Source organism: Dreissena polymorpha, chromosome 6, assembly GCF_020536995.1.
Source record: "Dreissena polymorpha isolate Duluth1 chromosome 6, UMN_Dpol_1.0, whole genome shotgun sequence".
Taxonomy (NCBI): Eukaryota; Metazoa; Mollusca; class Bivalvia; order Myida; family Dreissenidae; genus Dreissena; species Dreissena polymorpha.
In genome coordinates, this window is record NC_068360.1 from 608,574 (window position 1) to 752,752 (window position 144,179).

The 144,179-nt window shown below is 34.9% G+C and overlaps 2 protein-coding genes, 2 long non-coding RNA genes and 1 other non-coding gene across 11 annotated transcripts; 3 read left to right on the forward strand and 2 right to left on the reverse strand.

The window, feature by feature from the left end:
- The first annotated feature begins 29,232 nt into the window (after positions 1–29,232).
- Trnal-uaa (transfer RNA leucine (anticodon UAA)) lies at positions 29,233–29,315 on the forward strand. The gene has a single exon. It is a non-coding gene; the product is annotated as a tRNA-Leu (tRNA).
- A 2,791-nt stretch (positions 29,316–32,106) lies between these two features.
- LOC127834114 (uncharacterized) lies at positions 32,107–32,529 on the forward strand. Its single transcript, XM_052359727.1, has one exon. It carries the CDS (start codon positions 32,107–32,109, stop codon positions 32,527–32,529), a length of 423 nt encoding a protein of 140 aa, XP_052215687.1.
- Positions 32,530–37,022: 4,493 nt separating this feature from the next.
- Positions 37,023–59,658, reverse strand: LOC127834565 (uncharacterized). Its single transcript, XR_008028000.1, has 4 exons — positions 59,623–59,658; positions 38,532–38,692; positions 37,960–38,145; positions 37,023–37,539 (listed from the first exon to the last, which is right to left on the reverse strand). It is a non-coding gene; the product is annotated as an uncharacterized LOC127834565 (long non-coding RNA).
- On the forward strand, positions 41,868–92,785 carry LOC127834549 (chitin synthase chs-2-like). 7 transcript variants are annotated; one of them, XM_052360530.1, is made up of 28 exons: positions 52,394–52,558; positions 60,862–61,058; positions 61,911–62,164; positions 63,063–63,193; positions 64,316–64,457; positions 64,945–65,165; positions 65,634–65,947; positions 68,203–68,314; positions 71,167–71,333; positions 71,667–71,763; positions 72,390–72,556; positions 73,138–73,217; positions 73,500–73,599; positions 76,193–76,337; positions 76,929–77,139; positions 79,613–79,813; positions 80,669–80,761; positions 81,423–81,727; positions 82,407–82,571; positions 85,494–85,641; positions 86,116–86,248; positions 86,631–86,821; positions 87,683–87,881; positions 88,361–88,547; positions 89,747–89,911; positions 90,815–90,975; positions 91,362–91,568; positions 91,993–92,785. In XM_052360530.1, the coding sequence occupies exons 2-28, from the start codon at positions 60,874–60,876 to the stop codon at positions 92,060–92,062; spliced, it is 4,551 nt and encodes a 1,516-aa protein (XP_052216490.1). In that variant the 5' UTR covers positions 52,394–52,558; positions 60,862–60,873; the 3' UTR covers positions 92,063–92,785. The 7 variants fall into 7 exon arrangements, with proteins under 7 accessions (XP_052216496.1, XP_052216490.1, XP_052216493.1 ...); XM_052360533.1 differs by having other exon boundaries at positions 86,631–86,806; XM_052360532.1 differs by having other exon boundaries at positions 85,494–85,629.
- Positions 92,786–124,429: 31,644 nt separating this feature from the next.
- On the reverse strand, positions 124,430–126,314 carry LOC127834563 (uncharacterized). Its single transcript, XR_008027998.1, has 3 exons — positions 125,679–126,314; positions 125,236–125,421; positions 124,430–124,944 (listed from the first exon to the last, which is right to left on the reverse strand). It is a non-coding gene; the product is annotated as an uncharacterized LOC127834563 (long non-coding RNA).
- Positions 126,315–144,179: the final 17,865 nt, after the last annotated feature.

The window sequence follows — 144,179 nt, forward strand, 5'->3', positions numbered from 1 at the left end:
TTAGTACCGCATTATCAATATTGGATACTATTTCTGTCGTTATATGATTTGGTTGCTACGAAGCAGATGTCCGAGTTGTGTAATAATTGGATTTATGGTTATTATTCCAACGAAACCTTTCGTGGTCGAGTGTTCGCGTGATAACGTTATTTCTAAGCGGGTCCACAATTGAATCCCTATATGGAAATGACATTGTACAAGGTATAGGCAGATGATCAGATTCGTCATAATCGACTTACTTATATACTCATATAGGTCAGAACTAGCTACTAATTAATCGACCCCGCTGACGCCATCATTAGCATAAAAAGTATACTCCCCTAAAGTGTCACCTGGGAACCACCCATTTAAAATATGAATATCAAATAAGCATAATCTTTATTGTTTCGTGGTAATTTAAATATACTACCATTATAATATGTTTTACCAAAAATATATGTAAGATTATCATCTATTAAACAATCTTGTAGATTTTATGTCCTGGCATATGTATCATAAGCTAAAAATATTTTCTAAATCATTTTGTTCTTTTATAATTCCATTTGTTTCCTCTAGGTTATCATATACCGAAGAGCCTTCAGGCGAGACATATGTGAAATAAAGAATAATAACTTCTAAATTAGACAATTGTGAAGACTTAAATAATAAAACAACACAATCTGTAAACGCATGGAGTATACGTTTAAATATAATGTAGACATTAAGAAGCAGAGTTAATAAATATACTAACGCATCCACTCTTTCTAATATTAGTGTCATCATATGGGAGAGTACAATCATAATGTATATAACCCTCTAAAAAGTTATCAAATACACCAATGCATTTTTACCATGTCTCGTTAAAACATACAATGCCAAACGATTTTAGAAAATGTTTTGCATGTGAACAATCTACTAATCGGTTTAGCCCTCGAATATTCCATGAAAGTATGGTTAGATTAAATGAGCCTTGACCACTGTCCTAGCGGTCTGACAATATTCGGTCAACATCGGGTTCGATCGTATCGTGACTGATACGATTGGTTATCCACGATTCGGTGATGCTCGTTCTGGTCAGCTTAGTTGGGTGGTCGTCTTTTACCATATGATTGTCATCTGCAAATGTACACAATGGATTATGTATTGTCACTGCACTTGTAGATACCATCATTAATAATGAGTTTATCGTGGCGAACGCTTGAGTAGTTCCACTGTTTTAGACCATAGAATTTATATCTAGATTTGGCTGTGAAAATACACCTAAACGAAACCTTCATGTGTTAATATCCACTCCCAAATAATCCGTTATTTGTATGTCATCAACAATTTGTACGCCATGCCGGACGCTACTCTAAATCTGGCCTATCTGAAACGATACCTTACGCACATGTAGAAATTCCAGTTTTTTTCCCCAAAACGAGGCTCATATCTTCTCGTTCTTCACCATTTCTCTGTTTGTATGTTCTGCTTCTTAATTTGGAAGATCTGTCTTCTCTGTCTTATCTTTCTTCCTCATATCTTTCATCTCTATGAAATAATTTTGTTCCATCTGTTTCGCCTCTATCCGTCCTGTTTATCTTTTTTTCTCATCTTACTTCCATTCCTTGCCCTTTTTGTCTTGTATTGCACATACATCTGTTTCTATTCTTCTTCTTATTATTATTATTATGCCCTCGAAGAAGAAGGGGTATATTGTTTTGCTGGCTGTCTGTCGGTAGAACTGTCGTTAGACCAGTTTGAATGTCGGTTGACCGGTTCGTTTACGATCAATAACTCGTCAACAAACTGACCGATTGGCTTGATACTTCACATGTGCATTGGCCTTGGCCAGTAGATGACCCCTATTGAAATTGGGATCACTAAGTCAAAGATCAAGGTCACTATCACACTAAGTGTGAATTTTTTTTCGATCAATAACTCGTCAACGATTTGACTGATTGGCTTGATACTTCTCATATGCATTTGCCTTGGACAGTAGATGACCCCTAATTAAATTGGGGTCACTAGGTCAAAGAGTATGGTCACTTGAACAATAAGTGGGAAAAGCGTTTCTGAACACGTGAACGAATCGACCGATCGGCTTGATGCTTTCCATGCGCATTTGCCTTGGACAGTAGATATCCCCTATCAAAATTGGGTCACTAGGACAAAGGTCAAGGTCACTGTCAAAATTAGTGAAAACACTGTTTCCAATCAATAACTCATCAACGAATTGATCGATTGGCTTGATACTTCACATGCGCATTCGACAGTAGATGACCCATATTGAAATTGATGTCACTAGTTCATTTATATAATTCGTAAACAACTCATATTGGTAGAATCATATTTGCTGTGTACGTCAGTTATTGTAAAATGACGTTGGATCTCACGCGTTACGCTTCGTTGCTATTGCAGACAACATCGACGACTACTGGACGTACGAGGGCTCCATAACAACCGTGCCCTTCTATAAAAGTGTCCAGTGGATTGTCTTCAAAGAACCCGAGGAGTTCTCTCTCGATCAGGTATGGAACTTTAGCTGTATTTTAAGGAATAATTATAAATTTGGTTCCACTTTTAGTGAGTCTGGTAAGTTAAGTATAAAGAAGTATTTGGCGCTCCAGACCCCCAAATTATGCCGCCTCAGGTGCGTAAGGACATCGAAAACTTCGAAATATACACACATCTAAAGATTTTACGGATCTCAAAACTATTCGATTATTCGATATGATGGTCATTCAAAAATGTAGAATGTCAATTCGAGTTCAAGCAAATTTATAAACAAATATTTAAATTTATGCGTTTAGCTGTATTTTTGCCGCTGATCTACATCAAGTTACATAAAACTAAATATAGTATGATTTAAAATATACTGTATTCAACTACGTATACAAGATAAGTATTGATGCAAAGCATCAAAGGGCGTCGGGAATTTCAGTGTAAAAGGCACTCAATGAAATTACATGGAACGATTTTTTTTCTACTGTAAATATTAATATATTGGCCGATTATTTTAAACAAAATAGAAAAAGATACTGGTATAACCAGTATCTATGAGTTTGTGTTATAACCCCCAAATAACCATTATTTATGATGTTGTGTTATAACCCCCAAATAACCATTATCTATATTTGGTTTCCTTTTTGTACTGGTATCCGTGTGCAGTTTTCATAAATGGAACAGAACTGTGTAGGTTTTAAAAAATCTGCTTCATCTTGTAAGCGTTATTTCGTATTTTTCTCAACTTCAAGGGGATATGATTCTGAACTTATTCTTACGTTGCTCATTTACGATAGGGGTTGAGTTCTCATTGATATGAAAACACTGTAAAAGTTAAAAAAAATGAATGAAAACTTTAAATTGTATAAAGAAGCTGCATTTCACAATGCTTTGACATTCAGTAAAAGATCATAATATATTTATTGATCCGATTGTCAATAGGGTTCGAGTAATACTGATATAAACACTTCATAACAAACAAGTTTGGAAAGATTCAGACGAAAGTTGTGAAATCTTTTATACAAGTGGAAATTGTTTATTTTGTAAAATTTAATAGAAAATAATTCTGGACTTATTTTCCCGATGTTTCTCATTTTAAATGAGGTAAAAATGCTCATTGATATGAAGACACTGTAAGTTTGGAAAGAATCTGATGAAAAATGTTGACATAATCACCTAACCAAGCAGTTTTTCACTTTTATTTTTAAATTCAAAGAGACATAATTCTGGACTTATGGTCCGATATTGCTCATATAGAGTTTGGGTTGGGTCCTCATTGATAAAAAAACCTGTGAAAGTTTGGGAACGATCGGATGAAAATTTTTGACTTCGAACAAGGATTTCAAAATTTCTCAAATTCTAAGGAAGATAACTATGGACGTAATGGTCTGATAATGCTTAAGGGCCCATACCACCTTGATAGTAATACGTGTCGCGCTTCGCGCTCTATGTGTGGTTGTTAAAAAAAACTCCGAGGAGTGCTTGACTCTAGGGTAACGGGTTGCTGCTTTCTTTATCGCAACTCATTGTTACAATCAATAATACGTGTCGCGCTTTGCGCTCTATATGTGGTAGGGATAGGCCTATGATAGACAACCATAAACATACATGGATAATAGATGTGTTGTTTGCATTTATTTGTTAATATAAAAACACGTGTATATTTTATAAGATAGTAAAGTGATGTAAGAAATTTTAATTAACGTTGTCACAGCGTTGCATCCATTAATTTTAATAACAAATGTCCAATTGTAGTAAATGCATTTTAAAATGTCTGCATAAAATTAAGCTTTATTATATTTATTAACCTGACTGATAAAACTGTCAGCCGCCGAACTGTTCCGTTCGTGCCGGAACCCGGGATTGAACCGGGGGCTTTTAGATGACTGTTGCGTAAACAACTTCAGTCTAACCAATAGAGCTATTCCGGCTGACATTCACATGTACTGTTATTTGGTGAAGGTGTGTATAGCGATCGCTATTATATGTCTATTAATAAACTAATACATTGTACGTTTTCGTACCACTACGCCTTCCAATAAACTTGCTTGCACGATAGGTCGCCAAATATCGTACTACATTGATTCTCCACTAGATAAGAAAAAAAAAACAACACAAAATAAATATATTTTGATTATGTTTTGTTTTTATACAAAACATCATTTGTTTTTATACAAAATCCAGCAAGTTTCGCGTATTTGTCGAGTCCCTGTGATCTTTCCCCTGTGATCAGTTGTGGATCAGTTATTAATTAAAACAATTAGCTTTGCATTATTGGCAACAAATGTTTGAATAAATTAAAAAGGCACAAATGCAGTACTTATTTACACTAATGTACACACAAAATCACCACTATGCAAGATATTCTTAAAACAAAAATATAAACATTGATCCGTAAAATAACTTTTCCTCCCATAAGCAAACAAAATGCATTACATACTAGTCGCCGCCCTCCAGGGCGACGCCAATAAGAAACGTTTCAATTAGACTGATTTTGCGATACTTGTATCAGTTTTACATTGTGTTTTATTCAAACTGTGCACCATTATCAGAAAACATAAACCATGCGATCGTATATTGCTGATTAACATCCTAAGATCTCGTAATATAATTAAAAATTATGCCAAGGGCGTGAGGCTGTGTGTGAGAATAACCACGCATGCTTAAAAGAGAAGTCCTTGAAAAATCAAAGCGCTGTAGGTTCTGCAGTTTTTCGCTCAATGAATGAAGTTAATATTACTTACAGTCACCGGCCATGAAGTTTGACTTTATAACGTAGATCAATTGAACGGCCACGAAAAATGCAAATACCAATGTACTTTACTTTTAATGGTCTACAGTGGTTAGAATTTCAAAAACATCAAGGAGGAAAATGACATTGATTCACAATCTTCAACAATTTTATACAGGATTCACACAAAATCCACTTATGATAACAAAGATGAAAAAAGATATTCAACGTTTATCTAAGTTGGCGCTAAGAAAAACATGTAGTAGCCAAGTTTCAGCGTTACGATGACGACCCAGACCGTAAGCTAATTTGCTGTATACATAACTTAAGTGAATCGAATTAACAGCATTCTAATTAAAGGGTGCGTGTTTGCTCGATAAGCGGTGGTTGCAAATACACAAGAATCTTTTAAACCGTGGTCAAGGTTATCGCAAACTGACAGAAGATTACTATGAAATCCATAAGTTCGATTTTTAGTGGTTATAAAAAAGAGTCGATTTTTAATACGGTATCAAGTTCAATAAAATTTCGGCAACTTTCACCGGATTTGTGTTTTGTATATATTTTAATACAATGTGACTGGGATATTAAATTTTCTTTAAATAATCTCCCATGTTCTGAAACATTCAAAATTCCGTTTGTGATAGAACCTCTAAACTTTTAAACGGTTAAAGGATCAATAACATATGGCATCTACAACTTATATTACAAATTGTTTGATAATTAATCAATGTTAGCGACATACATGTAGATATGGAATAGGATCGTGGTCAAGGCCCAACAGAAAACATTACCATTATAACATGGAATGTGTGTGGTCTTAGAAAACTTGTAAATAACTGTGACTTTGTAAATTATTTATTTTCATTTTACATCATAGGTCTATTTGAGACATGGGGTGAGAAAAACAATGAATTTTGTGATTTGTTAGCAAATTATACAAGTGTTGACTCTGTGAGAATTTAAGTAACTAATGCATATCGTAATAGTGGTGGAATAACCGTGAATGTAAAAAACGAGCTGTTAAAATATGGCTTTATTTCACAAATATGTCATAACTATCAGGATTGTATTGTTCTGTATATCAAAAGTTCAAATTATAGCTCTTTAAAAGATATCATATTATATATAGCCTATGTATCACCAGAAGGTTCACCAATTTATGAAAGAATGGATGAGATTAATGGTATTACTATTATTGACTCCAATATTTCTTCTTTAAGAGTACTTTATGATGATGTATGTATATACCTAGCAGGAGATTTAAACGCACGCACAAAAAATTTATTAGATTATATATCTGATGATAATGTGGATAACATTTTTAACATAGAGGTTAATTATAACACGGATCCTTTTGATCGCACACGTAATAATAAAGACTCTGAACGATATAACAATTTTGGGAAAACACTCGTTGAACTTTGTTGTACGCAAGTTATTTATTTTTTAAATGGGCGTAGCAACGATGATTTTTTTAGGAATTTTTACATGTCTTTCATATAATGGCGCTAGTGTTGTTGATTACCATGTTGTATCCACTGAGCTATTTTCTCATATTACTTAATTTTGCGATGAGATGAGGGTCGAGTCTGATCATATGCCTATTAGTTCTAACATAGTTTTGGGCAAAACGAAAATCATTCGTGCTAACTTCGTAAATCTATATTACTTATATAACGGTATCGAAAACTATCCCAAAATAGAAACGTATAAATGGAAAGACGCGCACAAGCAAGATTTCATAGGAGTATTTGAAAACAGTTTTAACATTCAACATTCGCAAATATTTGAAGCAATCGCGTGCACGGATATTGACGGAGCGATCGATAAAATATTAAATTTATTCAAATACGCTGCATCCGATATGAAGGTTAATTATAAAACAAACTTCCTTAATGAAAAGGACACTTAAGTAAAACAACCGTGGTGGGATAGGGAATGCAACGCGGCTAAACAAACGAAGTACGCAGCATTAAGAAGATTCCGGTTAAGTAATGATATATCGGACAATCAATACTATATATCACTCCGTAGAGGGTTTAAAAATATGTGCTCTTTCAAAAAAACAAGCGTATCAAACGACGGAACGGAACGAATTGGTTTTATCGCGTACTAAGCCAGAGTTGTTCTGGAAAATAATAAAAGGTAGTAATAAGAAGAACAACAAAGTTTCTTGTAATATAGCTCCATTAGCATGGTACGATTATTTTAAAAGCCTTCTTTGTAAAGACAATCAATCAAGTCTAAGTGATATAAACCTATAGGTTAACGAAACTGAAGATGATCAAGATAAAATTTTAAACACAGAAATCACTAACGAAGAAATAGTAAAAAGTATTTCAAAACGTAAAGATGGAAAATCGCAAGGGACCGATGGCCTTGGGATGGAATTTTATAAAAGTACGATGCATCTGATAACACCTTTATTTCGCAATTTATTAAATAAAATTCTTAATACAGGATTTTTTCAAAATACTTGGCGGGATAGTATAATTGTGCCGGTATATAAGTCAGGCGCTACAGATGACCCCTCTAATTATAGAGGTATATCTTAAATTAATGTAATGTATAAAATATTCTCCAATACGTATACAACAGACTATGCAAATGGGCAGATATTAACAATAAAATAGCAGACTCGCAAGCCGATTTTCGCAAGGGATATTCAACCATTGATAATTTATTTACTCTTCAAAGCATGTTTCAAAAATATACGTGCAAACCTGGTGGTAGGTTTTATGTGCTTTACGTCGATTTTAAAAAAGAATTTGATAGTTTGATTATTCATAAACTATTTACAACTATGTGTAAAAATGGTGTTAGATGGAAGCTTTTTCAAGTAATAAAGTCAATGTATTCAAATCTACGCGGATGTGTACGGATAAATGATAAAAATGTCACGCACAACTTCAATTGTAACATCGGTACTAGGCAAGGGGACGTAGCCAGTACAATCATTTTTAATTTATACATGAACGAGTTGTCTACCTTTCTAAAATCTTAAGGTCATAGGGGTATTTTTATCACCGAAAACATTTCCGATATAATTTGCATTCTTTTTGCCGATGACGTTGCCAGCTGCGCTGATACTGCGATCGAACTACAATCACAATTAAACTCTATATCGGAATTTTATGAAAATACTGGTATGACAATTAACCAACAAAAGACGGAAATCATTGTTTTTACAAACAGAGGTCCGCTAAGATCATACGAAGATCGGGTCTTCAAAAATAATCCCATAAATGTCACATCTGTATATAAATACATGGGTCTTTTTTTACACCTACATTATCATGGAAAAAAGCGAAAGAAAAACTTGCAGCTGAAGCCCGAAAATCTATTTTTGCTATTAAATCATACCAAAGAAACTTTGGATATTTTTCATACACTGAATATTTTAAATTGTTTGATTCAATGGTAAAACCTATACTTACATATGGCTCTGAGATTTATAGAATAGAATTCTCAGACATTCTCGAAAAAGTACAAATCGAGTATTGTAAATATTTTCTTGGTGTAAATAAATCTGTAAATGATAGCATTGTACTAGGAGAATGTGGTAGATCACCTCTGTGTATAGAGCATCATGTAAAATGCGTTAAATATTGGTGTAAATTGATTAGTATCACAGATGATCGATATCCTAGAAATTGTTATATTATGTTAAAGCGACATGACGAAATCGGAAGAACTAATTGGGTGACATCTGTAAAAAATATTTCATACCGATATGGATGTGGTTTTGCTTGGATTAGTCAAGAGATAGGAAACGTGGAATTATTTTTAATGTCATTTAAACAAAGATTGATTGATTGTAATTCACATAACTGGATTGAAACTATAGGAAATTCATCAAGATGTGATACTTACAAACAATTCAAATCTATGCTAAACCCAGAAAAATATTTGTTTATCGACATACCATTTTATGTTCGAAAGTCAGTCGCAACATTCCGTTGTTCAAGCCATAAATAAGCAAGATGTAGAACAAAATTGATGTTAAACTTGATGTAATCACAACTCAAAAATAATAATTGTTGTTACTAATATATGCTGTATTTTGGGCCGGTGGCCTTTATTTACGAAATAAACTTTTGTCTTGTCTTGTCTATGCATTTCTTTTGTTCTCAGTTGTAAACACACACACTGGTTTGAAAACAGCATTTAATCGAATCGTTTAAGTTTCTTTGTTTTATGTAGAAATTACACACTTTCTTACAGCTGAACGCTCTCTGGAGTCTCATTGATTCACACGGAAACCCCATGGAGGACAACTTCCGGCCTCCCCAACCAATAAAAGGGAGGATAGTCAGGGCCTCCTTTAAATTAAAAAACGTGTATTTATTGGACGCAGAACATACGTTTAGGTTACACATTATAATAGTTTGTTCATGTTTTATACCACATACGTCGCATTATAAAATGAAGCCTATAATGATACAATGGGATTATTAGTGCAAGATTGCTTGCACACTACCCACATGGATTGTCATTGTAAATCTAAGAAAGCATTTCTTTGTTAACACTTATTGTTTGTTGAATTATAAAAACTTGTATCTGATGAAGACTATATATTGTTGAAGGGATGTTTATATTTCTGTTTTATTCTAAAACTCTTCAATTGGTTTTGATTATCTAAATAGGTACAGACACTCATTATATTAAGAACTATTTTTTCTTTACAAATATCACATCACTCTGTGAATTATATTTGAGATTGTGGAATTTGTGTATGCCTGTCGTTAGGATCAAAAATAATATATTTTTGTGTAAACGGTATATCTATAACTGTTCAACATGATAACGAAATACCACACTCTTTGGGAACAGCAGGATAACACAGTTGGGAATCGTATGTTAATTTTCTGTGTCTTAAACTCTATCTAACGAAATGATCGGATTTGTGAAAGTCGTACTTTTAAAGTACAAGCTGGGTACCAGGCTAACGACACCGGATAATGTTTATTATCAAAACCAAAAAAATTACATCTAAAAGCAAAATACTTACAAATAAAGGACTGCCTAGTGATGCACTGTATCATTAACTAGTAAGTCCTTAATTCGTATCATTAATTTTAACGTTCAAACACGATTCATTCAAAACGTGTATTTGAAGAACATAGGATTCTAATTCTTTATCTTGTCCACCCACTAAAATGTTCATTTTGGGTTAAGTGGCGATGAGCTAGATTGGTATACAACTTAAACTATTCAATTATTCTATAGACAAACGAATCAACTGAGCAAAATCAATATTTTCGTATTTTCACAATGTGCTTTAAAAAGTAAACAATAGTTTGAACGACATATCACGAACTCAAAAAGGAAAACCTATAACTATAACCATATGCATACTTTATTAAAATAACAACTTAAAAAGAAACACGCCATTAACCGATCGACTGTCTAATTTGAGAACGTATACAAATATACAGACCATGCAAGAAATAAAACCACCCGAAACATAATGAGGAAAGAGAATTTCAAGGCAAGTGACCGATTGCTTTTGCTATACATTACACTTCATACAACAAAATATACACATTTAACAACAAAAAAGGTTGCGAAACCGCATTTGAACGGTCAATTTTAAGAAATGTAGATTTTATACTCAGGCCAGTAGACTTTGGTTTCTCCATACCTATACAGCAACTAAATTACGCTGCATTTACTCGATCCAGCGGTCCAAATATATCAATATATATTTATAATAAAGGCTCTAACGACTGATCTAGAAGAGCGAAATTTTCGTAAACTAACTTTGCACTACATACATGTTTGCAAACAACATTTTTCTTCGATTTAAGTAATATTTTAATAAACCCAATGTCCCCATGTGTACGAACTCGATTTGTTGTAATCATTTTACAAGTTGTTTCCACTGACATCTCAAACACATATTGGAAGGTAGGTCTTCAGAACCTGGTTTACTACACTAAACTTTCAAACAGTTTTATTGCTTTTACTTGTGTCTTCACTCAGTCAGATTGTTTTCGAAGCCATTTTCATATTTGACAAAGTTATACGTGTTTTTTAATCGCAATGTTTAACAAACAAATCATCAACAGGCATTTTTGTTATCGCTTTGTGCATTCAGAAACTTACTTTAGTTGAGATATAAACGAACAGAAATAAGTACTGATGATATTATTAAAGTACGTCGATACACGAGGCGTAACGGCCCTGTGTCTTTTCAACGCGACGGAGAGATGTATGGGTGATTTGAACCTTCGTGATTGCTTAATATATGTGAATGACATATTTATAGTTTCTTCTAAAATCAGTTTCCGTATAGATTGATTAGACCTGTGTTTGTTAAGATTAGCATCAAACAACCTTGAAATCAAACTTTCGAAGTTCCAATTCTTTAAGACTAAGATATTTTACCTTGGCCCGCAGATGGTATTCAAGCTGAGCCACAGAAGATATCCTCTGGTCTAGGGTTTGAGTTTATTATGTCCCCACCCCAATTCGGAAGAAGAGGGGGTATATTGTTTTTCTGGATGTCGGTCGGTCGACCCGTCGGTTTCTCTGTCGGTCGGGCTGTCGGTGGGCCAATTCGTTTACGATCGATTACTCGTCACAGAATTGATGATAAGCTTGATATTTCAAATGTGCATTGGCCTTGGACAGTAGATGACCTATATTGAAGTTGTTGTCACTAGGTCAAAGGTTAATGTAACAATCTAAATCAGTGTAAAAATTGTTTCCGATTAATAACTCGTCAACTGATTCACCGATATGCTTGATACTCCACATGTGCATTGACCTTAAACAGCAGATGACCCCTATTGAAATTGGGGTCACAGTCAAGTTTACTGTCACAATTAGTCTGAACATCTTTTCTGATCAATAATTCATCAGATAATTGATCGTTGCCTTTATACTTCATATGTGCATTGGCGTTGGACAGTAGATGACACCTATTAAAATTGGGATCACTAGGTCCAAGGTCAATGTCACAATAAGCGTGGAAATAGTTCCCGATCAATTACTCGTAAATGAATTTACCAAATGTTCTGATACTTCACATGTGAATTGGCCTTGGACAGTAGATGACCCCTATTAAAATCGGGGTTACAAGGTCAAAGATCAAGGTCAGTGTTACTATTAGTATGAAATCATTTCAAATAAATGACTCCTCAAGGAATTGACCGATTGGCTTGATACTTCACATCTGCATTGGCCTTGGACAGTATATCACCCCTATTTAAAGGGCGTCATTAGTAAAAAGCCATATATGGGGGCAACTGGAAAGTTTCTTTTACGATATAATAAGTCATAAAGATTTTAAGCTTCGTTGGTTACTTAAGACAATTTGTAAAGGCTTTAAACACATGTTTTGACCACTGAACAATTTGCTTATTGGTCAGCCCACAAAGGATAAGAAGACTGATAAAAGTAAAACAATAACAACAACAATTTAAATGGGTATCTGAGTAATAGGAATCTTTTTTCATTTTTTCATCAACATATTGAATGTAAAGTCGAATTTTCCCACCAATACGAATTTTTTAAGAAACCCTGGCGGATATGTTACTCGAGGACATTGGTTAATATAATTGTCGGTGCAAAAACTTTTTCACCGGCATACCTTTAACGAAATTTGTAAATAAAGTGCTTAATATGGGACAAATCCCTGCATCGTCTACTTTAAATAGCCATATTTCAATAAATCGTGAATATTAATAACCAGGATTTTTCTAACATACATGGTAATACCTCCTTTGCATACACCAAAATCTATTTTAATTCAAAAATGCCTTTAAACAATTAAAGAACTGGATTTACTAACCTTACCGAAATTCATTGAAATCTATTGGCAACTTCTCCTAGCACATCCAACTTCTCACAGCATATCGGGTTTCCGGGGTTGGTGAAGCGTAGGAAACAAAAAATGACCGCACAAGTACCGGTGATGAAACGGGAAAAAAACGTACGTTTAACGGATATGTACCGGATAATTAACGGTCGGCTAACGGATATTACCGTGCGAGTAACGGACTTCTACCGGATAAAACGGCAGTGTAACGCATTAGAACCGGACAAAACGTTCGCGCACTTTTGTATACGATAGCTGTCCGTTATTATTTGTTGAACATGCGCTAGGTATCCGCTGCAAGTATGGTATTAGTCCGGTAGTTGTCCGGTGGTGGACCAGGACAACCGGACAGTAACGGACATACACCGGATACGTACAGGAGGTGTAACGCACGAGTTCCGAACAAACCGTAAACTAACATATGAAGACCGCACATCAAACGGATGTCTCTGTCCGTTTTATCCGGTGGAAAATTTTGAACATGCTCAAAACTTTATAACGGACGGAACGGATGTCACCGGACATCGCCGAACAAGGAGCGGATTCACCGGATATGAAACGGACATTAAACGGATAAGAACGGACACGAACGGATAAAATAATTTTATGTCCGTTTATCGCCCGTTTCCTCGGTGTGACCGGACCTTTACAGTCGCATGCAAATTGACCAAAATCTCAAAAAGCTTCGACGACGTCAGTCGCATGTAATCATGCAAATTCCAAGGACTGGAGACAAACTCAGTTTAAAAATCCCGTAATCTCCGTACTTATTGACACCGTTTTAAAGGCATCAGGCCGTCAGCTACGCGGCCTTAAAGCAATATATCTGAGTTAGATAAGTATCGGCGCGATTGAGATGAAATAGGACTTAGGGATGGCGTGTTTTGCCGTAACGGTGTGCTCTTTGGACAACAATATCATCAACTTGTTTTACCTTCTGCCTGAAGAAGCGATGTATTTCAGGCCTTGCATGATGGTCTCGGACACCAATGAAGGGATCGAAAAACGTCTCTATTGAAATCAGAGGCTTATTTGCCATGAATTGACACATTAATAGGCGATAAGGTGGCTGCTTTTTTCAGGTGTATTCGAGGCAAGGCATAGCCCCAGGCGGCGTCTCTTGTGCATTTAGCATCGTCTTCTCCGCCTCGGAGAGGTGCAACACAACTAATGTAAAGACATATGTATTGGTCTGATTTATCAAGGGTCATACACACGTTTCCAAACAATATTCAAGCACGTTTAGCTCTTTTCAAAATCAAACAGAGAAATTCAAGTAATAATTCTTGTTTTTCTCTACAATTAGAACAATTTGTGTGAGTATTGTTTACGACAATTATTTCCAATAATTGTTTTTACATATATATAATAACTCATTCCGTTTAGCCTATATGAGACATAATATTAACAACTGTGTTGCTTATAACATATTTCTAGTATAAAACTAACGCTTTACTATCATCAGTTTTAAGTATTATTTGACAAGTTATGAGCGTATACTCAAATTATTTTACTTGAACTATAATTACCAAACTAAAAACATAAACATATCTTTATATATCAAAGACAATAACACGTCTGAGCTGGTCCGGAAGTTTATAATCGGCCCGTTTCTGACCAAACGGCCCGATGGCCTTTTTCCCGTTGGCCAATATGCGTCTAGGGCCGATTATGGACGTCCGGCTCAGCTCTGTCGTGAATCATCCAGTCATTCATTAAAAGGCCTGACCGTCGGACCTTAACGACGTTTTAAAACCAGTCCGATTGAAAATGCCATATAGTGCCTGTCCCGGAAAATAATTTATGGGGACATGCTGATTTATTTCATATAAATAAAACCTGAAAAGAAAATGCGAGCTAAAATGAATCAAAGCTCTCTAGGCGCTGAAGGCCTGTGGCTAGATTTAGTGTGCTTGGGAATAAGTATTGTCCGAATTACTCCCTTTGTCCGAATTTATACGGATTGACCCTAGCGGTTGAGTGCAGAAGCTCAGAGACTGTAAGAAAAGACTATATTTGTATATATACTACAGTGTACATAGACGGTGGAGGACTACACGATACTGGTGGTGGGAACGATAACCTTTTGTTGAACTCTAAAGATCTGGTAGAGGTTCGTCTATAAGGCGGTGAAGATATACAACATCAAAAACACCATGGCCGCAAAAAAACTGTTATTGTTTACGTCAAATAAATCACTTTCAATAGCCTAAAATTGCTTTTTATTACATAATTAACAGATCAGGAAAACACCCATACTTTTTTTGTAATGTGTATACAAAAGAAAATCCACTTACCCTGATAAAGAACGGTGTACATATTGTGTACTTTGCCTCACGTAGATTTTTTCGCGCTTGATTTTCGCGCTCGATCTGCGCAGTGAAATACCATTTTCGGTTACTTCGTCTATTTCCGAGAACGATCGTGAATATTTGTTTTGTTTTTTTCGTTTTCTATTTTCTGGAATAAGACGTTAACGCAAAATAAAATAACAATATTTTAATATATGTTTACAAATACCAAAAATAAGGTCTTCAAAAATGTCTCAAAAAAATCTTCTTACTGTCACCGTAAACACTCGTATCTCTTCGGTCTAGACCGTCAAGTGAGAAAGTTATTCTCGCATAAATATGTAAACAATAAAAACTAATGTCGTAGCCAATGCTTTGCAATTTTGCTTCAATGATATGCTTTTACACTTTTTATGACACTGCCATGTTATATAGTGATGTTCTGTATTTACAAGGCGATTTATTGAGATCTGCGAAGAACTACTTTTATTGCGCATGAATTAAGTGGTAAAATCGGAGTTTGGGGAATTTGGTTTTTGGCAGCCAGCCAATACGGATAGGCTCAGATATTGGTATCATAACTATGGCCTTGGGGCTACGCTCCAGGCCAAAAACGAGCAAAACATTTATTATCGTGTTGTTTGTTTAAATATATTATGTTATTGCGCATGCGCACCTGAATAATTATTCCAATGCGAGAAATGTATGTCAATAGTCAGATTTTCTGTTAAGTTTTTGTGTTAACGGAAACACGTTCTGCATCTCAGATCGTTGAAATGAGGATGTCAACGCTGCTAATTTACGTTGTTAAGTGTATTTTCATATATTGATATATCTTAAATGCCATGACGTTGACATTTGTATTTTAATTCTAAGTTGTCCTTTAGTTTTGCTACCCAAAAATATTTGTCATTGAAGATTCTAAATTTTGATCAATGCTTAGTGCTCTTTAACTGATTCTGTTGCATAATTTAATTTATATACAATATGGTATACCTGTTCTGCTGTTTTTTAAGTACTTTATGGATTCCTTAACAGTATTTATGTGTGTTTTGTGAAAATATCGATTGACATTCGTAAGCCATTGTCACGCTTAAGTTTCAGTTTGCGAAATCATTTGTTTTAATAGCAATGTGCATACCAATATATATATTTCTAGATTTGTCGATTAATAAGTTCAATTGTTTTTATGTATTGTGTGGTTGAAATGTGTTTTGTTTAGAGTACTTGGTTGGAATGTTGTGATTTGCAGTTATTCCGATTTTATTGTTTAGAGTTGTGTTTATTTTCGTTTTCTATTTCATTGTCAGATTATCATTATTTCAATTAATTTAAGTCTTTGGCTTGATGCTTAATGCTTAAAATACTTTTGAGAATACCTGGAGCTTATCGTTTTTATAACGTCATTTATTGTTCGTTCACTAAAACATTTAACCAAACTTTCCCAAGCTTTAATTTACTAAATTTATTTATTAAATTACGCAGTTTACAGCGTATCTTGTGTTACTTAATTTCTGTAACGAAAACCAGCTGTTTTTGTTTGACTCTGAACTTTGGGGACACACATTTCGACATGGTTATTTATAATTAAAATATTTATATATAAAAAATATCGATCGAATCCAAAAAGTATTTCGGATAAGTTGTATGCTATGCATAATTGGAAACTTTGATAAGAATAACAAAAATCGTAATTCGAATTCGTAAATCGTGTTTTTGTTCAGAATGGTTTACGTTCGCTACAAACGTTATCAAAAGCAGTGTGTTTTAAAATAAATTTAGAAAAAATGATGGGATAACATAAAATGAAAGAGCATACAGTTTTGATGTTATAGCTATACGCACTTGATTAAAGTTGTCAGTGAGGTAAGATTATCGTTTTCTGAATTTGTGTTGTGGATTACTCGTGTTAACGTTCAAATAGTGCCATCCATCTTTTATTATCCCAATTGTTGGCTACGTTTAATGAGCATTGATTTCGATTATGTTATTGATTTGTGGTCAAAGTTTATTTATCAGCATTGTCTCAGACTGAATGTGTACGTCATTTATGTTCACTTGAAACCCAACGATACAATTATTTTAAGATATCTAAAACGGCCGTACTAGTTGGGCCGATATGATCACATCGAATCGATACGAATAAAGGCCAGCTCTTTATGACATTTTGTTACTGTTAATTATAACGATATGTTATACAGGCTTATTATTGACATTACAAAATCTGACCACTAAATAAAATATGATAATGCTAGTGTGTCTAAAACAATGTTCAGGAGGAGCGATTAATATGATCAAATTGATATGAAAAGAAATAAGCTGAAGGTGGATTTATTTCAACACTTTTAATTGTCATCATTTCATGGTCGAGTATGTTTCCACATATTCTTCAAACACATTATAAGAATTGTTTTTCAAGACAGTGGTAAAATATTAGCAACTTTAAACCCTCCAGATTGTGCGTAAGCTTCTTTCCAGGTTAACATTGATTTCTTATTAATTTCAATGTTTGTGCAGACCCTGTTTATGATATTTTATGCATATGCACATTTATACCAGTGTTCAATATGAATAACAACATATGAAACCATGTCATTAGATAATCAGCTTATGCTAACTAGCATGTGAACGACAACTGATAGTTCTATTCTGATCCTTGTGAAAAACAACATATGTCGATACATACGAAAACGTAAACATTATATATATTCACGTATGTAATAGCTGAGCGTCATCTGGCATCTCCATTCGAATAATGAAACTTGTGATTTTGAAATCAAGCTTGAGATTAGTTTTACAATTTGATACGACCAGATGGAAAATGATTTGAAAGACAGACAAATTCTTCCGTTGATAATAATAGTTCAAAACAAAGCCAAAAATACTAGATTTTAGTAAACAATCAATGTCGTATAATAACGTGTGCATGTTTTTATTTTAAGTTTTGAAGTATACCTCTTAATCCAACTTGGTATATTTTTATTTTGCATAAATACACTTGAAAGGTAAATAACCATAGATTGATGCATATTATAAAGGTATTTCGAAACTACGCATATCATTGCGTGAGGACCATTCAGTTTCAGTGGCAGGCTTTGCAAACACTACCGTTCTCTACGCATGCGCATCAATTATGTCAGCAGTTAGCTAATAATAATTGCTGAAACTCCCATTAAAACTATTTCATAAATTTCAGCTGTCCTTATTAGTATATTCCATATAAGCATAAGGCTGGAGTGTTTTTATTGAGATTGCAATTTTTAGTCATATGAAATAAAAAAACGCTTCAGATTTCTACATCGCCAAAGAATCAGAGGCTGACGTTCTCTGTGGCACAGATATGAAAGGTGATTTAGGTTTGGAAACATAACTCATTTACGCAAGATGCTGATTTTTTTCATGCTGTAACTCAACTTGGTACTTGCGTGATTGATATCTCATGTCAGCGTAGCCTGCGCTACAAAAAGACTCTAAACTGATTATATTTCTTTAAAACATTGTATCGTAACAGTTAAAAACAATTCCAGTTAATTTATAAAAGTTTTCGGGTATATCACTTTTATTTTATCAATCAATGAGATTTTTTTTAGACAATTGTAATTATTACAATCTGTGATAAAGTTCCTCTAATGTATGTATAATGTATATATATATTTCAATTTTTGACAATTAATTTATGTTTATTTACCATGAGTATGAAGCTTACAAAACACGTGTTTCAGACCACCATTGTAGGACATGTAAAAAATCTGTGACCAAACAGTTTGTCCGGGTTCTTGGCAGGTACATGTAAATATACGATATGAATAACAAACTGCACGATTGTTTAGTGCACTTTACGACAATCACATGTAGTGCTTAATAAACGATAATTAATTAATAAATATCGACACAATACTTAAACTAATACACGTGCCATCAAAAGAATAGAGAGCATATAAATGCAGAGTCAAAGTCAACGTTAATTCGGAATGAAATTATCAACAATCTTGGTAAGTAAGATTAATATTGTTTCATAGTTGTTAATGCATCTCCAAATACAGCTACTACTACTTTTACTAAATTCATACATTCAATACATTATAGAGATGCGTGTGTTTAGAGGCAGTTTGTAAAAAAAGTTGCTCGTTTTATTCCAGATTTTTGTGCACATGCTTGTTTCCGGCAGAGTTTTGGCGTCTGGTAATTTTCATTATAGTTCATTTTTTCGTCATATCATGTACATTTTCATATAAAAAACTAATTAAAATGATAGGTATAACTATAAATAAGTTTATATTTGTAGTTACAGTATATAGTAATAAAAAATAGACACAACACATATTTTTATAATAATAATAATAATAATAATAATAACAATAATAATAATAATAATAATAATAATAATAATACTAATAATAATAAAAATAATAATAATAATCATCATCATCATCATCATCATCATCATCATCATCATCATCATCATCATCATCATCATCATCATCATCGTCATCGTCATCGTCATCGTCATCATCGTCATCATCATCATTATCATAATACTACTACTACTACTACTACTACTACTACTACTACTACAACTACTACAACTACTACTATAACAACTACTACTTCTAATACTACTACTACAACTACTACTACTACTACTACTACTACTACTACTACTACTACTACTACTACTACTACTACTACTACTTCTACTACTACTACTACTACTACTACTACTACTACTTCTACTACTACTTCTACTACTATTACTACTACTACTACTACTAATAATAATAATAATAATAATAATAATAATAATAATAATAATAATAATAATAATGATAATATTAATATAAATAATATTACAAATAATAATAATAGAAAATAATAATAATAAAACACATAAATAAATAAAACCTTATGGCATCACCATGATGATAGTATTACCTATGGCACTAATACTACATATGTAAATGCTTTTCATTATCTACAACTCGAGGACCAGTTCTAATATTATTTTTTCTTTGAGGAATCTTTTGAAAGTAAGTCCTACTTTTCTTATTTTAATATTGTGTGCGCATTTTTTATGTTACTGATTTACTGATTTCTTGTTTATACACAACATATTTTGAACAAGCATGTTCGTCGATACTGCTTCTGCAATGATGAAAAAGAGAAATTGACGATATTATTTTGTGTTTGTTTACATTGGTGAACGAATTAATGAACTGCATTATAGATTGGTAATGTTGCAATTTAAATTGTATAAATTTAAATCATGCTGAGCTTTATCCATCGAAAAAAAGTTTACAATAAGTTATAAGAATATTCAAATTGTGGACAGGTATTTTTCTTTTGAGTTAATACTTTACGGATTATGAACACACATGTTCGTCGATACTGCTTCTGCGATGATTAAAAAGCGAAGTTACTGATATTATTTTGTGTTTGTATACATTGGTGAACGAATTAAAGAACTGCATTATAGATTGGAAATATTGTAATATAACTTGAATAAATTTACATCATGCTGAGCTTTATCCATAGAAAAATAGTGTACAATGAGTTAGAAAGAATATTCAAAATGTGAAAAGGTAATTATCTTTTGAGTTAATACTTCACAGATTATGAACACACATGTTTGTCGATACTGCTTCTGCAATTATTAAAAAGCGAAGTTAACGATATTATGTTGTGTTTGTTTACATTGGTGAACACATAATGAGCTGCATGATAGATTGGTTATATTATTATATAAATTGTATACATTTACATCATGCTGAGCTTTATCCATCGAAACATAGTTTACAATAAGTCATTAAGAAAATTAAAAATGTGAACAGGTATTTCTCTTTTGAGTTTTGATAATAAAGTGTAAAACGTCTAAATATTTCGACTAATCAGATTGGCTGTGTTGGATTTAGTTTTGTCCTACATTGACGTTCAGCATCTCGGTAGTTATAACTTATGTTGCGATTTCACTGTAAGTTCCTGATTACATATTATTCCGTGAAAGCTGTTGATAGATGGATTTTACTTAGCTTTTAACAAGAATTTTTCTCAAAGTTGACTTCCTTGCTATTACATTGGGGAATTGCGTGCAAACGGATAAGTTGCGTCACGCAAGTGGTTTCATGTCTATTCAAGTTCCCATTGACCAATCTTAATGAACATTTAGATATATCAGAAGCAAGCTTGCATTAAATCCCAGCTCGGGATTTTATTTGGGGTGTGCCTTAAAATGGTCTCGGTCACTGTTAAACCGTTAAACACCGTTTGTTAGCGAAAAATATTGATGGAATTCCGATCTTTTCATTTATTATTGTATGTCGCTATATTTCATTTAAAAGCAGTTGAGCTTTGTTTCGAGGAGTCGGATACAGATGTCTGATGTAGATTGGACTGATGAACAGCCCTCTATGTTACTATTATTGGATTCGAAAGTCAAAGAACAATTTGTTTGGCAAAATCGTATATTGTTTCTCGAGATTGAACCTTAATATATGAATAATATTATTTTGATTGTTTCTAACTGCAGACTGGGGATACACAGTGGAAAATGGTATGTTTTCTTACATTTATTTCTTTAAGACACGATGCATGTTGATAATATGTGTAATGTACACAGTTCATGTTTGCAACTTCAAGTTCAAGTTGTTAATGTCTTCTGAGCATTGGCAATTTATTTGATTGTGTACACAATATTATTTCAATTGAATCAGATATTACATGCATATGGTTTAATTTTCAAATAAAGCGCCCCGTAACCGAATAATGCTTCTTGCAAATTAAATGATACTTTTCATCTGGCGGCACATTTACGTGGAATGTGTACATTTTAAATAACTCAATCGCCAATTTACTTTTCAACTCAGGACCCAAGACCTGGGAAATGGATTATCCAATCGCCCAAAGGGGCCGCAGACAATCGCCGATTAATATCGTTTCGTGTGAGGCTGAGTACGACTCTCAACTCGCGGCCATCCCTCTTGGGATCTACTACCAGCCGGAAAACGAGGTCCAGCTTAAGAACAACGGACACAGCTTACAGTGTCAGATCACCCAGCTCGGATGTAAGCGCGAAGCCATGTTTACTTCTCTATCTTATGGCAAATGTTAAACTTAATTTCAGTAAAGTTGTTTTGTTGTTGTTGTTTTTTTTCATTTAAAATTTGTAACTGTGGATAGTAGTATTGGTCGTTGATATGTTTACATATATGACTATATAAATAATACGTTATATTCTCGCCCGAAGTGTAAAATGTACAAAGAATATATAATAAGCAGGCAAATCAATGTGAATGTTCATTACATTTTTATACTATTAATGTTTTTAGTTGCCCTACCTTCCAACCCCAGATTTGACCGGCGGTCCCCTTGGCGACGAGGTGTTCCAGCTTGAGCAGTTCCATCTGCATTGGGGAGCAGACGACACCCGGGGATCAGAGCATACGATTGACGGGGAGGAGTTCGCAGCTGAGGTACAAATATGAAACCAGTTTGTTTTAACATCCTTCGGGGAATACTTATAAGACATACATTAAAATATATATAAAGTGATACAGAATATTTGAAAACAAAACATATTACCGTGACGTTTGTAATTAAATATACATGTTAACTCGAAAACATTACCATGTCAATAAACACCATATAGACAAAGAATAAAATAATAAAAATCAGTATGTAATCATTCGCCCATATTTCTTGAGCACGAATCGTGAATTGTGAATCATTATTTGGATTGAAGTTTTCTCAGAAATACTAGTGTTATCACACTAAAAAAACAACCAACAATTATTTTGTTTACTTTCTCTAAGTATGTTAGTGGATTTTACTACTTTTTGCGTGACATTTAACAAGGTTTTTTTTTCGATTGGTTGATGTCGTCAATTAATTCGGTTCCGGTAAGTTACTTAAATATGCGTCGACCAATTTTAATGAAATTGTGCATAAAGCAACCCAACAAAGTGAATTGTATTTGGGGCTTGTTTGTTGAAGATCAAAGGTCACTGTTACAAAAGCTAAAAAAACAACATAAAAACAGATGGTTCCACGTCAAAAATCTGCATTGCACAATTTTGATTAAATTTAGGATCGTATTTACAGTCGAAGTCAATACCATCATTACTTAGAATTATGTAAGTTATAATGGAGTCATTAACAGTGAATGTGTGTGTATATGTGCTAGGCAGCTTATATGCAGGTATATGTAGGGAGTTAATTTGGGGCCTGTCTTGCTAAGGTCAACATCACTGTTACTAAAAATAGATAAGCGGTTTCTGCATGGGAACGTGCGGAAAGTTTGACATACCATGCTGAAACGTATGCAGCTTAAGTGTTTAGAAAGGTTAAGGTTGCTTTTTATCGATTGGGTTAAGGTAACTTTTTCTGCGTAAGAGAAATAAATTAAAAACAAACAAACAAATGTTTTTGCTTAATAAATTGAGGTGGATCGTTGCTGTTGTTTTCTTAGCTGAATGTGAGAGCTGGGTATGGTCTTGAAATTTGGTGTTGTTGAAACATACTTAGTCTAACAGATTTAGCTTCTTGATGCATTTTTTTCAGTTGAGACAAGGACAGTGTCTTGACAATAAAACTAAAAACTAAAAACTACTGTCACATATTTTTAGTTTGTAGACATTACGGTGAAATTGCATCTGTATGTTGCTTATATGTGGACCTGGCTTGAAATTGCAAAATAATTAGACTTAATTGCTAACTTAAACGGGGAAACATGGTTTCGTGGCGTTAGCATGTTTCTCGGCATTAGATGGGGCCACAAAAAAACGTCCATAAAACCCACGGTTCTCCATTGCAGCTTCATCTTGTCCACTGGAACACCAAGTATGCCAGCTTTACGGAGGCTAGAGACAAGATCAACGGACTCGCCGTCCTCGGAGTCATGCTCAAGGTAGCAGAAGGCACACGCATCTATTTGTCTATTCAGCGTACAAGTGAATCTCTTATACAAATAGCACACTAACTCATGGTGTGTCATTTGTAAGAACAACAGGAACGAGGAAACACGAGGCGCATGGGTAGCTGGTGTATTGGCCGACAATTAAAGCGCGTTTCTATACGTGTATTCCTTGTGCAAGTGTATCTTGGATAGTGATAGGAGACATGCTCATTGTGGATCATTTCTAAGATCAATAACTTTGCTAGGGAAGTCAAATCTTGCTAACAAAAGAGTTGAGTTTAGTCGATCTGTATTAAGCATATATAAATTAATTTAAAAACCGGGATACACGTGAACAACATATGCGTTATGTGTTCTTTATTTTTAAATTGCTGTTGTTTAACGATTTTGAGGGAACGTTTCATTACAACTTATATTGTAATTTTTGTTAAATGCAGTTTTTTTTTAACATTTCCATAGCAGCCATAGTTTATTGACATGTTCTCTTCGTTATTTCAGTCAGGCCTCAAACATACAGGCTTCTCCATCGTGTCTGATAATTTGGACGGGTTGTTTCAACCCGGTACCATGGTGACCATCCATAGCTCCCTCAACCCTATCGACCTGTTGCCAGGTGAGCAGACGACATCATTATCAGGCGTTTTCGAAATGGAATATTCTGAGTTTCCGCAATCCTTGTCCTTCTCCTTCACATATTCATTTACATAAGACCCCATCATTATCTCACCCTTTGTATGCATCTTCTCGAGTTTCTTCTCTTTCTGTATCTTCTGTTTCTTGATTGGGACTCAATCTTCTGTATCTTCATCGCGTTTATATAAACCTCTTCCCTTTTCTCTTCGTACTCTCGTTCCTCGCCTTCTTTGTCCTTGTAGTACACAACGTTTTCTTCATATTATTATTATCGTTTTTGTGTTTGAAATTATACCTCAGCTCATATTATTGGTAGTACAAACATTGCTTCCGTTGGTAAAAGACTAATATCGGTAGAATCAAATGTGCGGTGTACGTCAGGTATCGTAAAATTACATCGGATCTCACACGTGACGTTATATCGCTATTGCAGACAACATCGACGACTACTGGACGTACGAGGGCTCCCTAACAACCCCGCCCCTCTATGAAAGTGTCCAGTGGATTGTGTTCAAAGAAGCCGTGGCGTTCTCTGAGCATCAGGTACGGAACTATAGCTGTATTTGAAGGAATTATTTTAAACTTGGTTCCAACTTTAGTGAGTCTAGTAAGTTAATTATGTAGAAGTGCTGGGGCACGCCATCTCCTCACATTATGGAGCCTCAGGTGCAAAAGGACCTCCAAAACTTCAAAATAAAAACATATCTTAAGATTTTACGGATGACAAAACTATTCGATAATTTTATTCGATGATGGTCATTCGAATTTTAAAATTCCATAAGAATAAAAGCGAATGAGTAAGAACATAAGTCATTTAGTTTTAAACGTACAGCATTCACGTGGGCTACATAAACACGTGTATAATTGTGCTTTAGTCGGTGATCGACTTCACGTCAAATAATACTTAGTATTAGAAATAGACTGTATACAATTAAATATTACGTTACATTTTAATTAGATTGTTACTAGATAGTTTGTGTAATACTTGTATCAATTCGAACGTATATTGTATTTTATTAACACTGCTAATGCTTATCCTTATGCATGAGCCGTGTAGTTTGACAAGAATATAAGTGTATCCACAAAAGCGCGGTCGCATATTGCTTATTGACATATTAAGATCTCGTAATAACTGACAATTATATGCAGGGCGTGAGATTGTGTGTGGTAATAATTACGCATGATGCAGAGTGAAGCACTTAAAAAAGGCACCAAGCGACATTCTAATTTTGTAATGTGTATTTGCTCCATTAGCGCTGGATTTTATAACAAAGGAATTATGAAGCAGCTAGCAAGGTTATAGACATATAGAAGATAACCATGCAATTCAGAAGAACTTAAGAATTTTTGGATTTGAGCTCAGTGTACTAACATGATTTTATAATCGCTTTTAAATACGGTATGAAGTCCCATAGCATATCGCAATTGTCATCTAATGTTTTGGTCCATTTGCACATATATACATATCATAATACGACCTAACTGGGTTAGTCAGTTTTCTTTAAATAAACTCCCAAGATCTGAAACATTCAAAATTCCGTTTCTGATATAATCTCTTAGCTTAAAAAGTTAAAAGTTCAGTAACAGATGGTAAACGTGTATATGCTTTGCTTTTGCAACATTTAAGCGAGTCGTTTAATTTAATATGTTTTCTCTACACACGTCAATCTGCCTTTCAGCTGGACGCTCTTCGGAGACTCATTGATTCATACGGCAATCCAATGCAGGACAACTTCCGGCCTCCCCAACCAATAAATGGGAGACAAGTCAGGGCTTCCTTTCAATGAGACCAAGTTCTGAATAACTTCCCTTACATTATAGAAATCGTTAACAGCAGTTGACATTCAAACACGTGTACTCATACATAAGTTAGGATACACATTATAATAGTGTTTTCATGTTTTATATCACATGAGTTGTACATGTAAAATGAAACGGGGATCCCATAAAGATAAAAACGATTTGTTGACTATTGTTAGTGGGAAATACACAAACGAATTGTCAATGCAAATCTAAGATACTTAAATACTTATAGCATTTCTTTGTAAACAATTATCGTTTATTGAATTATAACAATGTGTGTCTGATGAAATATATATATTTTTGGAGGCATGTGTATGTTTCTTTTTAATTCTTTAACTCTATGTGTGGTTTGATTTATCTAAAATGGTACAGACACTCATCATATTAAGAGCACATCATCTTTTTACAAAAATGGCAGGATTATCTTATTTTCTATTTGCGAGGTCTGCGTTGTTATATTCTTTTCGTTTGTAGCAACAGGAATGGATTTGTGTGTAAATGATATATATATATATATATATATATATATATATAACTGTGCAACATGATACAAAAATATTTCCATGAATAGCACGATAACTTAGTTGGGAATCTTATGTCAGTTTCCAGTTTCTTAAACTTGAAGAAGAGAAATAATTTGATTTCAAAAGTTCTCGACTCTATAATGAGTGCATTTTATGCCATAAATAATGAAATATATACCCATTCATTGATTTGTACACATAACAATCTATCTTTGAGATTGTCACAGCGATAAGGATAGATTTAATGATTTAAAAAGAGTACAAGCATTATATTTATTTACCTTTGGCTGACCTAAGTATAAGTATTATATTAAGATATTCGAAGCAACATCTCTTGAACGGGTTAATTAAACTTATGAAGTTAAACAAACCGAATAAAACATTACAATCACATAGGTCGTACTCGTTTAAAACTTGTATTTATATCATTGTGTTCCATTGATGATGTCTTTCACAGTAAAGCCAAATTATTTCTGAATAAACAAGAAAAACAATATTGCAAAACAGTAATAAATCGAAAATCCCAACTGCATATTCATGTCCAGCATACACTTCACTTGCGGTCCCCTAAATGTAAGCATTAACCGGTAGCACGTTAACATAAACTTACTTTCATAGCATTTAACGTATATTTGCTTTAATAAGCCGTTTAGATTTCTTGTGCAATTTGAACGCCTGTTTGTCGAAATCCCTTACTGCAAATGCACCATCTCGCCCGACATTATTTTGTTTGTTCAAGTCGCAATTTCAAAATACAAGCTAGGTCCACGGCTAGCGACTCCGGATAAGGTCCATTCATCGAGTCAAAAAAGGATTCATCGTAAAGCAAAATACTTTACCAAATAAACTGCTTAGTGATACACTTTGTAATTCACTAGGCAGTCCTTTATGTTATCATTATCTTAATGGTTCAAAGTCTCATTCAGAACGTTTTATTTTGCAAGATAATATTATGCTTTTCCTTTTTTGACGTTATCCGACAACCAAATATTTCATGAGGTGTTTAGTAGCCGATCAGATATATACGTATACAACTTACATTATAATGATTCTTATATTTGGCAATGTGTTCTTAAATCGAAAATATTAAGTAACTTCTCTCACGAACTCGTACACATTAAGTTATAACAATAGACAGTGCAGGCTTACAATAACAACTTAAAAAGAAACAACCTCATACACAGATCAATTGGTTTATTTGAGAGAGTATAGCCTATACGTAGACGATGAAGAGAAATGAAACTACCAGAAATATATGAGGAGATATAATTACTGCAAGTTACCGACTGCTTATGTCAAACATTACAATGCATACAACGCAGTAGTAAAATACAAATAAAATGATTGAAGCTTTGAACGGTCAATGCAATGTATCTGACTCGATTATCAAATAAATTACTTTAGTAGAAAAAGCAGAATTAAGTCACAAACAATACACACAATTAACGATCAGACGATTTTTAAGAGAGAGAGATGACCACGTCTCGTTCCAGCCCCACCCCCTGTCATTTATTAGTCTGGCTAAATAATTATCTTTCGACAATATAACAAAATACTTTGATGTATAAAATCCACTCCGTTTGAGATGTATGATTTTAAATCATGTTCAAACATCATCTTAGTACACTATAAACTCTTAAATAAAATTAAAAAAAAAATACAACCATTCATGGGTCAAAACATTTTACAACATGGAGCGATTCGTAAATGAGGCGATTCGGTACATTACTGTTTAAAGTCAATTAACTGTATCCATTAACATCTATCATTAGATTGAGTGTGCGTCTATCTACTCAAATATATCTGGTACATATAGAAGGGCTGATTTGTGAGTTATGTCGAAGTTTAATTTAAGACGCATTTATTTACATAGCTATCATACACACATGCCATGTTGTTGTTCGGGATTTTTGTCTGTGTCTGACCCATCCGGTAAATGTCAGGGGCAGGTAATACCCAGTGAGTACCAACCGTAGTACAAGCACTGATTATTTAACGATACAATGAAGGAGTATACAACTATTGATGTCATATACAGTAATTATTCACATAAAAGTACGGTGGCCGAGTGGGTAAGGCGTTGGACTTAAGTTCCAATGGACGAATGTCCGCATGGGTTCAAACTACATCCGTACTAATAAAGTTTGTTGAGTCTAAAAGTGAGATAAAGCAAAAACAAATAAGAAGGTAGGTTGTTATTACTTACAAACTTTAAAATAGTTATATTGTGTTGCCTTTTGTCCACACTTAATCAGATTGTTTTCGAAGCCATTTTTAGACTTCAAAGTCATTTTATTTTTGACAAATGTATGTGGTTTTTAATCACGATTTTATAACAAAATCATCTGCAAGGTTATTATAATATATTTATGTAATACAAGGATTTACTGTAGTTGATATTTTAAAAAATGATACAGAATAGAATCGGACAGAAATTTGTACGAATTATATCTTATTATTTATATTTTGTTGAAATTTAAACAATCATCATTTACGTTATACGTGTATGTTTTTTAACCAAACCATAGAGATAGAAAAAACGTATCTTTCCTGTTCTAGCTGAACAACGTTCATTTCAAGTTACAGCGTGTTTTGATGCGTGGTGCGTTATTGTACAAACGAATTTTCCAGGAACTTACAATATCCGATCATGTTTTTATTAACTTGTTTCACCGCTTAACATATAATGACCTTTGTGGCATAACATAAAAAAACGCTACGCTGAATTTCTTTAATTCCCGAACTGGGTGGAAGTTATAATGGAAAATTGTCACTCTGAATGCCATTATTTCTGTAAACGTGTGATACACGTAACGAATAAACATTGTTTCCAACTAAGGCGTATTTTAAACGTACACTTATTGCTTAAATGTTAATGCGAGCGAGCTTATTTTGCGGAAACATAGAGATAGATCGCTCTGTATTTAATCAGAACCTTTTGTGGTTCGTCTTTTTTGAGTAGGGTAACTGTCAGGTCTGTTTTCAAGATGGTCTTTAGTTGTTAGGCAGAGCTTTGATTTATTTCTGGACTTCTGCAAACTTGTTTTCGTTGCTAAGATCGCTGTAAATCTCCACTGTTTTTGTTGTCATTAAGATCGTTGCAATGGAAGTGTCTACATCTCGCTTCTGGTTTTCGTAGATTTCTGACAAAGAGTACATAGTTTTGAAGTGCAAATTCCAGCCGCTTAGTGTGTCATCTGTTTCGTTACCCACTGACATCTAAGTTTTAAATGGTACCGTTGTCTTTTCTTGGTTTGTAATTCTATTTGACAATTTTCCAAAAGGGTTGCTTGTTGATTTCTGACAGTTCGCAATTACGTTCGAACTCTTTCTGGTCGTTAATAGGGGCGGCGTCCTGAATGCCTATACAATTCTCCTTTAGGAGTGTATTGAGCGCGATTTCCGATATGTTGTTGCGTTTCACAGTACTGAGTACTTAATGATGCGAAGCAGCTCGTTCGTTAATTGTGGTGAGATTCGTTTAGTACATCAACTAATAAGGTTCTAGAGGGGGTTGAAATTCCTACTGGGACGCAGGTTTTAGCGTCTATGGATATGCGGTTTACTTACGTTCTATAGGCATCATTGACGTCCAGCGGTTTTGCGTGTATGAGGTGAGTTATTGTTCTTATAAAGGCTGGTATTTTGGTCGGCTTGGTCCACTCGTATGTCACTTAATGAAGTGCTTGTGATAGGCACGTTTGATTTGTAATTCCATCTAGGAAGGTATCGATGACAACCGTAAAGTGGCGCCACAGCTACTGGTGTGCTTTGATGAGTGTTCGTCGACTTGTTTGTGGCCGATACGCGATGGGTTTGTGTCCTTGAACTTATGAAACGAAAATGGTGCCCCGCTGCACATTGTAGTTTCTAACGTTTTAGTAACCGAACACGATTTTTATAGCTTTTGAATATAGCGGTGAATTGCACATGTGGTAATGCCGTGTCGAGCAAAGCTGGCATTGCAATCACCTATGACTAATGTTCGATACTTTTTTCACATAGCCCGTGTATTTGTTTTATTGACTTTGATTTTGACCCAGCTAGTCCCAGATAAAATCCAGCGCTTTAATTACATGTCAACTACCTGCACCCAAGAATTTCGCCCAATATCTTCATCCAAACGCTATTTATTGCTTATATTTTTAGTGGATGTAAAACTGACCTTTATTCAACTGGCACCAACTGAGATACCAATCAGAGCCTTCATATAACTAGTTTATAGCCACAATGCAATTCAATACCTCCATCAAAATGCAAGTTATTCACGTGAAATCTTATTTTCTAATTTAAGTAGCACATTCATTGACGTCGGTCTAAATGATCCCAAATGCAAGTCCAAGCTGGGTCTTTCTGTAAGCTATTCGAAAACACAATTTCAGTGCAATACCTTCACTCAAACTGAAGCTTTTGAACGAATGCGATTTGTTTCAGTAAAGGTGATCTTGATAATAACGCGAAAAAATCAAAAACAATATGTAGCTATGTCTGCTTTAAAGTTTCATCAAGATTGTTCAATACAAACTTAAGTTATTTACAAAGAATTACCAACGACTTGACCTCGACCCTAATGGTCCCAAAATATATCAAGCTAGGTAATTAAGTAAGCTTCTAACGCAATAAATGTCAATGAAATTTCTCCACCCAAACTAAAGTTATTGAGCGGAAACTGTTATAAGAATAAAATATTGAACTGTAAGTAATAGAAATTTAAATTTAAACGAAAACCCCCAAATATAATCCTGGCCCCGATTTCTCGAAAATTCTTAAGTCAAATTATTTAAGTTAAGCTGGTAAAAACAAGCTTAAGTTGATCGCTTAAATTAATTCGATTTCTCGAACAAATTTACGGGATTAACTTATTAGCTTAAGTACGTAATTTTAAACCAAGTACTTAGCAGGCTTAGGTCTGTTATTGCGGCTTAAATATGGCGGAGATACGGCGTCGAATTCGTCAGTTGCGAAGAGTTGTCAGGATAGAGAGAGTGTTTCAAGATAGGTTGAATCCGCTTGAAGTCCTGTCGGACGAAGAGATTCTTCGGCGGTATCGCTTCCGTAGTAGAACAGTAATGGACATTGTGGAAGTGCTGTTCCCCTTCTTAGACAGGCCGACGAAGCGCTCGTCACCTCTCCCACCACTTTTGAGCGTCTTAGTAACGCTTTATTTCTTGGCCTCGGGAGCCCACTACGTGGTGATAGGGGACGTTCATGGAGTTTCGGCGCCCTCTATATGCAGATCCGTCAATTGCGTTGTGAAACTGCTGGCGCGAATGGGCGTGCATCGGATAAAATTTCCAAGATTACTTGGCGACACAAAGGCCAAGTTTTATTCCATTGCAGGTATATTATGATAGCTATCATTCTTTTCCTACTTAAAATTTTCTGCATAAAATATTGGTGATTTTTAACCTTCATTTTACTCGATATACGGCTTAGTTATGAATATACTGAATACACCCATTAATGTTACATGGAATGCTCCGTATACTGAATTTGGGACAGTTCATTTTACAAATGTTAGTTCGTTCATAACTTAAAATTAGCGCGTATGTTATTCAATAGTATTAACATTTGATAACTATTAATGCATTACAAAATGAATTGTGTTGATAATACGATTAACAAAACTGATATGTTAAAAAAAAAACTAATTACACATTCTCATGACATGCTGTGTAAACCGAAATAGTGACATCAACCAATGAAATTGGACCGTGTGCAAAAGCGCGTCATCACCCGCGAACGACCATTTCATTTTAACGGTTCAGAAGTGTGAGACGTTCATTTAAAATTGGAAACTATGAAAAATTCAAGGCATGGATGTTTTAGATGGATTACAGTGCTATAGTAGATTTATATGCTTGAAATAATAGTGGTGATTTTGACAAATGAGCTAACATTGGTGAAGATTTCAATATGCACTGGGACATATAGATTAACATGTCTCCATTTGCAATTGGTAACTGGATGAAATTTTCTATTATGATTCATAAATGGTGAACTCAAAACCGAATGATGACATTCAATCCTAGTTAACCCATTTATGCTTAGTGGACTATCTCATCATTCTAAATTGGATCAATTTATTTCCAAAATTAGAGATATCTATTAAATTTATTTCTATATATAGAATATATTCTTACATAAATTATTTTAAGCAAACAGCGCAGACCAAGATGAGACGCCGCATCATGCGGCGTCTCATCTGGGTCTACGCTGTTTGCCAATGCCTTTTTTTCTAGACGCCAGGCATCAATGGGTTAACATGACCAAAACTGGAACTTTTACTTGAAATATAGAAACAGTAATGTAAGTGGGATGCCGTAAATGGATGAACATATTGAATTTACCACATGGATCGTTTTACACACTTAACATGTAGTCTATTCAATTTCTTTAGTGGGGCAATTTGAAATTCGTTTCAATTATGTAAGTGCCTAAAGCAGCTTTGTACTCGTTCATGTACATGTTTCATTGAATGAAATGCGTACGTTGTCGTTTGTATAAAGCTTTGGGGAATTACATATTTGACTTCATTATGGATACAGTAGTTTCTTAAGGAATGGACATAAACAGGATGAAAGGTAAGTCATTTCTAGTCTTTTATGTTGAATATTTGTTAACCGAGAACGGTGTGTTATGCGATAATTATAATGTGCTTCGCATGCAATTGGTCTTGTACACCAGTAACTATGATAATATCTGCACAATGCATTTTATTTCACTTTTTAATAACCTCGTTTGAAATGGATTTCACTTAGACGAAATGCGTACTGTATTGTGTCGCTTATATTGTAAAAAGCACCTTACTTACCACTGTTCTTAGAGTTCTTAAACATCGTTTTGATCTCCTCCACGCCCCGATTTTCTGGGCATACGCCTGACCTGTAATTTTTATATTTTAAATTTGTATCAGCGTATATACGAATGAGCAACTTAGCATGAATAAAATCATTTCTTTTTTGCGAACATTGAATGATTTGTTCCGCATGTAAAAAATCGTAGTTGTTTATAAATTTGTTAAGAAAAAAGAAATTAAAAGAATACTATTGTAGATCTCGTTTTACAAATTACTGAAAATAAACCTCATTTATTATAGACAATAACTATTTAGTATTATTACACAATATACATAACTTTTGCAAAAATCAGAAAATTTACAGGGCGATTTTCTCCCAGCATAGCTTCTTCTTCAGCTTGCCTTGATTTGCCCCTTGAAATCGCTCAAAAATCTCTTCCTGGGATTTGATCAGTTCTAAGGCAAAGGCCTTTTCTAACTTGGACAAATTTTGACAGCGTTTCTTGGTTTTTTCTTCGGCCATTTTGTTTTGTTTGTAAACAGACGACTTTCGGAAGAGTACCGATTGTACCCAAAACTATCGGCAAGATAATCGCATAAAAATCGCTTAGCTAAACTCTTCGCTCAACTCGTTTAAGAAATCGCTTTAAGTTGCAGTACTTAGCTTAACCACTAAATGGGGTTTAAGTCTTAATTTAATCTTTATAACTTAAGAATTTTCGAGAAATCGGGGCCTTATCTCGGTCTCTATGGAAGCTTGCCATAGTCAATGCGCCATCCAGGGTCGATGCAAAATACAGATATTGGCCGGAAACCATCTGCTTGACGACGCCTGCCAAAACCAACGCCCGGCCTCCGTAACCAAATATAATAACCAGGATTTTCAACTTAATTGAATACGTGATAACAAAGGCATACACATTTGTTCATTATTAACGTAATACTTTTGTAATTAAAAGACAAATTATTGAAATTTAAAAACATACTTCAATTGAAAATGTTTAATGTAAAAAAAACATAGGTAAGCTGATGTATTGTTTTGGTACGAAATGAACATTCAGTCTAAGTCGACAGATCAAATATATCGTGGTGCCATATCTTCCATGATTTCAGATGGCGTGTCCAAGCATGGCATGTACTAAAATTAACACTCATAACTGCCTTCTACGTTGATATGTTTGATATAATTTACAACAAACTATACAATCAGTACATCGTGGTTTTAACAGTAATGGGCTATCTATAAATATGTGTGTGTGTTTGACAAAAGTATAATCTTAACTGTTGCAAAACCTGGTGTAAATTTAAAAAATAGGTCTGGTTCAAATTAGGGGCATTTTTACCAATTTGTATTTAAAATACATATAAATCAAAGGATCACAGTTTTAGTATATACTAATGATAGCAAAAAAATAAAACTACAGACAATCTATCGGGAAAGAATTTCTTGTTCTAATCCACTAGTTAATAACAGAACAAAACACTAGGTGTATAAAAGAAGTTAACATAGACCTACTGATTTCCGCCTCTAATGACTTCATTATAGCAATATTGAAGAAATGTACGGACACGTTCGACTGCATCCTCGCAGCACAACTAACAGCGCATCGTAGTTGTCAATATGACAGCCAATGTAACTCCATGTTCTTTATCAGAAGTGATTTTGTTCTTATCAAATATACACTACAGCACCAAATAAAATAGTTGAAATTTGCTTTTAAAGTCTGAATTATGTTAATTTTGATTTGCGGTAGTTGAAATACTTCAACGATAATCAACAAGTAAAACAATTTTTACGTCTGAATGATCTTTCAAGAAAAATAATACTCTATAGTATAACCTTTCCTGACAGATCATATTGACTCAAATGAAAGTTTTTAATACATACAGCTAATTCTTAGAAAATAGACCATGCTGAGTAAAGAAATGAGATAAACGTTTGGACGAACAACCTTAGTCTAAAAAGTTAATATATGATAATATATAGACAAAGAAGTTGTCATTTTATATCCGAGATTATGATGATGACCAGTTACTATTTAGTGTATCATATATGGAAATAATATAACACAATTAACGTCCGATGCAAATAATTACAGCGATCAAAATAAAATATCAACATTCTCACCAAAATGTTTCGACGCAAATCACCACAATGCATATTAAGCGAAATTCATATTGCGCTGTTAAACCACCACAGCGCAAAATTCTTGAGTTCAGGCCATGCAGAAGAAACAATCCGGTTGCGCCAGGAGAAAACCCGATTCGGAGCATACGTGCATTTAATTGTTTTATAATTATTATAACATGGTTTGTTTAATGATAAAATCACTCTGTGATAGTAAAGCAAATATTGCTGTCTAAGTACTGTACCTCTATAATATATATTTTTTAATAACGCGAACAAATTCTATTGGGCTAAAATTGGTTCGTGTTTTATCCCTGCAAGGTATTTTTGACCGGTCTCTTTATTGCGTGTTGAAAACATTTATCATGCTGTGTATATCTGTGATCATCAATCAATGCTTAATGTTTATAGTTTACAAAATTGTTAAAATATACAAATAATGTAAAGCCACACACTAAACAGTCACATTGAATAATAACCCACCCTGTCCATTGCGAAATAATAATATAAGTCCAAGTAGACCAATACATCTACTGTTACTCCAGGTACTGATATTTTGGGGGTATGTAAGTACGCACTGAATATGCTTTCAACTGACAAGATTGAGCGCTTGTTGAACTATTCCTATATAAAATTTACAATATGATTTTTTCCATGAACACTATGAAATAAAATGGCGCAAAAATGAAGTAATACTGTATGATTCTATTACATCTGGTTAGTAAAATGAAATCAATGATGATGCAGTCAATGTCATTGACAATTGTTTCACGTCGATACAAAAAAACCTCGATTAAATACCAGTCCCTATATAATATACACATATTATCATTTTAATACAATATATGAAACATAATCAAAAATATGTCATTGTGATAATAATCATTTGAAGTAGAATACAACGACAGACCGTTTAAAAGATGATTTCTAAACAAAATCTGGTAAGAGATTCCATCTTAACTATACATTTTAAATGGAATAAAAGTTAAAGTAGGATTTAAATAACTAAAACTAATATAACGTTTCTACATCATGGTTAAATTGTGTGACATTGAAATCAGCTATTATAGGCTTATCTGTATACACACCAAGCGTGGGTATAAACACACATATAAAACATGTTCTATTATTTCATGTGTCCAGCAGCTTTCTCACTGATGAGCCTCAAGAATTCTAGTCCTGAAATAAACTATAGTGGTTTTTATTTGAAGTTTTTGCCAATTGTTCACTATCGTACCTAAAATTGCTTTCACATTCTTTTCGTATGCTGTAAACTAAGTGCACTCATTATGCCATGACCTAACATGAACATCGTCGTCAATTTGTTATGGATGTTCGTAGCCGGAAATGTCCATGAAAACAGTCTAAAGCGTAGAATCTTTACGCCGTTTGTTGCCAATGACTTCGCCTCGTTGTAAAATACAACTTTTGAATCTAGAGATAAAGGAAATAATTTTGAAACTTTAGACGATTGTTAGAATTACTGTTTTGCGTATTGCAACACAAAGTTGATGAAGAATATTTAACAACGGTGGATAGACGTAGTGGACTATCTAAAGATAATGTAATAATTTGGGAAAATGTATCCTTGTCGAACTTACTTGTCAAATTGCATCAGTTTGCATAAATGACCTTATATGTTTTACTATTGTTATACCTGATATCCTTCGACATATGTATGTTCTTGAATTTATTTTTTAAAAGCATAATATTGAATCCCACAGTTAGTGTTTATACCTCTTGTGATTGGTTAAAAAAAATCCATTGACCCTTTAAAGAGAATAATCGATAATATGCTTAGTCTTTAATCGCACCTATGTTTATGTTTTAAGCGTATTACATATGTGTGAGTACCTTGGGTCCTTTGACATCTTGAAGATTGTGTGGACACTCTTGTTACCCATTCTTTTAATTATTCTCTGGACGGATTCTCCGTCTTCCCTTGACGTCGTAGTGATTCCAATAGTCTCAATGTTATTTCCGGCAGCGAGGTTCACGGATGAACTTGTGTCCAATTATTTCACTAAGCGGTGTTCTTTCCTGTACAACGATAAAACATGTTGTTTTCAAAATGTTTTAAATTCAGTTTTGTTTCGTAATTTTGTTATGGTGAGCTAAAAAATATATTGCCGAGCTGCAGTATTGTAAACTCGTATTCACTTCATGGCTGCATTTAATTAAAGATAAATTAACATGCGGAATGCCGAACACTGCGATAATAAGCAGCTGCAATCAACCAACATGATTTTAAACTAGCTTGTTCATCACTATTCAGTAAATATAAAGGGATAAATCACCATACAGACACGTAAACCAGAGGTTCTTGTTTGTATATATACAAGTGAACAAATGCTTATACCAGGAAAAATTTACAAACTGCAAATTGATTGAGATTATAAACATAAAACACCAAATCTTAGTTATACATGAAGTTTTCCTCCAATACAGTATTCGGCGGTCTGAACTCTTGTTCCCGACGCCGACGGGTGAGATTAGACCACAGCTCCTTTTTGCGCGCGACATCCTGCGCGAAACCGGCTTCGTCTGTATCAGCCGTGTCAGCTGTAGTGTCGTCGTCTTTATCCGTCTGAAATGCGTCAAAGGGGTACTTTCTTCATGTTTTTACCGACAGCGTTAATAGCTTTTTTTGCATGCCGGGGGTATGTCAGCCTCCCTTCAATAACTGTGTGTTCCGCAACGGATATTCAAAGCGACAACTAGTTTGCAAGAATTAGACTATGGTGCAAGTATAAATTTCTATTACGCATTGAGTATTTGTAGGAGCTCATGGCAAACAAATTCCAAAGCTGTGTATTTTCCATTTAGATGACGACCAAGACAGTCAATTTACGGAAAGACCTACGCTATGACAATAATAACAATTTTACAAACAAAACAAAACATGTAATGATTTGAAATGGGAATTAAATGAACATCAAACTATTAAACATGTATTTCATTATTCCATACAATTACATACATGTATTTTGATTCATAAAGCCCTTTAACTGACCAGGCTGGCATACATGTTGGGAAAAGACTTGCGAACATGACAAGGTCTTGGCAAATGCAAGTATGGTCAGTAAATGTGCCATATCTAACAAAGATGTTTGAGTGCTGACAGATGGGAATCTTGCATCGCAGCAATTAATTACTTTGATTGGACATACAACTATTGCATCAACCCGCATGGGTGAATGCACACTGGACAAAATTCCCACAAAAAGCAAATGGACCTTTTTGTTAACTGGATATAAATAATTGACCTGTACTAAAGGTAAAACATACCCTTTGAAAACGGATAACATACTTCCATGTAATTTTAACATAAATCTCCATGATGAAAATGGTGGTGCGAGACAATAAAAATCGCTTTCTGTATTTTCATTGATCGTGCTAACACGATGCTTTATCACACTTTTTCTTTAAAAACTTCTTTAACAGCACAAATTCACTATATTTTGTAAAGAAACAACAATATAGTGACGCACCAAAATGTTATGGGGCCCTAAGATTGGCTAAAGAAAAATATCCATTCAAAGAATGATTAACGGATGAAATCGGCCCATTTGTATGGAAAAAAGTTGGTTAGTCATTATCTAGATTTGAAACAAAGAATAACCAACCTGCATGCTTCTTACTTATTATGCAAAACTATGATTTTGTCAATATCTCAATGCGAACTTTTATATTTAATGCGTTTGTAATTCAACCATTACTAGTTCATGCGTTTTTCTTCAGACTACATTTCAGCATTGTGTACTCAAGGTTTCTTTGTCCATTTGTCGCTGTCCATATCACATAAAGGCGCCTTCTGAAACAGTACAACATATACAAGGTGATTTGTTTTAAGATGTCCACATACAAACATTTAACAACACAAAACAAAATAACGCTATACCGCTGTTAGCATCAAACATTATTAGTGCGCTTGTTTACTAAATCGTTGCAGCTCCTGATGCAATTTTCTGCCGTAAATAACTTTATGAGACACCTTTATTGATGGGCATGTTTATACCAGATTTATATGCAAAAAGTCTGGGGCTAGGCAGAAAGGAAATCGTATTAACCAGCAGATTGGTAGACAACCGGTAATAACAGAGCATGTTGTGAGCTAGACTCTACATTGACCTCCCATTCCAAAGGCAAACGCCCTATCCTATACGCCGCGGTGGTTCTATTGTTCGTTTATTAATAATAGCTCGTTGTGTAAAAAACACATGTGTTATATACATACCAGGAGGACCCCAAACACGGCGGTGAATGCGTTGCTGATGGGCTCAATGGACGCCCCGCGGACCCCGGCGGCGCACGGTAGCTGTATAGAGATATTTCCGCCGGAGTCGGCGTTAACTTGCTGAAGGGAAAAGACGATCGTCACGAAAAGCGCGTTAACGTGGAGGAAGAATAGAAGCAACTTGTTCCTGGTAATGAAGCACCAAAACATATTATGATACACATTTTTTGTTGTATTTACATTGTGCCGTTTCAAAGTAATAAGAAGACATACCTTATTTGTAAACAGTTAAAAGTTATGATTTTGTTTTCTGTGTGTATGAAGTAAACACAAATTGTTTTCTTTGTTCGTGAAAACTTGATAGACAATGTTTTAGAAGCAATGTTGATAAAATCAGAAAGGCAACGATATTTCAGCGCCCCCACTCCCATCCCCGACCCCCAAAAATGTGTGTACGCTATGGCTAATAATTAAAATTTGCTACACTAGAACTAGTATATGAACAATCATTTATATATATTTTCTTTAAGATTTGACTACTCGTCAGTAATCTTAACAATAATCTTATTATATAAAAGGTCTAATTAGTAATGGAAACTCGTGCGTCGCGTGGTTTCGATGGTTGCCATGGTCACCAGCCTACTATCCATAGCGTTTTGGGCAGTGTACGTTCATAGGATGGAGGAGGCGTGGAAGAAGCATAACCCCGGCCTACTCATATTGTTCATACTCGCTCCAATTTTTGTGTCCATCACATGGTGGGCAAATTTTGCACCACAGGCGAGTTAAGCGTTGGTGGGAATGAAATGTGTGAAATAATGGTCGTTTGGTGTCTGAGCCTTTTATATTCTCAATATATTTAACGAATAAGTATCGTTGCCAATTAGATTATTGTTGTATGTGTAATGAAACCAAGCGATTTTATATGTGACGTCAAAGATTTAGACGCGGGTTTGGTTTGCAAAAACAAAACAAAAAAACAAACACGTCTTAATGCCGAGCTAAGCCTTTATTTGTCAGTCAGCATTCCGCTGAAACATGACTGGCATGTATGTGCCCCGACCCGGGATCGAACCCGAGACCTCTGGATTTCAGCAAGCGCCTTATCCACTGAGCTATGGAGGCACATACATGCAGATACATGTAATTACGGGATATGTGTAAGGTTCAGCTCGTAATCAAACTGGTTAAAACCGCAATTTGTTTCATTGAACATGCCAAGGCGTTATCCCAGCTATTATATTATATGTTTTAATGGGTATTCTGTTATTGAGGCTGTGGATAAGAACAAGAAATGCTCTCCTTCTAGACTTTCTTGATTTTCATTATTTTCTACACTAGTTAAAACAAACAGTCCAAACGCAAGGACTTAACCGCCACGAAGGATGCATACGGCAATCACACATGTCTTCCAGGGAGACGATGAGTCCATCGGCTTAAAAAACATAAAGCGCAAACTACACAAATGCAATACGAAGGTCTCATCTACAGTGTCGAATGTGTCAACGGTAAAAGCTGCCTCGAAACTCTCAATGGCGCCAGACTCAACGCGACGCTGGTGTCGGGGACGTTTGGAAAGACGTTGTTTGTCGAGAACGACGTGTATGGAAAGTGTCCGACGTACCTACCGCTGCAGGTCGCCGCCGTGAATATAGTGTCTAGCTATGCGTGCTACAGGCAGGTGGCCGTTATATAATTTAGAATCTGATTACTGTGTTTGTTATTCATTATGCTCATTCGAAAACATTTATAAGCTTCACACTTGCACTGTCGCGCGTCTGATCACACGTTTAAACGTGCGTAAGTCGTAAACATCATGGACAGTTGTACACTAAATCATGACAATTCCATTGAGAATTTTAGTATAATAGTCTATTAAGATGATCATGAATATTTGTAATGGACAGAGCCTTCATGAGCTGTCCATTCATGCTAACAGACATATTGAACAATACCATTGGATATTGGTTGGAATCAGCGCTAAATATTCGTTGAATAATCAAATAAAAAGCGTAACTGATTAATCAAATTATTAATGACGAAATATTTGTAGTTTAAGTAACAGTATAAATAGTTATTGCTGTAATATTTTAGCCTTTCCATATGTGCATAATATTTAATACACATTCAGACGAGATTTGTTAAAAAACAACAACACCTGTTGTGTTTTGTTAAAACACGCACATTATATATTCGTGAGTTTAGAACGACACAACTCTGCATATATTGGACGACAGAAAAAGGTTTTGGTATGTCTTGGAGTTGAACAATAATACGATCAGATATCATTATAAGCACGCATTTATCGTTGTTTGAATTTTGTTTGAATGATTGATTTTTGTATAGAAGTTTGAGTCCATCAGTTTCCTTCTAATCGGATATTAACTTGATTTGAACGAAAAGATTTTTTCGATCAGCTCAGATGTTCTTAAAGTCTCTCGCGATACACACACTGAACCTATATTGATTAAATTGTGTGTACTTGTGAGAATTGTATTGAAAAGTCTGTTTTTAATGTGTGTGTTTTTTGTTCCAAAAAGTAAATTCAAAGCAACGCGTGTATGAAGAATTTTTTTTTATTCAATATAAACATACAATGTAAATATGTGCATAAGCAAGAACAAAAGTGGTATAATACAACAGAAATAATATCAAACACATATTATACATGATATGCTAGGATATAATGTTTTTTTGCTTTGGTTGCATGTGGTGTATGCTGTTATTTTTTAATGTAATAATCAATCCTATAGATGGGTTGCGTAGAGTTAGGTGGGTGACAACTGGACTGGGTTATGAAAGTTTATGCGTTTCCATTTTTGTTAAAAAATATGAAGTTTATCGTTGTTGAGGGCTATTTCTTTTTCAATTTGGATCTTTAGTTTTAAATAGTTTATAAAACAGTTGAAAGTAGGTATTTGTTTTTTGTATTTGAAGCTAAATACAAAATATTTCATTAATATGATAATGTGATTCACAGTGTTATTAATTTCTGGTATTTTAAAAGTATTCACACCGAAACTGATATTTAAGAGAGACAGTTTTAATTTTAATTGTTGTTTCTCTAGAAAAGTTGTTAACTGGTTCCATAGAGTTTGAATATGTTTGCACTCCCAGAAAAGGTGTTCTTTTGTTTCAATGTGTTCGCTGCATATATCACATAAATTTGTGTTGGATAGGTTGCACTTAAAAAGGTATTTATTTGTAGCTATGATTCTGTGGACATATTTATATTGAAAGTTTCTCAGTGTGCTTTCTATAGTTGTTTTATATGGCATGATAAATATTTGTTTCCAATTTAATTCTTGTTCTCGTTGAATGCTTTGCCATTTATTTTGAATCTTGGAGTTTTCTGCAGGGTGTTTAATTTGTAGTTTGTAAAATATTTTGTTTGTTTTGTTTTGTTTTGCAAGTATGTTTTCCGTGAATGATGTTTGATTACATGGTGTGTTATTTGTATTAATTGTAGATTTAATATGAATGGGTATGCTTTTAATTAATGTGTAATACATTAGGAAATTGCCTGAAGGTATTCCGTATATATAACATATATTCTCAAAAGAATAGAAGTCTTTTATTCTGTAATCGTACAATTGGTCGACATATTTAAAAAAATTTTCAAACCAATGTTTATAGAAAAAAGTCTTATTGTTTGAAGTTATGTCTTTATTGTTCCATAGAATAGTTTTTCTGGTGATTTGGGTTTCTAGATTATGAGTAACATTAGTCCATGCTGATAAAACATTTGATAGAAATATGTTTTCGTTTGCAATTTCATGCAAAATGGTATTGCTGATGTTACATTCAAAGAGTAAGGAGTCACCATAATTTTTTAGGATTTCCTGGTAGAATAATTTCCATTTACTTGTATTAGTATTATCTAGATATCTTTTAACCCAGCTGCATTTGATTGCATTCAAGAATGAGTAGATGTCCATTAATTGGATACCTCCATTTTCTACAGATTGAAGTAACTGAGTTTGCTTAATTTTATCAGGTTTACCGTCCCATATGAAATTAAATATTTCTGATTGTATATCTTTAATAATATCTTTTGGTGGGTTTGGGAGAACTGTTTGTGTATAAATTAATTTAGGTAGTGCAAACGTTTTCAACACCGTGTTTTTTTCCGATTAGTGTAAGTTTACGATGCTGCCATGATTTTAAACAATTTTTAAATTTTTGTAGTTTAGGAAGTATGTTTTTTTAGAACTGTTTCATTTTCATTGTTTGTAAATGTTATTCCTAACGTTGTTGCTTCATCTGATGTCCAATGGAATTTCATTTCTTTTTTAAGTTGAATATTACTTTGTTTAAATTTACCTACTCGTAGCACAGTGCATTTACTTTTGTTAAGTTTAAGACCCGATGGCATTCCAAAAAGGGTAAGCGATTCTATAAGATTATTGAATGAGTCAATACTGTCATTTAAAAAATAAGTTGCGTCGTCAGCAAATAGTGACTGTTTAATTTCTTCGTCAGGTTCTTGCGATATTCCATTTATATGTTTATTTGATTGGATATAGTGTAATAGATACTCGATGCATATAATAAATAGTGAGGATGAGAGTGGACATCCTTGTCGTACCCCTCGTTCGATGTTAAAACTGTTTGAGAAGAAGCCATTGTTAATTATTATACTGTTAATATCGGTATAAAATAGTTTTACCCATTTAATAAGACTTTCACCGAAATTCATATTTTCTAAGCAAGAGAACATAAACGAATGGTCTAGTGAATCGAAAGCCTTTTCAAAGTCTGCAAAGAAGATTAGGCCAGAATTGTTTGGTTGGTTGAAATAATTTATGCATTCTTATATCAGACGTACATTTTCACCAATGTATCGTCCTTTAATAAAACCAGATTGTGATCTTGAAATGACTGATGGTAATACTTTTTTGATTCTGTTTGAAATACTTTTAGTTGCAATTTTATAATCATTGTTAAGTAGACTAATCGGGCGCCAGTTTGATAAGGATTCTAGGTTTTTTCCAGGTTTTGGAATGAGTGATATTATACCTTGCTTTTGTAGCGTAGTAAGGTTTTTGTTGTTAAATGAATAGTTGAGTGAATTAATTAAATGTGTTTTAATATCGTTCCAGAATATTTTATAAAATTCGACTGTGATGCCATCAGATCCTGGACTTTTGTTATTTTGCATTTCTTTAAGTGCTAATCCACATTCATATTCATTAAGTAATCCGTCGCACAGTTGTTTTTCTTCTTGATTTAAAGCATGATGTGTATTTTTAAAGAGGGTGTTATTTTCAACATGTTTTCGTTTATAGAGGGTTTCGAAAAACAAACGTTGTTCATCTAGTGTTTGAGTTCTGTGTGTTATATCTTCGCCATTAACTAACTAATTTGTGCACAGTTTTTTGTTCACTTCTACGTTTTTCGATGTTTGCGAAGTATTTTGTATTTTTTTCATTGTGTTCAACATGCTGTGCACGTGCTCGTAATATTATTCCATTGAGTTGTGTATGATAAATTCCTTCTAATACTTGTTTTTTTTTAATGTCATTCTCAATGTCTTTTGTATCGTTTGTGTTTGTTTCATGTAATTGTTTTTCAAGTGTTTCAATGATTTTGATGGTTTCAGTTTCAAGTTTGCGCGTTTCTTTTTGTTTAAATGATGTGTATCTAATCGTTGTGTTACGTATATTTCCTTTAATTACTTCCCATAAGGTGTTTGGGTTTGCATCTTTATTATTTTGAACTGTATTGAGTATTTCTTGTTTTATTTGCGTTTGGTATTGTGTATCTAATAATATGCTGTTATTGATTTTAAAGTATCCTGGGCCTCTTTCAGGTTGTATTTTGTGTATTTTAAGTTCAACTAGAGAGTGGTCAGTCATGAATCCTGGTTTTATGCTACATGTGTCAATAATATTGCAAAGAGATTCAGATATTAAAAAATAGTCTAATCTGCAGAATATTGTTGGTTTTGTGTTTGAGTGCCAGGTTAATTTGCTTTCGTTTGGATTTACAGTACGCCAGATGTCTATCATATTGTAGTTTTCAATTATGTTGTTTAAAATGTTTCTATTTTTAGGATGAGTATAAAGGTTTCCCTTCTTTTTATCTAGTAATGGGTTAAGGACAGTATTGAAATCACCACCGACTATAATGTTTTTATCTTGGTTGTTAATTATAAAGGATTGTAATGTTTCGTAAAATGTGGAGTCATCTATGTTAGGGCCGTAAACGTTGATTAATGTTAATTGTGTTTCGTGTATTTTGATATCTATACTTGCTTGTCTGCCATTTATTATTTCGTTAAGTTTTTGACTGTGATCCGTATATTATTTTTTATCAGAAAGTTTATTATTATGTTGTCCACTGAGATAGATGTCTCCGTCCCATTCATCTTTTACGGTTTGTGCTAAAGTATGTGTCAAGTGACTTTCTTGTAATAGGCATATACTATATTTTTTTTCGTCTAACCATATTGAAGATTTTTATGCGTTTGTCTTTATTGCTTAGCCCTTTGACATTCAAAGTGCATAATTTAATCATTTAAAGAGGTGAAGGGTGATGTAAATGCTAATTTGTGTGTGCTTGTCCAGTTAGTTTCTATTTGAAAACATGTCCAGTTGGTTTCTCTAGTGTAAATATATATACATTTACACAAAAGATGTACAAAATACATTCTATCTTCATACAAACCAGCAGAAAAACATAAAAACAGAGAAAATATAAAATACCACATGTGAAAAAAACAACAAAAATACAACGAAACAGAAACAAAATGTACAAAAGGAGTTTCAACATATGAGGATTGATTGTGGCTACAATCAAGACTTATAGGCTAATTTACATCTAAATACATGATTTAACAACATATATTTTACATTTGATAATATTTGGGGTGTATCAATTACTTAAATCCGAAAGTGTTCATAAAATTGAAGAGACATTTAATTTTTACATATAAATTCCTTATAAGCAATATGAGAGTTTAGATTTATCAAAACATTTTTTTCTTCTAAAATCTAAAACCCACACTCAAGCGTATTACAACACACATGTGTTAAACAAACAAGGAACAACACATCCACATATTAAATACAAATTGTCAAGCATTCTTCGATAAAGTATACGACTTTAAACAACGACTTCATCAACGTTCATGTGTTGCGGTAGTATGTATTATAGTCATATCTAACCTTAACAAAAACTATATAAGCCGGTAAATTATTAAGCACACTTCGATAAAGTATACGACTTTAAACAGACCTGACAGTCCACAAGTTTTAAATCCTTACATCACTTTAGTTAAATTCAAATTATAAATTAATCAATCTCGGTGAATGTACTGCAGATAAATATGAAAACATAAACAAAACACACATTTCTGACCTAATTCCAGGGTTAACACACAGTCACAGATCAGCGAGGTACCCTAGATAAAAATAAATTAACCACTCAAATTCGCCGGGCTTTAAATAGAACCAAATGGAAAAACCATGACTATAGTCTGTTTCAGTTATCCAGGTAAACAAACAGGTTTTTCAGGCGAAGGGGAAAAAATGTTCATTTCTCATGTCACCATCAACATGCCCCGTTTCAATTAAAATTTATGTCACATATCTTATCACCATGAAGCTATTGTTATTATAACTTTTTGTAAAAGTTGCATTGTCACTGTATACTCATGTGTCATGTGTTGTGATTTTAGCTTAATTAAGGTAATGTTGTTGTTGTTGTTGTTGTAGAGACAGTAGAGTAGTACGGGTATATAATAATTCCTAAGCCAATAACACTAAGGAAATACATTTTCAATAATTTAAGAACCTCAGCGAAGTAATTTTACATAACAATCTTAGTGTTCAACAACATGAAATGAACAAGAACTATACAGTTTTTATAATAGACCTAAACAGGTATGTATTGGAAAAAGTGTTGTTCTTTCTAAGTGGACTGAGATGTAAAAAAAAATCATACCATTCAAATTGAATATAGACTCCTATATATAGTCTAATTTACATCTAAATACATGACTTTACAACATATATTTTACATATTATTGAATTTGGGTTGTATCAATTTCTCAAATACTAGAGTTTACATACAATTAAGTTCATGAGGCAAGACATTTTTATTGTAACATATAAATGCTTATAAGTATATGGTATTGTATTAGATCTTTATTAAATAAAACTGAAATATCAGCCGAAATACCCCACAAACAGTGTGTTTTTTCGAGTCAACTTCAGTGCTTAACACACTACTCACTTGTCTTGGATAAGGAGCCTTGATGTATCAGAACATTTTTTTTCTAAAACGTTAAACATACACTCAGGCTTTATACAACACATATGTGTCGAACATATCAAATAAGAAAGAACAATACATCCGCATATACAATACGAATTTACATCAATGTTCACGTGCGGTTATCAAATATATTCATTCCCTAACAAAAGATATATATACAGGCTAATTGTCAAGCATACATATGTCAAATATACAAGTTCAACAGATATGTAAATTCCTAAAATCATATAATTATACTAAGGATGATAAGTTTTCAATATTATAAGAACAGCAGTAAAGTAATGTACATATCAATTATAGTGTGCAACAACATAAAGTGAGCAAGAGCACTACAGTCTTGATAATTGTCCTACATATGTATGTATATGAAAAACAGTTATTCAGTCTGAATATACTGAGGTGAAAAATATTCATGCAAAGACTTAAAATATATTTTTTATTTCTAAAATGTTTGGATATATTTTATTTTTTTAACAATAACTTTCTAATCTTTATCACATCTTGGAAAAGATTAGTCCATGTTTTATATTATGTAAAGAAAAATAAGTATGTTTTATTGTGTTATTGTGATACTTTTTTTAATATGACCATCTTTTCAATGATATGTATGATATATTTCGACATATTAATAACAATATTGTTTACAAGATTGCATTTTTTCTTAAATTATTGTTGTTGCTTTTATGACATTGGTATATTTTCATTCTTCGCATTTACGAATTCTTAACAAATGATGGCATAAATTTGAGTCGATAGCGACTATAGTGGACTTGGATGGTTTTGAGAATTCTCAAAAGGTACAGACTATATACACTACTTTCGAATTAAATACAGACTTACTATTTAAGTAATAAGAATGACATACATGACAAGAAAGACTGGTATATAAACAACAGCGTACCAGTTACTAAAAATGTGCAAAATAGTTTACCGGTATTATTTTTAGCTATTATTGACAATTATACACAGGTATAATTGTATTCTTTACATGTAATTATTCGATACACATATTGACCTAAGTTATACAAGATAAGGACTATATCAATCTGACTGACCAAAGATTATGTCTTCAGGCGAAATTTAGATCTATACTGGTTTTCTAAGCCTACTTTTAACTGTATAGTTTGTTTTCAAGGTTTATACTTGTCATTATTTACCGTTAGTTTATAAGGTTGTTCACATTTAGGATACTGCTTTGGTTTAAACTGTACTGAAAAGTTCTCCCAAAATGTTTTTTTTTCAACAATTTATTTTTTCAGAGGTTAATTTATGTTAAGTATGCAAAAAATAAATATTGTTCAAAACATTCAAATTGCACTGGTAATTACCATAAGGAGACATAACGTAATTTTTATAAAATAAAAGTGTATGATATACTCTAATGATTCATATGTAAATAGGGACATACCATGTTTCTACATCACAGTGTTCATTGTTCATAGCAATGTTCATATTGTCTCTATTTTCCGTTCACACCCGTTCTTCTGTATCGTCTGAACTCCTCAATGACATTGTTCACATTATCATAAATGTCAAACTTGATTCGTTCGTCCGCAACAGTTTGTTCATACACGGATCCATTGCAATACCAGGCGCTACTTATGTCAGGGTGCAGATGAGCCTGTTGATCAGCCCCTGGTTTGGCTTGGTGACGTCATCAACTAGTTTATAGCCGCCGTTCTTCATGGGGGCCCTTTTTCGCATTATGGTGTACTTTGCCGAATTGTTCCTCAACTTAACGAGAACAGGCCTGGTCTGTCCTCTTTTTGTAGGGATACGGTGGATGGCAACTATATCTGTAAGCAGGAGGTCGACCCCTGCATGATTCTTCAGGATTGAGGTTACTGATTTGGTGATTTGGTCTTCAGTTTCCACTATATTTTCTTGTATATTTAATATTTTAATGTTATTTTTCCTTGAATATTGTTCATTATAATTTGCTTTCATGTGGGCCAGTTTGCTAAGTTCATAAGTTTTTTCTATTTGTTCATGAATCGATTTGTCGTTGGTACTTGTTTTATCTTCTAGAATTTGTATCTTGTCTTTGAGATTTTTGTTGTCATAATCTAATGATTCTATTTTAGCTTGCATTTCAAAAAGTTTTCACTGACTAATTGGTCAATCTTATCATTAATGCTTTGCATAATTTTGTTCATTAGAGTTGTAACAGTGTTTGTAATTAGTTGCTCAACTACCTCCTTCTTCAACATACACTTGAGATCATCCCTCAAACTTGAAATTGTATCAGTCATTGCTTGTAGTTGTGCTTGAATGACCTGAAATTCTTCCATGCTGGAGTTTCTAGCTTCACTATTCGGGCGAGATTTTTTTACAGCCTGTTTTGTTTGGGGTTTTACCCCTGAGAAGCTCAGTTTGGGCTGGCCTTTTGATGCAACTTCACTCATTGTGTTAATTGACAAGTACAGTTATTTTCACACTATTTTGGTTTGATAGTCAAGCAATTATTCTGCAGTACAGTTATATTTTCCTTATTTTGTTTTTGATAGCCAAGGTATTAGTTCCTCCACAAATTTTAATCCAGGTATTATCCAGGTGAACACAGGGAGATGGTATCCGGTTAAATACAGTTCAACAATCACTCAAATCATGTACAGTCTTTTGAAATCGACACTTTCAAATAATTCAAATAATGCCTTTTATTTCTTTTATTTCATTATATTTTCAATTTACACTTTTATCACTATATGCAGAGTACATTCATGCACATGTTGTACTAAATTTTAATACTACTTAATCACTATAAACATGTATTTTTGATGTAAAATAGGAGAGCAAATTTATCAATACATCTCTCCAGTGATGACCTTGACCGTGTGTGAAGAACATGCTTTGATTGTATGATGATTGATTGTTTGCTTGTTTTGTTGGATTTGTGACCGTTTTTGACAGCATTACAGTCATATAACGGCGGCAAATGTACCAATTTACACTTTACCTTGGGTGTCTGAGTTACCAATACTTATTGCATATACTAATACCAATAACTGACACGTGCTTTACTTGAGTCAGAGGTACGGAAACAATGGTCGTATTAAAGATTTAATGGAAAATCCCCACACAAATTACATGACCGGGGTCGGGGATCGAACACGCTATCCTTGGAATTTTAGCTTAGCGCTTTACCAACCTGGCTTGCCAGACCAGCTTTGTTTAAGTATTATGTTACACTAAACAAACTATGTATCCTAATATATTTTATTATTATGATTAATTGTACATTCAACATGTAGCATGCATTATATCTAACAACTTTTTAAGAAACATATCTTACAGCATTCTGTGTTACTGAAATACGAAATTACCTTCGATTGCAAATGCGTTATTTCCCACACTTCCCAATCAACTTCCGTTAACCTTTTCCGTGGCTGTTCATATTATGTATGCGGCTTTTGATTGCGAATAAAAGGTCGAATGTATGTTAAAAAAACAAAAAATCTTATGAATATATTAACACAGTGTTATTATATGTTATTGGATGAATGAACGAATAATATCAATGTCAAACGAAAGAAAGTCGATAGAGTAATTGCTAACAGGGTGATAACAAAACACTTGAAGAAATTTAGCTCGAAAGTCTAGTACCATTGTTTAACAAATCTATGTCAATTGTTTTCACAACAGATTATTTATTAACTGTCTCCAGGTTAGCGTCATAAATAACAAAGTCACAAAACGCGGTGTCTTATCAACATGAATCTAGAACAATACTGCAATTACTGCGATGCAATTTCGCAAGACAGATAACGATGAGGATCTACACAACTTGACAACAAACATACATGCACTTATTCACAATAGTCATGTCCCAAATCATAGAGTATTGAGTTCAATGACATTGTTATCGGTTGTGCTTTTTGCTGTTTGCCAACTAAAAATCCCATCACTTTAACTGATTAGGCGCGTACGGAAAGACAGGTAAGAATTCAATATTTATTAAAATAAGAGAAAGAATATGAATATCATTTAAAATAAATATATTTAACAACTTTAAATTTTATTACAGACACAGTACGGTGTACATGTTTCGATCGTGCTCTTACATTTTCGAATAAACTTGCTGCATTGTGAGTACTTTTCAATGTGTATATAGTAACAAACATTGTAATTTGTTACTATAAAATACATATACTATATATAATTGAATCTTAAATTCTCAATTTGATTTAGTTACAAACAATATATATTATAATTTTGTCTTGCTACTAGATCCAATTGATAATTAAAGCTTTTATCAAAAGTAAAACTTATTAAAGGTAGTTTTGCTTTGTTTAACGAGTTTAAAAAATTTTGAATGGAACATTTGCGTATCCATTAATACATCGTTATTCCCTTCATTAAGTTCTTGTATGCACATTGAACCTTGATGTTTTAAAAACTGTTTTACTGTTTACAACTTATAATATTTATCTTTTGAATTCAGTTCAATTTATGATATGTTAAGTATTGTTACGGTAGCGATGTTTATTTATATGAAAAAGAAATATCAAAAAGTTTTTTTCTTACAATTCAAGTCCATGTTTGGATGTATGTCGATATTTAGAATAAAGCCTTCGATATGAACCCGTTGAATGGCACTTCCTCGCAGATAGTTGCTTCTTATATTAAGTCGTTAAAAAATGTAACCGTTTATTAACTTGATAAAACTTCTCTATATTGTTGGCATCGAAACTAAGCAAATGATATAAAATTACTCACCTAACACAAATATATACAGGCAACAGGCGACATGCAAAATAATTGTGAACTGTATTCGTGACGCATATTCGGAACATAGGGAATGTTACATGATAGTAGTATAAGGGCAGGTTGTATTGCACGAAATGTTCGTGTGTTATTGTATATCACGAGCCCACGCGGCGAGCTGAGTATGATGTAATACAATCAATGAGTGAGATACAACTCACCGGAACCCAACTGTCATGTAGTAGTAAATTTAATATATTTTCCCAGTCAACAAAAAAACAAATATCAAAACTATTATCCATACAAATCTTTTGAAGTCGGCATATTATAATGATAACAAAACATAGGTCAATAACACAACCTCTTGAATACACTTAGATGATATTGAAACCGATAACGGTAGGGCAACGGTCTTAACTTCAAAGATAATACAATTCACCTGTCAGTCCATCGTGGTTGAGTTTCTAAACAATTCGTAAGCCTGTTTTTACATGATTTTCATAAGCTCACTTTTGAATATTTCAAATGAGTATGCAAAAAACTTTTTCAAAGAATTTCAGGCTTCGATTGAATGCAAATTTAACAACATCAGTACTGTTTTGTATATATGAAACAATGAAACGTCATTTCTATTGAACTTCACTGCTAAAATAATAACGTTTTGTTTTCACATATTTAAGGATTATTTCTGTCAATATCGGAAAAAAGAACTTGCACTTTTAATTTGTAATAATTACAAACAATAGGTTTAAGTGATCTCTATGTACATAGTTCCTACCTAAAGCTTCCGTATATAGTCGATGTATCGCGACTCTGGTCGGTCCACTCTACATTGTTTTCATAATTCTTTCTAATAGTTTATAACCGATGTTTTAGCCTGGTAGATAAAGCGTAAGACTAGAACCTGTGATTCAATCAGGTGAGAAAAATCATTGTGCTCATTTAATTTGCCTTCTTTTTGTAAAGTTCGTCCATTTAAGTGATTAAATGGTCTTCAAAGAAATTATATGATCAAATGGTTCCCATATTGGGAGGGGAAGCATTCTTAAAAACCCATTAATATTTGCTGAATAACTGTTTCCATTTTTAAAAGTTATTTGTGCTGTTGATTTAAGCGTACTATGTATTATTATCTCCGACTTTGAGTGTCCATTCCTGTTCGAGTCTTTATATTCAGTTCTTTTGGTAAAGATAATTATATTTATAACAGCCTCTTTAAAAGTTTGACAAAATACATCCTTTACTTATTCTCAAAATATTAACTGAAAATTCCGTATAATGGTATTTTTCCAATGCCGAAATACTGTACGAGCTGATTTCTTCATAGATATTTTAACAAACACACTAATATATGTACAATTGGAGCTAAACTATAAAGTATATATTTTTGTCAATAGTTTCAATAGCTTGTATCAGTCTCCGCCTCTCGTTCTATACGGCAAAACACAAGGCACTCGACTTATACATACTATTGGAACAAATAATTAAGCATAATAATCCGTGGGTTTCAGACAATTTCTTTCACAGTAAAGTATTTACTGTTAAGGTATGTTAACTGGCTCTTACATACTCTTTTCTACAGTTGCTTTCTCTTGCCTTTCGTTTTAACATGGCGTTATAAAGTGGCATTCTGCTGAGTTTGGCAAAATATGGAAACATCGATAGGATGCTAAACATTTCACTAACATTCTCGATATTTTCGCGTAGAAGCACTCTCAATAAGCGTGTCAAGTATATTAAATATAAGGCTTAATTCATTTAATTAGTAAATTCTTCGCTTTGATTTATATATTGTTACAATCGGGTATGTCTGGCGAAGTATACGTCTTGGTATTATTCTTCTAGTATTTTAAACGTGTAATTTAATTATTATATGAATAACTTGATGCAATATTTGCATTATACTTTGATTAGCTGTTAACCGTATTTGTTAAGTTTGCATTTACGATTCCATTGTGCGTATTTCAATCGGCGTTTATAGTTTCAAGATCACTGCAGGTAAACATAATGGAACAAAAAAGGTTGAGTTTTTCTGTATTAAATGAAACAAAGAAGAATTTATTTGCGCATGTGTAACGTTCAAAATTCAAAAATGTCCGAATTCTGTCCACCCCAATAGTCAAATTTCATCTTACATCATTTTGACCCTTAATATAGACTGTCGTTTTGAGACTTATTCAGAAGATTCATATTCTGTGTAAAATGACGTGTTTCGTCCAAGATCAATACACTTTTCTACAGAGAATCATACTCTATTGATGTTATCGATGAAAACTCTAAAAAAAATCACATCACTGAAACTCTTTTTTTACCTTGACATGAACCTACCTTCTGGGCTTAGATACATTAAGGCATTCAAACTTCTTGGTTAACCTACACAACAGTTTGATAAACACCAAATACTTACATGTACTAAATAGTTTTGATGCTAATATCATGATTACGAGGAAGGCGATGATGTATTAGAGTATCAGAAAACACAGTATATACCGATCAATAATTAAACTTATGCATTTACCCATAAATATGTAAGAACGTTTTGTGTTGTTTTAAATACGTTTAAATTATATTGCTTGTATTCAAATCCAAATAGATACATCACAAATCGCCTTCATTTACACACAATCTATCAACATTCAGAGCGGCTTATCAGTCTTCAGAGCATTGTTAACTTCTCCATTATCAAAATCACGTAGGATGTGCGTGCACTTCTGCGGGAAATTGTGGCATTTGTTTGTCAGTCTTCGAGGCAAAATTTGAAGAATACCCACGCCGGTCATCCGGATTACTTCGGTATACGAATTGCACTTCGATAGCAGATATAAAAAATCCATGCGCGAGAGGTGACTTCTTCATGGACTTTGGCATTTCTGTTCTTTTAATTGGGTATTAAGACACAAAACAAAGATTGGCTTATAAATGCTATAGCACTAACTGGATGATCAGTAGATATTTGAACAAAATAAACATACATAGATATACATCAAGAACCTGTTATTATTCAAATAAAAAAGATCACAATATCTATTCATGTTATAAGGTGTTAAATTTCTAGTTTACTAAAGTTTTTGATAAAATGCCAAATGTTTAAAGAGTCGGATGCCACATTCTTCTGGACACTTTCTACCAATAATTTCAATAACAATGGAACATCTGGTCCCGATTTACCGACACTTTTTAGCATATTTAACAATCTCTATTAAGTGAACCATACATGCAAATTAGCTGTGGAATACAGTTATAGTAACAGTAGTTGGAACGGTCATTAATACATTACAGAGAGTGAAGCGTTGTGAAGTGTTCAAACAAAACCAACTTTCGTTGTTTGACGGTCGCCAGACGGGTTTCTTGTGGGGCTACAAGTGTTACTGTCATGTTCCGAACGTACTCGTTGGTCTTGTGCTTTGTTTAGGAGCAGTATTCGTAGACACGTGTTCAAAAGCCTGTATCCTGCGTTCTGTTTCCGCGTTAAGTGTCCAAGGCTCACAGCTGTACAGTAGACTCCGAGAGACTAGTATAGCCTGTGCTTGATTGGGAAGCTGATGGAGCTTTTGTCCACAACCTGATCAGCCTGACCATCGCTGCGGATGCCATGGCAAGTCTTATTCGGAACACAGGAGCTGTTACTGGTACCATGCTTGGACAGGGTTGCTCCCAAGTATTTGAATCTTTGTGCCGTTCATGATGATGTCAGCAATGGTGTTGTTAGTGCTGTTCACCATTATCTCCAAATTATCCTTTCTTCGGCTTGCATGCTTCTGCTCTTTCATGGCGTATGGTGGTGAGTTGTTGGAGTTAATTGCTGGTGCCACCCAAAAGGTAAATGTCATCAGCGAATCTCAAGGTAGAGATTTGTCTGCCACCGATGGCGATGGAGGTGTGCTTGTATTTAAGGGTCTCCTGCATTATCTTCTCAAAGAAAACGTTAAACAGAACGTAGGAGAGCAGACATCCCTGATGGACGCCCACTGATGTCCTGACAAAGCAACCAATCTTTCCATTGAGAAGTGCAGCGCTGCTGGCGTGTCCGTATAGTTATATGATAATTTGCACCAGCCCTTCGTCAAAGTTGAATCCTTTCAGAACCTGCCATAGGCCATCATGCAACACGCGGTAGAATGCTTTTTTTCAAGTCGATAAAATGGTGGAAGAGCTCATAAAAGGTGTTGCAGATGAAGATTCGTTCCACTGCGCTCCGTCCAGCTCTGAATCCCGCCTGCTATTCCACCAGTGTTTCCGCGGCTTTACATTTTTAAATCGGTTGAGGATGATGCGTGCAATGACTTTGCTGGGATGCTGATTTCGTCCTCAGCTTCTGGTATGGAATCATTCCGAAAGAGACTGGGGTCTGGTTGAAGCGGGTATTTATAAAGTTCGCTGCTTTATTCGGCTTACCTGTTTAGGACTGCGGCACCTTTCGGCAAGGGGGTTCCCGTCAGCGCCTGCAATAACACTGGTATTTGGCTGAGTTAGGATGTTGAGTGTGCTGCATACCTTTTTGCTGTTGCCTGTAGTCATATCTTTGTCAATTTTGACGCATCGTAATATTGAATTACCACTTAAAACAAAACAAGTTCGGCATGTTTATTATACTTTCCAGTCGTCATGTGAAATATATGTTTTCAGAAATAAGCAATACAACTTATTTTTTAATTTATAATCAACACTAAATATTCCAGATAGATTTTGAATAGTAATGCGATGTAGAAAACGAACAAGAACTTTGATTATATTTTATTTGTGTTTTTGATTAAGTTATGCATATTTTTCCTTGTGTCGCGCTTGACTCTGAAAATTGATTCGAACGTCAAAGTGATCGGAAAGAATATTTATAATATAAAATAATGCATTTAAACTAGAAGACAAAACTCGTATATCATAATGCGAATTTTGTTCAAAGTCTACGTTATCCGATGTGTCCACATTCGGAAATCATCGTGTTAAAAATGCATGCAAACGACCGATTTAATCATGCTGTATCTTTCTTTATCTTTTATTTAATAACACAATTTAAGTTTTTAAAGCAAAGTCATATTACTCTACATTATGTCACTTTCTTGCAAGTATTTTTATTTTGTTGAAATGTGTTCTGATCATCTAGTTCGTGCTGTCTGTCGATGGAATGTTTACTTTTTATTTGCAAAAATAAACTCTTTCCCGTAAAATTCTTTCTTAACAATACAACAGAATATACCATTTAACAATTCGACCTTTTCCCGTGCTTCAAAATCTAATGTTTAGGCTATAAATGAAACAAAACCTGAGGTACTAACCTTTCGCGCATGGCTTTTTTTTATTTTATCGAATCCGCATCGCCAGCGTGATACACGTAGGTAACGCACACTACATGATGCTTATTTGAAGAACGTTTTATATTCAAGAAGTGTTTTGTAATACTCAGGCGAGTCGACGATGAACCGTAGCAAAGGTCAAGCTTTTAAAGATATACAATGTAACAAATATGTGAACAATAATAAAACCTTAAATCCCGAATTCTTCACATAGACTTTACAAAATGGATATTATTAGTGCTAAAATTAATGTCGATCTTGCTTTTATCGATATATTTGTGTGTTGTGACTTTATGCGGCGATCGTTAAAAATGTCGGATTAAAATCACCTAAACGCAACAAACAATCGTTACTAAATAAACTAAATTGTTAGTACGACTTCTATACACAAAGCTGTCGAAAGGGTCAGTTATTCATTACATTTGAAAACGTTTTTTACACCCTACGAAATATAAATAATTATAAATATTATCTTCAGGCAAAATAATGTTGGATTCTTACGATTAGAGTCTGTCAAAAGCTTTCATACGATGAGCCCCAAAACAGTTCAAGCAAGCAGGGTTTGAAAAATGTTAAAATATCTTTTCGCTCTTCATATTTCTGATACGTAGTTATTTTACCACGAGAGCGCAATTTACTCTCGATTTTCCCTCATTTTGATTGTTTAGGATTAAAAAACGATATCTGAAAATACAAGTAAACTATGGTTAGATTCAATTCGCTGTGCACTTTCTTCAATTTCTACATTCCTTCATATCTTCGGTTTCGATCGCAAATATTTTTAACTGCGGAGTTGTTCTTTCTCATTTCTTTTTGTATTTATTAACATAACATCAATATATGATTATAACATATAAATTATAACTAATTCTCGATCAATATTTTCTTTCTATCCTACTGGATGAAATATAGACAAGATTTAATGAACTTTTTTTATCTTACAATCAATAGATTTACCCATATCATTTAATTCTTTAAAAAAAATAATATATCAAATTTTCCTACCGTATCAGCCTGCGCGTATGACATAGGTTGACATTGGACGAAATTTTCCAACGATCCTTAAACTCAGACAATCTAAAGCAATTTGTTCATGTCTTGAAATGTCAACTTTTGAAATCTATGTGACAAATAGAAAAACACGTTAGCAGGGATATCTCATGTTAATATTTTTTTTGGTGGACGAGTTAACCAGTTTATACCTACTACAAATCTCAAACCGTCAAGCACTAGGCTCATCGATGTATTTGTTACCGATAACGATAATACGAAAGTTATCAGTGTGATGTTTAAGTAGTGTGTGTTTAATTTTATGCTTTCCGATGGTTTATTGAGAAGTAGCAGTGAATTAAAACTGATACTTCACTTTTTCAAACAGTGATAAATAACAGTGAAAATTATTGATAATTTTCATTGTTTTACCGGATTCATTTTTAGATATCTTTGTTGCCCCATTGTGACCACCAATTAACGGCAATTTTACAAAGATAGACTACTCTGCATTGATGTTTATAAAACACATACGGATGAGCTTCCTTTTTAAATACATGGGGGCGCCAACGGGGAAGTATAGTGTCTGGAATGGCAAACATACAAAAATTATCATTTGTAAGCATAAAATAAAAAGAAAATTTGTTGGATTTGGTAGAATTCACTCTTGATATATATTTTCTATGATCACGAGTGAATTACAATCGTCAATCCACTAAATCTCCTCTATATATTCAGTGTTGTTCACACACCAATAAGGTCACAGCTAATTAATTAGACGTTCGTCGGATTTTTCGCACATACAAATCCTAAAATGAAATATTATTTTATTGTAACCGCACTCGTCCATTTTGCAATGCATCAGACTTTGAAAAAAATAATACTAGTTTTTCACTTTTTTTTAGCTAAGTCTATACATTCAATGGAAAAGACTGTCAACATTTTTCGTTTTTTAGCAATAACAAGCAATATTTCATGACACAATCCTTTCCAAATTCTATAATGTGGCTGAGTATAAAGCTTTGATTGCGTTTATTATTTCACGCTTTAGGATAGCTGGCCTTCTTCAATGGTTCAGAGACGAATTTCAGTCAAACAACTGATCAATTTTCTGTAGCCGTAAGGGCAAGTTATTTTGTGTTGATTTTAACCTTCATTTGAGATAAATATGACGATTATTTTAAGTATAACACAGCAAACATTATGACCGTTTCTATAAGCTGTGCTGTTAATTATCATAGTTTTAATTCAAAGAATAAATAGGACATGAGTCAGCAATACACAAACGAGGCTTACCAAAAGGATCCGGCAGACAAAGAGTACAACATATGCAGAAGCGAGGTTCCGACGAACGAGACGATTCAGAAGACATCACATGACTCCGAAAGCACGGGAATAGCCGATGTTAGGCTAAGACCTAAAACGACAACAACAACGACACAGAAAATACGGTAATTGTGTCGGGTACTTGTCATTTATCCGAATATTTTTTTTAAAGTGGGAAAAAATAGCGCTAAAAATCTAACAAACCTTACAACTATTACTTAAATAAACAAGAACAATTACAATAATCAACACAGCATTACCCGACTTTTAATCACGACCTTCACCAGAATAAACCCGATCTAATTCCATGCAACAAATATCTTAGTTATAGTGTGTGTGTATTTCTAAGGTTATGAGGTCCTTTCCGAGCCAGAGGCTACATTATGTGTGGGCCCGGAGTGGGCCCCATCGCTGCTACCTAATACACTTCCAAGACTCACGAAATATGGGGCGTGTTTTGAATTATAACTGCAATTTCCAGCTATTTCGTTGTTACTGAAACGTTTTTAAATTTTGGTGTTGTGGGGAAAAGCCGGAGGACCCGGAGGAAACCTCAACTGTTCGGTATGGTGACCACAACCCAAACTCACATGCTGTCTGGAACGGGAATCGAACCCGAATCGCCTATATAAAACGCAAATGTACAAACCACTGCGCTAACCGGAAAGATAAGTAAAAGATTCGGATACTGCATTTATACAGGAGTAATTATAAGATAAAATTATAATTGTATGTGATCTCATGTCTGGTGCGAAGTATGGTAAGCACTCTGTGGGGATTCAAACCAGCGACCACTTGGTTTCGAAACCAATGCGTTAAGGGCGAGTCATGTGAAAATGTCATAACCGATGGTAGACAGTGGCACTGCAAATGTGTTATTCAAAATTCCAAAGTATGACTAACGCTCATTAGATTAATTATAGTTTCCCCATTATTGATTCCAATAAAAGATTTATATTTTATAATTTTCCTATCAGAGAATCCAACATATGGGACGTCTTCAGGGAGACATCACAGGATAACGTGACGTCAAGTGACCTTGACTTCTGGAAGATGACTTTCAAGGTAACCAAGGTCGTTTTCGCCGGCGTCCTGTTCGTCTTAGTGCTCGGAACCGCCGTCATCTCTAAGGGGACGCTGTTCCTTGTCGTCTCCAACATTTTCCCGCCAATAGCTCTTCAGAACTCGAGCCTGAAAACGGTAAACGGGCACTTCCGATACCAAACCACAGGTAGGTTGGGTGTCGAATTGTTATCTGACATGGTAACGATGGTGTTAACAGGTTTAAATAATATAACTATACAGCTTAGTTGGTGGATCGTTGCAGTACAAATCCAAAAAGCGCGGATAATTTCCACAGCATTGTCATATTAAACCTGTAAAGATAGTTCAATCGAACATAATTCTGCGGTCATTCTCCTCTTCTTCTGACTGCAGTGGGTCATTAGTTAGTTACTGGCTAAGTGACTGCACTATGTATTGGTACACCAGATTACCCAGGAAAAGTGTGTCAATGTTTACTCTTGTTAAGATGTGTTCTTGGTTAGAAAGCTCTCATCAATGGTATCTTAAATGAACATACGTTAAGACTTTTTATGGAATACTATGTTAATACTCGTAATAAGTAAATATCTGTACTAAATTTTATGCTTGTGTTTGTTATACTGTAATCCCCAATAATGCCTTTCGTGAACGTATTTTCAGGAAATACAATAAGCCAAGATGTTAAGATTTTCATCCATTCTTCCCCGTCCTTTATATTTCAGACAATGCTAATTGGTAAAACATAAAGATCTGTCATACAAATACAACTACCGTCGTTTGTATTGCAGACATTGCATATTGCTAAAACATTAAGATCTGTCATAAAAAATACATCCACCGTCGTTTGTATTTCAGACACTGTGAATATCTTGAACGAACCAAACTTTCATTGGTATACATGTCTCACCGATTGTATTTCAAACACGGTGATAAGCTAATAGTTATCATACGAAGACAACCCCCTTAGGTAAGTATTGTCAAAAAAATACAGCTACACTAAAATACACGACCTGTGTTTATATTTCAGATATTGCGATTAGTTAAGATTTGTTATGTGAATACAACCGCCTTCGTTTGTATTTCAGAAACTTCGATCTGGTACATCTGGTCCCTGGTTTTGATTCTCCTGGCTCCCTATGTCTTCACTATTATCTCATGCCTATGGCGAATCACCTTCAAGAAAAAACGTCCGATAGAAATCAAGCCTTTGTTTTTGGTAAACGTTGATCTATAAAATCTATAGTATTCTAGCGTACATCATTACCGATCAAGATAACGTATTTTGGTCAACCTATGTCCGTCGTCATATGTCTTGCGTTATCAACAATAAGAGTGGTAACATGTCACAATTCAGTTATGAAACATTCTTGACTAAACATGCTCAGAATAATTAACTCGACCATATATAAACAACCTGCTTATTTGAGTGGGGAAAAACCTTGAGAAAACTGCCACATCTTCGAAAAAATGTTGAAGACATTAAGAACAAATCTTTAAACCTTGAAGAAAATCTAAAATACTCAGTTTTTATAATACTGCTCGGAATGTTAATCTTAACAAATACATTAGCCTTGTTTCATTTTAGATGTTGTTTGGTAAAAATATGGTCACCGGGTGAAATCGAAGAAAATATATTTAACCACTACAGAAGCCACATTTATAATTCTACCTGGATAAATCTATGACATAATTTCACCTTAACCGCGTCAAGGCCAAGTTTGAATTCAAGTCCATGGGATGTAAACGAAGTCACATGGCAACGATATTGTAAGCTAGAGTTGTGTTTTAATTTTGATGAAACAATATCAATATCTATGTCGTGACAATATTTAAGCCGATAGTTTATTGTGGTTTGATGGGTTAAAAACGAAGAAACAATGCACTATCTTAGAACATTCTTATACACATTTTAGATGCCTCATCTTTGATCTGCTTAAATAAATAAAGACTAGGTCACTATTAGACAAAATGGTGTACCTTTCATGTTATTGCTTTATGGCCATCATGACTATTTTGTGTTTTTTTAATTGAAATTGTTTTAGGCGTTTAAGGGCGATAGACACTCTTTTTAAAGAATTTCGCCAATCGCTGTCAAATATTTGCTTTGGGTTATTTTGTCGTAAGGGGATTGCGTCTTTAGAACTTGTCTCCGTCGGATATACCATTGCTCATACATTTTTAACGGGATGTAGTTTTCAATTGCGTCATTATGTGCAAGATTAAGCCATACAAATTATTTCTTAACCATGTTGACTTTTAATATACGGCTTTACATGGACTTATTATTTGTATCAGCTGATATTATAATTCTTTTTTTTTTGAATGCATCTTCCTTTAGATGCTCGTGACGGAGACTGTGCACTCAGTCGGCCTTAGTCTCTTCCTGTTTGGCCTGCTGCCAAATCTAGACCCGGTTTCCGGTTCCGCTTTTTGCTTGAGCACAGCTCTTATTCCCGCCATACTTAATCTCGTATATCCAGGTAAAGTTTTTGTTTGTGTCAATCATACTTCAGAATTCATTAACATTGTTGCAAGGGATAAACAATCACTTTTTCTCATATATTATATATTTGTAGTAAAATTTAGGGCACTTGGACGATAATATTTCGAGCACAAAAGAACACATTGTTAGTTGTGTATATTCCTTATATATACAAATATTTTTTGCTAAAATAAGTTTAAGTAAGGGACTATCTGAACAACATTTTTGTGAAGCTATACAAGTTCAACAAATCTCTAATTTTTATAAGTCGTTTCGAGTCAATGTTTGTTTTTTGCGTTTATGCAGAATGGTAGTGTTTTTAATACGTTTTCATCATTATATCATTTGTTGTACTACCGTAAATATTATCATATCATAGTACGTCTGTTGCTAATTCCTCGGGCTAGGAAGATAGATTAGGTTATGTTTACCCCCCGCCCCAATCACTGAAAACAAATCCACATTTCAAACCTTGCCCATTTCAGAAAGTTCACAAAGCGAATCAGACAACTCGAAATGGAAACTCGTGCGCCGCGTGGTTTCATTGGTTGCCATGGTCACCAGCGTTTTATCCATAGCGTTCTGGGCAGTGTACGTTCATAGGATGGAGGAGGCGTGGGAGAAGCATAACCCCGGCCTACTCATATTGTTCATACTCGCTCCAATTTTTGTGTCCATCACATGGTGGGCGAATTTTGTACCAAAGGTGAGTTAAGCGTTGGTGCGAATGAAATGTGTGAAATAATGGTCGTTTGGTGTCTAAGCAATACCAATTGTATTCTCAATATATTTAACGAATAAGTATCGTTGACAATTAGATTATTGTTGTATGTGTAATCAAACCAAGCGCTTTTATATGCGACGTCAAAGTTTTAGACGCGGGTTTGGTTTGCAGATACATGTATTTACGGGACATGTGTAAGGTTCAGCTCGCAATCAAACTGGTTAAAACCGCCATTTTTTTCATTGAACATGCCAAGGCGGTTATCCCAGCTATTATCTTTTATGTTTTAATGGGTATTCTGTTATTGAGGCTGTGGATAAGAACAAGAAATGCTCTCCTTCTAGACTTTCTTGATTTTTATTATTTTCTACACTATTTAAAACAAACAGTCCAAACGCAAGGACTTAACCGTCACGAAGGATGCATACGGCAATCACACATGTCTTCCAGGGAGACGATGAGTCCATCGGCTTAAAAAACATAAAGCGCAAACTCCACAAATGCAATACCAAGGTCTATTTGATCGTGTACACGTGGAAAATCGTCGTCACGATTGCCGTGGTTACTATCATCTACAGCATCGAATGTGTCAACGGAAAAAGCTGCATCGAAACTCTCTATGGCGCCAGACTCAACGCGACGCTGGTGTCGGGGACGTTTGGAAAGACGTTGTTTGTCGAGAACGACGTGTATGGCGAGTGTCCGACGTACCTACCGCTGCAGGTCGCCGCCGTGAATATAGTGTCTAGCTATGCGTGCTACAGGCAGGTGGCCGTTATATTATTTAGAATCTGATTACTGTGTTCGTTATTCATTATGCCCATACGAAAACATTTATAAGCTTCACACTTGCACTGTCGCGCATCTGATCACACGTTTAAAACTGCGCAAGTTGTAAAAATCATGGACAGTTGTACATTAAATCATGACAATTCTATTGAGAATTTTAGTATAGTAGTCCATTAACATGATCATGAATATTTGTAATGGACAGAGCCTTCATGAGCCGTCCATTCATGTTAACAGACATATTGAACAATACCATTGGATAGTGGTTGGCATCAGCGCTAAATATTCATTGAATAATCAAATAAAAAGCGTAACTGATTAATCAAATTATAAATGACGAAATATTTGTAGTTTAAGTATCAGTATAAATAGTTATTGCTATAATATTTTAGCATTTCAATAAGTGCGTAATATTTTTAATACACATTCAAACGAGATTTGTTGAAAAAAACAACTACACCTGTTGTGTTTTGTTAAAACACGCAAATTATATATTCGTGAGTTTAGAACGACACAACTCTGCATAATTTGGACGACAGAATAAGGTTTGGTTTGTCCAGGAGTTGAACAATAATACGATCAGATATCATCATAAGCACGCATTTATCGTTGTTTGAAACAACACCATGCACATGATTATACTTTTGCAATAGTCATACAAATATTAGAGTTAATTTCCAATTGAAATTTGAATTCAATGAACCACAGACATATTGTATCTCGGTAGAGCGTTATTGTTAAATGATAAACAATACACTGAATTGTATTTACCGAAATAATTCTGAACTCTATCAACTACTAGTAATCGATATACTTCAAATTGATATAAACGTAAAGAGATGGATAAAATAGCCTAGTGCGTTAAGGCATACAAACTTGTTTGTTTCCACTAACTCCACCGACCCTACATTGTGGTGTCCACACTTAACTTTTATTTACTCCAGGCTGAATTTAAAATATTGTTTTAGCTTTTTTTAATCACGTGTGTAAAACAAATAAGTGTAGAGTCACTCACAACATTGTTGTCCTCGCGATGCACATAAAAATATCACTGTTATTGTAAACAAACGGCTTTTGCAACAGTTTCATAATTAATTGTAATAATATTGTATGATGACAATTAAATTCGGCATTACGTTTTCTAGTTATACATCTGCATTGACGTCATCAATATTCTCAAACAATGGAGTTCATTAATTTATTTTGAAAACAATTGAGAAACACCCCTGGTTTACGGGCGTTTTATTCTAATAAAAGGCCATCCACATTTTTAAGAACACAGGCTTGTTGATTGTAAAATGTTTTAGCAACTCACTGCCATCCACCAAAAGACATAACTATGTTTGTTTTAGTCACCCCATAGATATATGCAGCAAAAAAAAGAATGCTATCAAAATTTGACATATTGGAAAATTCTTTAATTTATGCAATGCGTATTGAGATTGTTAAAGGTTTACCAAAAACTATACCATACTTTTATAGAATTCCAAAAAAACATAGGTGTTTCAATGAGCACGTTCAAAAAAGCTTTAAGAATATTTACAACATAATCTCTAGAGATGAAAAATCATACACGCTTACTCGTATTTATTGCGGAACCAAAACGGTCAATCAAAATGATGACCAGGTTATGTTACGTTGAGGTGCAAACACATACGTCACATCACTGAATTAGTTTCTTATACGGTTACCTTTACTAATAAAATGTTTCTTTTTCACTTTTCAATCATTTTAAAAATCTAACTCACTTCAAGCCAAAACATATAAAATACATCGAAAGACAAACTATAATCCCTAATGCGCTCAAAGCCTCCATGATTTCCAGGACGAAAAGAGAAATAACAGAGTTAAAATAGAATTGCTGTAACCGACTTATTGTGATTAGCAATGTTAAAGCATTTAAGTAGCGAACAATGCCGTATGAAAGGCGAATGTAGTACGTTGTATTCCCGAGTAAGGTCATATTGTGCGACTTGTATTTTATTCAGGATACATTCAACACAATCATTGTGTATTTTTCCGTAGTCCATTTTTCTCGATATGTTACTGACGTAGCTATGTATTTTGTGATGACTTTGCTGCATTCGGGAGTGATGGATTTTCTTTTCATGCATTTTTGAAAGGAGAAATACCTATACAATTATAAAAGAGTTGAAGATATTGAAATTAAGGAAAAGCAAGATAAGTTGATCGAAAGTTGGCCGTTTTATAATAGTTTTTTTAAATGCAGGTGCTGTGTCGCAGCCAACAAGATCCTCACTCAGATCCCGAGTTTCTCGCTGCCTCTCGTTCTGGCCACGCCCATCTTGATTACAATCATGGCCGCCGGGTTCTCGCGAAACGTGAGTTAGCCTGATGTTTTTTTAGTTATTTGAAACTCCGTGAAAACTATTTTGCGGCAATGTTCACGAGATGCAAATAAAAATGACCTAGCATATATACTGCCATAAATAGTGGCCTCAAATCTTCTGCCGTCGTGCGAATATGTGGCTCAAGACCATTTATCAGTACAATCTTATGTGTACCTAGGGATAAGTTTAGTTCCAAAAGAGTTTTCATAAATTACATTGTAACATCTCTTACAACGGTATCCGTATAATAGGATATGATGGAAACTAACATTATGACTGGCTTGATCTCGCGAGATGTCAACTCGCCTAATAATCAGATGTTGTGATACATGACATATCCCGGATTGTGTTATAATTTGAAAGAGTCCACGTATACGTAGGTACAATGAACGATGACCCGTTTTATGCACTGATCAAAGATAATTGCTAGTATCATATAAGAGCGTGGTAACTATGCGATCGACATGAAGATCCCATATTTCACATACAGCCAACAGTGCAATCAAATGAGCTTATAATTTGCGTATTGCGGTTATGAGTGATAACACCTATCAATAATACAGCTATGCTCAAGAGTTGATAATAAAGCAAAAACATTCACGCAGTAGTGATGGGGCAGTTATATTGTGCTAACAGGACGAAGGATTAATAATAAAGGATTAATAATACAATGTCAATAGTAGCAATAATTTAGTACATTTGCACCTTAATTGTTAGAGAAGCGATGAAACCGTTACATGGTGCAAAGGTTAGCGCAAACGAAGAATTTGCTTGGAAACAGTTAGAACAATATAATTATATCACATCGTTATAGTAAAATGTACCTTAAGGAATTAAATTCACAACATGATTTAGAAGATATTATTTTCCATAAACATCTTTCAACAGCTGACAAATGTGCCTCTTATGCGCGCTTAACAGAACTCATTAAACATAATTATGTTGTCCATTTTCGATTTAAAAGCTGCATTTGATACGATAAGTAGGTCATTATTTTCGTATTATTTAGGCAAGTACCCTATAAGCGGGAAGTTCTTTAATATTGTAAAACAAATATATACAATAACCCTAAAAAATGGATCATGTGTAATGGCGAAATATCAAACTATTTGTCATGTTCAGTTTGAGTGAGGCAAGGAAAAAATATTACCATATTACTATTTTAATTTGTGTTTTATGATCTGTATTGACATTTAGAAAATATCAGACATTTCGATGGATTAAACTTCTATACTCAGTCAAATGACAACGTTCAACCGTTTACTTTGTTGTACGCTGACGACACTTGTATCGTAGAAGAGTCAGCAAACGCTCTTTACAATCGTTAAAAAGTGTGCCATAATATTTTGACATATGAAACTTACTGTTAACACGGAACAGACCAAAATTGCTATTTTTAGAAATGGGAGATCAGTTATACATGAATTTTACTGTAAAGATCATTCCCTTGAAATTGTTTTTAATGATATATACCTCGGTATTTTATTCAATAGTGCCTTTTTCCCGAAAGACAAAGAATCTGGCCGAACATGCAACAGAAGCTATGTATAAATGCTGAAATCTTGCTTTAAAAATAGGTACGAACATTGATCTATTGAACATTAAACCTATTCATTTGTAAGCGAACATTGATCTATTGAACATTAAACCAATTCATTTGTAAGCGAACATTGATCTATTGAACATTAAACCTATTCATTTGTAAGCGAACATTGATCTATTGAAAATTAAACCAATTCATTTGTAAGCGAACATTGATCTATTGAACATTAAACCTATTCATTTGTAAAGTTGTGAATGTTGGTGATTGGACGTTATTATGTATTACAAAAAGTTAAGTAGAAGATTTCGACAATCATATTAAGGATGATGTCCAGTGCGGCATCACGTATTACATACGGAGAAACTGGAGTGAAGTCCCTCCTTATTGAAATTGAAACTAGAAGTATTGCTCTTTGGTCTTCATTAGTCCATCCACTGTATTTTAAATTATCATATTATCAAATTTTATTTATAAGTATACATGCAACAGAAAATACTAAGTTTGACTTGACAGAGTGTATACAAATTAGTTTTGTTTAGTGCGAAATGATGCATATTTGGCGATCTCATGAATTTTCTTATTTCACCTGGCTCATTCAAAGTATGAAACAGATATATGTATTAATGATTGATACTTAAATATAAATAATTATAGTAAATGTAATAATTAAAGACTGTTTCAAGATACACTTGGGTTCGAATCTTACTTTGTTTAAACTCCATATAAATTTCGACAACACATTATACAAGAAATAGCAGGTTACCTGTCGAAACTAAAAGTTTGCATGCAATAGAATCGAACCAAAGAATGTGCTTTTAATGAAACTTCACTAATAATATTTGCCATTAATTATATTTTGCCTTGGATGTTATGCCCTTACGAATATAAAAACACGTTTGATCGATAGCACACAATTGCACGAGACCAAATAAAATATAATTAAAATCGCTGATTTCCATCGATTATCATAATAACAGTACATTCATGAAACTAGGTATGTACGTTAAGAAAGTATGGAAACAACTGTTATGTATAATATGGTTTTCGTAATTGTTTCTTTATACATTTAAATATCGTCTGCTTTCCCCTATTGTTCGTATGTATCGCCTAACTTGTAAATATGCTCTCAATTTAAATGAAAAAAAAACGTTTGCTTTATTATTTGTTTCCTCGTCATTAATGTGTCTACCGATGCTTTTTAATGTAAGTGTTTGCTTATATTATCATGTTAGGCATGAACAGTGCTTAAAATAAATTTACTTGAAACTATAAGTAAGTAATTTAAAATTTACTATACTAGGAGCTATCCATGACCACAGGTTGTTACCTGCCTTTTCCAAAATGGACGGATGGACTCGCCTACGATTGGTCAATGATCATGGCGAGCATAATGGGATATATGACAATTATATTGGTGACTTCTTACATTTGGCGGCAGACGAAGGAGCGCATGAAACATAAAGATCGGTAATTATACGGCTTTGCATTGGTTTTAATTTTGATTAACACTACCGTGATGTACTTGATCATCAAAAAAATAGTACAACTTGAATATATTTTAAAACATGTATACTGTCAATTGGGTTCTATGGGCCGATATTATTCAGGTTGATATGAATCTCGTTGCGTATCCTAAACTGTAGAATCTCTGTAGCTTTGTATCGATGTGAACAGCAGTTGCAATGCCCAAATATTTTTAAGAACACAATATAATTCCCGTTTAATTATGAAAAATGTGTTAACAATTGGTCAGCGTCGATATTTAGTGAATATAAGGACAATTTTATTCTTTTGGTAAAGAATATTCGTTCAGCCGATGTACTGCGGTGTTCTATTGGACCAGTCGATGCTCCTTAATAGACGGAAAGAGTGGGACACTAAGGCGATCGACGTCAAGGTATTCAAATCAGAAACGTATAAGATCATTTTCATATACTCAATTATCTATGTGTAAGATTGGTTATGTATCAGAGTTCGGTACAAGGAGAACTTACACTGCCTTGCTGTATGAGCTAGCGGTAGAGTGCCTGCCTGATTTTGAACCGAAAGGTCTCGGGTTCAATCCTTATTATGATTAAGGATTTTTATAACGGAGTTATATGTGCGCCCAACGTAAACACCCACAGAAATCCAACTTATGGTTGTGGTTTTTCCGACGTCCCACATAGGTGATGGCAGTAGTAAAAATTCGTCGAAGAATTTTAAAATTGTGTGGGTAGGTGTGTGTAGTAAAATTCGGTATAGGGATAACCTATACTGCCTTGCTATTTGAGCTTGCTTTTATAGCGTCGCGGTAGAGTGGGGTTACACTATTATTGTTTTAATTTCAGATATGTCGACATAGGAAATTTATAGGTAATGTTCAATAGCAAGAAACGGAATGAAAAAAATCAATTGGGTCAACACGTAGTAAAAAATCATGATATACATATAGTAGACTTTCTTTCGACGTTTTTTTTTATTTAAATCTTTATTAGGTAAACAATTGCATCATTTACAAGTGTTGTTTAATTCATTTCACAGATCAACCAGTTGGACATGTCTTTATTAGAAACCCCGGAGAACGGGTTCCTAGGGAAAGACTCTCAGAGCCCTCTGCGAAAAGATGACACACCCTTTATTTACCTATGCGCAACCATGTGGCACGAGACCGAGAACGAGATGACCCAGATCTTGAAGTCTATCTATCGGTTATACGTTTCGTGTTTATTTTATTTTTGTTAAGTTCAATCAATGGGGTCAGGTCGATATTTTGACGTGATCAGTTATTCAAAAATATGTCACCGATTTGACCAATTGGTAGCGGATCGACATTTTTTGTGGACGGTTAATATTCAAGCGACTGAGCATTCGGGGCCAGTTTGATTCGGACTGCGGGTCCTGTATAGCCAACCCATTCCATCCCCCTTGTAAAAGCTACTGTTATTTTCTATTAACAACTTGCAAAATCATAAAAATGTATTATCTCGCAAAACTGCTTGTCCATGCATTCCATTGTGGCAAAAAAACTAGGTAGGTCGCAGCTACATAATTTCTTTGTTACAGACAATTCAATAAATCACTTCGTCGTCTTATCTCATATTCCGTTTTTACACCATGTAGTTCATAATACGCTGTTTTTGAAAGAAACAACGATGTAGAAATTGTCTTTAATGGGTATATAAGAAATTGATCTAGCAATATGATCAAACTTTTTTACCATGCATTGCATTTTTATTTAATTAAAGGCCTTGACAATTTAATACGTTGTTGTTGTTGTTTTTTTTGGAAGCCTGGATGCTGACCAAGGCGAGCGGAGGAATGTTCAGCTTTATTTCAATATTTGGGATCCGGATTATTACGAATTTGAGGGTAGGATTTTCTCATTATTAATTAATGAACTCGTTATCGGGGCGAGTCTTAGTTTGTAAACATTCTATTAGATAAACTACATAAAAATGTCGGCTATGTTGTATGTTTCTCTTAAGACACCAAGTAATTGCTTGAAACAGAAACACAGATGTCCGGATATACCTACTATTCGGGTTGACTTCTTGTCCATATGTCAATTAGTATGATAAGAACAACCAAGTCATTGTGTTTAAGGGAATTCAGGTGAATGTTACAGTTTATAATCTATTCACGCGTTTTCAGCTCACATTTTCTTTGATGACGCGTTTAATTACGAAGACGGAGAGTCAAGAGTCAATGATTACGTGAAACAACTGATGAAGACAATTGATGACGCAATCAGGTGAGTTTAACCTAAATTTGTCAAATGATTAGTACACGGTATATAATAAGAGTGTTTCGCTCACGTTGACGACCCAAATCATAAGCTTATTTGCTCTATGCATGAGTGTACCTGCCTGCTTGCGTGAGTCTTACAAAGAATGAAGGAAAACATAATTATAATAATACAAGTATTGATATCAACGAGTCTTGTATTATATTCTAAAGACAAACCACATTAAAAAAAGTATTTAATATTTTTAGCCTAAAATAAAATACTTCATTTAATTTATTTCCATTTCTTGTAAGTCATATCATGTATTGACAATTACGTTAACTCCTCTTCTCACCCCACCCTTCCTTCACCATTTTTTAACGAATGTACCACCAAATGCAATGTATAAGTCGTAAATTGACGTATTTGTCTATAATTTCAATGGGTCAATATTTCTCATAGTGCACATTAATTCCGATATAAATGTTTCATTAAAAAAATTATTCATGTGCTGAGTTGCACGTCTTAATTTAGTTTCGGCACCTGGTATGTTGCAACACGCACGCTTTTCATGCGACAGACACAATTTCGCGCTATTATCAAAACACGAGTTTTAAATTGCGTGCATGTGTAGTGATTGGTAAATCCGGTAGATGCGTACGGAGGGCCTTAAAGCAGCAACAATGATCACGTTGCTATAGAAAAACGGTGTTAATCAGTTTTATAAACGGACATGATGAAATACATATACTGGAACTAAATTGCGACCGCCTAAATTTGGTAAAAGGCAATTGTTTTCATTACTTACTCGTCCAAAGCATTCAATGGCTCAGCATTTGCTATAACTTTTCAAAAGGAACAATTGTTTACAGATAAAAGGTTTGATGATAATGTCCGACATTGTCTTTAATGTACTGTATTAATTACCGTTTTATATTACGATACATACATCATGCTATCTCTTAACAGTGGATTATATATAACCCCCTGGAGATTGGAAACGCAAACATATAACATCCTGACTTTGAAATAAAGTTAGAAAAAAATACGTTTTTAAATAATTTAATTTAAAAAAAGGTTTAAATTGTAATTGCTTTTTGTTACTTGTAAGTCGCGTATTCACCTCATGAAATTAGTGTTATTAACTGCACGTTTATTCAAACTACACGTACCTGTTCGTAAATAAACAATATACTACGGGAGATTACATCATGTGTGTCCTCACATAGCTAACTATGAGTTTATTTGCTCACCATCGAAATATATGGTATTTTAAAATTTGATTAACACACAGTATTCTTTCGAACATTAAAATCACACTTTTAGAGCCGCGTCAATGGGTCTTGTGGCGCTTCGGCTAGCGTAGCTCAAGCCCAGTCTGCATACTTGCGCAGTCTGCTTGCTGCATATGTTATAGGAACCATTTTCGCATGACGCGAGACTTTAAAAAGCTTAGTGCTTATTATAAATGGGGCATCTAAGCACAATACTTTTGAATAGAAATTCGAAGTCAAACTGTGTTATTTATGAAAAACTGGCAAATTTCAGTAGCCTCAAGGACGATTCCCATACCGACTGACCGAGTATGGCAAACAATTGTGGTTATTTATTAAATGATTTCCGTCCTATCATCTCACTTAACTATTTCAGTTAACATGTTTCCTCATCTTTAAAGTGTTATGCTGTGTTATCAACGTTTATCGATAGTCCATTATGTCTTCCCCGGACGAAGTTGGTCATCGATGTGAAAAGCTGGTGTTAATAGTAATATAAGTATTATTTAAACACGTATCAAACACAATAAAGTCTTTAATGATCAAAACAAACCTTTTTGTTGTTTCTGTTGAGTTTAAGCGAATATGGATAAATAATTTCCGATTTTCACGATTTGTCACAATAAACAGCGTGTTTCTTATCATTATGGAACAATAATGAAATAAATTGATATGCATATGACAATAAAACATTTTTCTTTACAATTATATTTGTTTTTGCTTTACATAGATAAACAATGGTTCTATTGATCACTTAGTAGAAGGGTATTGAGTTTTTCCGTTTTTGCCCTTTGATCTGATAAGGAATCGGTTGTTATTAAGGTTGCTAATTAATAGCATCAACTGTTGTGCATTGTGTATTTTGCACTGTGTGTAATTCAGAGTTCATAGCGTCTTCAAGAATGCATCTATTGACTGACCTGCCTTTGTGATCGTTTAGGAGAGCTGTGTTACACGATTTGAACATAACACGCAGTGGACTATTTTCATAAGTCAAAACTGCTATGTAAAGTATACTCTTCCTCGCCGCGCACTCTGTCTCGGCTCGGATGCGGAATGAGTGTGGTACAGTGATTATAGTACCCTTCACACCGATTTTAAAACACAAATATTAACCTTCTTGCAAACAGCTAAAACAAAAGCACAATCAATAACACAAATATACATTCCGGATGACCACAGAAAAGCACCACCACTCAAAAGTCAAAAGTCATGTTGACTTAGATGCCGACCATTGTTACTACACAAACTACCATTACCATAAGCACCTATTTTCAATAACCGTAGTTGCCTATTACACTATATACATGCCAACTTTAACAAGATATGCACGTCTCGTGTTTCAGTTCCGTCAACATGAAGATCCCGCCGCCCTACATTATCGACACGCCCTACGGGGGTCGGTTGGTTTGGCGACTGCCGTGGGGTAACCAGCTGGTTGCGCATCTGAAGGACAAGCAAAAAATACGTCACCGGAAGAGGTGGAGTCAGGTAGAGTACACCGCAGTCATTCTTTGCGGAACGAGTCAAGTCAGGTAGTTTAAACTGCTGTTATTTTTCTGTGAACCTCTAGGACAAACAAGAAAATTGGAAACCAGATTGATGACACTGTTGTTACTCTTTTAAAAACTGATGAACTGTTAGCAGGTAGGTTTAAACGGATGAACTGTAGTCATGTAGGTTTTAATCTGAAGACTCTTCTGCACAATCAGTGGAAGGCAAACACAAGATCTGTTGGCGGAATAGTAAGATCCAGGTTAGTAAAACTACAGTTATTCTTATGCGCATATTAAGGGTAAGCAGATGCTATGTAACACAAAATGTGTGGCCATGAAGGCTAAGCCGTAGTAATTATTTTAATTAGTTAGCGTACGTCATCTACGGACATTTGCTTAATATACATTTCGTAACATATCATTCCGGAGAGTAACCAGAAGACGGGGATATTATCTACAACTCTTCTATGTTTTCACTTGACGTTTTGGAAACTAGCGTATATCTAAGCCATTTCGAATATCCCCTTCTGATCTTTTCGTCTTTAAGATATGAACACAGCGTTTATGTTCCATTTCAATACTTCAGGTGATGTACATGTACTACTTCCTCTCCCACAAGCTGCTGTCGATGGGCGGCGGACAGGAGCGAATCCGAACAGTGGCCGAAAACACGTTCATTCTCGCACTCGACGGCGACGTTGACTTCCAGCCTTCAGCGCTGCAGCTGCTAATAGACCGGATGCGGCGGAACCCTAACGTCGGCGCTGCATGCGGCCGTATACATCCAATTGGTTCCGGTAAGTATATGTGGTACTGCTAATTGCAGGCAAGTGTTTTTTTGTATTTGTATTGCATATGAATGTTAGCGTTTCTTCCGTCGAGTGGATGCGAAGTTTGCTGATCGTTTTCATATCATCTGGCAACTGTCTGCGTAACTTCGGGTGAGTTATACTGTTTCTTAAGGTGATATGTTGGGTAAAACGATTTGTGTCTAACTTACGGTGAGGGTTTGTTTACATTTTTTTTCAGCTTTGGCGTCAATTCTGATCCTTTAAGTTCGATCGAATATTTTCTGATTTATATTATATTTCAATCGATAATTAAACGGGGCATTGATTTTAGGCACAATTTTTGTGCTAAGGGCCGTGTTGTATGTCACAAGTATAGCCATACGCCAGAATCAGTACAATAACCTTTAAAACCATTGAACGAATGAAATTTAAATTGATTGTAGATACAGATGAATGCAATGTTTATAAGACAAGGTTGCTTCAAAACATTGATCATATCTATGGATCTATTCTGAAAACATTATATTCGATCATTTTAACATGCATTTCATCTTTATTTTATCTACACGGCTAATGTTTTCAGTGATCGATGGTATTATCATTTTATCTAAGTGACACAATGGAGTCTGACTTATTATTATTGAAAAGACAATAACAGAGGTAATATAATGTGTTACTTCTCAGTAAATGGGTGTTGTTGTTTCGGGCGTGCCTGCATAACAATAGTTATTTGCAGAACGTTGCGCTAAGGCGCATAGAGTACACATACAAATTACGAATTTAATACACGTACATGAAACGCTTGTTGATCTTTAACTATCATTAACTGAGCAGAGCGCTTGTAATGTAAAATATTGAAACTTGGTTAGCATCTTTATTATATATCGGTGATTTAAAAAAGGTAATTGGTGTGCAGGTATTCAACTCTTCTGGCTTTTAAAAAAATTACCACACAGATGATTCATGTCTATAAATAGGTATACCAAGCTTAACGCATCATTTTTGTTAAATACTATTCAAGTCCGATTTTCGAAATTAATTGTTTATATAGTATATGCAGAAAAGTAACTTAATACAATAAGTAATGGTAAAATAAGAATATTCTCATAAACAACTGGCTTCTTTTATTGCCAAACGTATGTCTAGTCACGTTTCACTAAAATTAATATAAAGACTTGATTTATGGTTAAAATCATTCGATAGTATATCAAAACTCTCAAAAATGACACATAGTAAGTCTTATTATTTTAATATACACGTAGTTGTGCATACTTTTGCTGTGAAATATAGAGTTGCTAGTACTTTTTATCTTCAACCAATAATATCAAGTCCGAATTTGAAAACTGTTCCAATACGCGGAAAAACACGACCACCCGCACGCGAGTAGTTGTCTGTACATACTTTATAAAAAATATGGTCAACGCTCTAGATGTAAGTGTTTAACCATTGAACATAAATCTACTTGACAGCAAATTAATAGAAAAATACATCGACCGATTTTACCAATTGTTCCGATACGTGGACCTATATGACCACCTGTTGCCCGGCAGTTTTTCGTACGTGGCTGTAGGAAGAGCGCGTGAACTGTCCAAACGTAAAATCCGTTGCATACTTTACATGATACTTTATAAAAAGATCTATCTTACCAATTATCTCAATCGCTTTAAAACGGAACACCTTGGTCCCATATTTATTTTATTATTATTTAAGTTCAATACACTTGTCCCAATAATACTTTCATTTCAACCTGTTTCAACCATTACCTGGCTGTACAAAAATCTTGTGAACATTCTAAAAAATCACATCTTTAGCTATTCAAAATAGTAAATGGCCATAACCATTAACTAAATGATATACCGACCGATATCTAAAAGGTTTCTTTTTATTAGAAAAACTGGGTCGCTAGGGGATATTGTCGTTGTTGTCTAATATAGCTTTATTTGAAACTTGAGGAAGATTGTAAAATTCTAGAAGCAATATGTATGGCTTAATCTGTCTTTTAATGAATATTTATTGTAAATCAAACGTGTTTATTTCGGTTTTGTTCCACTTTAATACTAGGTCATATGGGGTCAACACTGAATTTAAATTTAAATTTAAAAAACAACAACTGTGAACGATCTGGTCCATCTTTGCATTATTTGTCAATAAGGTGACTTATGCTCACATAGGCCCTCTTGTTGTTAATATTTCAATTTGTCGGTGTATCGCTTTTGTAAAACATAAACATGTCAGTACAATGTTCGTGGAAGTAATGGTATATATTGAAGAAAAATCCATCTAAAGATTCTTATATTAAAGATGTGTTCAAATAAAATATATATAAAGAACATATTTGGTTGTTAAACTTGAAAATAACACTGTTTATGTTGACCCCCGATTTTTAAAAACTTTGAAATCATTTTTCGTATTGCATTATTGCACATCTTTCTCATGTTTATGTATTTACATGGTTTGCTCATCGGTGGTCGCGTTACAGGGCCTATGGTTTGGTACCAGAAGTTCGAATATGCGGTGAGTCATTGGCTTCAAAAGGCGACCGAGCACGTTCTCGGCTGCGTATTGTGCAGCCCAGGATGTTTCAGCCTCTTCCGGGGCTCCGCCATCATGGACGACAACGTCATGAAGCGCTACACGACGCCACCTTCCGAGGGACGGCATTATGTGCAGTATGACCAAGGTATGATTAACCGCATATACCGTTCTGAGAGCGTTTGTTATTATTTCATCTATACTTTTCTATGAAATAAACGTGTACATGTATATATTCTTTGATTTAAGGAATGTATATATATATATATATATATATAATATATATATATATATATATATATATATATATATATATATATATATATATATATAGATAGATAGATAGATAGATAGATATATAGATATATATATATATATATATATATATATATATATATATATATATATATATATATATATATATATATATATATATATATATATATATATATATATAGATATATATATAGATATATATATAGATATAGATATATATATATTTATTGTGATATATATATGTATGTATGCATATATGAAATAATAACATAACGCTCATAGAACGGAGCGATAAGAATGTTTAATGACACATTATGGCGCACGTGTCGACTTGTTTGAAATATTTTGTATAGACATTTTTGCTATACTGCATTAATTGTAAACCTGAAACCTGCGATTGCCGTATTCAAACATAATTATCCTCAAAAGCCTATCACTATACGTGAATACTGTCAGATGACTAATGTGAGTTATACTGAAAAATGATTTGTGAAGATTTGTGAAGTTTTATCACATGAACTTTGTACGGTATTTAACAATATGTTCGGCAAAATCAAACAGTATTTTCTTGCTTGCACATTAGACACACATCTCTGAACCTTTCAAGTAAAGTTGTTTCGTGCACATTGTTATAATTGGGTACCACGGTGTTTTGTTCTGTTAGGAAAAATGATGAGATTAGGTAAGGTTCGTTAAGAAAATTGTATTCTATGCAAAAATTCCAAAGGAGAAGATCGTTGGCTGTGCACGTTGCTACTCCAGCAAGGATACCGCGTGGAGTATTGTGCCGCCTCGGACGCTCTCACGTACGCACCGGAAGGTAGGCTTGTTTTCGTCTAGTTGTGTTGTAATACAAAGAATTAAACACAATAAGATAAATAATAAGCAGTTTTATGTTATTTTTTTTATAAAAACACACAAATAGTCAGAAACATTTCAAGGAACTTGGCGTGTTACTTAAAAAGAACAGCTATGTATGTGAACATTGTAAATATTCACAGATTTGTAAAACTTGATGTCCGCGTAATGTTATATTTGTAAATAACGTTGCTGATTATTTCCCCTTGAAAAGATGCTCTTATTTCTCATAATATATTGTAAAAAATACCCTTATTTGATCTTCGAAGGTTACTATCATAATTTTTCCGGAATAAGCTTAAAACTAGCTTAATTGTTGTTTTGTATTGTTTTTATATTTGACGTCTCAAAATCCTCTTTTGTTGGTATCATCTGGTTCTTGTCACACGTTTTGACATGTTCTTTTGCTTTTTCATAACTGTATCATAGAGTGCACTATTTGTTTTAGCTTTTTTTTAATCTTAAATTATTATATCTCTTTAATCGAACTATTGTTCATCATTTATCTGTATTCATTCATATTATCCCAGATGTGCACGAATGCGTCTGGGTGTCTACTTCACTTTTAGGTTATTTTATAGCCATTCGTCTTATCGTGTACCATATCGTATGTTTCGTCTCAGGTTTCTACGAGTTCTACAACCAGCGCCGCCGCTGGACTCCCTCCACCATGGCGAACATCCTTGACCTGCTCATGGACTTCAAGAACGTCACCAAGCGCAACAACTACATCTCCATGCTCTACGTCTGCTACCAGATGCTCCTCATGGTGTCCTCCATCCTCACGCCCGGAACCATCTTCCTTATGGTTCTCGGCGCAATCAACATGGCGTACCCTCAGCTGTCTCTCTACTGGGCCCTCGTACTCAATCTGATCCCTGTCACCACCTTTATCATTCTGTGTTTCGTTGCAAAGAGCGATACTCAAGTAAGTAGCCTGATAACATTTTATGAGCGACATATCTAAAATCGTACGTTTTAAGTATTTGGCATTATTCCTTTTTACCTTTGGGTGCAATTCTAAGGACAATGTTAAATTCGACGTGTCTTTAACATGCCATGTAATGTAAATAAACAATCTTACATTAATTAATTGAGTTTCTTTTTCTAAATTTCTCATTTTAAGTCCTTTTGTTGTTGTCCATCCTTTCAAAAGAACTAACATCACATATAATTGCAAAGACCAACACTACTGTTTTGTAATATTTGTAGTCATGCTCTATTCCAATATATTTAGTAGTTTTTGCAAATAAATATTTGTTCATCATTTATAAAAAATTACATCAACGCTTACGTAGGCCGCCATATTGTCCACTGCCTTCTCACATGTTATATTGTCAGATTATACAACTGCTATTTACTTTTCTACAGCTTGCCTACGCCATCCGCGATTTTTACTTGGGAAATGCTCTCATATTACAGAAGTGCAACTAAATTGTTTTCTTGTTTGCCTACGCCGCCATCTTGTCCTAGACCTTCGCACCTGTAATGCTGGCAGGTTATTAAACTTCCGTGAGCTGTTTGCTAGCTAATTAACGCCACCTTTTTGTCCACTACCTCATCAATAGAGGTGATTTCTGTTTATAAAATTTTAACTCGTTTTATAGCTTGCATTTGCCGCCATCTTATCGACGGTCTACTCGTTGGTGATGATGCTGGTGATAGTTGGTCTCATAAAGCAGGCGGCCGAGAACGGTTTCTGTTCCGTCACAACCGTCTTCATTTGCTTTGTCGCTGGCGTTTTTATCATTTCTGCTTTCATGCATCCGCAGGTAAGCGCCATTTCCATTCGTTACATGCATAAGTAAACGCCTTTTTTCGTTCGACAACAAAAACAGTATTAGTAGTTGTAAGCATTAGTTATAGGTTATTTTTGTTGCCACAGATAAACATTTGGTTCGCGTGCATTTAACAGAAACATTAAATATATTATGATACAAAATGTACATTTGCATTCTTTCAACCAGAAACCTCATGATCCATAAGTTCCATTAACACAGCTAAAGAAACTTGGGACAGGTGTGCAAAGTGGCAATCACATCGAAAGTCGAAGAGCGAAATTTGAATATCTGTGTGGTCTGATTATTTTGCTAGCTCTGATATCGACATTGAAAGACGAAAGTAATATGATGCGAATGTCATGCTAGCTCTGACATCAAATTAAAACGTCAACCGCGAATTTCGAGCTTGGTTGAATGTTGGGCAAGGTATGTTGTCAACGTTCAATGGTAAAATGTCGCGCTGGTTCGAATATCGTGCTTACATTAAGAATTTTAACTTATTCCCTAAATCAAAGAATATATACATGTACATATCTATTTTATAGAACAGTATTTATACTTACGTTTGCGATTACTGTATAAAAATTGTAATTTTTAACCAGGAAGCGTAAGAGAGAAGAGAACACGATTGCATTTATTTTGGTAAAGCAAAATTCAATAAATATCTGGCAAGTGTTATTATATTACAAATGCACATGCGCACAGACAGGGGACAGTACGAAAGCGAGAGCGCGACATATTTCACGATATTACGAAAGCCAACATGCTTTTACGTTTTGTTTTCGTGTAAAATGTATGCATTGAATGCGTTTTTCGGGGACTTATGTCCTAGCCGTCTTATTAACGTCATGATAATAAGAATTGTTATTAAAAATAGTAACATACTGCATCAAAACGTTAAGCTATGGAACGCCTTCACTGTCTTATAATACCAAAACTTGTGATATTACGTCAATCTGACTGTGCATGAATGCATGTAACCATTATATATATGCATAATCACAATATATAAATACACAATTTGAATATATACAGATAAAGCATTAATATATAAAGATATATCTCTTATATATAGATAAAATGTAAAAATATACAGATACAAATGTAGTATACACAGATAATCTTCCATTGTATAAAGGCATTACTTCTTTATATGAAGGCAAAATATCTTTATATGAACATAAATCTTTATGTAATAATGATAACAAATATTTTCTCATTATATATAGGCATAACTTGTTTATATAAAGGCAAAATATCTTTTTATAAACATATATAGTAATTATATAAACACATATCGTCTTTAAATGCAGATAAAATTTTAAAAATACGTTTAAAATCTTAAATTAGTGTTTGTAAATATGTAATCTCAACACGTAAAGATAAATGTATAGTACAGAAAGATTTTAACGTTTTGTATGATCCTAAATAGACGTTTTATTAAGATAATTACGTTATTACATAAATCCATGCTAAGTTAAGATGCTGATGAACATCGAAATAAATTACATGAATACAAAATTTCGTAAGCAATATATATAATCTTAATGAATTAAAGATAACATTAAATATACGAAGCTTTTATTACACACGGGAGAAAATTAGTTTTGCATCATTTCACAACAATGGGTGTGGATTTGATACTTGAGCGACTTGGAGTGAAAGAAGGAGTGATACGGCGCTTCAGACAGGAGAAGATAACATTGGATATCATATCATTTAATATGTCACTGTACGGATTTAATTGCCTGGGTGTAAATGACAAAACAACTAACATGAAATTGCGTGTTGAATGTGTTTGTTACCGGAGTAATCCGTGGTAATATAATACTAATTTATGTTCATATAAAGATCTTTGCTTTCTTATAAAGAAGTGATGCCTTTATATAATGGAAGATTATATATCTATATATAAGAAAATTATATCTTTATATATTAATGCTCTATCTGTATATATTCAAATTATGAATTTATATATTGTGATTATGCATATACATATATAATGGTTACAGGCATTCATATAAAGATCGTTTGCCTTCACATAAAGAAGTAGTGCCTTTATATAATGGAAGAGTATATATCTATATATAAGAAAATTATATATTAATGCTTTATCTGTATATATTCAAATTATGTATTTATGTATATATTGTGATAATGCATATATATAATAGTTACAGGAATTCATAAAGAGATCTTTTGCCTCCATATAAAGAAGTAATGCCTTTATATAATGGAAGATTATCTGTATATAATACATTCGTATATGTATATTTTTACATTTTATCTATATATAAGAAAATTATATCTTTATATATTAATGCTTTATAAGTATATATTCGAATTATGTATTTATATATTGTGATTATGCATACATATAATGGTTATATGCATTAATGCACAGTCAGATTGACGTAATATCACAAGTTTTAGTATTATAAGACAGTGAAGGCGTTCCATATTAAGCTGTCTTAAACAATAATACCTTAGTAGTTCAATAAAGTATGTACATATTCTTTGTTGGCAGATCACTTGTTTTTTTTATTTTATTCATAAATTGTTTTTACCTGTCAGTAATGCGGAATAAACAAATTGTAATACAGCACCGTTTAATTTGAAAGATTTGCATCGATGTTGACACTATGGTAAGGTGTTGAATTATTGAATATCATGTAGACAAGCAGCAGATATTATACAGCAGCTACCCATTATATCCTAAAGGTCCATACAACGTGCGTGTGTTTCGTTAATTGTTGAAAGATAAATTGCCATTCCGATGTTATAAACATATACCTTTCTAATCAAACGAAATGTTTGATGTTGGAATGCAAAACCAAAATGCCAGTACAACGCCAAACGTGTTAAGTCGCTTTTGTTTTTATGACATGTATATTGCGACATTTTCATGCGCAGGAATTTTGGTGTATCGCTCACGGTTTCCTCTACTTCCTTGCTATCCCCTCCATGTCCATGCTGCTGATGCTCTATTCCATCGGGAATCTGCACGTGGTATCCTGGGGAACCAGGGAGTCACCGAAGCCCACCACAGGTGCGACGCTAGGTGACGTGATCCAGGTTACATCGCATTGATTAAACTAAGAAACAGATAAGAAAATATTTGATTAATTAAAGGCGCCATGACAAATACAAAAAAATAATATATGCCCGCTCAAGTATCTTAAACGACTTACAAATTAGAATCTGTGTATCAATACATTCCGGTTTTGTGAACAAACAGTTAATATTCATCATTAGCATGTACAGTTTTGTCTCAAATCTCGAAGCAATTATGTACATTATATGTGATCAAAACCAATAATTAGGTACACAACTGATTTTACCTAAAATTGAAAGGAGCTTCTTGTGTTCAAAATAATTATAGATTGGTATCACAATCTCAGTTTTTCATTGTTTTTATCTGCGGTTTAATGTAAATTTCTAAGCCGATTCACGCAACTGCAGTTCATATCCATCTTTCACAAGATAAATTAAAACATCATCATATGAACTTAATGATACGAATAAAACATTTCAGCTAAAAAAACAGACAAGTCTGTCAAAACCCCGCCCCTAAAGAAAGGGGCGGTGCAGGAATGGCTAGAAAAGATCGGAATGGCCGACACAGAGGGGAAGTCGGGCTATATGTTTGCTTTCGGTAACCTCTTTAGGTAAGTTTATCTTTGTCCGGATCACGGAACACCTTTTACGTTCAACTTAAACACACCATTAGGATCGTAATAATAACTATTAAGTGTTATTTTAAAACAGTAATATTGCTACTAAAAATACTAAGATGGCACCCGGTAAGCTCCGTCGAATTGCGCTGTGCGGTTCAAGCGGTCGTTGGTTCGTTCAACGCACCTTAAGAACTTTTCCCCCCAGTTTTACTTTGAATTCGGAAAAAATATGTTTATCTAAATTCGACGACCTGATTAAAAATAAATACAAATAATAGGTTTGTTCACTTACTTAACCTTCTCTTGCATGAAAACAACCCCGGATACAATGAAATGTTGATTAAGTTTTACTATATAATTACCATGGTAACAGGTGTATGTGTTGTCCACAAGAGACGCCAGACATCGGCGAAATGAAACTGAGCGTCATCTTGGAACGCCTGGATGACCTTGAAGCTAAACTCGTTGACCCGCTTGCCGATAACATGACCACTGAAAACGAGTCGCGGGGTCACGTGACATTTTCGGAACCATCGGACTTGTTTGAAGGTGCCAACAACAAAAGTATGATCGAATATTATTTGGTTGACATTTTCGCTTATTTGACAAAGAATCTAGTTGTTAAATTAAAATAATAAATGCCGTTAAAGTAAAAAATATTGTCTTTCAATAGTATACGTTCTTCAATGCTTTTGACATGTTTCATATAGATTGTCAGTTGTGTGATTATTGAAAAAGATATGCAATATAAAGAAGTTGCTTTTAATAAGTTTTGTAAAGTCATTCATTATTATAAGTTGAACATGATTTTCGAAGTATGAATACAACTGTTTTCATTTTTGTTTGTTTTGTGAGATTTATTATCAATAAAATTAACTATGAAATTAAATTTTAAAAACCATTTCAGAACACAATCAGTTTTGACTACGAAATTAGAGCTCATTACCTGTGCATCGTGTAATGATAACTCAATTGCTGGACACCTTTATTTTCATACTCCTAAAATAATCAATGTATGCAGAGGGTGTTTACGAAAATATATATGCATTGAATGATATACCGATATATTGTAAAAGTATCTGATTATTTATTTCTCTTCACAGCGAGTATGCAAAACATGTATGTAAAATTACTCATTTAGCCTGGGCTAGTATTCAACTCGTCATCGAAATCTTATCTTGTCTATATACGAAGACACGACTATTTTTAATGCAAAAAAATGTCAAAATTTGTAATTCTCAAAGAGTGCTATTTTTTGTAAGACCAAACTCAGTCTGTCGATTTTTATTGCAAAATTCAACCGCTTTTCACACCACTATTGTTTTAAGGAAAATAAGCACTCATGTGTTTTATTGCAAAAGCGCAGTTGTTGTTTTTTGCGCAAAGGGCAATTTTTTCAAATTCAAACACGTGTCTATTAAAAAGACGCAGACGACGTCAGCAACCGGACGCCACGCCCACCGCGCCACTGGACACAGGATCCATACTTTCGGGACAGCATCCCCGAGAGCATCCCATTACCGGAAGTGGAGTTCTGGCGGGAGCTTATCGATACGTATTTGTTTCCAATGGTAGGAGATTTAAAGCAACAAGAGAAAACACAGGCGGAACTGATACAACTCAGGTTTGATTTTATTCTGGGTGTGTTTGTGTGACAGCAGATGCTGCTGGTGTTGCTATATATAAAAAAAAACTAGTTTCTTCTCTAATCAGACCCTTTATATAATAAGATAAGTGTTTAGATTACTGGCGAGTAGTCACATCTTTAAAAAAAAAGATTTTATAAAAATGATTGTTAATATACTAATTTTAGTGTAGCAAATTTTAATTATTAGCCATAGCGTACACACATTTTTTTTTTTGGGGGGGGGACTTTTTAAATATCGTTGCCTTTCCGATAGTATCAACTTTGCTTCTAAAACTTTGTCTATCAAGTTTTCACGAACAAAAAAACAGTTTTTGTTTTCTTCACACTCACAGAAAACAAAATCTTAACTTTAAACTGTTTACAAGTAAGGTATGTCTTCTGGTTACTTTTCAACGGCAAATTGTAATTCCAACAAAAAATGTGTATCATAATGTGTTTTGGTGCTTCATTACCAGGAACAAGGTGTCTCTATTCTTCCTCCTCGTGAACGCGCTCTTCGTGACGATCGTCTTCTCCCTTCAGCAAGTAAACGCCGACTCCGGCGGAAATATCTCTATAAAGCTGCCGTGCGCCACCGGTATCCGCGAGGCGTCCATTGAGCCCATCAGCATCGCATTCACCGCCGTGTTTGGGGTCCTTCTGGTATGTATACAACACATGGCTTTGTTGTTTGCAAAAACGCGCTATTTTTAATGAACGAACAATAGAACCATCACCGCGGCGTATAGGATAGGGCGTTTGCCTTTGGAATGGGAGGTCAATGTAGAGTCTAGCTCACAACATGCTCTGTTATTACCGGTTGTCTACCAATCTGCTGGTTTATACGATTTCTTTTCTGCCTAGAGCCCGGCTTTTAGGATAGAAATCTGGTATAAACATTCCCATCAATAAAGGTGTCTCATAAAGTTATATATCGCAGAAATTTACATCGGGAGCTGCAACAATTTAGTAAACAAGCGCACGTATGATGTTTGATGCACACAGCGGCACAGCGTTATTTTGTTTTGTGTTGTTAAATGTTTGTATGTAGACATCTTAGAACAAATCACCTTGTATATGTTGTACTGTATAGGAAGGCGACTTTTATGTGATATGGATAGCGACAAATGGACAAAGAAACCTTAAGTACACAATTCTGAAATGTTGTCTGGAAAAAAACGCATTAACTATTAATGGTTGAGTTGCAAACGCATTAAATATAAAAGTTCGCATTGAGATATTGACAAAGTTATAGTTTTGCATGGCAAAAATGACAAAGATGTATTAAATATACATGGTTAAATTGAATTTTAGTCACAGAGGCATTAATTAAAAAATGTTGCATTGAGATATGAACAATTTAACAATATTGCCTTTTAATAATGTCAAAGATGCATTAAGTACTCAAAATAACATGGCAATACGGACGTGGGGGCTTTAAATATAACATTTTGCATAACAATATGAACGTGGACGCAATAAATATACATTTGTGCAATGCCATAATGACAATTCGGCATAGCATTACGTAACAATACTCATTATTAAATATTTAATATTGTTTGCAATCCATGCAAGACGTATTTGGTTCACAATGCTGCCTTGTACATGTAGTGTTGACAAAGACCCATGTTATATACGATGATGCATAGCAGTATAAACAAAGACGAATCCAATATACATTGCCATTTATGCAAATCATCCGCAAAGACGCATTGAACATAAACATTTGCAATTTAATTGTCACAAATTAGACCAGAATGTACAACATTGCATTGCAATATAGACCCGTTCAAATTGAATTTAAATTGGATTTCTATTTGATTATAATTTTCATAAAACAAGTCCGTTTTTCTTGACAGGCCATTCAGTTTGTATGCATGCTCATTCACCGGATATCAACGTTCCTCCAAATACTTTCAATAACGGAAGTTGGACAACATGTATGCAAGCCGAAATTCAAGCTGAACTCCAAAGACTCCGATTTAACGTTCGAGCAATCACTGGAATTAGTTCGAAGCATGCAGGTTGGTTATTCTTTGTTTCAAGTCTAGATAATGACATACCAACTTTTTTTCCAAACGAATGGACCGATTTCATCTGTTAATCATGCTGTAAACGGATATTTTTTCTGTAGCAAATAATAGGGCCCCATAACGTTTTGGAGCGTCACTATATTTTTGATTCTTTAAAAAAATAGTGAATTTTCGCTTTTAAAGAAGTTTTTTAAGACAAAGTGTGATAAAGCATCGTGTTAGCACGATCAATGAAAATACAGGAAACGTTACTGATTGTCTCGCACCACCATTTTCATTATGAAGATTAAGGCTTAAATTACATGGAAGTATGTTATCCGTTTTCAAAAGGTATGTTATACCTTTAGTACAGGTCAATTCATTATATCCAGTTTAAAAATGTCCATTTACTGTTTGTGGGAATTCTGTCAAGTGTGCATTCACCCATGCGGATTGATGCAAGGGTTGTATGCCCAATCAAAGATGGCAAATTTACTTACCATACTTGCATTAGCCAATACCTTATCATGTTCGCAAGTCCTTTCCCAACATGTATGCCGACCTGGTCAGTTAAAGCGCTTTATGAATCAAATATGTTATTGTCATGAATAATGAAATGCATGTTGAATAGTTTGATGTTCATTTAATTCACATTTCAAAGCGTTACATGTTTGTTTGTTTTTGTAAAATTGTTATTATTGTCATAGCGTAGGTCTTTCCGTTAATTGACTGTCTTGGTCGTTATTTATATATAAATGGAAAATACACAGCTTTGGAATTTATTTATCGCTTTGAATATCCGTTGCGGAACATACAGTTATTGAAGGGCGGCTGACATACCCCGGCATGCCAAAAAAAGCTATTAAAGCTGCCAGTAAAAACCATTTAAGAAAGTACACATTTGACGCATTTTAGACGGAAAAAGACGACGACACTAAAGCTGACACCGCTGATACCGACGAAGCCAGTTTGGCGCAGGATGTGGCGCGCAAAAAAGAGCTGTGGTCTAATCTCACCCTTCGGCGTCGAGAACAACAGTTCAGGCCGTTGAATACTGTATTGGAGGAAAACTTCATGTAATACTAAGATTTTGTGTTTTAAGTTTATAATCTCAATCAATTTGCAGCTTGTAAACTTTTCTTTTTATAAGCATTTGTGCGCTTGTATTTATACAAACAAGAACCTCTGGTTTACGTGTCTGTATGGTGATTTATCGCTTTATAATTACTGAATAGTGATGAACAAGCTAGTTTTAAATCATGTTGGTTGATTGCAGCTGCCTATTATCGCAGTCTTCAGCATTCCGCGTGTTAACTTATAATTAATTAAATGCAGCCATGAAGTTTATACGAGTTTGCAATACTGCAGTTCGGAAATATATTTTTTAGCGCACGAAAACAACATTACGAAACAAAACTGAACTTAAAACATTTTGAAAACATATTTTGTTATCGTTGTACAGGGAAGTACACCGCTTAGTGCAAGAATTGGACACGCGTTCATCCGTAAACCTCGCTGCCGGAAATACTATTGAGACCCTTGGAATCACTACGACGTCAATGGGAGAGGGAGAATCACGGAGCCAAGAGCTGAATTCCGTCCAGAGAGCGTTAAAAAGAATGGGTAACAAGAGTTTCAACACAATCGTCAAGATGTCAAAGGACCCAAGGTACTAACACATGTGTTAAACGCTATAAACATAAACATAGGTGCGATTAAAGACTAAGCATATTATTGATTATTCTCTTTAAATGTCAAGGGAACATTTTTAAACCAATCACAAGAGGTATAACCACTAACTGTGGGATTGAATATTATGCTTTAAAAAAAATTAATTCAAGAGATCATTCACATGTCGAAGGATATCAGGTATTACAATACTAAAACATAAAAGGCCATTTATGCAAACTGATGCAATTTGACAAGTAAGTTCAATAAGGATACATTTTTCCAAATTATTACATTTTCTTTAGGTAGTCCACTACGTCTATCACACCGTTGTTAAATATTCTTCATCAACTTTGTGTTGCAATACGCAAAATAGTAATTCTAACAATCGTCTAAACTTTCAAAATTATTTCCTTTATCTCTAGAATCAAAAGATCTATTATGCAACGAGGCGAAGTCATAGGCAAACGGCGTATAGACAATTCTACGTGTTAGACTGTTTCCATGAGCATTTCCGGCTACGAACATCCATAACAAATTGACGACGATGTTCATGTCAGGTGGTCATGGCATAATGAGTGCACTTATTTTACAGCATACGAAAAGAATGTGAAAGCAATTTTAAGTATGATTGTGAACAATAAGAAAAAACTTAAAAGAGAAAACCATAATAGTTTATTTCATGAATAGAATTATTGAGGCTAATCCGTGACCAAAAACTTAAACGAAAACGAAAACTGCTGGACACATGAACTAATAGAACATGTTTTGTACTTGTGTTTATACCAACGCTTGATGTGTGTAGATTAAGCAAATATAACTCCCCTATAATAGCTGAAATAAATGTCACATAATTTAACCATTATGTAGAAACGTTATTTAAGAATAATTTGTTTTAGTTATATAAATCCTTCATAAACATTTATTTCATTTTAAATGTATAGTTAAGATGGAATCTCTTACCAGATGTTTTTAAAAATCATCTTTTTAACGGTCTGTCGTTGAATTCTACTTAAAAGTATTATAATCACAATGACATGTTCTTGATTATGTTTCATATATTGTATTAAAATGATAATAGGTGTATATCATATAGGGACTGGAATATAATCGAGGTTTGTTGTATCGACGTGTGCCCATGTGTCAATGACAGCGACTGCATTGTCATTGATTTCATTATACTAACCAGATGTTATAGAATAATACATTATGACTTTTTGCGTCATTTTATTTTATCCTGTTCATGGAAAAATCATAATTTAAATTTTATACAGGAATAGTTCAACAAGCGCTCAATCTTGTGTTAAGCATATTCAATGCGTACTTACATACCTCCAAAAATATCAGTACGTGGAGTAACAATAGATTATTTTATTGGTCTACTTTAAATAATATTATTTGTTTGCAATGGACAGGATGGGTTATTATGCAATGTGCCTGTTTAGTGTGTGGCTTTACATTATGTGTGTATTTTAACAATTTTGTTAACTATACACATTAACCATTGACCGATGATCACAGATATACAGATCATGATAAATGTTTTCAACACGCAGCAAAGAGACCGGTCAAAATAATACCTGGCAGGGATAAAACAAGAATCAATATTCGCCCAATAGAATCTGTTTGCGTTGTATAAAAAATATATTTTATAGAGGTACAGTACTTAGACGGCCATTTTTTGCTATATTATCACATTAGGATTTTATCATTCAATAAACCATGTTATTATTATTATTATAAAATAATTACGTATGCCCCGAATCGTGTTTGCTCCTGGCTCAAACGGATTGTTTCTTCTGCATGGCCCACGGTGCCTAACCAATATGGATACTACCTGAAACTTGTGTGCGTGTCCAGCTAATACGCGAAACGGCACCGGATCATTTCAGAAAATATTGACTGCTTTTAGGGTAGTGTGTTCTTTTATTTTCAATATTCTCATCTTTAAGTTAACATTTTTCACAAAACCAATATTCCACGAAACAACTAAGTTATTTATTCAGTAAACAGTATACTCGAGCTCAGTAACAAAAACGTCAATTTGCAGTGGGAACCTACATTTCCCAACAGTTTATGCACAAAACCTGTGGAAACGGAAGTACAATGCAGATATTGGTCCATATAAACAACGAAATCGAAACGTCTGAGCTAGTTTCCTGATGTAAAATGCAACACAATTCTTTTGAAATCATTGCCATCATGAGTGACGGTTTAGTTTGTAGAAAAACAAGTATTTTATAATGTCGATTGCTGCCACAGGATGATGCATAAAGTAGGCACCGGATAAGGGCCGAGACTAATGAACTTAAGTATAGTACGTTCAAAGAATATATTGGATTCTGTTATATGGTAAATATTTAAAGAATGTCTTGATTTTAGTTTGTTACATGAAAGGGTCTGTTATTTCACGTCTCTCAGCCCCTGAACGCTCTGTCAAAACGCATGAAAATGTCTGAACTGTACCCTGAAAAAGGTTATTTAAACTATGCATTTCAGGTTACAAATTTGTTCATACAAAATTTTATGTAGGACGCGTGCTATTAAACGACCAATTCATAAATAATATGTATAACATAAAACACCCCTTTGATTATTTTAATATTAAAATAATATAAACGATTTGATAACGATGTGATTTTTTACACCAGTTCAGCAGTAATAATTGTACAATCTAATTGCTATCGTATTGATTATCGTTTTTTTTATTAACTAGTTATGTTTACTTTGGAGTGATTGCAATTTTAAATTATAATTGCATTGAATATTAGGAAAATATAGTGAATGATCAATTGTGAACATTTGTGGTAAATTATTTTTAATTTTCATGATGAATGACAATTTACAGTCCGGTTATGCTCGATCGAAATACGCACGCACATATACTGGACCATTGTTCCTATGTCGAGTTTTCCGCAAGAGGGTTCGACAACAATATAACTTTCTTTATGTTTCTCTTAGTAGACATTACTTCTTTTGGATGGAGAATTTTACAGAAAAGTGCGAATATACATCGATGCAATCCGAATCGTCAACCCATATCAATTTGAGCACCAACTTCAGTACTATATTAAATATATATCGTGTATATGATCTGTGTATGTATCAATCGATTTCTTGTAATATCCAGTTTCCGGAATTTAACAGATGCCAGTATTTTATGGTTTTGTATGTTATCCGGAGCCCGTTAAATCAATATGCGACCCTTTTAAAACGCAAATGCTCACGTACTGTTATGTTGCCTGTAATTTCCATCGATTTTATTATATATCTGAATGATTCCTACAACATTGTGAACTAGAAGTTGTATATTTTTTCTGTTCAGTTATAAAAAAATGAACTATTTTTAACTATTGTATGACTATGAAATAGGTATGGTTCATTTGATTTTGTGTTCGTTTTGATTAATTATTTTATTTTAATAACGAATTTTGAGGTAAACCATTAGCTCAAATACCATAATGTTCCGTAAGCAATAGTATTTGGCATACTAATGCAGATTTTTGCCATTTTCGCTTCCAAAACTAGACTAATCCTGCATTTCTCCTTGTTTATTTTCTGCTTTGATCCGTGCCGTTTTGTGTATATGCCGGAAACGCACAAAAGTTTCGGGTACAATGTATTAGCCGTATTGGTTAGGCACCGTCAATTAGCTTACCAGTGCCGTGGCTGGCAAGAAATAAAATGTGACCTTTTATAGGTATAGATTAGGCTGAGCAAGTAAGTAAAAAAATCGTTCGTCAAGGTCTCACAAGGACCCGAAAGTCGTTGGCCCCTAGGCAGTCGTCTACTCAGCCTAATGGGTAATCCGGGAATGGTTATTTAAAAAAAAATGACACAAGTGATACCGTAAATTAAGTGGTGCCGATGTAAATAAATAAATGCCAATTAACATTCACATCGAATTTATAATTTTAAATATAAGCGAAGGTAATATTTAGCATATCGTTCACCGGAATAATCAATTAGAAAAGTTTTGAAATTGCAACTGGAATTACGGCCACCAATCTGTCTTTGCAAAGTGGTACACATATGGTTGAAAGAATTTATATGGAGATAAGACGAAATTTATATTTACATGAAAATGATTTCTTTTAATTTACATTCAACACGCAGCCTTAAAATGAATGTTATACCGAAACAAATATACATTTAATTAATTGAAACGCATTTTCAGTAAATAGTTCCATCGTGCTGAGCAGTAATGTAGAATATATTCGGGATGATCGAGCCCTCGACATACCTCGGTCGTCGGTTAGAACAGCAAATAGGTCATTGCTTTTTAGAAAATTTTAAATGACATACTTACGAAAACATTAAGTTAACACAACCTGAATGTTCATGTCTTCAATTAAGTTGTATACAAAATCAGTGCGTATATGGAATTGTCTACATGTAGTGTTGTCGAGGAAAAAGTACTTCAGGTACCTGTCACTAAATCATCAAAACGGCCGTTATGGTTGAATTAATTCGCAATTTAAACGAGATAACAGAACCGATGGATACAAGTCTACAATTCAGTTTGATGAAAACACAAAGTGCTTAAGTATTGATATAGTTATTAGGGATGACATATATGGCGTAACAGTTAAATTACTATTCCTTTAGGCCTATCAACATCGGTTTAAGAAATTGCAGTTACCTTCATCTTCGTGCAAGTAAGTACTTGTGTTTCACTATTATATTAAGGATGAAACATGCCCGGAAATTAGCTAATAACAACAACAGATAGATAGTTTGTAAGGTATCAGTGTTTATGACACTTTATTGCGGATTACAGTTAGTTTTATTTCTGTGTGACGCATCGGTCCCCGGATGAGAAAGTGTCGTCTTCACGGTAGCTATTTCATTTATTGTCGCAGACTGAAAGAAAGAGAAAATGTGTTATATGGATATGCATATACATGCATGAAAATCTCACACCTAACGATAAACATAATAAACGAGGCCCGGGTGTAAGACCATTTGTAAGGTTAAAAACAACTACGTGAGTCTCGCTCTGGGAAAAGGTGGTTTAATGCATGTGTGTGTAAAGTGTCTTCGAAGATTAGCGTGTGCAGTCCGCACAGGATATTCAGGGACGACACTTTCCGCCTAAACTGGATGTTCGTTTAAAAAGTCTTCCATAAAACGAAAAATACGTACAAGCGGAAAGTGTCGTCATTGATTAGCCTGTGCGGACTGCACAGGTTAATCTGGGACGAAACTTTACGCACATGCATTAAACCCATTTTCACATAGCGCGGCTTATATTATTTTCATTGACCGTGTTGTGAAACCATTTCTCAAGAATGACGTTCAATGATGTATTCAATATGAGTTTGTATTCCATTATCTTTCCAGTCAAACTGCAAAGAAAAGAATATGTATGTCGTGGGGTAGAGCAGTGTGAAGTATATATTACTCCACCTCCCTAAACACCTCTATGGACTGTGGAATGTGTGGCATTCTAAACAAATAATACAAGTACGTCATTTGTATGCCCATGTAATATTCTAAATGCAGAAATAAATATACTAGACATCCCTAATTTTGGAAATAAATTAATCCAATTTAGAAGGGAGAGTCCATTAGGCATAAATGGGTTAAACTTGACTCTTGGGAGCTGGCAGAATAGTTTTAGGATAGTCAATTTCCTCCATCGATCCCTTATTCATAATTTATTTCAGTCCAACTGTTGTTAATACAGGAATAAACACTGTCGTGTGTTTTAACGAGTGACGTGTTTTTTTTATTTATCATAATAGAGCAATATTCAAGAAAAAATAAATAAAAATGTGTAACCATTAATAACAATGCTAGAAAAGTGAACTATAAAGTCTTAAGTACAGAACATCGAAAAATGTTGTTGCATTTTAAGTTCTACTGTGGATTCCTGTTTGAATATATTTGAGCGCGGTAGAGAACTGGCGACATATCCAACCAAAATCGCAAACAATATTATTGTCAGTGGGCTTGTTATAATTAACTGATTGCGTTAATTGCTACTGTTCTTTGTGTTAAATGCATTGCCAAATTTCTTAAAATATCAACTACAAAATACAATGTTGACGTCTTTTCACTCGTGACAATTTAAACCCTGACGTCACTTCCTTTAAATTTCTGAACGCGAGCCGCATTCTTTTATTGATCAAAGCTCTGATATTTTTCCATCTAAAAAACGTTGAAACGTAATAATTGTCCCCAAATATTTTCCTTCGAAGCGACTTTTATCAATTTTAGAAAGAAGAATGTCACTTGAACCAAGTGTCTTTGCGTTATTCATACTTTAAAATGTAGCGTTTATTTGAATAATGATTTGACAGTGGCAGTAAAAGGTTGCATTGTGATTGTGCCACGCTATGTAAAAAGGGAGTTTAATGCATCTGCAAAAAGTGTTGTCCAAGACACAGGCAGCAGTATCATAAATTTGCCCCCCCCCCCCCGGGACCCTACCCCGCCGAGCTTACCCCAGGGGGTCCAGATTGTAAAATGTACACCTATTGTGTATGGTTTGACTTTTCAACAACGAATATTGACAAAAATACACAACAAACCGATCTCCTGCTCGGCTAATAACTTTAATATTCAATTAAATGTGACTTTCTCGTTACATGTCTGTGTTTTGCTGTCATATTTTTACGATCGAATGCTCGGTTCTAAAACGCCATATTATTGGCCAACACAATTAGGACAACCAACCAGATGACGCGTTATACAATTAAAATGGTGTACATGTGTAGATGAAACACCAAGTGACATATAGCGAGAAAGTCAAAAATTTAATTGAATGTTTAAGTTATTAGCCGAGCAGGAGATCGGTTTGTTGTGTAATCACGTTGCTTTTACTGTCTTTTAACGAATCTAGTTGCATTTTGTCGGCAACTGCATGGGATCATGTGTGTTTTCGATGAAAAAGGTCACGTCCAGTGTTTCACAATCTTTCAGCAATAGGCATATAGTTCGTTTCATACCTTGTGTATATATATTACCTATACGAGGGTTATTTTTTCAAACTATGTATTTTTGTCAATATTCGTTGTTGAAAAGTCAAACCATACACAATAAACGTCTAGGTGTACATTTAACAATCTGGAACCCTTGGGGCTAACTTGGTGGGGTGGGGGAGGGGACAAGATAATCAGGGACATAATTTGCCGCTTTTTTTTATATTGATTGTTTTCCTAGCAAAAATCCACTTTAAGCGGAAAGTGTCGTCTCTGATTAGCCTGTGCGGACTGCAAGTCTAACCTGGGACAACACTTTACACACACGCATTAAACCCCCTTTTCACAGATCGAGGCGCAATGTCTAATCTACTCACCTCAGAGGTAGACCACAACCTACGTCATCTTCAAAGCAGTGCCCGAGACTATCGTTACAGTAGCATCTTTGACATGTTAGCTCGTCCAAGAACCACGCACCGTGATCCTTCCACCCATCGATCCAGTCACAATCCCTTGCGGTCGATGAGTCCTTGAATACAACTTGTCCAGGTTTTGAACATCCTCCAGGTGCCAGGCAGGTAGCGACACCATTGTTACAGTAGCACTTGTTACAGTTTGTGTCCATAAACCACTTACCGTGAGCCTTATAACCACCGACCTCGCGACAAGGCTCTGGAAATAATTAACAGTCATATACAGTCTTAATATCAGTTGACACGATTATATGTTAAAACAATAATTATAACATTTCCTCGCGTTTATACAATGTTAGAATTGATGTAACATATATACTGGACTGCTTTTACAAGTTAAATGAAACAAATCATTACATTTCGTCGTTTTTGTATCAATATTTTCTTGGTTCCTGAATTAATATAGAAAATAAACTGGATAATTAATGGTAACGGTTTCAATATTTTTATTGCAACGTCATATTTGTGGCGTTTTTATGGGGTTTTATTAATGAGACATTATCATTTAACAATATTTCAACCTGTAAAGCAGCAACGGATAATCGCTTAATAGTATAATACAAATGGTACTCGGTACCTGGCATAACATGTATTTAAAAAGATCCGTTATTCATTGAAAATGGAGACATCGTTATACAATGTTCATTCGTTATTTAGTAAGATTCTACATAATGTCAAACGTACCTTCCTGAGCTTTCGCCACGGAAACGACGACACAAACAAACACGATACATAAGAGTTTTGCGTTCATGATGAATAGTGGACGTCTTATCCTGAAATAAAGCAATCAAAATATTTATTCTAAGTATTATATTTATTTCCAAACCTATCGAAATATAATTGGTGGATGCTATGTAAGATAAAATAAAAATCAGCAACACTAGCTTTCGTTTGTCAACAAGAACGATGTAATCAACATAGTATAAAACGTATTAGTAATGTTGTATCAGTTTTGCTATAGCAAAATTATTTGCTTTTATTAAAAGATCATTTTGATTCAAATAAGCCGTGGTTGGTGTATTTTCAAACCTGAGTTATATTTTAAAGAAACTGACTTCAATACATTCATGGCACATTTTTAAAATTATATATAATTTACACACACACACACACACACACATACCTTACCCTTTTCACAAGAGTCCCCTATGTTTTGAATGTTTTGAATGTAACATTCCTTTATGTTTTCGACATTTTTTATAGGAAAAGCACGCGTGTCACAGATGTCTGCTGGTACCTAAAAATGCTAAAAATAAAATTTGACGAATGGTTTTGTTGTTGTTTTTCTAGCGAGCCTCGTAGCAGTTTAATATTAATCATTTTTGTCTGTTAAGCTTTGGGTAAACCGATCACATGTCATACAAACGTGGTACATTTAGTTCCATTTTTTACAAGTAATTTGTCAAATACGAAATGGCAAGTACACTGAAAACAGTCGTGCTCTGTTCTCTTGCTAATAAAGCAAATTGGCAGAACGTGGTATTATTTCGCGTTTTGATTGTCATTTAAACAGTAATATAGGATATTTGTTGAATGGCGCAACCACAAGTGAACATATTTTTTTCTATGATCTCGATTGAATTAAAATCGATATTCCATCAAAGACAACACGTGTTCTTTTTATTTTGTGATTACAAAACACTGAAGTCAGATATGCGTTGGATAAAGGTTCTAACCTTAAGTTATGTTTTGTATTGACCTCACAAACGGGATGACCCAAACGTTTGAAATCTTGACGCTGCATGATAGCGTGTGTTGTTTATTTTCGTGATTCGAATAATGTTTAATCATTGTAACAATAAAGCTATATATAGCTTTCATAAGCGCCTCGCTCTGTAAAAAGAGGGTTTTATGCATGTGCATAAAGTGTCGTTCCAGATTAGCCTGTGCACTACGCACAGGCTAATCAGGGACGACTTTTTCCGTCTTAAATGTATTTTCGTCAGGAAGAATCTTCACATTAACGAAAATACCATTAAGACGGAATTATTATAGAATGCTAGTTAAAACAAATCTGGGTTTTACACACGCTCTCTGCATGTACAAAATATTGCCACACACTATTGTTCCTCTTTCTGTTTCTGTGGAATAATCGTCCTATTTTCTGTCTGCAATGTTTTCATTAACTTATATTGTTTTATAAGTATGTATAAAACAGTTAATTGGACATTAAGAATTAAATAATTCTCAGATAATAAACAGTTTTGTATGCATTGAACGGAAATGCAGCTGTAACACGTGTTCTTCTGTTTTAGTCGGTTCTTACCGTAAGTTCTGTATTGTATTGACCACACAAACGGGTTTACCCAAACGTTTGAAGTCTTGATGTTGCATGATAGTGTGTGTTGTTTATTTTCGTGAATCGAATAATGCTTAATAACGGTAACAATACGCATATGAATAAAACCCCTTTTGCACAGAGCATGGCTCATTTTTATTTTGTAACAACTTCAATAAAATACCGTTTTCATCACGTGCTTTATTATTCGTTTGGATTTTTATTATGCTTCAAAGCCGGATACAAATTCAGAGTAAATCCACAAATATGTACTTAGGCCTTTGATGACGTATTGATAGCTTTTTCAGGATTAACGACACCGGAATGTTAATAAGCATCGCCCTTATTATTTTAATGGTGTTTGATTAAAATCTAAATTGGTATAACCGATGACATAGATACAATAATTTTACAATACATATAATTAACTCGGACTTTTATGGTGTATTTTAAAATTACACTATTTTTCATTATTAATTATGATGAATTAATTATGCTTTAGCGATTAATACAACACATGCTTATTTAAAGTGTGCGAGCACAACGGCAATATGTTCAACTTCGGCGACAGTTTCATTGATGCCCACGGCCCACGGCCCACAGCTACACCACAATGTTCTGTCATTCCTTAAATAACGACACAAGATATTGTACCAGCGCATTTGAACATTGAAAATCATTACAAACTGGTTTATAAAAAAATTGCGTTATCAGACGGTATTCTGTATACGCTTTACTTAATAGCTTCTGAAAATAACCATAACAACATACTAGTACATAATGAACTAAATATTTCCCTAATATTTATTGAAAAAATATACTATTTTCATACTATATGTATACATACAATTCAAGTTGCTTCGGAAACATCGATAGTATACTGATATTATCGTTGTTATAGGTTAATGACAGTAAACTAAGCAAAAGGAAATCACTGCTGTATTGACTCCTACAGATAAAACCCCTATGCTTAAACCGTTCCAATTTGCTGACCCTAGCTAAAGGCATTTGTTAAATTCTGTGTCTAATGAGAATCATGTAATGTACAGGAAATCGTTATTTGTCTTTAATGGCATAACAGCGGATTATTATAAGTTTAATACTACACTTTTTGTTCAAACAACTTACTTAAACATAGATTAACTTATGTTTTATTCATAAGTACACACAAAGTTGTATATATAAAGACAATATGTTACAATAAAGTGAATTTTAATATTTGCACGAATGCCAATTGCCTAGTCCTTGATGATGATTCATTATTCGCCTACATACTTCAAATACAAACACATACTTATAAACGGCATACATAGAGGGTTTTGTTAGATTTGGTGGAATATCGATTTTAAATCACGAGTGATCATATAAAATGGTATTTTTTCAATGATCATGAGTGAATTTAAATCAATATTCCGTCAAATTAAACACATTTTCTGTTTACTTTATGCTGATAAATGATTATTTGTGTATTTTTGCCATTCCGGACAACCTAATTTCCCGCTGGGCGCCCCGAAATGTTATAAGATGTGTTTTCAAAGGAATCTACTGCGTATGTTTCAAATACAAGATAAGTATTGATGCAAAACATCAAAGGGCGTCGGGAATTTCAGTGTAAAAGGCACTCAATGGAGTTACATGGAACTATTGTTTTCTACTGTAAATATTAATATATTGGCCGATTATTTTAATCAAAATAGAAAAAGATACTGTTATAACCATTATCTATGATTCTGTGTTATAACCCCCAAATAACCATTATCTATGATGTTGTGTTATAACCCCCAAATAACCATTATCTATGATTTTGTGTTGTAACCCCCAAATATTCCATAGTTCATTTTATTAACATTGGTTTCCTTTTTTACTGGCATCCGTGTGCAGTTTTCATTAATGGAACAGAACTGTGTAGGTTTTAAAAAATCTGCTTCATCTCACAAAATGCGCATTGATAGTGTCACCTAAAAAAGTCCATACCAAAGGGTCCATACCACCTGGATAGTAATACGTGTCGCGCTTCACGCTCTAAATGTGGTTCTCAAAAAAAACTCCGAGGAGTGCTTGACTCTAGTGAAACGGGTTGCCGGGACACAGCTCCTCCTTGATAAGCGGCTGCTTCCTTTATCACAACTCATTGTTACAATCAATAATACATGTCGCGCTTCGCGCTCTATATGTGGTAGGGATAGTACTTAGGGCCTATGATAGACAACCATAAACAACAACAAAAATACATGCAAAAGAGATGTGTTGTTTGCATTTATTTGTTAATATAAAAACACGTGTATTTTTTTATAAGATATTTAAGAGATGTAAGAAATTTTAATTAACGTTGTCACCACGCGGCAGCCATTAATTTTAATAAAAATGTGCAACGTTGTATTTAGGTCGCATTAAAACGCAGTATTTTTAAATTCTATTTAAAATAATATATATATATATATATATATATATATATATATATATATATATATATATATATATATATATATATATATATATACAGCTTCATTTACGACTTGCACTTATTTTCCTATTAGAAAAAACGAAATCGTCTTCCAGAAATCATCGTAAAACGTTTTAACAGGTCAGCATGGACTATTTAATTATACATTACTGACGGTTTGCTAAATACAAAACAATGCATTATTATATTCAGTGTAAAGTCTTTGGTATTCTCACCCTTTATTCTTCATGTTTCTACCAATAGGTGATATACGACAACTTTCATGAATACAGTTGACAAACATAAATACTGCATGTATTTGAGTTAAACTCTTGAGTATGACGAATGATTTGTGATTGTGCAATTTTTATATGACACATTTATTTACCAGACTCTAAGCAAATTAAAAAACAACTTTAAATGTGAGGTTTAAACTTGTTCTAAAGATGATAATGCATACCTATATCTTTTGTTTGTAAATTTTGATAACCGCGAAAATTATGGTTTTTCGCGTGTTATATAAAATGTCGAAAGGTTGGGAATTGGACATTCAAAAAATGTTCAAGCATTTTAAACATATATAACATAAACCATAGCGCTTTCGACGATAAGTATTCTAAAGGTCCAAAGACATATGTGTTTTCACGCTTTATCAGTCCAAATGCCTAATTGAATGCCTTATTGAATTATTGGATGTGGCCACAGCCTGTGATGCTCCGATAATTCCAAAACATTTGTATTAAAGACTAGAACCCGGTTTGTGTTGCTAGTATATATCTAGAAATACTTTGACAATAATAATAGTGGTCCCATGTGGTGTCCAGTCTTGCATTATAATTTATATTTAGCAAACAGTAACTTGTTGAACTGATATGCACATGGATTGATACATAACGACTTGCCGTTGCAAGTGTTTCTCAATGATGACTCTGAAGTTGAAGATTTATTCTAATGTTCTCCGTCTGGCTCTGAATCGAGCCTGCTCGTCCGCCAGCAGTTCCTCGGCCATACCTTTCAGTCGGTATGGGATGATGTGAAGCATGACTTTGCCTGGATGACTGATGAGGCCGATGGTGCGATGTTTCACGCACAGCTTGAGGTTGCACTTTTTCGGTAACGGGATGACCAGAGATTGGTACCACTCCTTAGGCCACTTCTTGACCTCCCATATATTCTTTTATAGTGCGGTCATTGCTGTATTCGTTGCCTCTTTTCCTTGCGTAAAAGTTGCTTCCTCCACCTTTGCATATAGTATGGGCGTTTTGTCGTCGGCTTAAGGTCCGGGATCGTTCTAAACGAGACTGGATTCTGGTTGAAGCGTACAGTGATAAAGATCGATGTTGTATGCGGTCCAGCTTTTCAGAACTGCGACCCTCTCGGTCAGGAGGTTCCCGTCAACGACTGCTATAACACTGACCTTGGGCTGACTGGTCTTCGTGAGGGTCTTGGGGGTGCTGTAGGCCTTCTTACTGTTCACTCTTCCCTTGTCTCTTTCATCTTCCTTCTCACTTTCGTGTTCGCTTTTTGGTATTCTGTTCTAGAGTCCTGGCTGGTGTACCTCTCTTGCCTCAGCTCTATTCGTTTGTCGCATAGGTCCATGACCTCGGTCGTCACCCATGGCTTGTTCTTCCTTCTCTCTCTACCGAGAACTTCTACGAAAGATGACAGCTGGTGATTTTTTTGATGATGATGTCAATATCATTGTCTACGATGTTCAGGGCTTCAAACGTGCCACCTATCTGTGCTTGAAATGCCTCCGCTATATCCGGATCTTTCAGTTTCTTCTAGTCAAATCTAATGCGAGGGTTCTTGAGGAAGCGCTTGTTCTATAGCTTAAGCTTGATGGTGGTGAGCACTAACTCATGGGCACTGCCAATGTTCGCGCCAGAAATCGTTCTTGTTCGATTTGTTAATGCTGGACTTAAACCGTTGCGGCGCCAGTATGAATTAGTTATCACATTGGTTTTAACGAACGAGTGATGGGGTTATTTAAGTTCGCGTCAAATATATGCCTCAGTATTAGTAGGTACGAACACTTGTAACTTACGCAACATGGATTGGTGCTTTGTCTCGGACACTGTGAACAAGGTGCCTAACCAATACGGATAATACCTGAAACGTGTGTGCGTTTCCACTAAATTTTCAATATTCTTATCTTTAAGTTAATATTTTTTCACAAAACCAACATTCAACGAAACAACTAAGTCATTAATTAAATTCAGTAAATTGTATACTCGTGCTCAGTAACAAAAACGTAAATTTGCAGTGGGAACCTACAGTTAACACCAGTTAACGCACGAAATCCGTGGAAACGGAAGTAAAATGCATATATTGGTCCATATAAACAACGAATTTGAGCTAATTTCCTGATGAAAAAGGCAACACGATTCTTTTGAACCCATTGCAATGATATCGGTTTAGTTTTTAGAGAAACAAGGATTTTAAATGTCGATAGCTGGCACCGGATAATGCATGAAGTAGGCACCGATTAAGGGCCGAGGCTAATGAACTTAAGTATAGTACGTTCAAAGAATATATTGTATTCTGTTGATATGGTAAATATTTAAAGAAAATCTTGATTTTAGTTTGTTACATCAATGGGTCTGTTATTTCTCGTCCCTCAACCCCTGAACGGCTTTGTCTAGACACATGAAAGTGTCTTAGCTTTACCCTGAAAAAGGTTATTAAAACTAGGCAATTCATGTTACAAATTGTATTGGTACATAAAAAAAATTATGTAGGACGCCAGTTATTGTAGAACGACCGAGTTATCAATAATATGTATTACATATAGCACTCCATTGAGTTTTTTAATATTAAAATAATATAAACGATTTGATACCGATGTGATTTTTTAGACCAGTTCAGCAGTACTTATTGTATAGTCTTATTGTTGTCGTATTGTTAATAGTTTTTTTATAAACTATTTATGTTTACTTTGGAGTGATTGTAATTATAAATAATAATTTTATTTAATATTGGGGAAAATTAATGAATTGTCAATTGTGAACATTTGTGGTATTTTTTTTAATTGCATGATGAATGACAATTTACCAGTCCGGTCAATCTCGATCGAAATACGCACGCACATATACTAGACCATTGTTCCTACGTCGATTTTTCCGCAAGAGGTTTCGACAAAAATATAAGTTTCTTTATGTTTCTCGTAGTAGCAAAACTTCTTTTTGGAGGGAGAATTTTACAGGAAAGTGCGAATATACATCGATACAATCCGAATCGTCAACACATATCATTTTGATCACCAACTTCAAGTACTATCATACGATGTGCGCATGTTGTTTAGAAAAACTGATGAAAAGCATGTTATCATCTGTAAATGTATCAATTGATTTCTTGTAATATCCAGTTTCCGGAATTTATCCGGCGCCAGTATTTTATGGTTTCGTCTGTTATCCGGAACCCGTGAAATCAATATGCTACCCTTTTAAAACGCAAATGCCCACGTTCTTTTATGTGGCCTATAATTTCCATCGATTTTATCATACATCTAAATGATTCCTACAATATTGTAAACTAGTAGTAGTATATGTTTTTCTCTTACGTTACAAAAAATGAAGTATTTTAAACTATTTTATGGCTATGAGATAGGTATGGAACATTTGTTTTCGTTCGTTTTGATTTATTATTTTATTGTAATAACGAATTTTGAGGCAAACCAATTGATGAAATATCATAATGTTTCGTGAGCAATAGTATTTGGCATACTTACGCAGTTTTGTTCCCATTTTCACTTCCAATACTGGGCTCATCCTGCATTTCGCCTTGTTTATTTTCTGATTTGATCCGGTGCGGTTTCGCGTATTAACCGGAAACGCAGACTAGTTTCCGGTATTATCCGTATTGGTTAGGCACCGTGTAGCCTTAACATTTTGCGCTGTTGTGGTTTAACAACGCATTATGAATTTCGCTAATATAACAATGTGGTGGTTCGCGTGTAAATATTTTGGTTAGAACTTTAATGTTTATTTTGATCGCTGTAATAATTTGCAACGGACGTTTTTTGTCTTATATTTACCCGTGTATCATGCACTGAATAGAAACTGGTCATCAACATAATCTCGGATATAAAATGACTAATTTGTCTATTTATTAGCATATGATATGCTTTCAAACTAAGATTGTTCGTCCAAACGTTCATGTTATTTCTTTACTCAGCGTGGTCTATTTTCTACGAATTTGCTGTCTGTATAGAAAACGTTGATTTTAGTCGATACGATCTGTCAGGAAAGTTTATAGAGTATTATTTTTCTGGAAAGATCATTCAGACGTAATCATGTTTTACTTGTTGATTATGGTTGAATTGTTTTAACTACCACAAATCAAAATTAACATAATTCAGACTTTAAAAGCACATTTTACCTATTTAATTTAGTTCTGTAATTTAAATTTGATAATTAAAAAAATCACTTCTGATATTATAGTACATGGAGTTAAATTGGCTGTTATATTGACTACTGCAATGGTGTTATATGTGCTGCAAGGATGCAGTTGAATGTGTCCGTTTATTTCTTTAATATTGACATAATTAAGACATTAGAGGCTGAAATCAGTAGGGATATGTTTCGTTCTGTTGATGAAACATATGTTACTACTTTTATGCACCCAGTTTGTTTTGTTCTGTTATAAAGTAGTGGATTAGGACAAGAATTTCTCTCCCGATATTGTATGTAGTTTTATTGCTAACTATCATTAAAATATACTAAAAATGGTGAGCCTTTGATTAATATGTATTTTAAACACTAATTGGTAAAACTGCCCCATATTTGAACCAGAAGTACTTTTAAAATGTACACCAGGTTTTGCAACAATTAAGATGATACTTTTGTCAAAAACACACACACATATTTATGCACTGTTAGCCAATTAATTTTAGAACCACGATGGACTGATTGTAAATTGTATTGTTAATTATATAAAACATATCAACGTAGAAGGCAGGTCTGAGTTTAAATTTTAGTTCATTCCATGCTTGGACACGCCCTCTGAAATCACGGAAAATGTGGAACCACAAACATAGATATATTTGATGTGTCGACTTAGACTGCATGTTAATTCCGTACCGAAAGAATACATCAACTTACGTGTAAATATATTCTTTTACATTAAACATTTTCAATTGAAGTATGTTTTTAAATTTCAATATGTCTTTTAATTAAAAAAGTATTATGTTATTGATGAAGAAATGTGTATGCCTTCATTATCACGTATTCAATTTAGTTAAAAATCCTGGTTATTATATTTGGTTACGGAGGGTGGGCGGTGGTTTCGATAGGCGTCGTCAAGCAGATGGTTTCCGGCTAATATCTGTATTTTGCCTTAACCATTGATGGCACATTGAATATGGCAAGCTTGCATAGAGACCAAGATAAGGATTATATTCAGGGGTTTTAATTGGCAAATGTATAGATGCCAATGCCAATGATATGAAGTGCCAATACAAGACCTTTAACCCTACACTTTCTTAAATAAGAGTTATTTCCCTATTATGTTGATGTATTATGTAATTTTGCAGTGCTTGATAGTATGCAATATATGAAAATCACACTGCATATATAGATATCAATGAGGAGAAATGCGATACACAAGAACAATATCCAGCAAGAAAGGATTAACCATAGAAATAATCTTTTAATTTAGATTTGCACACATCAATACAAAATGTATTTAGAGGGGGGGGGGGGGCTATCAATTAGTCTAATTTGCGTTTGATACTTGCCTCCTTGTTACCGTATGCACAAGTTGAATTATGCCATTAAGTATGAAAATAATCTTTTAGCTAAGGAAACGTCGTGCCTCAAATAAGTAGCAGCGTTTTCTATATGTGTGTGCATTGCACATTTTTCTAAATTTCCAATTAAAAAATAAATTATATATATATTGTGCCAGTAACGCGGTCTCGGTAGTTTTCAGACTATACTTAAGGGGTCAATATTAAAAACGGGGTCTGTATACAACCCCGCGTTATAGGCACCTTTATTTACTCTGAGGGGGGTGAAGTGGAGGTAATGCAATCAAATGTCACAATAAGGTCTTATATCGAAAACCACAATCACGTCTGAAATTTAAATTTTGTATACCTCACAATTAAAGTTGCTATATATTTCCTTGTATGAGACGTTAAATAAATGACGTATTTATATATAATACTATATTAGGTACCCCTATATATATTCAGAGACCCCGTAACTGGCGATATGTGTGAATATATATATATATATATATATATATATATATATATATATATATATATATAATAAAGTCGCTTTTAGCCGTTTATATAAAATAAAACGCTTTTATTAAATTTGCCGTAGCTTTCGACCTCTCGGTCTTCTTCAGCGGCGTTTATTTGTGAATAAGCATATCATCTTTAGCGGAAATGACGTTATATTATCGCACGTTACATTGCGCGCCAATTTTAGTCTTTTGTGTTTAGTCCATATGGTTTGAACGTCCTCAGTTTGCGCTTCCAAAGTTGTTCGATGTTCTTCCGGTACTCGTCTGTTCCATTTATTTTTTCGAGTCATACCGACCTACTTTCTAATTTGTTTTGGTTTTATCTCACTATTAGCCTTCAACTAAAATTATAAGTACGGATGGGGTTTGAACCCATGGGGACATTCGTCCATTGGAACTTAAGTCCAACGTCTTAACCACTCGGCCACCGAGCTTTTATGTGAACTCTTATTACTGTATATGCTATAAATAGTTGTGTGCTTTGTGTTATCGTCAAGTATCGGCAAGTAATCAGTGCGTGTACTACGGTTAGTACTCACTGGATATAACCTGCCCCTGACACTACGCGGATGGGTCAGGCACAGAAACAAATGGCTGAACCAAAATCTTTTATGTAGGCATGTTAGCCTATGTAATACATCAAACTCACAAAGCAGACATTCTATATTTACCAGACTACCTCCGACACTCCTATTTCCCGTCAGCAACAAGACTGTGGAACCAACTGCCTAACCACCTTGTGACGGCTCTTAGTCTTGAAGCGTTCAAGGAAGGGATGGCACCGAAATAGGCCACAATCAATTTGTAAATAGTTTTAAAACTTATTTTATTCTAACTGCGCCACACAGCGATGTTTAACCATTTTCTTGTACGACAATGCCCCAGAGAGGGATATAGTACAGTAAACGAAGAAGAAGAAGAAGAAGAAGAAGAAGAAGAAGAAGAAGAAGAAGAAGAAGAAGATATATTTGAGAAGACAGACGTATACTTATATTTATGATGGGTGTTAGTGTATTCTTATCTCTATGCATTGAGTTAATTGAATTTAAAAAAGTTCAATGTACCGATTCGCCTCACTAAAGAATCGTACCACTAAAGAATCGTACCATGTTGTATAACGTTTAAACACATAAACGGTAGTATTACAACCCCGTTATTTGTGTTATATGTATTAGTTGTTGTTTGGAGAGTATATGGTGTAATAAGCGATAGGGTGTTATTAGTGCAATAAGTTGATCGCGCTGGTGTAGTGGATGTAGTGTAGTAGAGCCTACTCAGGGAGCGTTCTCATTATCTCAACCATAGAAACCAAGTACTAGTTCTTCCCAGGAAAACGGACTCGATAATGTCCATCTGCCTATAACTCTCGAAGGGCGCTTGGCAGTACAAATATATAGATACGGTAATGTATAAACATGATATTAAAGCAATCATCTCACAGTGAGTGGAATGTATACACGTAATTGTTATTCATTAAATTCTCAAAAGATAAGGATTTAGCCAGACTGGCGGCGGGGCTGAAACTCGACTCGGTTCTCTTTTTTTTTTATCGTGAGATTGTTAATTGTGTGTATTGTTAGTGACTTAATTCTTCTTTTTTTTCTTAATGAGTATTGTATTCGATCATCTAGTCAGATACATTGCATTGACCGTTCGAATGCGGTTGCCCAAGCTTCAATAATTTATTTTTATTATTACTACTGCGTCGTTTGCAGTGTATTGTATGCCATTTATAAGCAGTCTGCGACTTGCAATAATTTTCTCTCATATAAATCTAATGTCTGTGTATTTCATTTCTCTACATTGTCTGCGTATATGCTATACTCTCTCAAATTGGCCAATTGATCGAATTATGATGTTGTTGTTTTTTAAGTTGTTATTGTTAGCCTGCGTTGTCTATTGTTATAACGTTTTGTGTACGCGTTCGTTAGTTCGCGTGCAAATAACTTTATATTTTCGATTAAGGACACATTGTCAAAATATGAAAATGTTAATAATGTAAGTTTTATACGCATATAACTAATCGCTACCACACACCAAAAGAAATTGTGGGATTGTCGGATAACGTCAAAAAAGGATAAGCATTTGTTCTAAAAAACAAGTTCTTAGACTTTATTGAACGTTCAAATTTATAATAAAATAAAAGACTGCCTAGTGAATTACAAAGTGTATCACTTAGCAGTTGACTTGGTAAAGTAGTTTGCTAAAAAATGTTTCCTTTTTGGACTCGATGAATGGACCGTATCCGGAGTCGCTGCCTGGTACCCAGCTTGTCCTTTGAAATTGCGACTTGCACAAACAAAAATAATGTCGGACGAGATGGTGTATTTGCTGTAAGGGATTTCGACAAACGGGCGTTCAAATTGCACGAAAAATTTCAACGGCTATTAAAGCTAATATACGTAAAATGCTAAGAAAAAAAGCTTATTATAACGTGCGACCGATTAATGCTTACAATTAGGGTATCGGAAGTGTTTGCTGTGCATGAACATGCAGTTGGGCTTTCGGATTGATTACAGTTTTGCCATATATATATTTGTTTTTGCAAAAATAATGTCTGCTTAACAGTGAAAGACAGTATCAATGGAACAAAATGATATAAATACAAGTTTTAAACGTTTATGACCAATGTGGTATGTTTTATTCAGTTGGTTAGACTTCAATATTTAATGAAACCCTTTAAAGGGTGCTTTCTTCAAAACTTTTAATATAATATACTATACTAATATTAGGTCAGCCAAAAGTAACTAAATATAATGTTTGAACTCTTCTTAAATCATTTATATCAATTGTAATTGCTGTGAAAGTCTTATAGATAGACTGCTATGTGTATACAACATTGAATGTTTATATAATTCAATATTTATGACATAAAATGTGCAGTCATTATACAGTAAAGAACTTTTGGAATCAAATCATTTCGCATAGAGTTTAAGACACAGGAAATTTGCATACTATTCCCAACTGTGTTATCATATTTTACAGCTTATCTGTAGTTTAAACCCAGCTTTAAAATCCAAATGTTGCTTAAATCCTTGAGTGTGACACTTAAAGGTTGTTTGAACGGTTATCAAGTAATTATATTCTGAATCGTAAGTGCAGTTTAAACCATAAATCAATTATCTTGAGCATGCGTTAAACCCTGCATTATAAACATGCCGTGAAAAATCATCCTCAGCTGTCCGAAGACAGCACTGGCAACAATTTTTCCGCTTTGACAGTGACAGTATAATGGAAATTGTTGGTTAGTCACCTGACATGATGATCACAAAGACCATGATAGAGGGCTATATGGGGAATATTTAAGTTATTTTCTTTTTAGCTCACCTGAGCACAACTAGTCATGATTAGCTTTTGTGATCGCCTTTTGTCCGTCGTTGGTCGTCAATATTTACCTTGATAATACTTTAGAGAGGCAACATTTATTGTCCAATTTTCATGAAATTTGGACTGAACATGTGTCCCAATAATATCTAGGGAGAGTTCCAAATGGTTCTGGTTGGTTGAAAAACATTGCCGACTAGGGGAGGGGGCAGTTTTCCTGATATGGCTTTATTAAAACCTTATTAACAATCTAGAAGTCACATTAAGGGTCAATTCTTTATGAAACTTGGTAAGAAAATCTGTTGTAATGATAGCTTGGCTGAGTTCTAAAATAGTTATATTTGTCAAAAATCTTGGCAGCTATTTTTCCTTATATGGCTTTGGTGAAACATTGTTAACACTCTAGACATCACATTTTTAGTGCAATTGAAACAAAAGTTAGTGAGAGCACTTATTATATTGACTTCTAGGTTGAGTTAGATCATTCTTCTGGTTTGTTGAAAAAATATGGCTGCCGGCGGCCGCGGGGCAATTTTTCTTATATGGCTAAAGTGAAAACTTGTTGATGCTTTATTAGCCTTATTTATTGGACAATCTGCATAAAACTTGGTCAGAACATTTGTCCCAATTAGATATTGGCTGAGATTGAAACCGGGTCATGTGAGCTCAAAACTAGGTCACTAGGTGAAATAAATAACAAACATTAATACTCTTGAAGTCACCTTTTTGTTCCAATCTTCATGAATCAGCTCGGACTCAGAACATTCTAGTTTCTTTTGATCTCAGGTGAGCTCCTTAGGACCCATGGCCCTCGTGTTTCATCATCTGACTAAAATTGTGAAATGCTCTGCAAGCCATGCTGGTGAATCTGCCCTTGATTGAGACCCAATGATACATGGAATATGATGTCTTCAAATAAATGTATACTGCTCGTCAAACATCTTATTTTAGTATCAAACACACAAGTCACTGTTTCAGGCTTGTCTGCCCCTGATTGATGACCTCAGTAACCCTGCCATGAGAACCCCCCACTGGAAGCAGCTTGTGAAGGTCACAGGAGAGGTATGCAGATAGACAATACCACACTAAAGAGAATGACCCTCTGAGAGCTGCTTAATCTTGGTCTTACATGTTTATATGTTCCTTATATGATTATAACATCCATTCAAGACCGAAGCTTTACTGCATGTAATTAATCACAAAGATTTGTATGCAGTTTCTGACTTCCCCTACCTATTTTGTATTTATATTTATTTTTCTGTTAATTATATGGTACTTCTTCCTTATCCATAAATTAGTATTTTGTGTGTGTGAACAAACATGTATTGATTATAATATATATATGTTGACCTTTATTTAGAAAGAAGCAACAGAAACCCATTTACTTCTTTTAAATGTATTAACCCAATTGATTTTGACTAATTATTTTGGTAACAAACACATCACTCTTTGGTAAAAAACAAACAAAAAATTGCAGCAAATGTGCAACTTATAGATTATTAATTTAATTGTTTGAGTATTCAATTATATACAAATATAATTATTAGCATATTAACCCGGTTTCTGTTTTGTTCATTCAGATAATAAAATTTACTGCTCAGAACATGGATATTGTGTCACACTTTCATGACAAGCGATGACTGATTTTAAAAGTGTAATTACTGCCATAATTGTGTTTAAAAGTGTTCTATCTAAAACTCACATTCATAAAGGGGCACCTTTGAATGATAAGTTGATAAAACATACATGTTCATTTGTAGATAATTATATTGTACATCTTGTATGTGTTGTTTTTTTATATTACAGTGTAGTGTAACAGCAATCATTCAGTCTTCAATTATAGGTCATTGTTTGTATTTTGTACCACAAGTTTCATTTTATAGTCCGCTTTTTTGTAGCATGCATTATCATTCATCATTGTAATAATAAGAACATATAGCCATAATGGTTTGAGAATTAGGCTAGTGTATGTAGTATTCTTATTGTATACTGACCAAACTTGCGTTGCATTCCTCCGGTATAATTTAGCCAGTTGGAATCATGGATTTTAAATATATATAAAAATAAACATTGTATTAATAAACTTGCAAACTGCACAGGCTGCGCTGACACTTGACACACATGCATTAAGCCTAGTTTTCCCAGAACAAATTTTAATGAGTCAATCACTTTCATGCCCACAAAACCTACTTAACATTATTTACCCACAATGCCGACTTTACAGGAAACTGGTCACCATGTGCTTCTGGCCTACACAGATCCCATCTTTTAGGACCTGGAAGGTCACCAGGTGACACTCCATGCCATGCAGGGCAACACTGCCGCGAGCATTTTCTTTGATTAAGTCGTTAAGTGGAAGAAATGACTGCAGACCATTGAGGCAGTGCTGTGGACTTGGCTGGAAGTACAAGAGAAATGGGTGGAGCTGGAGGAGGTGGGTGAGGAAATGATCAGGGCTTAAATTTTTGCTATTTGGCACTTTTGATGTCCTATGCCTAATACATGTATTTTATATATTTTTATCCCCCACCAAAAGTGGAGGGATACAGAATTGGCAGTGTACATCGGTCCATCAGTCCGTCGGTCACATAACTTTTCAGGGCAATATCTCAGAAAGTATATAAGAAATCAACATGAGACTTCACAGTTGGATAGATATCAATGAGGAGATATGTATGCACAAGAACCATAACCCTACACTTTCTAAAATAAAAGTTACTGCCCTTTGTTTTTTGTATGATGTTACAAATCAGGGCTATATCTCATATACCATACAAGACTTCAACATGAAACCAAATGGGTGTATTGATTTCAAAGAGGAAAAGAGCCATGCTTAAGAACCATAACCCTTCACTATTGTTTTTAATGATATTATTTTTTAGAGCTATATCTCAATCAATACAAAATTTCAACATGAAACTTCATGGGAGTGTAGAAATCAATGGGAAGAAAATTTTAATGCAATGCACAAGAACCATAACACTATATTGTCTTAAATTAGAGTTATAGCCCTTTGTGGTTTTTCGTATGATGTAACCTTTTAGGGCTATATCTTGGATACACTACAAGATATAAACATGAAACTTCATGGGTTTACAAATATCAATGAGGAAAACAGTCATGCATAAAAACAATTACTATACACTTAATTAATTTTGTTCTAATATGCCGTATATCAAGGGATTTGCACCAATCCATAAACAAAATTAATTTGGTGGAGGATATCAATTAAATGACTGCTTGTTTACCTTAAATTGGGAATGATATATTATACTCCCCACTCCACCCCTGCAGTACAAATTAAATGGGGTATACTGTATTCTCTTTGGTAGTCTGAATGTCCATTGATAAGTCTGTCTGTCTTACTGCAGACATTACACTGTCTGCAGTTGTCCTTCCTTGCTAAACAGTTTACAATAATTAAACTCACAGGGATTCTTCTTTATGATACAAAGTTGTACATTTGCAATTTATATCATGCTATGTTAAAAAGGCAAAAAGTTATCCCCCTTTTTTATCCCCACGCTTTTCGGAGAAAAAGTGGGAATATTGTGGTTATCTCCGTCTTCCGTCCGTCCTGGCCACTATCTCCTCCTACACTTTAAGCACTAGAACCTTGAAACTTACACACATGGTAGCTATAAGCATATGTGCAACCCTGCACTTTTTGGAATATTGATCTGACCTCTGGGTGAAAAGTTATGGGGGTTGGGGTGGGGCCGGGTCAGAGATTTTTACTCATTTTTTTAGGTTATTTTACTAAAATTTCTTCATTTCTACACCGATTGTCTTTAAATTGATACTGAACTCTCTTATGACAATACAGTTAATCTCAACTATGCATGGCCCCATTACCAACCCTGAGGCGCCCCACCCACATAGGCCATGCCCACCCAAAATTGCCTTTGACTATAATTCTTCATTTCAACACCGATTAATTTCAAATTGATACTGTACCTCTCTTATGACAATACGGTAGATCTCAGCTATGCATGGTCCCATTACCAACCCTGGGGCGCTCCGCTCACATAGGCCACGCCCACCCAAATTGCCTTTTACTATAATTTCTTCATTTCTACACGGATTCACTTCAAATTGATACTGAACCTCTCTTATGACAATACAGTTAATCTCAACTATGCATGGCCCCATTACCAACACTGGGGCGTCCCGTCCAAATAGGCCACGCCCACCCAAAATTGACTTTTACTATAATTTCTTCATTTCTACACCGATTTACTTCAAATTGATACTGAAACTCTCTTATGACAATACAGTGAATCTCAACTATGCATGGCCCCATTACCAAACCTGGGGCGCCCTGCCCACATAGGCCACGCCCACCCAAAATTGACTTTTACTATAATTTGTTCATTTCTACACCGCTTCACTTCTAATTGATACTGAACTTCTCTTATGACAATACGGTCAATCTCAAGTATGCCAACCCTGGGGCGCCCTTGGGTCAAACATGCGGCGTGGGGATACGTGTCGGTCTCTGCCGCGCCATTTCTAGTTTAACTTAGAATGGACAAAACCTTGCAGGCATTGTTCCTTATGATATGAAGAAGTTCATTTGCAATTTGTATTGTCCTTCATGAAAATTAAAAAAAAAGTTTTGGCCTGTTTTCCACTAACAATTTCCGTACCATTATTAATATATTGTAATATTATTGCTACCATATTTATTTTTAGCATAACTAAACGTCTCTGAAACTAAAACATACAAATGTGTTATATTAATTGGTATGGAACATTTTGTATTGGCCCTATATACCAACTCTTATGAGTTTTATCAAGTCACGACTCTAAGAATAATAAGGGTACTCCCAGGGGTCATATTCTTAATCTTATTTGGATTTTCTTAAAAAATTGTTCAAAAGTTCCCCTTATTTTTATTGTTACAACTTGCTTCATGTTACTACTTGTGTGCTCATGTTATTTGTCATAACAGTGACAAGGTCTACTTGAATTGGTAGAAGTATGAATACACTTACTTGAAATAATTTAATGTAAACAACAACTTAGCATCACAACTGGTATTGCATATTTACTTGTTGGTCTTCTATACTTCTCTGAAAAGCTCTGACTTTTACCTCATATGACCCAATAACAGCTATTGTATCAGCTTAGAAAAGAATTAATAAAGAATGCGACAAAACAAGGAGTTTCCCCTGGCCCTGATGAACTATTGGTCTCTGTTGACACATGTAATGTCATGTGATCATTTTTTTTCATTTTATCGTCACATTTATATACTCTAGTGCTAAGATTGCTGAGTGAAACAAGAGCACCGCTCATCTATTTTCTTTTTAAAGGTAGAGGGACTCTCATTTTCAATCACAAAGGAGGGAGGGGTGTTTTTTAACCGTTTAAAAAAAAAATTGGGGAGGTGGGGTGGGGGGGGGGGGGTATAGTATAGTGTGAGGATGTGGTGGTCATGTGTGAGCTGATCTTAAAAAAAAAAAAAATTAGGGGGGGAATTCGGGGGGGGGGGGGTATTCCTAGGTGCGATGGTTGGACGGTATTTCAAACATAAAATATTAACATTAAATATTTGTGTTTTTTAACCGTTTAAAAAAAAATTGGGGAAAAAAATTGGGAGGGGGGGGGGTATAGTATAGTGTGGTGGTCATTTGTGAGATGATCTTTAAAAAAAAAAAGGGGGGGGATTCGGGGGGGGGATGGGTGGGGTGGGGGGGGGGGTATAGTATAGTATGAGGGTGTGGTGGTCATTTGTGAGATGATCTTAAAAAAAAAAATAGGGGGGGGGGAATTCGGGGGGCGAGGGGGGTGGGGGGGGGTATTCTTAGGTGCGATGCTTGGACGGTATTTCAAACATAAAACAATAAAAATAAATATTTGTGTTTTTTAACCGTTTCAAAAAAAACAATTTAGGGGGGTGGGGTGGGGGGGTATAGTATAGTGTGAGGGTGTGGTGGTCATTTGTGAGATGATCTTAAAAAAAAATAATAGGGGGGGGGATTGGGGGGGGTGATTCGGGGGGGGGGGGGGAGGGCATGGGGGATGGTTTGGGTGGAGTCTATTATATCTCATGATAGGAAGTAAGTGTACCAAGTTTGAATGCTATAGCATTGATACTTTCTGAGAAAAGTGGACCTAAACGCAAAACTTAACCGGAGGCTGACGCCCACGCCAACTCCGACGCCGACGCCAATGACGTAAAAGTGCAGTGGTTCCAATATATAATAACTCACAGAATACTTGGAACAAATAGTCTCTTAAATAAAATGAAAATTACTGATGATCCATTATGTTCTTTATGCATACAAAGTGATGAAACTTTAGAACATTTAGTCTGGGAATCTCAGATATCTAAAACAATTATTGACGAAATGTTACCAAGACAATCTTTTCCGTTAATTGATAAGACAACTTTTTTTTCTTGGATATTTAACAAAGTCTGCTAGTACCATAAATAATGTTTTTGTTTTTTTTAAACTATACTTATACAAGTGTAAAAAAAAAAAAATCATTTCAAGCATAGCAGGAGCCAAGAAATACCTCAACTATGAATTTGATAACTTGAGAAAAATTTCAATTACAAAAAACAATTTAGAATTTAGAATTGGGGACTTTTTAATACCATTTTATCACAGACATAGATTTTAAACGCGAGGATTGATGTAGTTTCTTTTATTATTACAATGTTTACATCATTTATACAGCATTGCTTATCTATACACACTGAAAAATATCTATATCATTAAATGCACTTATTAATGTTTCTATCTATGCTTTTATACCATTTGCGAGTACAATTTAAACATCATTGATCGTATATATATACATATACACACTGGAAAATGTCCTTTCTTTTTCTTATTTCTTTTTTTTTTTTCAACGCAAAATAAAAAGCATCATATAGATAGATAACCTTAGATGTTTTGCATTTTTTATTTTTGCTTTTGATATCTTCATCTCCGATTGAATCATAACATTGTGTTAATGATTTAATATTATACATATATTTTCTCTTTAAATATAACGTGTTGAAAACTTTCTTTATCAATGTATCAATGTATTTTGTGAAACCTACATTATCAGTAAAATTATATTTAGTGAGTATGTTTAAAAGCTTCTTTGAAGGGTTTGTGTTGTATTTGAATGTTTTGAATACAATTACGTTTATATACTCCCGTCAAGTACATGTCAATGAACTGCTACACATAAAACATGTATGTATGTAATACTTTATATTGAAAATAAAATTTTGCAGTTGGGAATTTTGTTTTTAAAATCCCCCCCCCAAAACAATTATTTTTATTTTGTTTTTGCATTTTTATTTCTTATTTTTGGAAGATAATGTAATAAATGACCACACCCCACACTATACACCCCTCTCCACCCCACCCATCCATCTTTTTTGATTGAAGTATTGAGATAGTTCCCTTCACCTTTAAAAAGAAAAATAGATGAGCAGTCTGTACCCGCAAGGCGGTGCTCTTGTTTCCCCTTATTTTTGAAAGATCATCTAATAAATGACCACCCACCCACATTATACCCCCTCTCCCCCCCCCTGCAATATTTTGTGTTTGTTTGAAACATGGTAAAAAAATATAAATACAACGCAAACACTATTGGTAATGCTCAGCAACAATGAATTATGAGATATTAATTATACCTTTCTACCAAAAGGTTTTGCAATCCAATTTGATAACCTGTATTATTGCATTATATTAATAATATTTTATAATCTACATGATATTACAAACAAGAGTTCCGCGGTCGGAGATGACCGCATTGAAGCCGGATTTTTGATTTAAATGACAGGAAAGTACCTTTCGTGTCAAGTTTCAAGACTCTAGGTCCAAGCATACCAAAGTTATAACAACTTTAACATTTTTACATTCAAGGTCACAGTGACCTTGACCTTCAAATGAATGACCTTGAAATGTCCAGTGGTTACTTACTAGTTCTGGCCAACCTTCATGTCAAGTTTCAAGACTCTAGGTCCAAGCATACCAAAGTTATAACAACTTTAACATTTTTATATTGAAGGTCACAGTGACCTTCACCTTCAAATGAATGACCTTGAAATGACCAGTGGTCATCTGTTAATCCTGGCCAACCTTCATGTCAAGTTTGAAGACTCTAGGTCCAAGCATACCAAAGTTATACCATGAAATAAGAACTTTAACATTTTTACATTCAAGGTCACAGTGACCTTGACCTTCAAATGAATGACCTTGAAATGACCAGTGGTTACTAACTAGTTATGGCCAACCTTCATGTCAAGTTTCAAGACTCTAGGTCCAAGCATACCAAAGTTATAACAACTTTAACATTTTTTATATTGAAGGTCACAGTGACCTTGACCTTCAAATGAATGACCTTGAAATGACCAGTGGTCATCTGTTAATCCTGGCCAACCTTCATGTCAAGTTTGAAGACTCTAGGTCCAAGCATACCAAAGTTATACCATGAAATAAGAACTTTAACATTTTCGAGCACGCCGCCACCCCGCCCGCCCGCCCGCCCCCCCGCCCGCCCGACAACATCAATCTATAAGCCGAGATTTTTTCGAAAAAAATCCGGCTAAAAATAAACAATATTCAAAATATGTTGTTTTTTAAGAATTTTGAAATAAATAATATCAAATTGTAAATAATGTTGATTTTAACCTAACTTATTTTTTTATTTACTGTCACTAATGCAAATAGCCAAATGCTGTCTTTTTTGTTATTGGTGGTAGTCAATTATCAATAGCCTTTACTGATACATAGGCGCATAGTTTGACTAAACATTCTTTCATATCTACATGCAGAACAAGTGCCATGGACCTATCGTTTGCAGAATACGTTGAAACACATTTAACAATAAACTTACCTCTTTTCATTAAACATCTTTTTGACATCATTTTCATTTTTGCCAGCAGTCTATGGAGTGGAAATAGACTTTCCCTTGTCCGCCTGTCCGTCCTTCAGTAAATGTTTTCTCTTCATAGCTTCAAAAGTATTTGACACTGAGTTGCCAAACTTTACAGTTTTTATGCTCCCCGAAAAATTTTGGGTAGCATGTAGTTGCCAGTTTGTCCTTCCTTCCATCACACTTTTGTTACAGTTTATCATAGCGCCTTCAATATTTTGCCGATCTCTTACATATTTGGCATGAAGGTATTTTGCATGGATGTCTACCTGTTGATGAGGCTTGAGGTCACTGTGGTCAAGGCTAATAATCGATTTTCTCAAGGTCACACTTTGGTTACAGTTTCTCATAGAAGGGGAGCATCCATCAACAATACTTGTTTTTATGTGTAGTTCCACAACAAGAATTTTGTTTTTCTTTCTTTCTTGAAAATCCCCCAAAGGAATTGTTATTTTTAGTGCATAATAGGGATGCCCGAGCTAAATTGAAAGTAAATGTGATTATTTCTTCTGATGTGATGGTTTGTATTTTGGTGCCGTTTTAAGACAAAAAAAAGTATACAAATAAAAGTGTTTGCATTCATTAAAAAGTGTAATAAAGGATTATCCGGTGGTAAGAGACAGTGAATTTGAACAATTTCAGTATGTAACAAGAGCACCGCCTTGCGGGTGCAGACCGCTCATCTATTTTCTTTTTAAAGGTGAAGGGACTCTCATTTTCAATCACAAAGGAGGGAGGGGTGGAGTGAAGAGGGGTGTATAGTGTGGGGGTGTGGACATTTATTACATTATTTTCCAAAAATGCGGAAAAAAAAATCGGGGGCGGGGGGGGGTGAGTGGGGGGGGGGGGAGTTCTTGGGTGCGATGGTTGGACGGTATTTCAAACATAATATAATAAAAATAAATATTTGTGTTTTTAACCGTTTCATGAAAAAATGAAATTTGGGGGGGGTGGAGTGGGGGTGGGGGGGGTATAGTGTGAGGGTGTGGTGGTCATTTGTGAGATGATCTTAAAAAAAAAGGGGGGGGATTCGGGTGGGGTGGGGGGGATTCTTGGGTGCGATGGTTGGACGGTATTTCAAACATAAAATAATAAAAATAAATATTTGTGTTTTTTAACCGTTTCCAAAAAAAATATTGTGGGGGGTATAGTGTGAGGGTGTGGTGGTCATTTGTGAGATGATGTTAAAAACTAAAAACAAAAATAGGGGGGGGGATTCGGGGGGTGGGAGGGGGGGGAGGGCACGGGGGATGGTTTGGGTGGAGTCTATTGTGGTATGTCAGGTAAGAGTAGTTTGGTCAAAGTATCAATCAAATCTAATCATAAATAAAGAAGTTATGGAAATTTAAGCAAAATTTAATAATTTGACCTTGAGAGTCACCCTTCTCAAAAAAGTGTGTGAAATGTACGTTTTACGAACGTTTTGCGTGCGTTAAACGTGGCGGTATTGGCACTGCGTTTTTTGTGCGCTTTTTCATACCGAGTGAGTTTTGAACAAAAACAAACAAACAAGAAAATGTGCGCTTTTTGTGGATAAATGTGCGCTTTATGTGCGTTAAACGTGTGCTTTTTATAAGTGTGTTCAATGTGCGCTTTTATGTGCGTTAAATGTGCGTTAAACGTGCGCTTTTTATATAAGTGTGTTTTTGACTACCATTTATGTGTGTAAAATGTGCGCTTTTAAGTGCGTTAAATGTGCGCTTTTTGTGAGTTAAATGTGCGCTTTTTTATTTAAAAAGCGCACATTTAACTCACAAAAAGCGCAGTTATAACCCACATAAAAGCGCACATGTGTGTTAAAGTGCGCTTTTATGTGCGTTAAATGTGCGTTAAACGTGCGCTTTTTATAAGTGCGTTTTTGACTGCCATTTATGTGTGTAAAATGTGCGCTTTTAAGTGCGTTAAATGTGCGCTTTTTGTGAGTTAAATGTGCGCTTTTTTATTTAAAAAGCGCACATTTAACTCACGAAAAGCGCAGTTATAACCCACATAAAAGCGCACATGTGTGTTAAATGTGCGCTTTTATGTGCGTTAAATGTGCGCTTTTTGTGAGTTAAATGTGCGCTTTTTTATTTAAAAAGCGCACATTTAACTCACGAAAAGCGCAGTTATAACCCACATAAAAGCGCACATGTGTGTTAAATGTGCGCTTTTATGTGCGTTAAATGTGCGCTTTTTAAATAAAAAAGCGCACATTTAACTCACAAAAAGTGCACATTTTACGCACGTTAAGCGCAGTTATAACCCACACAAAACGCACAATTTACGCACATGAATGGCAGCAAAAAACGCACTCACAAAAAGCACACATGTGCGTTAAAGGTGCATCTTTTGCCTTAACAGTTGATTCAATTATATGCTGTTAAAAGTTTTTTTTAATTCAGATATGCAATAAAAACCAATAATTCTATAAACATATACATTTGTGTATTTTAATAATTACAAGATAATTCAATTTTATACTTTAATGTACACCAACATTTTTTAACATACATGAGTAATTAAATATCAATGGCAATTTGATGAAATAAATATAAACATAATTTGATTATAAATAAACAAAAAATAATAGCATACTATAATAACATGTACTATATATACACGAACAGCTATATACATAAGAAAGATGCATATCAATCAAGGTCTTTCAGCATTTCTTTGAGGCAGCAGAGTGCAGCTCTCATCTTTCTCTCCAAGTCTGCCACCAGCCGGTCAAACTTCTTTGCAACTATTATACTGTCATGGCTTTTGCGCGATGCGTCTCGTGCATGATCTCATTTGATCAGGTCCTGAAAGATATTTTATAATGTAAGTGTTGAATATTGCTGTTATGGTAATCTTGTTGCTATAAAAATTATAAATTTAAATCAAAACTAGTTTGTTTGCTTGTTGTTTTTGGTTGTTTATTTTGCAATTTTAATCCCCTGATCACATGTGACTTAACGATTTTCATAAATAAATACGTTTGATAGAAAATACTGTTCGAAAATGTACGATACGTGGTCTCATTTTGCTGTGTGGACTGGTCGGAAGTGTGACACCTTTCAAAATGCAATAACCAGTACCCTGTATAGTTTTACCTCTAAACAAATCCAGCTTTTCTTGGTCAAGGAGAGGGCGCGGTTTTCCCACTCCTGTTCTCCTCATGTCGGCCAGCTTGTGCAGGGTAAAACCTGGTATTCAAGTCCATACATCAGGTAGTCTCTCTTTTGCTCCCTTTTTTGGCAGGCGATGCGATGATGCACATTCTTTCCATGGGGTTTAACCTTTAAATTTAAAAGTTCTCATTTAATATGGGGGAAAAATCTGTTCATTAATGACCAAAAATAGGTATTAATAACTTTAAGATGACAATAACCATAAAATACAGCCATAATAATTCAAATGGTGTTGTTTTTCTTTAAAATTGCATTACATTTACTCATCCATTTACATTTCCCAGTGACAATACATAAATATGATAATAATCATAATTAATTCAATAAACTAAATAAAAAAGGGATGCAGAATTGAAAATACGAACCTGTTACAACAGACTGTTCTTCAGTATTCCAAAAATACAGGCAGTTGTTGAACTAGACCATATCACTTTATATGTCTTTAACCACCCACTTTTAATCTCCTTTATTGTTGATTTACACATTGTAGTAAATACACATTTTTTTCATCACACAATACTTCATGCTGAAAGTATTTCAAGACATTTTACACTAGAATAATAAGTCTTAATTCTAGCTTAAAGTCAGTTGCTGATGCTGCTTGTTTTCAAAAAATAACTTCCTATCTGTGTTCTCAAATAGATGGTGCCTGAACAAATCAAAAGTATATCAACACCCCTTAGTTAGGCTTAGATGGAGGACTGATAGGGACTGGCTATTCTCTTATCTGATACCATGCTGTGTCTAAGCCAAAAATTGCATAATTTGAGAAATACTGATAAGGCAGTCATTTCAACACCAAAATATTTATTGAATAATACACAGCACCCTTAACACATTATATTTAATTGTAAATATTTAAATATAACATGCTGAATGGTTTTAGCAAATAATATTAATAGTATTAATATTATTTTAATTGCCTTTTAAAATGTATGTTTATGGTCAATGTGGTAGACATTAATTGTATTAGGGTATAAATATCAGTATAAGAAAGTTCAAATACTTATTTATGTTGAGGAAATATAATTGATACTATCAAGCCCACATAATAGTCTTTTGACACTTTCAATATTTTTAATTAGTTACACACAGTCTGATTTAGGTGGAGATTTTTAGAAATGTTTGAGATTAAAACGTAAGCAATAGGGTATGCATTGAAATTGTATGATAAAGTATGTAAACATTAAACAGGTTAATATGGACAACCAGTAATTATTCAAACTGCCCCGTATATTATTACAGGTTACTGAGATATATGTCTATGTTTAATCATTTGATGTAAATAAATTGTTAGAGCCTGCAACAATTTTGTTTCTTGTTCAATTTCTGTACAACATTTGCTAAACAGTTGTTAAAGACACACTTTTTAAGAAGTGTGTTAAACATGTGTCTTTTTAGATACATCCTTTTAAAACAGATCATATGATAAAAACACACTTATGAAATAAAAGACTAACTTATGCTTAAAAAAGACGCACATCAAAATAGAAAAACGCAATTTTGTGAGAAAAAACCCACATCTGTAAACCTTAAAACACACTTCTAAGATAAAAGACGCACTTCCTAAATAAAAGACGCACTTCTTAGAAAAAAAAACACACATTTTGCTCACATCTACACTCAAAAGCGCACTTACAGATGAAGAAAACACACAAAAAACGCACTTCCTAAATAAAAGACGCACTTCTTAGATAAAAAACACACATTTTGCTCACATCTTCACTCAAAAGCGCACTTACAGATGAAGAAAACACACAAAAAACGCACTTTTTCACTAAAATAACGCACTTGAAAAGTAAAAACGCACAAAAAGCGCACTTAAATGCACTTTTGAACACTGAAAACGCACATATTAACAAAAAACACACAATTAACGCACTTTTAAGTGCGCTAAATGTGTGTTTTGGTAAAAAGTGCGTTTTTATTTGACAAGGGCAAGGTCATTCAAAGGTCAAGGTAAAATTCAACTTGCCAGGTACAGTAACCTCATGATAGCATGAAAGTATTTGAAGTTTGAAAGCAATAGCCTTGATAGTTAAGAAGTAAAGTGAATTGAAACACAAAATTTAACCATATATTCAAAGTTAAGAAGTCAAAAAAGGGCCATAATTCCGTAAAAATGACAACCAGAGTTATGCAACTTGTCCTTTTACTGTACCCTTATGATAGTTTGCAAGTGTTCCAAGTATGAAAGCAATATCTATGATACTTTAGGGGTAAAGTGGACCAAAACACAAAACTTAACCAAATTTTCAATTTTCTAAGTATAAAGGGCCCATAATTCCATCCAAATGCCAGTCAGAGTTACATAACTTTGCCTGCACAGTCCCCTTATGATAGTTTATAAGTGTTGCAAGTATGAAAGCAATAGCTTTGATACTGTAGGAATAATGTGGACCTAAACACAAAACTTAAACAAATTTTCAATTTTCTAAGTATAAAAAGTGCACATAATTCTGTCAAAATGCCAGTCAGAGTTACATTACTTTGCCTGCACAGTCCCCTTATGATAGTTTGTAAGTGATGCAAGTATGAAAGCAATAACTTTGATACTTACGGAATAAAATGGACCTAAACACAAAACTTAACCAAAATTTTCAATTTTCTAAGTATAAAAAGGGCACATAATTATGTCAAAATGCACGCCAGAGTTATCTAACTTTGTCTGCCTAGTCCCCTCATGATAGTAAGTAAGTGTACCAAGTTTGAATGCAATAGCATTGATACTTTCTGAGAAAAGTGAACCTAAACACAAAACTTAACCAACATTTTCAATTTTCAAAGTATAAAAAGGGCACATAATTATGTCAAAATGCACGCCAGAGTTATCTAACTTTGCCTGCCTAGTCCTCTCATGATAGTAAGTAAGTGTACCAAGTTTGAATGCAATAGCATTGATACTTTCTGAGAAAAGTGGACCTAAACGCAAAACTTAACCGGACGCCAACGCAGACGCCGACGCAGACGCCGACGCCAAGGTGATGACAATAGCTCATAATTTTTTTTCAAAAAATAGATGACCTAAAAACATACGGCTCTTTAGAACGAGTTGTATAATGTTATGATGCATATTGCATGCCTTGATAAATATTTAACACATTACAATTTACAATTCAGATGGAACTGTTCTGACAAACATGTCTGGTTGCTGTCCTTAATATCTGGAGCAAGCAGCATTTCCCCTATGGCTTCCGAAAGTCAATTGACATACATTTCTTCATGCAAGAAGACGGAGTTACCTGTTTACATTATGTATCAACACATTCCCTGGACTTGTGGCTGCCAAGAGGTCACTGACCAGAGGCCTTATCTGCCTTTCTATTGCAGAGTGTGAATGAGTCTAAGGGATTTTTTAAGATATGACAATTGCAATGAAAATCGAAAACAGAAACATGCCACATGAACATGATTATTGTAAGAATGATGTCGCATTTTTACAAATGCATTGGATCTGGGCTACACATTATGAACAATCACACTAACATAAAATATTTTCTTTATTGAACATAAAAAATTGCACTTGCAATAATTTGGTAGTTCTAACTAAAAGAAGAACACTTATTGTTGCATTGTGTAATTATAATGAAAATATTATGTCAATAAGAAAAACTCAACTGATTTGTATACATAGTAACTTATAGCAATAATGGTTATTCATATACTTTTCTTAAAATCATCATATGCATAACACTCATTAACGGATCTCCCTATTTTTGCTTTCGATAACATTCTCCTATACAACAGATTGCAAAAATTAAATAGCCTGTGAACATATTCAAATATCCTGTTAGAAAATTTATTCAGACATAAATTTTATTTGTATATACCCTTCTCAAAAAGTGTGTGTTTTAAGCATGTTTTTTTGAGCATTGGCATTGCATGTATCAGTTTTTCACATACCAAATGAGTTTTTTATATAAACAACAAAAACACACTCTGCTTCATTTTTTTCATTTACATGTTTTTATACACACATCTCAATATATGTTTGTTTTAAAAATCTCACTAAACAAAGTGAGACAATTCTGCGCTTTAAATATTTAATGCAATTTAAATTTAAATAAAAAAAACAAAAAAAAACAATGCAATTTATGCCCCCATTTTGAAAATTTTGGGGTGTGGGCATATAGATATGCCTTTGTCTGACTCTTTCTGTCCGTATTAGGGATTTTCTTGTCACGCTTAAGTCTTAAAGTATTGCTACTAAATTTGTGTTTTCAATTCCTCTTTAACTACTGGGTGGATTTCATTCAAACTTTCACAGTTGCCTGTCCTTAAAGTGCAGATAATCGTAATGAAAGGAATTCCGGCTGTGACAAGTTAGGGCAGAATTATTGCACTTTGTCTGTTTTCCACTAATCAATATATACATGTAGTCCCAAAATTGTGTGTTTTCAGCTCCTTTAACTACTTGGCCTATTTAGCTCAATCTTTCACAGCTAAATAACCTGAATATTTAGATGATTGTTCTGATGGATTTTGGGCTCTGATCAGTTTTGGTTGTATTATGGCACTTTGTCTTTTTGTCTTGTTTAGAATATATAGTCCCAATATAGGTACTCAACTCCTCTTTAACTGCTTGGTGCTATTCGCTCAAACTTTCACAGATGAATGGCCTTTATGTTGGTGATCATAAAGGAAGGAATAGTAGCTGCAACATTTTGCTATGAATTATGGCCCTTTTGAATATACATCAAGTTTTTTGTGTGGAAGTTAGACCTTCTTAAATGATTGGTGGATTTGTCCAAACTTGTAAATATGTAACCGTTTTGTTTGAAGACCGGGAAGCCGTTGTAAGACCATTTTGGTCTGTGATAGTTTTGTTTGAAGACCGTTTTGTTGTGAGACAGTTTTGGTTTGTGACAAATCAATTTATCAATCAATAAAAAAAAATGATCAATTTTCAACTAATTATTGTAAAACATACCGTTTTAAAACTTTGCTTTTTTCGTCGTTTGTGGTTGACAGTCCCTGTCATTTTGTTACTATTTTGATTTTTAACTTGTGACACTTAAGATTTTAGCCATACGACATGCTTATTGTTTGGCCATTTGCTGCTTATATGGGATCCCTACCAGGATTTGAACCTGGATTTCCTCTCCATATGGAAAGGTGTGTTTACTTACACTATAAGGATATTCTCATTAACAGCAATATTGTTTACAATTATTTCTGTCAATTTTATTAACTTTTTCACAAAGTCTTTACAAAAAAAGTACAAAAATGCACACAAGCGACCTTTTTTGGGTTTGAACATAAATTTAAACAAGCAAATTTGTTAAATTGATATCCCCTGCTTCTGGACACAAAAGTTTTCTGGACAAATCGCCCTTTGACCTCAAAGTGTGACCTTAACCTTAGCCCCTAGGATTATGGGTGTTGAAGTTGAAGGAGGTTAGTGAAGATGAAAGCAAAGATGAGAGGCGAGCCGTTAGGTAAACCCAACCATCCGGCCCAGGAGGTTAGTGGAGATGGAAGCAAGGATGAGAGGTTTAGAAAGGTGAGCCGTTAGGTAAACCCAACCATCCGGCCCAAGAGATTAAAGGAGATGGAAGCAAGGATGAGAGGTTTAAAAAGGCAAGCCGTTAGGTAAACCCAACCATCCGGCCCAGGTTAGTTGAGATGGAAGCAAGGATGAGAGGTTTAGAAAGGTGAGCCGTTAGGTAAACCCAACCATCCGGCCCAAGAAGTTAGTGGAGATGGATGCAAGGATGAGAGGTTTAGAAAGGCGAGCCGTTAGGTAAACCCAACCATCCGGCCCCAAGAGGTTAGTGGAGATGGAAGCAAGGATGAGAGGTTAAGAAAGGTGAGCCGTTAGGTAAACCCAACCATCCGGCCAAGGAGATTAGTGGAGATGGATGCAAGAATGAGAGGTTTAGAAAGGCGAGCCGTTAGGTAAACCCAACCATCCGGCCCAGGTTAGTTGAGATGGAGCAAGGATGAGAGGTTTAGAAAGGTGAGCGGTTAGGTAAACCCAACCATCCGGCCCAAGAAGTTTGTGGAGATGGAAGCAAGGAGGTTTAGAAAGGCGAGCCGTTAGGTAAACCCAACCATCCAGCCAAGGAGATTAGTGGAGATGGATGCAAGGATGAGAGGTTTAGAAAGGCAAACCTATAGGTAAACCCAACCATCCAGCCCAAGAGGTTAGTGGAGATGGAAGCAAGGATGAGAGGTTTAGAAAGGTGAGCCGTTAGGTAAATCCAACCATCCGGCCCAAGAAGTTAGTGGAGATGGAAGCAAGGAGGTTTAGAAAGGCGAGCCGTTAGGTAAACCCAACCCTCCGGCCAAGGATATTAGTGGAGATGGATGCAAGGATGAGAGGTTTAGAAAGGCTAGCCATTAGGTAAACCCAACCATCCGGCCCAGGTTAGTTGAGATGGAAGCAAGGATGAGAGGTTTAGAAAGGTGAGCCGTTAGGTAAACCCAACCATCCGGCCCAAGAAGTTAGTGGAGATGGAAGCAAGAAGGTTTAGAAAGGCAAGCCGTTAGGTAAACCCAACCATCCGGCCAAGGAGATTAGTGGAGATGGATGCAAGGATGAGGTTTAGAAAGGCGAGCCGTTAGGTAAACCCAACCATCCGGCCCAAAAAGTTAGTGGAGATGGAAGCAAGGAGGTTTAGAAAGGCGAGCCGTTAGGTAAACCCAAACATCCGGCCAAGGAGATTAGTGGAGATGGATGCAAGAATGAGAGGTTTAGAAAGGCGAGCCGTTAGGTAAACCCAACCATCCGGCCCAAAAGGTAAGTGGAGATGGAAGCAAGGATGAGAGGTTTAGAAAGGTGAGCCATTAGGTAAACCGAACCATCCGACCCAAAAAGTTAGTGGAGATGGAAGCAAGGAGGTTTAGAAAGGCGAGCCGTTAGGTAAACCCAACCCTCCGGCCAAGGATATTAGTGGAGATGGATGCAAGAATGAGAGGTTTAGAAAGGCGAGCTGTTAGGTAAACCCAACCATCCGTCCCAGGTTTGTTAGATTGGAAGCAAGGATGAGAGGTTAAGAAAGGTGAGCCGTTAGGTAAACCCAACCATCCGGCCCAGGTTTGTTAGATTGGAAGCAAGGATGAGAGGTTAAGAAAGGTGAGCCGTTAGGTAAACCCAACCATCCGGCCCAACAAGTTAGTGGAGATGGAAGCAAGGAGGTTTAGAAAGGCGAGCCGTTAGGTAAACCCAACCATCCGGCCAAGGAGATTAGTGGAGATGGATGCAAGGATGAGAGGTTTAGAAAGGCGAGCCGTTAGGTAAACCCAACCATCCGGCTTAGGAGATTAGTGGAGATGGATGCAAGAATGAGAGGTTTAGAAAGGAGCTGTTAGGTAAACCCAACCATCCGGCCCAAGAAGTTAGTGGAGATGGAAGCAAGGAGGTTTAGAAAGGCGAGCCGTTAGGTAAACCCAACCATCCGGCCAAGGAGATTAGTGGAGATGGATGCAAAAATGAGAGGTTTAGAAAGGCGAGCTGTTAGGTAAACCCAACCATCCGGCCCAGGTTTGTTAGATTGGAAGCAAGGATGAGAGGTTTACAAAGGTGAGCTGTTAGGTAAACCCAACCATCTGGCCCAAGAAGTTAGTGGAGATGGAAGCAAGGAGGTTTAGAAAGGCGAGCCGTTCCGTAAACCCAACCATCCGGCCAAGGAGATTAGTGGAGATGGATGCAAGGATGACAGGTTTAAAAAGGCGAGCCATTAGGTAAACACAACCATCCAGCCCAGGTTAGTAGCGATGGAAGCAAGGATGAGAGGTTTAGAAAGGTGAGCCGTTAGGTAAACCCAACCATCCGGCCCAAGAAGTTAGTGGAGATGGAAGCAAGGAGGTTTAGAAAGGCAAGCCGTTAGGTAAACCCAACCATCCGGCCAAGGAGATTAGAAGAGATGGATGCAAGGATGACAGGTTTAGAAAGGCGAGCCGTTAGGTAAACACAACCATCCAGCCCAGGTTAGTTGAGATGGAAGCAAGGATGAGAGGTTTAGAAAGGTGAGCCGTTAGGTAAACCCAACCATCCGGCCCAACAAGTTAGTGGAGATGGAAGCAAATTAGGTTTAGAAAGGCAAGCCGTTAGGTAAACCCAACCATCCGGCCAAGGACATTAGTGGAGATGGATGCAAGAATGAGAGGTTTAGAAAGGCGAGCCGTTAGGTAAACCCAACCATCCGGCCAAGGAGATTAGTGGAGATGGATGCAAGGATGAGAGGTTTAGAAAGGCGAGCCGTTAGGTAAACCCAACCATCCGGCCCAGGTTTGTTAGATTGAAAGCAAGGATGAGAGGTTTAGAAAGGTGAGCCGTTAGGTAAACCCAACCATCCGGCCCAAGAAGTTAGTGGAGATGGAAGCAAGGAGGTTTAGAAAGGCAAGCCGTTAGGTAAACCCAACCATCCGGCCAAGGAGATTAGTGGAGATGGATGCAAGAATGAGAGGTTTAGAAAGGCGAGCCGTTAGGTAAACCCAACAATCCGGCCCAAGAAGTTAGTGGAGATGGAAGCAAGGAGGTTTAGAAAGGCGAGCCGTTAGGTAAACCCAACCATCCGGCCAAGGACATTAGTGGAGATGGATGCAAGGATGAGAGGTTTATAAAGGCGAGCCGTTAGGTAAACCCAACCATCCGGCCCAGGTTTGTTAGATTGTAAGCAAGGATGAGAGGTTTAGAAAGGTGAGCTGTTAGGTAAACCCAACCATCCGGCCCAAGAAGTTAGTGGAGATGGAAGCAAGGAGGTTTAAAAAGGCAAACCGTTAGGTAAACCCAACCATCCGGCCAAGGAGATTAGTGGAGATGGATGCAAGAATGAGAGGTTTAGAAAGGCGAGCCGTTAGGTAAACCCAACCATCCGGCCCAGGTTAGTTGAGATGGAGCAAGGATGACAAGTTTAGAAAGGTGAGCTGTTAGGTAAACCCAACCATCCGGCCCAAGAAGTTAGTGGAGATGGAAGCAAGGAGGTTTAAAAAGGCAAGCCGTTAGGTAAACCCAACCATCCGGCCAAGGAGATTAGTGGAGATGGATGCAAGAATGAGAGGTTTAGAAAGGCGAGCCGTTAGGTAAACCCAACCATCCGGCCCAGGTTAGTTGAGATGGAGCAAGGATTACAAGTTTAGAAAGGTGAGCCGTTAGGTAAACCCAACCATCCGGCCCAAGAAGTTAGTGGAGATGGAAGCAATGAGGTTTAGAAAGGCGAGCCGTTAGGTAAACCCAACCATCCGGCCAAGGAGATTAGTGGAGATGGATGCAAGGATGAGAGGTTTAGAAAGGCGAGCCGTTAGGTAAACCCAACCATCCGGCCCAGGTTTGTTAGATTGGAAGCAAGGATGAGAGGTTTAGAAAGGTGAGCCGTTAGGTAAACCCAACCATCCGGCCCAAGAAGTTAGTGGAGATGGAAGCAAGGAGGTTTAAAAAGGCAAGCCGTTAGGTAAACCCAACCATCCGGCCAAGGAGATTAGTGGAGATGGATGCAAGAATGAGAGGTTTAGAAAGGCGAGCCGTTAGGTAAACCCAACCATCCGGCCCAAGAAGTTAGTGGAGATGGAAGCAAGGAGGTTTAGAAAGGCGAGCCGTTAGGTAAACCCAACCATCCGGGCAAGGAGATTAGTGGAGATGGATGCAAGAATGAGAGGTTTAGAAAGGCGAGCAGTTAGGTAAACCCAACCATCCGGCCCAGGTTTGTTAGATTGGAAGCAAGGATGAGAGGTTTAGAAAGGCAAGCCGTTAGGTAAACCCAACCATCTGGCCCAAGAAGTTAGTGGAGATGGAAGCAAGGAGGTGTAGAAAGACAAGCCGTTAGGTAAACCCAACCATCCGGCCAAGGAGATTAGTGGAGATGGATGCAAGGATGAGAGGTTTAGAAAGGCGAGCTGTTAGGTAAACCCAACCATCCGGCCCAGGTTTGTTAGATTGGAAGCAAGGATGAGAGGTTTAGAAAAGTGAGCCGTTAGGTAAACCCAACCATCCGGCCCAAGAAGTTAGTGGAGATGGAAGCAAGGAGGTTTAGAAAGGCAAGCCGTTAGGTAAACCCAACCATCCGGCCAAGGAGATTAGTGGAGATGGATGCAAGAATGAGAGGTTTAGAAAGGCGAGCCGTTAGGTAAACCCAACCATCCGGCCCAGGTTAGTTGAGATGGAGCAATGATGACAGGTTTAGAAAGGTGAGCCGTTAGGTAAACCCAACCATCCGGCCCAAGAAGTTAGTGGAAATGGAAGCAAGGAGGTTAAGAAAGGCAAGCCGTTAGGTAAACCCAACCATCCGGCCAAGGAGATTAGTGGAGATGGATGCAAGGATGAGAGGTTTAGAAAGGCCAGCCGTTAGGTAAACCCAACCATCCGGCCCAGGAGGTTATTGGAGATGGAAGAAAGGATGACAGGTTTAGAAAAGGGAGCCGTTACGTAAACCCAACCATCTGGCCCATGATTCCAACCACTTCTTTAAAGTACAAACAAAAATATGGCTACAGAGTTATGAAACATGCACAGAATATAGGCACTTGCAAACTGCAGAATACGACAATTTACAGATACCAAAACAAAACCAACAAGGGCTGTTTGTAAAACATGCATGCCCCCCATATGGGCTGTCCGTTGTAGTGGGAGCCATTGTGTAAATAAGTTTTTTGTCACTGTGACCTTGACCTTTGACCTAGTGACCTGAAAATCAATAGGGGTCATCTGCGAGTCATGATCAATCTACCTATGAAGATTCATGATCCTAGGCGTATGCGTTCTTGAGTTATCAACCGAAAACAATTTTACTATTTCGGGTCACCATGACCTTGACCTTTGACCTAGTGACCTCAAAATCAATAGGGGTCATCTGCGAGTCATGATCAATCTACCCATGAAGTTTCATGATCCTAGGCGTATGCGTTCTTTAGTTATCATCCGGAAACCATTTTACTATTTCGGGTCACCGTGACCTTGACCTTTGACCTAATGACCTCAAAATCAATAGGGGTCATCTGCGAGTCATGATCAATCTACCCATGAAGTTTCATGATCATAGGCGTATGCGTTCTTGAGTTATCATCCGGAAACCATTTAACTATTTCGGGTCACCGTTACCTTGACCTTTGACCTAGTGACCTCAAAATCAATAGGGGTCATCTGCGAGTCATGATCAATGTACCTATGAAGTTTCATGATCCTATGCCCAAGCGTTAGAGTTATCATCTGACAACCACCTGGTGGACGGACCGACCGACAGACCGACATGAGCAAAGCAATATACCCCCTCTTCTTCGAAGGGGGACATAAAAATTCCAAATGTTGATGGGGCTTTACAATCTGCTGATGACTCACTGCTTCAACACTATGACTTGTTATTTATATTTGCAACATCACAATTATCAAATCACGTGAGATACAAAGTAAAATACACATTATTGTTAATACAATAAATCCTAACCTTTATTTAGTAATATTAACTTAATATATAACAATGAACAAATGATCAGCTCTAAAATATGCCTGCTTACACTCAAGACTTCCCAGAACACAATAAATCTATCTTAAAAATAGAGGGAAAGTGTCACTTGAATAAACTGGTTTAAACTCAGTCAAGTGTTACAACTGGTCAGTGTGTGAGACATCTGTCTCAGTGTGTTATTTTGCTGTCTGTAGGTATCGGTTTCCATGTTTATTCTCGCACAGCTTCTGAAATTCTCAAAGTATATTAGTACCAATGATAATTGGTGTTGTTTCTAAAAAAATGTTGTATCAGGTGAAATAAGAAATAAAGCTGGTTGCTGTTCAGTATCTTGGACACCATCTGTTGTATCTAGTTCAACTTCAATGTAACCAGAGTATGGCAATCTAGAACCACTGGCACATTCAATGTTCATAATGTCTGAAACAGTTAAAAGATTAATGTTGATCATAAATTCACAAATTCTACTTGCAAACAGCTTAAATACACATAAACACTTCTATCTAATTAATCTTACTCACTTAAAACTATCAGTGCATTCACTGAAATAATTAAAACATTTAACCTTTGAGATTAATTAAAATAAAATTTAAATGAGAATTCAAACATAAATCTGAAAAAAAATCATTATTAGTTCATCATCTATATCAATACACAATGTACTCAGGATATGCAAAGAGTTTTACTTAATTAATGCACTTAAGTTCTATTAAATAATGCACTGAGTTTTATTGTATTAATGCACTAATTTCAATTAATTAATGCACTATGTTTTATTTAACTAATGCACTAACTTCAATTTAATAATAAGTTTCACTTAGTTAATACACTTTGTTTCACTTAACTAATGCACTAAGTTCACTTAAATTATGTACCAAGTTCACTTAAATAATGTACTAAGTTCACTTAAATAAATCACTTAGTTCACTTAAATAATGCACTAAGTTCACTTAAATAATGCACTAAGTTCACTTAAATAATGTACTAAGCTTCACTAAATTTTAACTTTACTGAAGTTAACAAGTATCTACTACAATGTATGCAAATGTAGAAATCAATACACACACAAAAAACACAATTGTTAATCAAAGGTATTAACTGCTACCAAATTGTTCAAATTAAACAACAAGTCAAAATAAGTGACACTGCTTTCAAATTAATTGATATCAACTCAATCAATTTGAAATTATCAATTAACGAGTAACTAAAATAAAATGAATATTTAATTCAGAAAACAATTCAAATGCAAAAGTTCAGATATGTGAACTTGACCGCACACAACTACAATATGTATTTTTAACAACTATCATGTAACACATAGTCTTAATACTAATTGTTCTAATTAATTCTATTTACTAACATTAAAATACTGATTTAACTATTATTAATTTCTACTTGCTTTCAATATCAATGCAATCTGAAAATTGTTTAATTAAATTATTTAATTAGTTTTATTAAAATTAACCTTAATTACTACAAGTCAATGTCAAGATAAATCAGTTAAATATCATTTCCATCTTAAGAGACACAATCTTATAGTAATTAAATTATTTATAATATTTTTGTTTTTGTTTGTACTGTCTAACTCATAAAGTATCATACTTCAACTAAATAGCATTATCATATGCAATAATTGTTCAAGTATTCCTGTTTAAAGAAGAACTAAAGATTTAATTTCAATGCAAACTAACTTCTCTTATCCAATTTCTTCTTTATTATGTCCCATCAGAACATGTGCTTTGAAGCTTAATTCTCCCAACTTAAGAAATACCGTAATTACTCTATGTTTTCGGACACTTAAAAATAATTATTTTCTTTCGTGTCCGAAAATTTAGATACGAAAAATATTTAAAAATTACGAGTGTCCGAAAATTTTGAAACATACATGTTATGGTAGTTTGTCAATTATTGTAATGAAATAAAACCAATTATAAATGTGCAATAACTTTATTGTGTTGTACTCTCCTTTACCTGCTGCAAATCAAGTACAACTTCACTTATTTACAATCGCTTACCTGAAATGGTTTGTAAAAAACGTCATAAAAACAACCATACTGCTTCCTGAATACTATAAAATTTCAAGCGCTGTTGGGTGAAACCATCGTTTATTTAACGGGTATACATTGTAATCTACCCAATAACGCAATTGTAATGGTCCATTGCCCTCAGGGCATTCTATGCCAGGTTTTATTATGTTAAACCGGTTGTAAAACTCCATGATCGAAGGGTCCCAGATAAGCGAAAACAGGGCAAAAATCTAGTAAACTAGTGCTCTTAAATATACTGTCCAAAACATTGGAGTGATTAATTATGGACGAAAATCCGTATGTCCGAAAATATAGAGTCACGAAAAATAATAATTTTGGCTAAAAAAGAGGGTGTCCGAAAACTTAGAGTGTCCGAAAACTTAGAGTAATTACGGTAGGTCAATGGTCAGTTGATTTAGTCAACCAATGATACAAGACACTCCAGACCAGTGTCAAATGATGTCACTATGGGGAATACCTCTATAGCCAATCAAATGAGAGTTCAAAATAAAGAACAATCTGTGTCAAGTAATGATCAATGATGCATGAGCTTGTCAAAATATTTACATGAAAATGTGTAACGAAGTGCATTCATACATGTATTTACATTATACTGGTACTTCAGTCTTCAGTGATTACTGTTTGAATTATGCTCTGTACACTAAAAGTACAAACTGGTTTAATTACAGTATTAAAGATACCAAAGACCTGTATTCAAGGTTGCAATGTACTAAACAAGCTAAAAGAATGAAAATAAATGCATATTTAGTAGTTTAAGACATTTAGTGTAAGAAACATCACCAGGGTTTGCAAAATGGTAGAACCAACCATCTGGCCCCCTTTGGAGGAGATAAGGCAGAAACAGGCAGAAAAGTGTAAGACAAGACGGACCTATGGTAGAATCAACCATCTGGCCTGCTTGGGAGGGAGAGAAGGCAGAAACAGGGAGAAGAGTGTAAGACAAGACAGACCTATGGTAGAACCAACCATCTGGCCCGCTTGGGAGGAGAGAAGGCAGAAACAGGAATGAGAGAGGAAGACAAGACGGACCTATGGTAAACCCAACCATCCGGCCCAGGTTAGTTGAGATGGAGCAAGGATGACAGGTTTAGAAAGGTGAGCCGTTTGGTAAACCCAACCATCCGGCCCAGGTTAGTTGAGATGGAGCGAGGATGACAGGTTTAGAAAGGTGAGCCGTTAGGTAAACCCAACCATCTGGCCCAAGAAGTTAGTGGAGATGGAAGCAAGGAGGTTTAGAAAGGCGAGCCGTTAGGTAAACCCAACCATCCGGCCAAGGAGATTAGTGGAGATGGATGCAAGGATGAGAGGTTTAGAAAGGCGAGCCATTAGGTAAACCCAACCATCCGGCCCAGGTTAGTTGAGATGGAAGCAAGGATGAAAGGTTTAGAAAGGTGAGCCGTTAGGTAAACCCAACCATCCGGCCCAAGAAGTTAGTGGAGATGGAAGCAAGGAGGTTTAGAAAGGCAAGCCGTTAGGTAAACCCAACCATCCGGCCAAGGAGATTAGTGGAGATGGATGCAAGAATGAGAGGTTTAGAAAGGTGAGCCGTTAGGTAAACCCAACCATCCGGCCCAAGAAGTTAGTGGAGATGGAAGCAAGAAGGTTTAGAAAGGCAAGCCGTTAGGTAAACCCAACCATCCGGCCAAGGAGATTAGTGGAGATGGATGCAAGAATGAGAGGTTTAGAAAGGCGAGCCGTTAGGTAAACCCAACCATCCGGCCCAAGAGGTAAGTGGAGATGGAAGCAAGGATGAGAGGTTTAGAAAGGTGAGCCGTTAGGTAAACCCAACCATCCGGCCCAAGAAGTTAGTGGAGATGGAAGCAAGGAGGTTAAGAAAGGCGAGCCGTTAGGTAAACCCAACCATCCGGCCAAGGAGATTAGTGGAGATGGATGCAAGAATGAGAGGTTTAGAAAGGCGAGCCGTTAGGTAAACCCAACCATCCAGCCCAGGATAGTTGAGATGGAGCAAGGATGAGAGGTTTAGAAAGGTGAGCCGTAAGGTAAACCCAACCATCCAGCCCAAGAGATTAAAGGAGATTTAAGGAGATGGAAGCAAGGATGAGAGGTTTAAAAAGGCGAGCCGTTAGGTAAACCCAACCATCCGGCCCAGGTTAGTTGAGATGGAATCAAGGATGAGAGGTTTAGAAAGGTGAGCCGTTAGGTAAACCCAACCATTCGGCCCAAGAAGTTAGTGGAGATGGAAGCAAGGAGGTTTAGAAAGGCGAGCCGTTAGGTAAACCCAACCATCCGGCCAAGGAGATTAGTGGAGATGGATGCAAGGATGAGAGGTTTACAAAGGCGAGCCGTTAGGTAAACCCAACCATCCGGCCCAAGAGGTAAGTGGAGATGGAAGCAAGGATGAGAGGTTTAGAAAGGTGAGCTGTTAGGTAAACCCAACCATCCGGCCCAAGAGATTCAAGGAGATGGAAGCAATGATGAGAGGTTTAAAAAGGCGAGCCGTTAGGTAAACCCAACCATCCGGCCCAGGTTAGTTGAGATGGAAGCAAGGATGAGAGGTTTAGAAAAGTGAGCCGTTAGGTAAACCCAACCATCCGGCCCAAGAAGTTAGTGGAGATGGAAGTAAGGAGGTTTAGAAAGGCGAGCCGTTAGGTAAACCCAACCATCCGGCCAAGGAGATTAGTGGAGATGGATGCAAGGATGAGAGGTTTAGAAAGGCGAGCCGTTAGGTAAACCCAACCATCCGGCCCAAGAAGTTAGTGGATATGGAAGCAAGGAGGTTTAGAAAGGCGAGCCATTAGGTAAACCCAACCATCCGGCCAAGGAGATTAGTGGAGATGGATGCAAGGATGAGAGGTTTAGAAAGGCCAGCCGTTAGGTAAACCCAACCATCCGGCCCAGGAGGTTAGTGGAGATGGAAGAAAGGATGACAGGTTTAGAAAAGGGAGCCGTTACGTAAACCCAACCATCTGGCCCATGATTCCAACCACTTCTTTAAAGTACAAACAAAAATATGGCCACAGTTATGAAACATGCACAGAATATAGGCACTTGCAAACTGCAGAATACGAGAATTTACAGATACCAAAACAAAACCAACAAGGGTTGTTTGTAAAACATGCATGCCCCCCATATGGGCTGTCCGTTGTAGTGGCAGCCATTGTGTAAATACGTTTTTTGTCACTGTGACCTTGACCTTTGACCTAGTGACCTGAAAATCAATAGGGGTCATCTGCGAGTCACGATCAATGTACCTATGAAGTGTCATGATCCTAAGCAAAAGCGTTCTTGAGTTATCATCCGAAAAACAATTTACTATTTCGGGTCAACGTGACCTTGACCTTTGACCTTGTGACCTCAAAATCAATAGGGGTCATCTGCGAGTCATGATCAATCTACCCATGAAGTTTCATGATCATAGGCGTATGCGTTCTTGAGTTATCATCCGGAAACCATTTAACTATTTCGGGTCACCGTGACCTTGACCTTTGACCTAGTGACCTCAAAATCAATAGGGGTCATCTGCGAGTCATGATCAATGTACCTATGAAGTTTCATGATCCTATGCCCAAGCGTTCGAGTTATCATCTGACAACCACCTGGTGGACGGACCGACAGACCGACATGAGCAAAGCAATATACCCCCTCTTCTTCGAAGGGGGACATAAAAATTCCAAATGTTGATGGGGCTTTACAATCTGCTGATGACTCACTGCTTCAACACTATGACTTGTTATTTATATTTGCAACATCACAATTATCAAATCACGTGAGATACAAAATAAAATACACATTATTGTTAATACAATAAATCCTAACCTTTATTTAGTAATATTAACTTAATATATAACAATGAACAAATGATCAGCTCTAAAATATGCCTGCTTACACTCAAGACTGCCCAGAACACAATAAATCTATCTTAAAAATAGAGGGAAAGTGTCACTTGAATAAACTGGTTTAAACTCAGTCAAGTGTTACAACTGGTCAGTGTGTGAGACATCTGTCTCAGTGTGTTATTTTGCCGTCTGTAGGTATCGGTTTCCATGTTTATTCTCGCACAGCTTCTGAAATTCTCAAAGTATATTAGTACCAATGATAATTGGTGTTGTTTCTGAAAATGTTGTATCAGGTGAAATAAGAAATAAAGCTGGTTGCTGTTCAGTATCTTGGACACCATCTGTTGTATCTAGTTCAACTTCAATGTAACCAGAGTATGGCAATCTAGAACCACTGGCACATTCAATGTTCATAATGTCTGAAACAGTTAAAAGATTAATGTTGATCATAAATTCACAAATTCTACTTGCAAACAGCTTAAATACACATAAACACTTCTATCTAATTAATCTTACTCACTTAAAACTATCAGTGCATTCACTGAAATAATTAAAACATTTAACCTTTGAGATTAATTAAAATAAAATTTAAATGAGAATTCAAACATAAATCTGAAAAAAAATCATTATTAGTTCATCATCTATTTCAATACACAATGTACTCAGGATATGCAAAGAGTTTTACTTAATTAATGCACTTAAGTTCTATTAAATAATGCACTGAGTTTTATTGTATTAATGCACTAATTTCAATTAATTAATGCACTATGTTTTATTTAACTAATGCACTAACTTCAATTTAATAATAAGTTTCACTTAGTTAATACACGTTGTTTCACTTAACTAATGCACTAAGTTCACTTAAATTATGTACCAAGTTCACTTAAATAATGTACTAAGTTCACTTAAATAAATCACTTAGTTCACTTAAATAATGCACTAAGTTCACTTAAATAATGCACTAAGTTCACTTAAATAATGTACTAAGCTTCACTAAATTTTAACTTTACTGAAGTTAACAAGTATCTACTACAATGTATGCAAATGTAGAAATCAATACACACACAAAAAACACAATTGTTAATCAAAGGTATTAACTGCTACCAAATTGTTCAAATTAAACAACAAGTCAAAATAAGTGACACTGCTTTCAAATTAATTGATATCAACTCAATCAATTTGAAATTATCAATTAACGAGTAACTAAAATAAAATGAATATTTAATTCAGAAAACAATTCAAATGCAAAAGTTCAGATATGTGAACTTGACCGCACACAACTACAATATGTATTTTTAACAACTATCATGTAACACATAGTCTTAATACTAATTGTTCTAATTAATTCTATTTACTAACATTAAAATACTGATTTAACTATTATTAATTTCTACTTGCTTTCAATATCAATGCAATCTGAAAATTGTTTAACTAAATTATTTAATTAGTTTTATTTAAATTAACCTTAATTACTACAAGTCAATGTCAAGATAAATCAGTTAAATATCATTTCCATCTTAAGAGACACAATCTTATAGTAATTAAATTATTTATAATATTTTTGTTTTTGTTTGTACTGTCTAACTCATAAAGTATCATACTTCAACTAAATAGCATTA

Bases quoted from the DNA above. Each gene is read 5' to 3' on its own strand.
- LOC127834114 (XM_052359727.1), top strand. From the start codon at position 32,107: ATGGCGGAGATACGGCGTCGAATTCGTCAGTTGCGAAGAGTTGTCAGG.
- LOC127834549 (XM_052360530.1), top strand. From the start codon at position 60,874: ATGAGTCAGCAATACACAAACGAGGCTTACCAAAAGGATCCGGCAGAC. The intron at 65,948-68,202 runs GCAGGTGGCCGT...TTTTAAATGCAG, and splicing joins TCTAGCTATGCGTGCTACAG to GTGCTGTGTCGCAGCCAACA. The intron at 81,728-82,406 runs GTAAGTAGCCTG...CTCGTTTTATAG, and splicing joins TTGCAAAGAGCGATACTCAA to CTTGCATTTGCCGCCATCTT.